Below are 132867 nucleotides of genomic sequence, written 5' to 3' on the forward strand. Positions count from 1 at the left end.
TAAAGTCCCTCATCCCTCTACTGAATTTGGAAAGTTGGATATCAGATATTTTGCACCTTACAGTTGTAAAGGAACACTCTTCAAAAAATCTTAAACTTGACAGATCACTTTCAATAGCTGAGTTTAAACATGTAATTCGTGACTCCGTGACTAAAGTATGCGCCTGCTTTTAACCTCTGCTCTGCTTTTTAATCAGCCTACTGTTACACTGCCGTGTCATTCCCCATTTTATGTATGTAACTCATGTGTCTACTGTCTTGCGTAACTTTGCTTTATGTCAGGTCCCCTTGCAAAAGAGATTTCGATTGCAACGGGATTTTCCTTGTTAAATAAAGGTTAAATAAAAAATAAAACAAAAATGCCGAAAGGTAATGCACTCAGAATTAGCCTACGTTACAAAGATCTGCGCGTGCAGTCACTCAGGCTGTAAATACTCACCAAGTGACATTTTGGACACACCCTCTGGTTAACTAGCAACGCGAAGAGCTACATTAGGCTGTTTTATTATGCATGCCCGGACGTGCATGCACTTCTAAATGTTTAATTCTCCCCTAATTCCGTCACATTAAGATGGAACAATGTAGGTTTGTCAACGGTACGATAATGTTTCTATTCGTAGTCATTGACTTGATTAATTTCAGACAAGGTGGCTACCTCATACCAAGCTAAAAAGGATATCATGTTTGGTTTCCGACTTCTCGAGCTTCGAATGGCTTTCACACGCCCCTGACTTGAGGCGTCGTTTCTTAGCAACCGTACGCGGACGGGGAGACCAGAGCAGGAGACATCATTGTGGTTATTTATTTGTTTATTTGTTTTTATTTTTTAACTTTATTTTCGCTTTCAGTTAAATTGACGATCTATCAAAAATATTGCGTTAAAGCTAGAAATGGAAATATCGCAGGCTAAAACAAAACCAACCTCAACACTGTCAGTTTTTAGTTACATCCCACCAAGAAGAACTGATCCAAAGGAGCTGACGTACTTCAATTGTGACTCAAAGGTAAAAACAATTTCCATGTTCGGCTACTAGATAGTACTAACAATACGACTACTAGACTTCTATCCCTACTAGCCTAATAATAATAATAATAATAACAACAACAACAATAATAATGTTAATAATAATAACAACAACAACATCAACCACATCAACAACAGCACATGCATACAGTACAGTACATACTGTACATACATACATACAGTACAGTACATACTGTACATGCATACATACATACATACATACATAGATTTCCTGCAAAGCACATTCTCAGTGAAAACTATTTTAAGCAAGTTAATGGCCTATTGTCTGACCGTCTGCCTCTACATTGATCAGATGGCACACTATTTAAACCATTGGATCAACATTAGTCATCGCTTATTTGTTGTGATTCTGAAAGTAATGTCATTGCTCATAATCTAAGGCTCGGGAGATGTTCATGTACGACTGCATACTCCGGCGTTCCGAGGGCTACGATAATAAGCTGCACAGGGATGACAGAGAACATGCCAATGGCAGGGGACTGGAAATCCACGGGGAGGTAGCTACAACGCTTTTATCTCTATACTGTCTGCACTTTAATGAGTGGGACTGTTCACTTCATCTTCCTCAGTGCTGAAATACCCACAGACATCATCCACTCCATTGATGTGATTTACCGGGTGGCATAAACAGCTAAAACAAGTGGATAATGCTTCAAAACCTTTTTATGCAAAAATGAATGATGAATTAACATATTTTTTTAAGCCTTTATTTGATTTTTAATTTTTTATTGTGGAACAATGGGAGATGGAGTGGTGCCCAGCACTGAAAACTGAAGTGACTTTCAGAATGTTCTAGCTCCAGTGCTAACAGGCTTCATCTCTGGGGTTGTGGATCAGCTTTCCGGAGTTGTATGATGTGTATTTTATTATCATTTCCTCAGCATAAATCAGCTGTATAAATGGGAGTCAGATTTGATCCTATCGTACAGTGTGATATACCTATGGCTCATGGAGGTGGATTTATGTCACATGAGTTAACTGGATGAGCCAGTTCTCCCGCTGGACAGAATCAATACTGTCTGAATACAATTACAATACAATTTAAAGATATTTAGTGTGACTCTGAGGAGGATTGAACAAAGCCCACATCTAGGTATAGGCTAAAAATAGCAACATTGCACCCTCCCCTGCATATGCATATGTGTGTATATGTGTACACTGAAAATGAGTCCTTTTAACGTCATTGTAGCGCACTCTCCAAGTGATGCATTGAGAAATGACTCTCTCTCTCTCTCACACACACACACACACACACGCACACATATATATGTTTGTGTGTGTGTGTATGCAGCCATTGTGCTGTGGCAGTTTCAACAGTTTCAAATGATCAGGCAGAGAGGCCCCAAATGCCCATGAGAAATTATGCTTGCCCACTCGCCCTAGTTCATGTTTTGGGCGAATCCAATTTGAAGCTCACTAGTCTATCAGGCCAAGTGATCAATCTACATTAAAAAGTAGGCAGGGGCTGGGTTAAGGTAATTGAATGACACCTGCCTAATCCAATCCCTAGCCACAAAACAAGTTTCCACGGCAACATAAATCCCCTCGCTATTTCAGAAAATCACTCAACTGGAAACTTTTTATTTCCAAGGACAGCTCCGCCCTAAGTGCTTGGGCAGCTCCATGCACGTTCAAATTTTCTGAAGTGATACTGTATATCTTATAGGCCCGGGCTTCGGATGTGTTAGAACCTATGTTAAAATGTTATGTTTGGCATTTCTTAATTACATTTCTAAATTATCTTTGTTTATGTTTTTATTTCTAGAGCCGTGTTTAATTTCGTAAAACTTGTTTTATATTAATAAAAAGATTTTACCTGTTCTTCAGAACAACTGTCATGCCTCCCTTGCCTTTCCCAAAAGCTATAGAAACAAGTAGCCTGCACACAATGGACAGTTAATATTTGTTTTTTGAAACAGCTTTTCAAAATTGTGGTTGTGAATGTTTGAAAGAACAAACACTAAGCTCTAAGCTTTTGTGAATTGTCAGTTGTCAGGCTCCCAATTCACTGGCATTCATTTTCAGGACATTGTCAAAATGAATAGTTTTAAAACACAACTACGGAGGATAATACATCAATGTAATGTATTTTCTACCTGAATTATGAGCTAATAAGCTGTTTTCAGGTTTAGGTTAGCTATAAATAGGGGACCTATTTTCAGATAGGCTACCATGTAGAAATAAGAGCTATAGTTTGATTTGTTTTTATTTATCATGCACAAGGATACATTACTTTGTTAAAATCACAAAAAAAAAAAAAAATTTTTAGAGCTATAGACTTTTTGATGCGCTATTTTATATCAATCTATTATCCTCCCTAGTTAGTTTGTGCTTTAAAATGACTAATTTCAGCCAAGTACTAAAAGTGAATGGGAGTGAACTGCGAGTCTGACAACCGGAAGGAATGGCAATTCTGTTAATGGTCAGCAGGAACAACTTCTTGATAGTATTCATACTATGCAAGTAAAATCGGGTAGGCTGCACAAAATGACTTATGCTATACCATAGTTATATATCCCTTTAAGCTTCTAGTGGTGCTGAAATTCCAGTGTTGTGTAGGCCTATAGGCAAGTGGCCTGTGGGGCAGCGGTGAAAGGAGAGGAGGGGGCCTCATGATAGAATTTTAAAATGGGCCCCCATGGGCCACCGAGCATCCCTGTATATATGACACCATGCCCCAGTGTAGATGACAGCAAGCTTCATCTCTTTTTCAGGAGCTATCGAGACCCATACCCATTCTGTCATCTTCAGAATATGGGAGGCGTCCACCACCACTGATATACCAGCCAGATCGGCAGTTTGTCCGTGTTGCACACGTGCGCTCGGAATTCTTCCGGAAAAATGGAATTACACAGAATGTCGCAGAGGGGTATGGATCTGTCTCTCCTGTCTGAGACTTGTGTGAGAAACTTCTGCTGATATTTGCTCATGCACACACACACGCACACGCACACGCACACACACACACGCCACACACACATACACACACACACACACGCACACACGCACACACACACACACACATGCACACACGCACACATGCACACACACTCACACGCCACACACAGTCATACACACACACACACACGCACACGCACACATGCACACACGCACCCAGACACTGCACACACACACTTTCTCTGAATACAATCATTAACATAATTATGTAAAGTTATATCAGTCTTCCATTACATATATAGCTGTTGTTGACGTTAAAGGCGGGTTTGCGAATTTAATTTACTTCTTTTTTGCTTGCAGTGTTCGCTGCTCACTTCCATTAAACCTAATTGGAGTGTGGCTTAGAGAGGTTTTCCTTTATGTAAATTTTTTTCTCAGTGTGTTTGTTGGTTTGTTTTGCCTAGAGCAATCCTCTAATACACTGAGTTTTGATTTGATTACCATAGCTTAAAGTGATGTTTTGAGTTCAGTGTTTATCACATTTCTTGTAATTGCAGAAATACTGGAAAATAGCTCTGAGAAACAAATATACAATGGGGGAAAACAATATGCCTGTCCGATTGTCACATGTGAATGCAAGAACTATGTAAGACCATTATGTTTTTCATTTTTACAGTAGATGTTGGTAGTGTTGTTGTTTGGTGGAGCTGCTATTGAATTTGGCCTCAGGGCATCATTATTTTTAGGTTAACATATGCAAGATCTTATATATTAAAAAACAAAATAAGTAATGAAATATATCCATACATATGTGTCCTTCTCATATTTTATTCTGGTACTTGCTTATAAAGTTATAATCATATTATTGAGTTTACCATCTATTTCCACATTCTTTATGGCAATACCTGATATCTATAACTTTATTCTTAGTTAATCTATCAAGCCCATCCATTCCACAGCAGGCAATGCATTTTATATCTCAAGAAGGCAAGGAATGTCATATGTACAAACTTTTAATGAATAGGCTTTACAAAACAATGTCATTAAAACATCAAAACACTTTTTGTTTATTCGTTTTCTTACAAAACTGCTCCTAATGTATCTAAATACCTGTAGCACACAACCCAGTTCGTGAGATGGAGACAGCGAGCATTCGCTTGGCACGTGGTGAGCCTATGCCACCAAAGATTTCGATCATCTACGGACAAGGCGGAGCTATTGTACAAGAGGTCCACTCGTTTCCCGTGACGTGATTTCGCTTGCAGGAGCCATGTACGAGGGTCTAAAGGTCCACTGGTTCTCTGTACCTGCAGTAGCGGGTCAGGGCATGTACTTCCACCTCCATCGAAGGCCACCGGGCATCTCCTTTGTGAAGGTCAAGAGACAAAGTTAGAAGCCCACTTCACAACGTAGAATGTTTGCAGGGAAGTAGAGGGTGAAGGATCGACTGGTTCTTTGAACCTGCAGTTAGGACGGAGGAGCACTGGTAATGACTGGGCTCTCCACCGAAAGCCAGCATCCCTGGCACAGGTTTCTTGGAAGGTCTTCACGAATGCAGAATACAGGTATAGGAACAATATCATAAAAAAATGTTTCAGTTCTGAGTGAGAGGTGAATAATGCACTGAGAATTATTTTAGAATTCCCATGCTTTCCTTTTTCTTAAAATGACTATGTTGCATGTTGAACTAGCCTTCTTCTGGTGTAGTTCATACCATGAACATCTTGAATTAAGAAGAGAATATGGGGATGTTTTTTAAGTTTTGACAATAACATATTTAATAATAACATACATGAGGAAAACATGTTAAAATGAGCCTCTACAAAATGTAAACTATCTGTTTTATCTATAAAATATGAAATGCAGGTAATCTCTTCTCCTAAAAGCAATCTGTTTGAAGTATTAAGAGCTGGAGAGATGTGTGAAAACATTTTCATCCACTGAGGTTTTCTGAACAAACACTAGTACATGACCTACAAACACATCAGTTTTAATTAACTGTTGATGTTTTCAATAAAAATAAAATCACAGAGTAAAGGTGGTCTCTGTTGCGAGAGCCAATCGGAATGGAGATCACCTGTATTTTCCCAAGTACCCCGGTGCTGTCCATCCGGCTGGCCACGTTCACGGTGTTCCCCCAAATGTCGTACTGGGGCTTCTGCGCTCCAATGACCCCGGCGATGACGGGGCCGTGGTTGATGCCTGACGGCAGAGCGAGCAGGTGTCCTGGTAAGGGCCCAACTTCAAACCAACTTTATTTGTGTTCAAATAGAGATGTAATCACACGGCACAACAAAGCCATAAGGACTGGATCTGTTTCAGTTGTGTCTGTTGCAGATGGCTGCCAGCCAGTTGGAACATCTTGCACCACAGGCTGGCGAAAAATTAATTAGTTCAGTTGGATTTAGCGTCTTCAAGGACCCAAATCTTACTCTGTTCCAGTACACCCAGAGCACATTTTGAGACTCCTTTATGAAGATGGATGTCTTTTTTTTCTGACTACAAGTAAAATGTACCTACCGACTCTGAGTTTGAAGTCATTGAAGGAATGTTTGTTGATGACGTCGAGTTTTCCCACCAGTGCAAAGGCAAACTCCACCATGGTGCCGATGTGCATGTACTGTCTGTCATGTTCCTGGACGCAAAAACAAATATTGATATAGAATAATTTCATACTTGAGAAATGATGGCTGAACAAAAAAAGTATATAGGAAAGCATGTCATAGATGTCTTGACAAAACCAAGCTCGTCAGTTCATATTCCTTGCAAAAAAATGTACAGCATGTTTTTCAATCAATAGATAATTTATAATACATGCATTTATTCATGTAAACAATGCAAGATGCACTTACATTTTAGATAACAGTGAGTCATGTCTGAAGGACATTGAGATTATCCTACTCAGCTATTCCAGGGAGTTTGCCTTTTCTGTTTGTATTGGCTCATACGCTACTCCAGTAACCAAGACAAATCGACAACACCAAGTCTTACTGAGATGTTCTCTCTTTTACATATGAAACTGAAACTGTAGGTCCATGCCCCTGTGCCCCTGTGTGTGCACCTGTCTAATGGGCGGTCTCTGTCTGAGTGTCTGTCGGTTGTTTTGTTACCTGTGTGTACTCTGGCCCAGGGGACGCGTTCAGGCCCGTGGCGGCCATATAAGTACTGCCGATAGTCTTGATCTTCTCTACGCCGCTGAACTTGGGCTTGGACAGCAACTGTCAGAGGGCCAGATGAGGGATGAGTCAACATTCCACCCCCCCCCCCCCCAGAAAAAAGAACACAACTGGGGTTCGCGCAGATTGATAATCACTAATGTTTTACTCATATTTGTTACTCATTGCAAATCTGTCACAATTGCTGTCTGCTTTATGGATTTGGACACTAAAAAAGTATGCGAATGCTAGAAGTGCGTGGATAATTTCACTGGTTTTAAAACTTTTGATTAATAGATAATTGACAGTTTGATTTGTTTCCTCCTTTGTAAATAAGGACTGATGAGAATTTGAAATATGTTGACGCTTTAACCTCCAGTGATTTGCCTCACAGTGTGTGAAGCATAAACAAATAGTAGCTACCTCATCAAAATCTGCAATGATCTCATTGAGCAGTCTCAGGCATTCCAAGCCCTCTTTGTTGACGTCTGATTCGGTGTAGAACTCTTTGAAGTCTGGAATTGAGGCAAACATGACGCAGACCAGGTCATACGACTGGTGGTACAAATCCTGTTGGAAAACACATAGGAACAGGTCATTGGATGATGCCGATATTTATCAGTGACTTGAAAGCCAAGAGGTGTGGAAACAGGAAGAGAGAGAGAGAGACACACACACACACACACACACCTCATTCTTCCAGTTACGCGCCAAGAAGTGCTCCGCAACATGGGCTGGAAGAACGTTCTCTAGCAGGACACGGTTGAGGTTCTCCATGGTCTCGATCTCCTCGCATTCCTTCTTGAACTTGTTCCTCCACAGGAAATCTAACCTACAGTAATATTCATTCTGTTACAAGAGGACACAGAGGTAAAGAGACAGTACACATCTGATCACTAGCTGTGTGAAGTACAGAAAGAAGTCAAAGAACAGCTGTTAACCCCAGACCCTCCCCACCCACCTGCCACAAAAACACACGCCCACACACACTCAACTCCTCACTGCAGACAGAAAACACACATCGACTGCACATTCACACAGTGGCAAGCATTGTGGTTCATGTACATTCCAAAACAAAGTAATAAACAAATAATAAACCAGTGGAAGAATGCATGTAAATTTATTTAAGTAATAACAATCTGGGAAAAGGAAGTTGTTTTAGTAGAGAATATTAATGAGCACAAGCACCCCTGCTGGACCTCCCCGGTCTAACTTTGGTCAATTTAGCCTTGAGTAAATCTCCAGCTCATTTAATTAAAAAACACATAAAACTGATTTTTTAATACAACACTTTCCAGGTTAGTAAGCCTTGTGATGACTATTTTTTCATTTCATTTTTTTGTCCATCCAGCCATCCATTATCTATACCCGCTTATCCTGGTCAGGGTGGTGGGGGTGCTGGAGCCTATCCCAGCGTGCATTGGGCAAGAGGCAGGATTACACCCTGGACAGGTCGCCAATCTAACACAGGGCTTCATTTTTAAAATTTTTATTTAATTTAATTTAAAATAAACACTTAAATCTCTGGGAATTGCAGATAGCCAAGTTAAGACCGGCTACTACAATATGAAAGACTTTCCAATAGAAAGCACAGGCTTCAGCTGTTGGAGATGAGCTTTGTGTTATGGGGTACTGCACAAGCACTTGCGTAAATTAAACCTTCCTAGGAACTAGAAGACTAAATATAAGGAGCTGTGAAATTAATTTGGTATTTTAAGTCCTCCTGTCCTGGAACACCTGTGCATATGCTGGTTATTGTTTCATTAATTTTCCCAGGGTCAATATTTCTGTAAACTACTGTTTCAGTTCTGGTTCCCTGCTCCATCTGATCACAATAAATTAATAAATAAAAATAAACATTTTAAGAAATCAGGAAATATAGATGTGCAGTCTGCAGCTAAACTTCACTGTTTTATTCAGGAAAATAAAATGTTAGACTAATTAAATGATTAAATGCGGAAGTTGACATGAAAACAGATTAGCTTTCATCGTACACCCCAGAAATGAACAGCTGCCCTGGCAAATGAATCTCGTTTTAATTCAGATATATCTGTATATGTTATTTGTGTTCTGTGCTATCACAGTTATCTGTTTGATAAATGATCCTAGCTGAATTGCACAGCATTACTAGAGGCGAGTACATCATAAAGTAAAAAAACAAAACAAAAAACAAATTATAGTCTTGTTGTAGCAGTGAATAAGGTAGGATAAATAGTACTGTAGACATTTATCTCCACCAGACCTTTCAGCGTTTAACTCAGCAATTACTCTTTGCCTTCCATTTGCGCCTCTGAATCTAATCACAAATCATTTCAGTTACAAGGACTCTTTTCAAATGTAGTTGTATGGCCCAGAGCATATGACCCATTTAAATATTGTGTTCAGACGTTCAATGCTAAGGATGGGTGCATTGGAGAGATAAAAAGAGATAACGAAACAAAACTCCAGTTTAATGAAAGGCGTAACTACACAAAATGGCAGCCCCATACATGTGAGTGCCGGAGACTGCATTCTGTGCCCCAAATGCTTGACCGTGTTTCCACCGCTCTTTAATTCTGGTGCAGAATTAGGGTCGACCCACATTTTTATTTTCGAGCCTCTCGGTTGTCCCCAAAATGAAACTCCCACTTCTATAAATCATACAGGCACAGCCTATGGAGAATAGCCTGTGTGACAAGTCCTCCAGGTGGGTCCCAGATTTGGAGCTTACAAATGGGCCCTCGGTCTCCAAGGAGATCCATCTCCCACATACGTCTGTCTGCGTAAGGGACTGATTGATGATACCCCATGGCAGGGTAATGTAAGCTTTAACAATATTTTTCCACCGCTTTTATATTGCTTCTCATCCGCCCCTCAACCTAATAATAGTTCTTTTTTTTTGCCAAATTGTGGGGCCGCTTTAGCATTTTGAGAGATACATTTTTAATCTATTCCCAATTATTTCTGAAGATACGGTGTCCAAGGAAACGGATGCGACATGCTTAGGAGACAAGTGAAGTCAATATACCGTTAAGTGCAGTTGTAATGGTGAAATAATACTGACTGAAGCTGCAGTAAGGATATTGTGAAAATGACTATGAAATAAAAATGGCGGTGAGATACTTATCTTGATGGGTTTTTCATCAGACGATGAAATATGGAATGGAGATGGTATCATTTATTAACCAAAAAGACCCCTGTGAAATTGTGTTATACTTTTAAAACAGACAGGGACTTATAGGTCTGCAAAAACCAGACTTCCAGGGGAAATGGGATGGGTTTGCTGCTTTTGCTGGATCTTTTCAGCTTGAAATCAAGTCAAATTCAAATAAATATTGGATGATGCAATTTTAGAAACTGCTCATCGCAAAGAGGCACTCACCTGTCTAGCCAAAACAAGCAGAGTGATGAAAAATATGAATAGAGAGACAGAGCCCATCGTCTTCAGGTCTTTCAGAACTCCTGGTCTAGAATAGAATGAAGAAAAAGAAGAAGAAGAAGAGAGAGAGAGAGAGAGAGTAAGAAAAAGAGAGATATAGCAAGAGAAACAGACAGAGAAAGACAGAGGGAGAGACAAAGAGAGGGAGAATAGATTTACAGAATTCTCAAACGACAGACAGCCCAATGCTCCCTCCAACTGTCATTCACTATTGAATGTCACTTCTGCTTTATCACAGCCACCCAGCTCCCTCACCTCATTCACACAGCACCAATCAGGAGACTGCAATTAAAGCCCCAAAAGTCCCCAGAGCAGAACCATATGAAAGGGCTATACAAAACTGTCTAACTAGTGTGAAATGGGGAGATTGAACCACTGCGAATAAGTAATTTCTGAATTTCTTTCATTTTAAAAGGGACGCAGAAATCAGTCAGGGTCTTGGTGTCGAGTCTTTGTGAAGGATGTGAAGGTGTGATACATAGTTATAGTATAGGAATTTTGCTGAATTTAAATATCATTTACCAAAGATGTTTAATATTTTCAACCACCATGCATTTGATTTCAGAAACACATTTCATGTTACTGTTGCCCAGAAAAATAAATCCAGTCTGGGACCTGAGTGGAAAGTGTGTGCAGACCGAAGCAGGCCGCCTCTACTGGGGGACAGAGGAAATGACCTCTGGGGTCCCCGCTGAGGCCCACAAGCCCCGGATATGTCAGGCAGCAGTCTGGTGGCCTAATGAGGGCTGGCAAGACAGCAGGTGTGCCTGCGCCGAAAAGAACACCAAGCGGGTCTCAGAAGGGCCCGTCTGGCAGAGCCGGCCCTCTCCCGCCACTCAGCGCCGTGCTGGGCCGCCACGCCCCGTCTGGCCCCGCCGCCATAATTCAGAACCTCTGACGGGCCAATCAATTAGGGCCCGGGGCTCAGGCCTGCGATAATAAGACAGAGGGAGCCCTGGGGCCGACGCAAAAGCACAGGGGCACGGTTCTCACCCCCTCGACAGCTCGCACCGGCCACGAGAACGGCTCGGAACGTTCCGGAACGCAGAAGTTTGGGCGGCTAGGCGGGGGGAGAGGGGAGGAGGCACGAGGGACGCGGATGGCCGTTTTCCTCGGGCGCTCTTTGAAGCCGATCTGATTTGCTATTTTTGGAGCTTTGTGGGATTTTCATTTTCAGACAAATTGGAGTCTCCTTGCACCTCTGGCGGCCCCGCGATGGAATCAAAGTGCTGTGCGCGTGCGGCAGCTACTGCCACAGTGATGGGAAAGGGATTAATCACAGTCTTTCATCTTGTGTAATGGGAGGACCATTGGGGGCGAGCCTGTAAAGTATAAAGACACACTGGAACGTTTATTTGCATTTGCTCTGCCTTTCTTGTTCTCTGGCTGCTCATACAGTATGTGTGATACATAAATTATAGTTTTTAAAAAATGGGTCTAAACCGACAGGCATTCGAGAAGTTCTGAATTCTTACAGAGGGGGACGAAGTTGAACGAAAGAAAAGACGTCTGGACAAACCTCAACGGTGTCCATGGAGACGGGTTTTGACGGCATTATCAAGCAAGACAGGGATTAAAGCCAAATGCCACGATCTAATCCTTTCAAAGGATATGGCAAGTGTGTCTCATAGTAAGGAAATCACTTCTACAAAGATTAATACCACAGTTAGGCTTCGGGAAAGAGGAGTTTTTCTCCATCACATAGTGTGATAGGCAGTGGAAACTTTCCTTTGTGATGCATGGATAGAGGAAGGACAAGGCAGGGCTCCCACCTGTCCAGACTCTGGCTTTTGTAGAGGAACCTGCTGTACTCGTCCAGCACGGGGGCGTGAGTCTGGAGGATGATGGTGTTGTAGCCCGCCACAGCGGCCAGCATGATCACCATCTTCAGCTCGTAGTTAATCCTCAGGAACACTGAGCACGAGACAAGGCCCAGAATGCAACTGTATATAAAATACTGAGAGAGAGAAAAGAAATGAACAGTTTAACATAGTCCTCATTTGATCAGTTTTAGAGAACTGATGGTATATAATTTAATTATTTATTTGGTTTTCTTTATTGTATCTTGTGTTGCTTTGGCAAAAATGGTTTATTTCCATTCATGCCATTAAAGCCATTTAAATCTGAATCTGAGAGAGATAGAGAGAGAGAATAAAGATTTACAGATGAGTAGAGATGAGTGATGGGAAGTGATGTTGACAGAGGAGGAGGTGGGGTTGGGAGCGGGGCAGCTATATTAAAAGCGCCTTACGTCAGTGTCTCAAATAATATTTTGCACAGGCATTTTTCAGACTTCTCTGGAGGCACACATTCAGCAATAAATTAAATATTAAATAAATAGTTACAAATAAACAGTACTTAATGAACTTATAATTTGCTTTTGCCTCAGTGCACACTTTTAGAAGGAAGCCATTTGGAAGATTAAATTCGACAGAATTTTTATTTATTTATTTATTTATTATTTTTTACAGAACAGCATTGCAATTTCATTAGTCACTAGGGGTGGTGACACTGAAGTATCTTGTGGAAACCAGGACTGAAGCTGGAGAAACTTAATCCCAGCCCCCCCCCTGTGGTAAAAAGCTAACTGCCACACCACTGTCAGCTAATGGCATTTCCCAGACAGGGACTAGTAATGTCTAGACTATCGGACCCTGCCTGTGCTCACTGTGAGGAGCTTTAACAGATGAGCCACACGGGAGGAGACTCTTCACAATCATTTTCATTAAATTTTGGTTCTCCATTTAATTCTCATCATGGCTTTTACTGTGGAATACATTTTTGACTTTTCAAAAAGAAATTGGGCATTTCAAAAAGGAATATACCACAAAAGAGTCCTAAACATTTTCTTTTATACGTAAATAGTATAGTCTGTAATAGTCTGTCTGTAATAATAGTATTTGAAATGTTCGGTGAAATTCTGTTTTCAAAGATCAAATATGCAATTCTATCAATGATGCCATTTCAATATATGCAGAAAATATGCATTGTCCATCTTAAATTTAATTTAAATGGCAGTATGTTCAGGTGTTCATGTTTCAGATCAAATGGCACTCAGGACCTCCAAATGACATCCTAAAACACAAAGTGGCACCAAACATGTTTTCACGTTTTGTTATTCCGTTAAACAAAAATTTAATTACTTGTCGTATTACTCTCAAGGAGATTGGACCAAATGAAAATGTGAGCACGCTAGTTTCAGAGGTCTTTTGCCACTGAAGTGGATAAAGCTCATTAGCAGGGATAGTCGGTAGAAAACATTAACAATGATGATGATGATGATGATGGGCATTTCAATTATAGCTCATTTGGATTTATTTCAGCAACTGACAGTTTTTAATTAATTAATTACTTTATTCATTTATTTTTGTATATCAAATCGTATATGGCAAATATATCAGTGCTTGTTCTGGTTTCATTTTCAGTTTCACTGTTCCATTCCTCTCTACATCTATTCCCTGGTTTCTAGTGTAATCAGCTGAAACAATTCAATTTAGTCACAACTCAGCATGAAAAATGGCATTTATTCAGATTCAACAAATATTCCTTCTGAACATCTATGACATGTTCAACAGATTTTCTCTACTGATGTCAGCATTGTCACTGTTGTGATATACAATCAAATGATGATGAGAGAACAATGTTTATTCAATGACACGGAAAGGATTGAGTTTTTAGTACAAAATGGAGGTATTGAATATCAATATCATATAGAATTATTTTTGTTATGGTCAACACCATCTTAGACTGTGACATCCCAACTTGCAACAACAGAATTATAGAAACATAATACACAGTAAAATGGCCAGTGTTAAATCAACTCTTACAGAGTACATACAGCATGTTAGAACTTGGTCTCATATGTACTCTGTTCAAGTTAAATTACTGGAAATTTTACTGTGTAGATGTGACTCAAGAGGAGATAGAGTACATTTTCAAGTTACAGTAAATTCCAAAAAGAAATAAAAGTGCACAACCCTTGAGGAGCATTAGAACAACAGAGAATGCTTTTAACTTGGCAAGATATTGCTGCAACCATAATGGTCACACATGCTAGCTCCTCTGAAGCGCTTCCCATGATGCAGTACATTGTGATCAACCCTTTCACAGAACATCCAAGAGGCTGTTACTTACAGGAAGGTAGAAAAAATTATTCTCTGGGAATTGCGGACCCTGGGCATTCGAGTAATACGACGTTTCATTGGAGGCGTTCAACGCTGCAGGCATCATTTTGTCTTCTAAGAAAAACTAAAGAAAATTATTTTTTTAAATGCTGTGGATCAAATTATTATTAAAAATAGTTTTGAATAATAACATTGCTTCGCCCAAATGTATTACAAAAGAAAAAAAAAATAGATATTACATTTGCACCATATGTAACATTTGCAGGACCTAGGGAAACAGGAAAGAGAGAATTCCATATGGAGAATATCATCTTTGGCTGAACTGAAATGCAGGACGTTACAGCTAACACAAGACTGTTGGCAACTCTAATTCAAGCAAAAATATAATACGTTCCATGAGTATTCGGACAGTGACACAATTTTAGTTGTTTTGGCTCCGTACTCCAGCACATTGGAGTTGAAATGAGACAATGAATGTGAGGTCAAAATGCAGACTCTTGGCTTTAATTTGTGGGTATTTACATCCATATTATGCAAACTTGTAGGAATTACAGCCCTTTTTATACCCAGTCCCTTCATTTTAGGGGGCCAAAAGTAATTGGACAATTGGCTGCTCAGCTGTTTGTTGTTGCATGATTAGTTAATGCACAAAAATGCTAACAAAAGGTCGAGAGCCGATGAAAGGTTTGGCTTTAGCATTTGGGGGCTGTTGCTCTTGTCTCTCAACACGAGAACCAAAGAAGTGTCAATGCCCAGTAAAGCAGGCCATTTTCTGAGGATGATCAATCTGAATACGTTAATCAGAGACAAAACAGTGGGTGTGTCAAAATTAACTGTTGTGCATTGTTAAGAAGCAAGAATGCACTGGTGAGCTCAACAGTAGCAAACGACCTGGTCGACCTCTGCAGTGGAAGACCAAAGAATACAAGAATTGTGCAGAAAAACAGCTTTTCAACTATCAAATAGATCAGGATATAGACATAGATATCAAAGACTACCATAAAAAGAAGACTACATGAGCATAACCTCAGAGAGTTTACCGGAAGATGCAAACCACTAGTAAGCACAGAAGGACTAACTAGGGTTAGTTAAAAAGTACATTAAAAAACTGCATAATTCTGGAACAACATTTTAAAGACATATACGTATTAACCAGTACCAAAGTGAAGGAAAGAGGAAAGTCTGAAGAAAGAAAGAGACTGCTTATGGTCCATACCATACCACCTCATCTGTGAAACATGGAGGTGGTAGTGTTATGGCTTGGACACGTATGGCTGCCACTGGAACAGGCTCATTTCTCTTTATTATGATGTGACTGCTGACAGCAGCAGTAGGATGAATTCTGCAGTGTACAGAAACATCTTATCTGATCAGTTCCAATCAAATGCCTCCAAACTCATTGGAAGATGCTTCACTTTGCAGCAGGACAATGGCCCCCAAACATATCGCTAAAGCAGCCAAGGAGTTTTTCAGGGCCAAAAAGTGAAATGTTCTTGATTGGCCAAGCCAGTCACCTGACCTGAATCCTGGCAGAGCAGCACCAGGGAATATATCTAATATCTGCTGATTTCTATGGGTCCCATATGTCAAGCAGCCATCAAATGCAAAATATTTGGAACAAAGTACTAAATATGATGACTTTAATTAAGATTATGTTAATTTGTTTATTTACTTTTGGTTCACTACAATTGGTGAACTTTATGTATAAACAGGGCTGTAATTTCTATATGGATCAGCTGATATGGATGGAAATTCCCTCAAATTAAGGTAGCCTGTACTTTAACCTCATATTCTTTGTTTCGTTTTAAATCCAATGTGCCAGAGTATACTGCCATAGTATACAAAATAGAAATAAATAAAATAAACAAAATTGTATCACTGTCCAAATACTTGCAGACTGCACTGTAAGTTAACATTTATTCAACAACATCATTTTACCAGTAATTTTTCTTTGAATATTGTCAGTACATTATCAATCCATGGCTGTAGTTTGAAAGACAAATTTTATAAATTGCTTTGCACTGATTCAGCACAAAACAGAGCATGCACAATCTATCAGTCAGCAGAGACCTCATTGGGGTTCAATGAGCTGGACTGAGGGCATGAGAAAAACAAGATCATAATCTGCCAAATCGATTCATGTCAAGGTCTAAACGTGGAGCTGGCACTCCGGACTCTATCTCATTTTCCAGAAGGTAAAATGTGAGGTCAGGGCAATGGAAATCTCTGTCATTCAATCAAGCGTTCTCTCTCGTCTGTAAAGGCAAACTAATGAGCTCTCTCCCCTTTAGAGGAAAAAAAAAAATATGGGTCTGAATTATTAAACGCCAGCCCTCTCCCTCAGCTGATTTTGTCTGATTCTCTTTGCGCCAGCTCAAATGGCTTACTGGTACGAGTACAACTCGCAATGGCTAAAGCTGGAATCTAAGAGCCTTTTCAGAACGGCATGTTCAACAGACTTCAATAAAAAAAAAATAATGCAATAAGTTATATTGTACTCCATTAGATCCTGCATTTTCAGAAGTGAAGTCAACACGTCCTTTGTGGATGGTTGTGGGTACTTTTTTTTCTTTTTTCTCAAATGAGAAGATGTGCCTGGCAGGCAGGTCAGAGATGAATTCCCCAGCCAGAGAAATGACTTTAATTAGGCTTTGAATAACTATTCTTTGAAACCTCAAGTCACTCACCCTCGGCTGCAGAATCTTAAGTAGCCCCCAAGCCATTTTTTAGAAATGTAAGAGCAGGGCAGGTGCACATTTAAAACGCAGGGGCTGTAGCCTGAGATGGTAAGGGCACAGAACCTGATGGGACCTGGGTGAGGGCAGAATGCTACAAATCAGCGGCGAACCCAGCGGCAGGATACTGGGCCCTAGCAACCGCAGATCTGTGGTTACTCGTGTTCTTTTTGCTGTGTGTATCATCCCTCAGAGAGCTAGCTGTAGCGAGTGCATTGTGTCATCGACATGAACTGTCGGTCTGTCCAGAGACAGTTTTAGCATTATCAAAATGGGTTATCTCTGGTCTGTCACACTGGTAGTTTTGGCTAGTGCTGCACTCCCATTCACGCACGTCTGACTGTTAAGCCTTATTGTTAATGTAAAATGCAAAATATGTGGTGTCTGAATCTCAAAAAAAACTAGCTAGATGGCTGGTTTGCAGAAAAGTATTTATGAGAGATTTTTACTCTCATTTATTCATTAATGACTGACATAAAGATCTCTCAGTCTAAAGACTCAACAGGACAAAACAGCCCTGAAGAAGGCAAAAAGCAACACCTTGGCTGATTACCAAGCAACCCAAGCAGTGATTTCCCAAAGACAATACTGCTGCTGTCCATTGTCCTGAAAGCTTCCCCAGAAGTGGGAAACAGCAGGAAGGTGTGTAGTGGCAGCCACCTTTTTTAAAATGCAACTGCTATAAAATTGTCTCCAAGCCAGATCCAACCATCAGTGATCTGCACCAATCACGTGACTATCTTGGAAACATATCATTAATTCAGAGCTCCTACTCTCTAACTCAGTGCCAAGTACAGAAGGGACAGGCTTCTGTTTTAAAGAATTTGATGTCCTTTGACTCTGCAGGAGAGGGACTGAACAACCATTCTTCCAAGGGTCCTGACCACAGAGCCAGTGAACCAGCACTTACCATATTGAAAACGGCCATTATTAATATCAGTGTAGTGGTTGTCATGGTGAGGGTGAGACGTGGCCAGGGTTTGTTGGCGATGATTCTGGACGAGCTCAAGATCCAGAGCAGGGAACCGGAGGCGGATTTGCTGCATTGCTTAGAAGATAAGAGAGAGAAAAATAAGTCAGCCGGCTATTTTTAATCCCAGCATGACCCCCATAGCTTCAGCCATGACAGCAGACCTGAGATAACCCTAATGGCATTAGTGATAGTACAAGATACACAGGGGCATATTTCCCCGGTTAAATTACAGTTTTCTTCTGCACAGATATGTTTTGTATTGCATCATAACAGGATCACCTCATTCACTTTGACATACATATATATTCATACTAAAATGGTGGTGTTGACAAGACAATGCTTTACAAAGACAACGCACTGCCCACAGCTTAATTCACCATAGGTGGACGGGTTAGGAACATGTCTAATTATTCAACAAAAATATTCAGTTTCTGAGCTCTCTACACCTTCTTAGCATGAGTTGGCTACATATATCGTTCAACCTAAAGAGCTCAGGTGGAAACAGGAACACATGAATACTAATTAGCAAATAGATAAATATTTGTTTGGTTGTGATGTTAGTGACTACTAGGGCGATTAGTTGGACCAATAAATTAAATTCAAAGGTTCTATTAAAAAAAACAGAACAACAATACAGATTCTGAAATGTTTATAATATTTATTGCAAAATTTCTATGAAAAAGTCAAAATTTCATCATTAATGCATTGCCATGAAAAACTATTGGATGCTTACAGTGTGTTACATCCACAAGGGGAAGCAAGCAGGCAAGCACGAAGGCAAAATAAGGTACTGTAGTGATGGACTAGAGGCAGAAACCAGGTAGAGATGAAACAATGCTCATGCTTTATTTAATAGGCAGAGTTCATCATCTGAGCAAAAAAGACTGGTCAAACAGTGGGGAATGCCTGAAGGTAAATCCCTCAACCACAACATTCCACTGACAGCTAGCATGCATATAACATGAAAGGAAGGCATTATGTAAAAAACAACATGGCGGCACCCAGAATCTAGTCACCACTGAAGTCACGGTCATGCTCAGGGAACCAGCTTGAGATCATGTGTGACACGAGAGATTATCTTGCCGGAACTGAGCATTATTTGAATGCCACCAATTCTTAGGTATTTTGTGGCATTCAAATGATGCTCAGTTGGTATTATGGGACCTAATGTGCGCCAAAAAAACATTCCCCACACAATTGAACCACCACCAGCCTGCACTGTTGATGAGGCAGGATGGATCCATGGATTCATGCTGTTTACGCCAAATTCTGACCCTGCCATCTGCATGTCACAGCAGCTATCGAGATTCGTCAGACCAGGTGACGTTTTTCCAATCTTTGATCGTCGAGTTTTGGTGATCACGTGCCCACAGTAGCCTCATCTTCCTGTTTTTAGCTGACAGGAGTGGAACCCAGAGTGGTCTTCTGCTGGTGTACTCCATCTACTTCAAGGTTTCACGTGTTATGTGTTCAGAGATGCCATGTCTGCACACCACTGTTGTAAACAGCAGTTATTTGAGCATTTGTGGCCTTTCTGTTAGCTCGAACAAGTCTGCCCATTCTCCTGTGACTTCTCTAATTAACACGTTTTTTTTTTTTTTGCCACAGAACTGCCTCTCACTGGATATTTTTTTGTTTATCGCACCATTCTCCGAACTGCAGATGTTTCTGAGATGCTGGAACCACCACGTCCATGACTGGCAACATCAATCATACCATTTTCAAAGTTGCCCACGTAGATTACGCACCTTGCCCATTTAAATGCTAGGTCAAAATAAAATTGAAACCTCTTCACCATGTCTGTATGCTTTTTATATTTCAGCCCCAAGTTTTGCGTTTTGGAGGAGCAGGCTTTTTGCGGCTATAATGTCCACGACAAAGACACAGTTTTTTATTAGCCTTCTCTGGTGATGATCTGCCAGGCCTATACTGCAGTCATCTGTAGCTCCTGCTTGTTTTGGGGCTAGTTGCCTAAAATATTCTCTTCAGCATATGAAACGCATGCTCAGTTGGATTCAGATTGGTTGAATGACTTGGCCAGCCAAAGATTTTCCAGTTTTTGGCTTTGAAAAACTCCTTTGTTGCTTTAGCAGTATGTTTGGGATCATTGTCTTGCTGTAGGATGAACCATCGCCCAATAGATTTGGAGGCATTTGCTTGAGCAGATAAAATGCTTCTGTACATTTCAGAATTCATTCTGCTGCTGCTGTCAACAGTTACATCATCAATGAAGACAAGTGAGCCAGTACCAGTGGCAGCCATACATGCCCAAAGCATAACACGTACACCACCATGTTTCACAAATGAGGGGGGAGGGTGCTTTGGATCTTGAGCAGTACCACACTTTGCTCTTGGCATTACTCTGATACAAGTGAATCTTGATCTCATCTGTCCACAAGATCTTTTTCCAGAAGGGCTCTCAGAAAACTGTAACCTGGCTGTTTTTGTGGCTAACTATTGGTTTGTATCTCGCAGTATAGCCTCTATAGTTCTGTTTGTGACACACTGGCACATCCACGCTGCCTCCTGAAGTGTCTATCTGATCTGTCAGACAGGTGTTTTGAGCTCTTCATTACCATGAGAATTATTCAGTCATCAACTGTTGAGGTCTTCATTGGCCAACCAGGCCCACTGGGATAATTGAGATTACCAGTGCTCTCTTTCTTCTTAATGATGCCCCAAATACTTGATTATGGTAAGCCTAATGTTTGACCTATGTCTCTGTTTTTTTCTTCTTAATCCTAAGGCTCATAATGGCTTTTTTGACTTTCATTGGCACAACTCTGGTTCTCATGTTCGCAAACGCCAAGAACAGACTCCAAATGCAACCAAAAGCCTGGAATCATGGCCAAATACTGAAATCTCTCTCATACCTGGCCAATCAGAAAACCTCTGAAGCCATTTGTCCTAAACATTATGATGCTCTGAAAGATTTTCAGTGAACACATGTAATTTATGTAACTATATATTGTTTCCCTATTTAAAGTATATTTGAATATGTGTAGACATGTTCCTGCACTGACTGCATATGTGAACGTACAAGCGCATACACAATGAGCACCACTGAGTGTAGATCACTGGTGACCTAGTTACAGTAGGCTACTGGTAAATATAACAAAATATTATGCAACTACCAAATAATATTCTCAGACCCAGAACAGGGTTACAAGAAGCACACAGCAGCTTATTAGAGAGGCCCTGTCAGTTTCCTTTGCACTATTTGTCATTGACTGTGGGGGCAGTAATTATAAAGTGATTAAACATTAATGAACACATTGTTAACCTTAACATGGGATCAGTGTCATGACTATTCATATTAACCTAGCTGCCTAAAATGCCTATGGGGCAGGCCAATCCATGGTCAATAAAATAACAATTCACATTGGTTGAGTTGTTTTGAAAGCAACACACAGCTATCTGTAAGAATCCAGCAAACACCCCTGAGGTCAAACTTTCAGAAAGCATAACTGAGAAACCTATTGGCCCTGGTAGCGCACAGACTGAACACCAAACAAGTGACCTTTCAAAGTCAAAAATAACTTTTTTGAAGCATTTGAGGCTTCAGATTTTCCTATCTCTTTTGTTAAAGAGACAAGGTCTGCTTGAGAAATTAATAATTGTAAAAATTGCTCGGACAGTTCATTAAGCTTAAATTTGGATAAAAATAAGGCTGGGGTGCCACTGCAGAACACAAGAGCAGACATGCTAATTAGTGGGTATTGTCTGTCAAACTTTAATAAATGTAAAAGGAAGCTACTACAGAAAATCAGGCAACTTTTAAACGAGAGCCAAGTCTAAATTCAATAAGGAAATCTGTTCCATTTCATCAAAGACAATGCTTTGTCACCCCAGGCAAATAATTATTTGTGTCACTTAACGGTTACCCAGAATACCCCAGCAAGTTAAGTTCGTGCCTTTTCCCAGGAACTGATTTCCCCCACATACAGACGGGTGATTTTGTATCAACTAGCTGCGCACAACATTCTAGAATAGGTCAGCTTCCCCGAGATCAGATACCCCAATAGACAGTATCAACACCATGCAATCTTGTATGGGAGAAAGGACCAAAACAAACACATATATTTTAATTACAGCTAATTATAACATTGCTCTGTGATGCTCTGGACCAGCCTAGTTCTGAACAAGCCAATGGCACTCCACCGCTCATTGAGCAATTATACAGCTAAATTATAACAGGATATAAAGCAGATTACACAATGAGTAAATAAATGCACAATTACAACAGTCCTAAGTAGCATTTTGCTTCCAGTCCCAATGTTGCTTTTAATTATTTCATCAAAAGGCAATGATTACACACGTTTTTTTCTTTTCTTTCAGGAGTTACCCTGTTTATTGAATAATGCCTAATGCCTATAGTAGGGTTTATGCAAGCCAAAACCCCACATCTCCTGAGTTCACATCAGCACAGATTGGGCTCAGAATCCTTCCATTCCTCTTAGAAAGAGAGAGAGAGAGAGAGAGAGCGAGAGAAAGAGAGAGAGAGAGAAAGAGAGAGAGAGAGATAGCTGCTACAACAAAACCTGAAGCTTCGCCCTCTTGGCTCAGGTTTGTTTAGAGGCGTTTTGATTCCTTCTCAGTACTGAGCCCAGCGGACTACACGCTCAGGGCAAGACCCGATGAACCTCTGTAGACCCCGATGCTGTACCTCAGAACCGTGGATCCAGGAGAATTACTGAACTCACGATGCAGCTGGTGTTAGGATTTAAATAGCTCCCAACAGAAAGGGATTGTACGATTTCAGCATGTTGCCTCATTATTTGGGGCACTATCATCTTCTGTGCTTCCTGAAAGTAAGACAGTAGAAAGTAAGTGGATTCCATACTCCTGGGCTCTGATCATAGATTGCTGGAGGGATACCTTATGTTTGATGATAAGGTACGAGAGAAAAGCCACTATCCTATATTACAGATGTCTATAAATAAACATAATAGGCATAATTTAGCCATGCCAATTTTACATTACATTACATTACATTACAGGCATTTGGCAGACGCTCTTATCCAGAGCGACGTACAACAAAGTGTATAACCATAACCAGGAACAAGTATGACGAAACCCCTAGAGAGAAGTACCGGTCCAAGTGCAGGGAACAACCGCATAGTTCAACTTGGACCCTGATGGTTAAACTGATTAACACTAACAACGAGAACGGCAACAACGCAATCTATGGAAAAAAACACAAGTAGTCATTAAGACAGTTAATGCACCTAGTCACCTACGAAACAGCTGCCTAGTTACAACCCTAAGTTTAGTCATTTACAGGGGGGAAGGGAGGGAGGGGGAGAGGTGCAGCCTGAAGAGGTGAGTCTTCAGTCGTCGTTTGAAATGGGTCAGTGTCTCAGCTGTTCTGACCTCCACAGGGAGGTCATTCCACCATCGTGGGGCCAGAACAGACAGGAGACGTGTTCTGGAAGTGCAGGTGCGAAGAGGGGGAGGATTTAAAAAAGAAAAAAAATAAATTCTTTAGTTTATGCGTTAGTCTCACTGAGATCGACCATTTGTATTCTCTGGCCAAGATAGCAACCCAGTATACATATAGATTCATGGAATGCGCAACAGTAGCAAAGAAACATATAAAAACAACAGGAGTACAGGAAGAATGGCAAATCATTTTAAACTTTAACAATCTTCAGGGGTAATGCGGTTGGGCATGTATTTGAAGCCACTTCAAGGACTGAGCGAGTTTAACTCAGGGACATGGCATGTGCATGCAGTTTGTAACCATAATCATTAGCTCTTAATTGCTTTCAGAAGAGAAGTATGCTATAGTATGCTAAAATAAGAACCTATTTTTAGTTTCCAAAGTAGATTATCAGTGTGCATTTATAAACAAAGCTTTCATCAAGCTATAACATCAAGTATTTCTTTCAAGTCTTCTTGTCATTTTTGAGAGTGTACTTCACAGATAAAAAAAATGCAGTTTTCAACATTTCTCTATGTTTAAAATATGATTTAGTTCAGAATGAGAACTTTGTAAACAATTAACATCTGCCAGGAAGCCTGGCTGTTTGAGGGTAGGAGCACAAACAGTATCAGTGTAAACAGCAGTGTCATCTGCATATTGAACTGATTGATTTCATAGTACAGTCAATATTGTGTATGCAAATAATCAACAAACAGGGCCAAGGCATTATATCAATATAGACACTTTGCTTTCTATTAAAAGTTCCTAAGCTTCACTGTTTAGCTCAAAATATCTTTTACTTAATAGATTGTGATCCACAGTCTCAACAAACAACGATTTGCAAGATCTGTACAGTGTATGTAGGCACAGTGTTGGTAATTGTCAAAAGCATTTACAGCATCTTTGACCCAAACTGTTGCTGCACTTTTGATGTTTATCAGCTTTTTGAAAATATACTGAAATCTGTTTCCATACGGATAAGTTCAACAGGTAGTTAAATGTTATTTTATTTTTCAAGATAATCCAGCCATTTGTGTCTGTCATCAGAAGCTCATTTAATTAGTTAGCCTATCTTGAGTTTTGTTGCTCAAATCACATGCAGGTATGATACAATTTTTGTAGCTGGGATTGGACTAGAATATTATTGTCACATTTTAAATTGTCATAGTGTTTTCATTACCAATCAATGCTTGTCATTTGAAAATGGGATTTGTTTTGCAAGTCAACAAGAAATCAACAATGTCACTGAAAATTATTTTAAAATTATTTGATGAAAAGCCATTTTCATAAAACTAAGCCATAAATGTTTGAACTTGGATGGAATCAGGCTGGAAGCCATCTTTTTACTCAGTCCACTTAAATTCTGCATCTATTGGGAAAAGAAACATCTACCTTCTTTCGCTAGACAGCATTTACAGAAATGAAAACTGAAAGCCTTCAACCAACATTCATTCTGGAGACCAAATCTTAATTCCTTCCGACAGCGTGACTCACCAAGAGGTGGCCGGCGAAACAGATGAGCAGGATCAAGGACAGCAGGACGAACGCCATCCCGAAGGATATCCCCAGGACTGCAGTTCTGCAGAACGTGAAGCACAGGTAAGCAATGACACAAACGCCAGGAACTGAAAACATACATCTGGGACGTTGCAGCTGCGTATTTAAATACAATTTCCTGTAATCGATCTCTATGTTTGCCTGTTTTTCTTTCTGTATTTTTCAAACACTGTATATGTCCTGTATAGGTCATCTTAAAGCTACAGGGTGATGATAAAACTAAATGTCTGTCGTTCAAACTATTAATGGATGCTACAGACACTTTGATTCTGCAAAGTAAGTTTCAGAACTATGGTATCCAGAGAAAATAAATATCATCGATGAAATTAAATGTCTTCAAGTAGTTATTCCCAGTCATGATTTGTATTGCATTTTTATTCTCTTTTTGCGTCTATCTGTCTTTTTCATCACATTCCCACATTATTTGAGAAACTTTGATTCGATTTCAAGATAAGTTTTACGGATGCAATTTCAGCCTCAGCACAATCATACTCAGAGAAGTGATGCCAGAATATTAAAATCCAGCTTGAAAAAGTTCTGTTCCATGAAACATTCGGGGAGCATTTGGTTGGATGCCCCCAAGTTCCATTTACAAATGAATCTGGCCAGGGACATGATGTTGTTGACTTTGTTGACTTGTCTTGTTTTGTACGTGGTAATAGCCATTGACATTGCCGTCAACAAAATCCTTATTTGAAACTTTAATGTTTTTCTCAGAAATAGCGTAATGTGGAGAGGTATAGGGCTATGGAGATATCTAATTATAAGTACCAAATGAACTGTTCAGGTGAAATAATAGGTGAAAGAGATAATAAAAGCAGTGCAGAATATGCCTTGTTGCTTGTGGACGAATATGGCAGCTGTTGCTTTGTTATGTGTTAATTCCATATAATGTATGGACGCCATGCACATACACCACACATACCATGCCGTTATGTATTTGTTAATGCAAACCATACTTACTTCGGCAAGACCAGAATCTGTACTACGAAGATGCAGAAAAATATCAGGCATGCACAGGTGACGTAATACTTGAAAGCCGGCAAAGTCGTTGCTCTGTACTACGGAAAAAAAGGAATCTAGGTCTAAGGTGGCATTCCTATATGATTTACCCAAACACTCACCAACGTTCTTTCAACAGTTAGATTTCAATTACAGATATTAGAAGTCGGTACTCAAATTTCTCCTTCAGTTAATCAAAGGGCTCATGTGGTTTGAGTTATGAAATTACAGAAATTGTGAATCCTTCTAAGGTATATACCAACATCAAAAATAAATTATTTAAAATAAAAGTGCATTTGGCATGAAGGATCATAATAGTCTTCAATAACTGAAGGTTTCTTACCTCCTTCTCTAGTGTCTTATTGTGAAAGAACAAGGATATCCTCTGGATGTCTTCAGATTTCAGCCATTGTCTGAAAAACAGAAGCTCTGTCACGTGCGACCACTTAGGTACATGTTTAATGCGTAGAAAACATGTAGCGTATAGAATGCGCAACACAAACATTTAACATTTTAGAATTAGATTCTGGAAGAACGCACAAAATATAACCCATTCAAGCAATTACTAAATTCAAATATAAATATTAATGTACTGCAACATACTTTTGGGAGTTGATTCCATCAATGGTTCTAATCATTCGTTCATTCAGCTCCTCCTCGAATCTCTTCCTCTGGGATTTTCTGCGGGGGGGAAAAAAGACTGGAATCATGGAGCAGTGAGCCCCAGCAAGCCCTCTCACGGACGATTACAGTAGCGACGCCTCGGCAGGATTGGCTTCTGTAATGTTGACTGGATTGTCACATCTGGGGCCAAAAAAGTAATAATATAAAAAACGTGATTCTCTTCCCCCTCGAGGCATATTGGAAATCTGAGGCGGATAACACGACCGCACGGCACCGGGGGAATTGCAGCGCTCGAAACACCTGGCTGTGCCTCAGAGAAAGCCGGGACCACTCTTCCCCCGGATCCCCGCTGCGACGGTCTGAAATAGCAAGCTTCCCCTGGGCGGCCTCTGTCATCTTTTCTCTGCGCATTCATGAAATTCTGTTTCTTCATTTGCATGAGCGAGAGACTGATGTTCGTGAAACTCCAGTAAACGCTGTGCAATCAAAGGAAAAGTGGGCGAGGGAGGTGGGGGGGGGGGGCATCGCTGCTCCCCCATGGCTTGTTGCCTTTCTGTGGGAGCATAAACAGGGTAGGAGAGTGTTTGGGCTCTAACTGAAATGCGGTCGCTCTAGCGCATGTTTTTCCACTTTCTTTTCTCCTCTTCTGGGGCATGTTGTGCATTTCTGAAGAAATATTTTTTTGAACTTCCATGAATTTCTAAAATTGGTTAGAAATTAATTTACCATTGCCTAGCCATTAATCATAGCCTGCTTAAATTACACTATAGTCATTACAGCCACTTAGAAGCTGTTATCCGACTAACTGACGTAAGTAAAGAACATTGGTGTTACTCTCAGGGGTACAAGTGGAACATCACCAAGAAGAATAGAAGACCCATTTATTATCAATACATGCAACATTACCCTCTCAAACCAATCTAGGTCTCCAACAATATAACAGAAACCTTGGATCTACAGTTGTATCCAAACAAAACCAATGTATGATGGTGCAATTTGTACAGGCATAGACTTATTTCTCACCGCTCTGTTCTGCGCTGGTAATGATACTGCCCCATTGGCACATCCTAAAAAAAAGAACAAAATCTGACAATTTGCCTCAGTGCCTTTGCATGCACTTTTTTCAAATAGCCATTTAGATAGGAATGAAAGAACATGAAGCACATTTAACCAGCTCATCAGCAGGAGAAGCATAAATATGTCGTGCAGCCTGACATATATAACAATATTATGGCAAGATGGAATACAGCAAAGTTTATATTTCAAAAATGAATGCATAAGATAACCTGCATGCTTACATGCTCAAAAAAATAAAACTTCACTGGGACCAAACAATTTGAAAAGTTTTTAGCATAATTGCTTAAACAAACTGAAGAGGAATTGGTAAACTGCAGTTACATGAACAAAAATAAAAGGTGTAAGAGCTGGACGTGACAACATGATACTGGGTAGAATTTTAAACATTATATGGTTTCAATTCATAGCTTTAGCTATAACATACACACACATATATATTCCTGCTAGGCAGTAGGCCTTGCCCATTCCTTTGGAGCAGCCTTATGACGTATGCAGGTAGTACATGCCTTTCTGGCCATACTGTACATGTAAGATTAAATCAGAGTGATGCGGTGGCCTGGTTCAGGCGGAGGAAGCTCACCACGGTGTTGATTTTGCCGTTCTCGGTGCTCATGCTGTCGCGGTGGTGCAGGTTGGCGAAGGGCTTGGCGGCCCCCCAGGACTCCAGGTAGCGGGTCATCCTGACCGACGCCCTCATTTTGGCCCCGTCCAGCGAGTTCCGGGGACGGCAGCTGAGCTGCGGGCTGCGCCTCTCCGCCTGCGGTCACAAACGCGGGGTCGCGCTCGTTAGACCTCAGCCACGGTGTGGACCGTCGGGTCATAGTCCGTCAATCATCTTCCCCAGCCAACTGCGCACCACTGCTGGAGTTTTTTTAATTCTTGCACAGAACTCAATGTACGGATTGGACATAGCGTAGGGATCTATTGCTGGCTCTCCTACTGCCTGCCCTGGTTACAACCCCAACACAATGCACTCCTGCCTCACGTATCTGCATCAGATCAACATGCCTATGCAAGGTTTATAGCTTCATAATTCTGTTATCCAAATGTTCACTTAGATATCTCAGAATGACCTTGCTTAGGACTGATGATAAACACAGTGAGCACTAGTTCATTCCAAACGCTAATCAACATTGCTACTTGTCACATTGTTTCTTATGGAAAATGGTCTAAAATGGTCTAAATCTCCTAAATTAGACCTTTCCATGAGAACTAGAGAGACATGTAGCAATGTTGTGGGAAACTCCACTGCAAAAGCATTTAGTCTGCGACTCTTCTTTCCTTCACCAACTTTTTCCTTGCAGACGCTTGTCTTACCTTGGGGTTGATGACCAGGAAGGTGATGACCCCATGTTCCTTCAGATAGGGATCTCGGTTTTGCCCATCCCCGTCCTCAACTTTGTAGGCCCCTTTCAGGTGCTCCAGGGTTACCGAGGAGATGTGGACACGCCTTTGGAAGGGCACATGTGATGTTTTTTTGAGAGCGCTAAAGAAACAATGCTGTGAGCCAATGCTACCTGCTGGCTTGCTTTCATCAGCAAATCACCATGATTTCAAAACCTTCATAGCAACAGCTAATCAGGTGACGCTGAGATTTTGGAAGCACTCACACATAAATAACTGTACACGCTGTGCGGTATATGAAATGAGCACAGCTTGTACTGATCTGCATTTTAAATATCAAAAGTTTTTTATTATAGTTTATATATCTGCTTACCCAGGCACACCTCCAGCCTCCATGTGGTTGGCGAGTGTAACATCATGTGACCAAACATCATATTGCCATTTCTGAAGCCCGATGACACCACACAGAACATTGCCTGAATGGACCCCGACCCTCATATTAATGTCTACTCCGGTGGCATCCCGCACTTTCCTATAAAAAAGTGAAACAAAACACAGAACAATTTTTCATTTCCCTCAAAAGTAAATATTGAACATTTAGATGTGACAGGGATGATTATAAAATTTCTGAATGCAATAATATTTTTACTTTGATCATTCACCCTGCACAATTCACCAATAGTGAAAAAAATTGTGAAAATCCAAAAACTTTCTTTTCAGTCTTTAAAAAAAATAACTTTAATATAAGATTGGAAAACATTAAACACAATCTATGATATTGCTTAATATAACCTCTATATAATGCATTTGCTCTTCATTAGGGTCTAATCAGTCCAAAATGCTTAATATTTAGAAATATTTTAGATACAGCATATCAAGTACTGTATATCTAATTTCTGAAGCGCATTTCTAAAATATTTGTGCAATTTATTAATCTCAATTAGAATACAGAAGTTAAAATGACACTGTAAGATGCAAGATGTGTTCAAATTTCCGAAGATATCAGCTATGCTGCAGACTGTCCGTGCTTCTCCTAAATCCCTGAAAGACCTTTAGCCCGACAGATCAGGGGAATTCTTCAGGCATCTGTGGCTGGCATGAAAGAACAGACGCAAACACTGGTCGCACACAAGCAGAATATTAATCAGGACGTTTCCAGAAAAACTCTGTGGGTAGCTGGAAAAAGGATACGCGTCGACAAAAATTTTACACGACCATTTTTAAGGAACAGCCTGAAAAATAATCACAATATTATCTATGGTAACCTTAACCAGAAACCATTGTGCTACATGATAATCTCCATTCACACAAAAAGCCAGGATCTAATCTGCTATTTCACCCACGTTGCATTTTATGTTTCGAGATCTTGTCATGGAATTCTGTTTCCAACGTGACGTGAATGAAATGGAAAAAAGCGCATCGCGTGCTAGTTTGATCTCCTGACAAACCATGACAGCACATATTATTGGCCAAACAGAGAATGAAACCCTGTTTTTTATGTGCAATACAGCTAGTAAATGTTCAATCCACTGATTGCCAATCAAAGATTCACAGCTGGTCTGATCTTGAATTTAATTTACGGTTCTTGTCATTCTGACTTACTTTTTAATGCAACTTTGCAAACAAATTCACTCTATCCATGTTCTATTCTCATGGTTCACTCTCAGCTGTAAGGGCTGCTCACATAATTCAGTCATTTCCATATTTCACATTGGTAGCCTTGAGGTACTGAGTAACCACTACTTCGCAAACAGCCCACACTACTGCTATGGGCTTTTTCTGTTAGATACAACAATGTGTGTGGGTGTGCGTGTGAGTGTGTGCATGCGTGTGTGTGTGTGTGTGTGTGTGTGTGTGTGTGTGTGTGTGTGTGAGAAAACAGCTCTAAAATGTGTGGCCGATCCTCATTGTAGTTTCACCACAGCACTTGGAGGCTGGTGTTTACACCTGATGAAGTGGACCTATTCCCTCAGCATCTATATTCCATCTCCCAAAACCGGTATTAAGAATGCCAAGTGGGATTTTGCTGCAATTTATGATGAGCAGTTTATGCTGAATGTATAAACTGTGGGGCCTTAATAGCCTCCTTTATCGGCAGGTGAAGGGGTCAATACAGTTTTTCCTTGCTAAAAAGGCAAAAATTGGGCATTTTTAAAAAGGCAATTATGTTTGTGTACAAACGGCGGGGGCGTGTTCAGGGAAGGGGGGGGGCACGCTCACTGAATGCCGTGTTCTGCCATGTTTACTGAGCACATTGAAACATGAACTGACGTGGATAACCTTATCATTTCCAATTCAAATTGTGTTTACTGCAGAGACACCGCAGCTGGGTCCCTGCGAAGAGCTCTCAGTACAAGAGTCGCATTTTTGTGCTCGGCGCCCATTTTGAAACACGCTCAAAGACTCCTTTGATGAAAAGTTTCAGCTTCCAAAAGTCCAGGACAAAATGGATGAAATGCACAATATCGTAGTAACTTGCACACTGTCAGAGTTGATCTAACACTGAATGTATTATGTGCGAAGTATCAATATACTCACTTTATAGCTTCACACATGTCGAGTCCCATTTTGACGCAATTTTTGGCGTGGTTGGGCAGGGATTCCGGAAGGCCAGACACGCAGTAGTAGCAGTCCCCCAGAATTTTGATCCTCATGCACTCATTCTCCTAAAAAAGACACAAATGTCTGGAAAACTCGACAGCAAGGAGAAATTACAGTTACATATGTCATATCAGATGTCAAAAACATTACACTTTAATATACCTAATGGCATTATCCCTCCCATCTGAACTACAAAAACAGTAAGTCGCCTTATTTATGAGAATTTGATACTTGGAGGAAGAGCATCTGTTGCACTGCAAATCAAACAGAAAAATCAAAAGACTACACGCATGTCACTGTTCACAGAATCAATATTCGGGAGTGAATGTAAATGACATAAAGGATTGGGTTGCATGAGGTTTTGAGAATGTTCTCTGTGCTAAGATGGTTGGTCCCATTACAAAGAGAGCTGAGATTCACTGTGGCACTTTTCAACAGCACTTCCTGGAAGATGAGTAACCTGCAAAAATTGCATTTTTCTGTGGTTTTCTGTCCTCCTTGAAAGAAACCCTGAGATTTTTAAAGGAGCCTGTCTGGCAGCTGTTTTTCTGCCAGCCTGATCACGTCACCTTGCAAATCCCACACTGTCAGTCTTTTCGCTAGTTCCTTTATGCTCGTCATTTCAATACCCCGCTCGGGAGAACAACAAGCTACAACCAGAAAGGGATGCGCATCTCTGTGATTGATTCAGGACCACATCAGCACCTGAACCAAGCTCATCTGTGGGAATGAATCACACGAATCTGTCCCATCATTTAATTCCCACGCCATGTAACTGATCAACATCTCACTACGATAGCCGCTCTGGTTCAATGTGAGACTGCTCGAGTGAAAAGCTGCGTTTACCTTAGCGATCTGGTCGAATTTGCCGAAGAGTTCATTCAGCATGTGAACCAGCTCTCCTGGTGAGCAGTCACTAGCCAGGCGGGTGAATCCCACAATATCTGCATATAGAATACTGTGAAAAATAAAGTGCAGAAACTGCATGTCACATTATGCAGTCTCATTAACACATTTATAACATGTGAGCTACACATTGTCACACAGTTCTAAAATAACAGCAGACCGCTATTCTTATGATAAGCAGACCGAGCTATGCGGAACACTTTGAAACAAAAACATTTTTGCACATTTTCTAAATTCAACAGCAAACATTGCACTGATGCAATTTAAAATCGTAATTGTAAATCACCACACTTTTGTTTCATTATGAATGCTTCAGGTACTTTGAATGAAACATCTGGCCACACTTTTTCCTGTTTTGCAAATACCGAGCGAGCTTGTGACAGATGGTCAGCCACAAATATGGTCGACAGAATTCTTTGAACTGATAATGACAACGCTTTTGAAGTGATCCTGGTCCCGATGTGCTACAATTCGACACGTATAATCGCAATAAACTATAAAGGAATCAGCTGATGCTCTGCCATTTTATAACTAACATGTTCATTTTGAGTGCAAGAAAAAATGCATCACTTTACAAAGTGAATGACTATCACACATGATTTGTATTATCCTTACACAGAAGACTGTAGGCAAAGGAATCACCTGAGGATTGGAGCGTGTGTCTATGTATCTGTTTTTTCATGTGTCTAAGGGCTTGTGTGTACAGAATATAGAGAACTACAGAAATCGCAGCATCTGAATGAGGCTGGGAGAAGAAAAGATTGTGGAGAGATGTGCACTTGACACCTGATTGCATTTACTGCTGAAGAACTGCTGCTGGAGATCAATAATCCTGAAAGAATTCTTAAATCAAAAGTCAGAACGTCGGTGTGATGAAGAATGGGAGTGACATGCTGACAGATAAAAGCTGTCTGCAGCCACTGTCATGTTCCAGGTGATAATTATAATATTGTCATGTTCCAGTTATAATTATGTGTCCTTGTACAACATAGTTATTCCCCCCTGCATTCTATAACATGCTATACCTTTAGAAGGAGAAACACGGACTCTTGTTGCCTATGAAATGTGAAAAATATCTGCAACCTTTCAGATTTTCCAAACCTTTTAGCTTGATGATCAGAACATATATTGAAATAATGTGCTCGAGAGTGTAATGTTTTATGTTAGTATTTTGGCATGATGAATGCTTGAACTATGATTTTGTAGAAAGAGTAGACTGAAGCACCAGCATATTGAACCTTCTTTGTAGGAGCTACTCACACAGAGAAACATTTCTTTTGCCACAGGTGAATCTTTTTTTATGTGAGAAACCTGACTTTTCATAGGGAAAACAGAATATCAACAAATATCAGCACCATGGGCACCAAGAAATCTTGCTTGAGAACTGTTCAATGTGTCATTTTCTAATTTGTTTCTAATACTGGAAACTTGAAGCAATGTTAGATGTCATAAATCCAAAGCTGTGGTTAGATGTAAAATATAACATAGATTGTAATGCATACAGAGTCCACTTTAGGAGAATGTGGGCTGTACCAGTACCTGACGTTGGTGTGCCGTTGCACATAGAGATTGTGAAAGTTGTTTGTGTTCTCTGCTTGGCCGAAATTTGGCCCCTGCAGCCTCTGTATGATTTCTGCTTTCATCACCCTCGCAATGTGAGCCGGGAGCAAGGACAACAACAGGCGCTCCTACACACAGCACAAGAACACAAAGCAGACAACGGAGGAGGAAACCAGTCATTCTGAGAAGCCACTGAACGTGAATGCAGTCAATTTAACCATTTCAAGCTTAAACATTGTTGTATTGTCATATTACAATTATTATAACTAATTATTTAAAATATAAAATACTGTTTTGATTATGATTCCAGGAATGGCAGCATGGAGTAGAGAAAGCTGGCTGGTGCCCATTCTCAGACAGGCAAACTGCTGTCCGTTCAGCACCACAGGTGCTCAGCGGACCAGAGGTGATTCAGCACCGTGGACAGCGCCAGGCACGCTCACAGGCACGACAGCAGTTACAGCTCATTGTTAATCACCACAACTTCTGCGCAACGGCTCATCCCTGGGCCTGTACTGTACTGCGCGCAGGCACGGCTCCAGTTGCTTTGGGCTGTTTGCTTTCTAGCCCAGCGAGCGTCCTCCAGTTTCTCACACGGGAGTGTTTTGATAGCGCTGTTTGTTGCTCGGAACATTTTGCATCGCCTAACAGCCGTACTGGACTACAAAAACAATTCCCGGCCATTGCTCTTCTGCCAGCCTCTTGCCCGCCTGGAGCCGTTGCTCTCTCCAACAGAGAGAACGCACCTGGGGGGCTCTCTGACACACCGTTTTCAGTAAATAAACATGTAGATGGACACAAAAGATGTCAGGGAAAGGAGTACAAGCAAGGCAAACATATCTGTTATAAACTTGTATATCCTTGGACTTAGATTTTTTTTTACATACACGGCAGTGGTTAATCTCAGGGAACCCTGGCTTTTGTGCTGTACTGTATCTCAAAAGGTCACACTTGTTCAAATGTGTTGGTAAAAGTTGAGATCCCAATTTAAGGCGTTCTGACAGAATATCTTCATGAGAATATTTTAAGTGAGATATTTATAAATGTGAAGTGAGCAACAGTGCATTTGACATGCACATGTCAATCATATGATCAAAAAATGAAAGTGCAATTTCAGCTCATAAAACAGCTATTCAGAATAAAGAGGTTAGAGAACTTGGTTAGGCCTCACACACAAATGCACACACTAGATGACATTATTTCTGGGGCACACATAATATTCACTTACACACAATATGAATTACAATAATGAGTATATACATATTAATGAACATATACATGTTAAATTGCATACTGCAATTACAGATCTGTCTAAATAATGTAAGATTCTAATGCAGTTATATGCTGTTGAAATAGAACTGACAGAATAGAATTGGAGTTCTCTGGCAAAAGTTGTTACAGTAAATGTAAAATGAATTAGTGGAAATTTTGTTGATATATTTTCTACCTGCTTATATTGTAGTAGCTGTTTAAACAACGAATTATACAAACATATGAATAAATAAATAGAAACATAGCAATAAAAGTCTTTATAATAGCATAAACAACAAAGACCAAATATGACAGCATTTGGATTTTGTCAGATACCATTTTTTCCAGTGCTTTACGTCACATGGGCTACTGCATTGTTACCTTAAAAAACCTTTGAGAGAGTTTTTATGGGGCTGCATAGCTGATGTAATGAGAAGAAAGAGTCCAGAACAAACTAGCAAATGAAGGAACAGAATGAATGGCCCCTGCTGTGCCTAAAAATGTAGATAATAACAGTGTCAAGGGGCTGTCTAAAATTGAGCTCATTATATACATCATGTGTAATATCATACTTACATTTTAAAACAGAGGTACAGAAATAATTTGTCCATGTGAGATTGACATATACGCAGTTTGACTGCTTCCGATTGCTCAAAACAAGCGCTGCAGTACCATTGGTTCATATTGGTCAGAAGCAGTCACATGGATGCAAGATGAAACCTGCAGTGCTTCATAATGTAAGACTCCTGTTCAGCGGCGAGAACAAGCCCCCTCCCTTCTGCCCCTGAGTGTAGCATGAAGGTTAATTGCCTCCTGGGTCAGGTGCATTTCAAGGCATTAAAAATAATGAGGGGTTGGAAGTGATTTTAAAAACCTCCATTAATACATTATCACCTACAAAAAAAAAAAAAAATCTTATTTGTGCTAAAAAAAAAAGTGCCCTCGGATAATTGACGCATTTACTCCTGTCTGTTATTTAGAGTGAGATGCAGTCTCTGTGCGGCATTCAGGGGAAGTGATTTCCCCCTAAATGGAAGCCCCCCGCTGTGAGACGGACAGCAATTACTCTATTCGCCCCGGCCGCGGCTGGCCACTGCTGCGGCCGTCCAGGGGATCCTTCCCGATAATTGGTAGGGAAAAGGGCAGGTCAGTCGCAGCGCGCTTCACCTATGAGAGACGGGGGAGAGCGTGCCGACCCGCCAGTCAGCCGGCGCCTGTTTTTCCGAGGCGTAGGTTTATTTTCGGGAGGCCAGGCGAAGGCTCTGGCCAGTCCATCTGTCCCGAGCCCCCGTGGGCGAGCCCAGATCCCCTTTGGTGTCTCGCGTGTTTGTGTGGAGAAAACAAGACGGGCCGCGCAGTCAGCTGAGCCACAGATGTCGTCAAACTGAACAGACTGCTCGCTGGTATCCCGCCAAAACGCGGACACATCAGAACTCGGATCAGAGCAAGGACATGAAACTGAACCGATATGTACTGTGTGCACGTGACATCAGCAGTATTTACACTACGTATTCTACATTTTAGTTCCATGATGCAATGTCTACCAGGATTTCATTATATTTTTTCAGGTCATAACAGGCCATAAAATTAAAAAAAAACTATATGTGGAAGAGCATTTCTATTATTTCAATTCAATTTCTAATGCATTTCTAATGCAAAAGAAACAGACTGGACACGTAAGCACAGAGCAACTGCAGGTTTGGAACGGATCTGTCACGTTTGAACAATAAACCCAATCAAATCAAACATTTCCACCATGTTTGTTTGTCCAACTTGGCCTGGGGAATCTTCCAAAAACATTTGATGTTAAAGACACATGCAGCATTCCTGTGAGAAACCGCAAAATGGTAGCGCACTTTGCCCTGGACAGTGAAATCCCTGTGGATGTGAATGTGGAAGGAACATACTCCTTTACCATAACAGGGTTAGCATAGCCTCAATTCAGTCTGCGTGACAGGAATGACTTAAAGGATAGAAAAGCATTTGGCACTGACACACTCATGATGATAATCAGCTATTTTTTTCTATTTGAAAAGAGTACACTTTGAATGAACTCACAGCTGCACAAGCTATGGAAGCATGTACTTTCTGTTAAAATGGCAGGCTGTCCTAGATGCCTAGTGCATTTGCCATCTCGGGTGTGACATTACAATGAAGGGATTTTTACCTACAGCAAAGAAAGTGCCATCATGTGCTTTACTGAAATCCTTACAGTGTTCTCAATCCATGGTAAAAATCCATGGTACAGCACCCTGGGCAATTCAGTATGTCTGCCTTAATGGCTCATTGATGTGTTAGTTTTAATGCATGTTTTTGATTGGCCCACAGTTTTTCTATGTGGTGAAGGATATTTTAGGCATTTACTGTAAGTATGAAAACATAAAATATAGCACATAAATTGGTTTTAATGTTCATCATGTAAATAAATGCTATAAAAGTAATAAGTTCATATTTATAGCATCTGGAAACATTATGTCGCTGTACACGTTGCTTTCAAGAAAGTATATTATTTTGCTTTATACCACAAACCTCCAAATGCCCCAATACTGGCCACTATAAAGTTGGCAGGTCATCAGAAACTTATGTAAACATCTAAAATAGTCTTTGCACACAAAACCATCAAGGCCAGTCTAGAATACACACTAAAACTGAAATCTATCCAAAAACATCAGAAAGTGAACTGCCCTTTCACACTGCTGCTCCCAAGATTCACGCATTGCTGCAAAACAACCATTAGTGTGGGTTCGCTCCCAAGCCAACAGTACGTGAGGTCAAAAGAAACATAACACAATATCTGTGTTATATTTCAGTATGTGCACAGCATGAAACATGATCCCTGTTGAATCTTTAATGTAAGGCGGTCCAGGAAGCCCAACAGACTGTACAGGGGGTGCCCTGTAGTGAACGTAAGACTGTATTTATCAAACGTTGTGAGAACATTATGACTTTATGGGGCCTTTTTTTTACACAGCAGATTCTATAGGGCTGCATTGCATAAAATGGTTGCCAAGATTACAGTTCAACCAATGCTGTAAACAAAAAGAAGACATTGCTTACATTTACACCTGCCCATCTGCATTTAATGAATTGTATCATATTGAAAAGACTAGGGAGCTAAGCACTTCCTACAAAAACATAAACCTTAGCTTGTTCTATAAGAATTAAATCTCACACATCTGAAGTCAATACACAGGCCTGCAGCCTCAGGTCGCTAAAGAGGGCATGAGCTATAAGTTCACAATCACCCTTTTAACGCAGAGAGCTGCTAAAGAAATATCATTTATTATTATTTTTATCATAGCCGAATGCAATGCTGTCGCTTTCACTAATGGCAATGCTTAATTAACCCTGATTACTATCGATCGACCCGTCGGTGCAATTCAGAGTTTCGTAGCATTCGTTCAGAATGCACACATGGGCACCGGGCGAGGATGATGACGGGGTGTGCTTATTCGACTGAGATCGCGTGCCTCTGAGGGCTGCATTGGCCTCGTGGGGTTTTTCCCCCCCCACCTAGTCACCTTCTTCCTCATCTTTCCATTGCGCGGTGAGCCAAGGGAGCAAAAGTGTGGCTCTATTTTTAGCCGGTCAGACAAAGCTACCCGCCTCTTGCACTTATTAGCTCTATTTGTTAAGAAATTAGCAGCTGCGCGGAGGATAAAGTGAACTTCTCCTTCCGGCAGCGCGCGTGAGTCATATCCTCTGGGGCCACAATTCGCCTCTTTAATTTCAGCATTCGTCTCTGAAAAGGCCCTGTGTGGACACAGAGGGCCCATTTCCCCTCTGCCCGCTAAAGAGGTTTGGAGACGCAGCGACGCGGTCGACGCGGCAATGAGGTCAAGACTTCCCGACCTCCTTGCAACTCCCAGGTAAGCCATGCAAACCCCACAAGAGTTCCACAGGAGCTTTGCAGGTGTGATCAAACTGCTCTGCTCTGAACTTTAGTACTGAATTTAACTACGGAATTTAACGGGCCTCGTATTTTATACAACGTGATAACCCTAGTGGTAGATAAACCGAATGAAAACAAGTCTGCAAAAAACTATTAAACTAACACACTGGATAGTAGTTTAGCTCTACTCTACTCTACAAATGTGTATTGAGTTCCCCAAATCAATGTAAGAATTCCTGGGATCTATTGGCCTGAGAAATGTTGAGCAATGAATAGTGATGTTCTTTTCTAAAAGTTCGTTACGAGACAGACATAAAGCATGTGGGACATAATGCATCCCAGCTTTATAATTTTGCTTTATTAGACACCACGCCATCCATATTTCATATTCTCGTGCCCTGTGGGCAGGCCTCTTTGATGTACATAACTTAATGGCCCTTAACAGCCGACTGAAAGAAAAATCCACTTTCAGGTCAAACAGACACGGAGAGATTTTCTACTCGCTACAGACAGTTGTAAGAAATCATTCATCTCTTAGATTCGTGCTTATTGAAACGCGAGGTGTCTTTGATAAACTGTAATGCCCTGGCGTTTCTAAAAAAAAGGCAGAAAGAAGTCTCTGGAGAAACACACAGAACACAACCCAGTCACAGCCGTGATAGGAATTAGCGGAGAAGCCAGGGGTGCACTGAACCTGCTGATGCTTCTCGAACTCCAGCTTAATGGGGGATTTGATGCAGTTGCAGGTGTCCTGGTAGGTCTGCTTCAGCGCCAGCTCCATGAGGTGCTTGTGATAGGCCCCCGCCATGTTGCCACAGATGAAGATGATGGCGTTGGCCAAAATCTGGAGGGGGACAAAAACAACAAGCCAATGAAGGAGGACTCTGGCTCCGTACACTGGAGACCACGTGAACACCGGGTCTGACGACAGCAGTGTCTCTCACTCTGAGACTTAATTGCCGAGAAACACTATGTGTATTTGTTTTTCGCTCACACTGAACCTCCAGCTAATTTCATTGAGCCGAGTACAGATTTGGATTTTAAATCACTTAGCATCTGACGAAAATTCCCTGCAAACAAAACTGACAATTGGAAGGAGAGTTGACAAGAGGCAATGGTGTTTCTGAAATTCCTATTCGTGCCCATGTAAACAACTTAATAAAACAGACAAGCATTCAAAATCAGATTCAAAACGGAACCAAGTCAGCCACTCCAAATTATGTCAAGGACAGAGAAATCATTATTTTGTTAGTACAAAAGCCTTATGCAACACATTGCCTCACATAGTATATGTAGCATATATCCTGAAGATGAAAATTTCATGACAGAATTGAGTAAATACAGACTGTACATACAAAATACACATATCAGCTCAAACAAAGAAATGTATGCAAAGTGCTGTGCCAAAACAAATCACACAACAGTAACACAGAAAACAACATTAACCAAAAACCAAGACTAAAAATGTGTTTGTTTGAGTGCATGCACCTCTGGCTGCTAACACAGAGAAACAGAGTAGGAGGACCAACTCCCTACAGCAAAGCCTCCTAATTTTCTTTTCAATGATACAATCAAAGGAGATCAAAAAGTCTGGAGGCAATTAAATTCTCTTAATATTGCATTTATTTACCACCAACCTATTAATTAACAAATCATGGTCTTCAATTAAGGCCTTGATAAGCAGAATTAGGTGTGGCAGTGCTGAGCTAAAAGAAAACCTGCACCCACACCGGCTCTTTCCAAATAAGATTGGACACCACCCTTTTAAAGACTCTTACAAAAGCCCTCAAAGACTAATGAAACTAGAGCACAAGATGGATGAATAAGTTATTGCTTTATTTTATACCTTCTTGCTCCCTCTTATTCCTCATGTGAAATCACTCACTGTTTCTCCTCACACTACATGCACAGTTAATGGCCTGGAGGCACACACTTCACACTAGTTTAAAGTTTCCATCAGTGGGAGCTGTACTTCTTCTTTGACGGGCACTGGGCTCTCCTGTAGCTCTGTGAGGCTGGTAGTGTGGAAATTAGGGCCTGGCTCACGGGCGAGGGGAGAACCGTGCACCTCGTTCTACTGCAGTGCATGAGTACCGGTGCTTTTGGCTCTGGTCACTCCAGAGCAGTGGTCTCCAAGCCCGGTCCTTTTATTTATTTATTTATTTCACCTTTATTTCACCAGGCAAGTCATTAAGAACAAATTCTTATTTACAATGGCGGCCAGGCAAGTGACAAAAGCCATTTAAGGGAAGGGGAGGTGGGCTAGAAGACAAAAGCATGTTAAAAGCACAAAATACATCAATAATAACAAACTAAACATAGGCACATGAAAACACAGGCAAGCAGACAACAGTCAACAAATGAGATATGGGGTCCTGGAGAGCTACAGGGTCTGCTGGTTTTCATAGTGACTCTGCACTTCATGAATCAATTAGAGCAGTTGATTACACAGTTAACTCAACTCACCTGGTGTCTTGGTTCTCAATTGGGTGCTGATTTTAAGGTGAAAACAAAAACCAGCAGACCCTGTAGCTCTCCAGGACCAGGGTTGGAGACCACTGCTCCAGAGGGAAAGCCAGACCCTCAAAACTGGGAAGGGGGGTGGGGTCATTCAAAAATGATATGGCAAATTTTTGTTGTTACTGATTGTGGTTCAGTTTTGGTAATTATTACAATTTCTGAAGGATCTTTTCTTCCCCAGAGGAACTTACATGGATATCTAACAGAAAAACTAAATAGCTAAAAAGATACTTCATATTTGATTGCTTTGAAGGTAGTTTACTTTTGAAGTTAACTTTATTTTATTTTACTTAATTATTTTATTTAACTTCAATTAACTTCAAAGCAACGTGTACAGCAACTTTTGGCCTATAGACATTGCAAGTGTGTATACTATCTGATTATTCTATTGAAATGTTATATGTTTAATATTATTTTTGGATGGAACACTTTCTTGTATTGCAAGCAAACTTATACTTCTGTTCTCAAGGAACGTACTGCCATTATGAATGAATACAATACAATTCATATATTGATATGTGCAGCCACTGACAACATACAAACATTTGCTTTAGACCACAAACCCATATCCAATATAATATAACTGATAGCAGCCATTGTAATGCCAAAAGGTCATCAGAATAAATACTGCATAAATATCTAAAATACCCTTTCAATGCACACGCAAACAGCCTGGGCAATCGAAAAGGTACACAAAAACTAAAATAATATTTAAAAAACACAGAAAATTATCCCTTCAAAGGCTCATTCTAAAATCCTGCCACAAATATTCATATATCAGGCATCACAACATCAATAAAAAACTAACAAACAAGCCAAAGCAGCCATCCATAAAAAAAATCCTCTCCTATGTGAAAACAAATATGAATGTAGCACAAATCAGGAGCTAAGTAATAGAGATAGCATGTCAACCCATGAAAAATAAATGCAAATGAGTCGCTGCCGATGTCAAAATGGAGTGGGGTGTGAGGAGAATACAAACCGTCTGTGATGAGACCGTTTTAGCATTTCTTGCACTTATTAACGAGCACACCATTATGCACTTCGCATTTTCCTGAAGAGCCAGACTGAACCTTCTAGATCACAAAAAAGGGCAAATGAGACGCTTCTTTTTTCCCTCTTTATCAGGAGTCTTTGTGTCCTAGAAACAGTGGAATGTTCAGGATAGCGGATAGCAGTAATTAAGACTCACGCTGGCTGTGAACCTCTTTGCCCTGCCCTATTTCATTTAATTAGCCTACTGGGCAACGGCAATATTCCAGCCCACATAATTATAAGATTAAACTCAACCACACAAAGCAAGAACATGTGGCTTTCTGTCAATTACAGTGACAGAGTCAACATTGTTTTAATTTTGCTTCCTCTAAATACACAGATTTTCAGGATCCTGAGGCAGTTATCGTCGGAAGCTCGGTACTTGTCTCTCTGCTCAATGACACGTGTTCATTTTGACCACAGACAGTTCACTCGCCTCCAGGAAAAAAAACATCCTAACAGTTCCAGAGGGCTGTGTTTAAAATATAATCTGGAGCTGATACAGCATAGTCACAGCAACCAGTTCAATCTTGTTTACAACAAAAAATAAATAAAGCAGAATTGTCTGCCAAAACATAAAACTGAAAAAAAGGTTTGCATGTGAAAGTTTGGAGTTGGAGTTTTGAGTATTAGTTTGGGGCACTGTTTATCACAAATTAATGTAATTTAGGCTCAGCATTGCTCACAATACATTTATTAAAATTCAATGTCCTGTTCCTTTTACAAGGTCTTGAATTTAGTTTCAGCCTGTTTGTCATAAAGTATGCTTTTGAGATCCAGGGCCATGCATGGAATGACTCAACTCTAATGGTGTTGTAGTAGCCCACATCGGGTCCAATTCTTTCTACCTGAGAAAAGTGCACTCTTTCAGAGTTCATTCAACCCTGAACATGTTCTTATGTACTGTTTTATGCAGGCTGACAGATTATCTCGATTAGCAGTTCCTCTAGCATGACTTTAGCGTGCATTGGAGAATCGGGTCGCCAATTAATACATCGCAGGCAAGTGGCTTGGGCAGTGCAAACTGCAGAAGCCCCAAGCTTAAATCAATACCCACCTAATGTGCTTAAAGTTAATTACAGCCATAAGGCAAAAGCAAGACAAACAGCCTTCAGGTTCCAAACTACATAACTGGGATATAGTGGATTAGGCAACGGGGGCACGCAACGGTGGGAAACAGGCCCAAATGCTCAAACGAATGCAGCGGGACCCATTCAACCTCGAGCGTTTATGTCTGTTCTGCGGAGATGGCGTTGTTTATTTCATTCATTTATTTTTTTTGCAAAAGCAGCTGGTGAGGACGCCTGCTGTGCTAGCGACTGGCTCTGATTTGTATTCATTATTTTTGTCAATAAGAAAGAATACATGATTACCCCAGATAGGCCTATGCAAATGAGAAACCTTCACCAGCCGACGAGAGACATTTCACAGATATGGAGATTAATTGAAGCATAGTATGTTTGAAATGGCAACTGGGGATGTGTGTTTTATTTTATTGTCTTTTTAAAGCAATGTTTCTCTCTGGCGGGGGGGCGTACTACTCGTTGGTGCAATGCACGCCATCACATTTCGGCAAATCTGTTGAAATCACAACGACCTATTCACCGTCAACCGTTTAATGAGTTCAATCAGAAAGTTTCCACCACAAGAGAAGCTGCCCGTTCCGCAGCAACGGAACCAAATTAGCAGTGATTTGCTCAGCCAGCCTCGAGAAGCACGCGAGAGAGGAAAGAGGAAAGGTTTATCTAAGGAGTTTTAACAGGGGGATGAGCAGGGGATTTCAGGGCTTACTGAGTTTAGATTTTAATGCCATCCCAAATGAAATGCTGTGTCGATGTAATCCACGGAATGGAAAATGTTTTTTTCTCCCCCTCAGGATTCTGTCAAGGTGTCTTTCAAATCTCCATATCAACATGGCATTTTCTCACTTTTTGGTTTTTAGCCTTATGAAAAAAAAAACCCTATGAAGAACTGAATTGACACTGAATGGAATCTATTATTCTAAACAATTTCATGGTCTGAAAAGCAAGTTATTGAGCTTGTCTGAATGCTTTTCAAATGCGCTCTGCTTATGCATGACTACAGTGGCATATGATTGAACGACAATCTCTTTGGCAGTTCATAAAAGGTATATCACAGGTATGTCTTTCCTGTAGAGTAAATATTCATTACAGATAAGGATTCACAGGTGCCTCTTTTGCACAAGTTGCATCAGATACCCCATCCTATCCCATTTCATGTTTCCTTGCGATAATGGAGGCTGTGTTCAAGCCTGGATGAGTCATACCCTTGGAATTCACTTATCTGTCGCGAGGAGCAGCCAGAAACTCTATGATGCTGTCTTGACAGGATGTTTGTCCATCAGAAGGTCATTACCCTCAATGGATTTCTGTTATGTTGCACAGCAAGCACAGAAGCTTGGGGGACTGACCTCTCAACCTTTAATTGTCAGCAGTAGCCACTCCAGCTGTCAGGCCACTGAACTGATCATTACATGCTTTGGGGAACTAAATCTGCAGCTCAAGCCTCCTCAAGAGGAACAGTGCAAGAAGGCATGGAGCACGGAGATTCTCAAGATGTGAAGTGCAGCATTAGGGAATATGTGGGTCTTAGTGCGATCACTTCATTCAAGAAAGTACTGTATTTAGCCCTGTCCAAATTTAAAAGCCTAGCCCTGATTGGGGGGTAGATCGCTCTTTGTGGCAACTTATGTGTGTCAGTGCATGTGCGCACGTGTGCTCTTTGTGTGTGTTTGTGCGTGTGTGTATACATGCGTGCATGTGTGTGTATGTTTGTACGTGTGTGTGTGTGTGTGTGTGTGTGTGTCTATGTATGTGTGTGTTTGTGTGCATGAACGTGTGCGTGCATGTGCTATGTCCCTAAATCTCTCTGGCCCACCTTATATTTTAAACATAACCAATCTTGTCACAACCAACCTAGTGATGTTTGGTATTACCTGTTGAGCATCATGGAGGCACCTAAGACATAAGACACTAGATCAGAAATTATAGAAAAGGGTACAGGCCAGTCTTCCTCTGGTCCTCTACCAATCAGAGAGGAAGGCTTCCTCCTTGCTCTTTTACATGGAGTGTTTTCAGTCATGGTTCTTAGTTTTGGTCTTAGTTCTGTGGTCTTTTTGGGTCTTTGGAGGACATTTACCTTGGTACACCTTGGAGCACCAAACTCAAAGGACTGTGGGAGAGACAAACTGTGGTTTGGTACCTTTACTGTTCGTCTCTTTCATGATTTTATCTTGTTCAGTTCCCCTTTCAGTAAAATTCCGTATTTGTAAAGGTAATGCCGTAGTCTGAGTGAAATATCAAAACTTTGAACTGTTTTTTTCTTTGAACAAATTACAGATCAATACGAATGAACATAAGGTGCCAGAACGAACTGTCAAAGCATGAAAGATTTATATCACCCGCACTCTAGCTCTGTTTTAAATGGGCTTCACCCATAGAGCAAATAGAAAGGGAATGGCAAAGTCGATATTTCAGGGGTAATGCTCCATCATTGTCGTGCCACTCCATGCATAATTCTTTTTGATCTTAAGAAAAAAAACACAGCTTTAATCAATAATTCATAACAGCACAATGACATGAAAGATAGTTTCAGCATTTTAGAATTCCGATGCAAAGCACATGGAATCATCTGGTGGATGAAGCGCTGTCAGACCCAGCATATGTTTCAGGGTTTACCCAGCCGTCCTTTCATTCACTCGTTCTTCCATCCATCCATCTATCCACCCATCCATCTACCTGTATCTGCCTGTGATTCAAGCATTATATTTGTAATGAGACCAGAAAACCGCTTAGGCCATTCAGATGGTAACATGCTCGATCAGCTTCATGCCTGCGTACATCACAAGTGTAAGTTCTATAAAAGAGAATGTTATAAAGAATTCATTAAAAATAATTTAATTTAAAGAATGTTATCCTTTTAAAAAATCAGTAATCCAGCTCAAAAATTTACTTCCAAATTTACTGAAAGAAAATGAACTTAGACGTAATGAAGAAAGCCGCAGATACTCAAATCTGAAATCTGGCCCTCAAGTCCAGTTGTGGTAAGACCAGTGGTAGTTTTTTTTACCCAACCAACTAGTTAATTGATTGATTAATGTTCGAGATTCACCAGAGATTCAACAAACCTGGTGTCCCTGGTCTAACTCAGTCCCTGATTAAAGTGGAAGAATAAAAACCAGCAGAACTACTAGCCAGATTTGAAAATTTCCCTAAAACAAATGAATATTTTAGGTGCTGAGATACTACCACCACCCCCACCACCACCCCGCCCCCCCAAAAAAATCACTCCACTGTAGGAGTAGGGTTTTCTATCCCAATTTGAATGCTCTTGTGTCACAATGAAGTGTTTTCATTGTCTGTGCATCACATGTACCAGGTCATGGGCCATATTGCACTAATTTTCTGCTTCAATAACCATGGGACATCGACATCAGTTTTCAGGAGCCACTCATCGGGAGGAGACGAGCGTGGGTCCTTGTTCATGCCTATTTAAGAAAAGTGCTTAAATGGAAATCAAAAGCCTGAAACAGCCAGAGTAATGGCTATGTTCTGCTAATGTAGCTGGATGATTTAGAAAAATATAGAGGGGAAATAAGGAAAATAAATCAACGTGCACATGCTATGACAATTTTCAGGTACCGTTAATCAAAGCCTATTTCTGAACACACTCGACATCCATCAAGTCAGCCTCCGCTCTCCCATGATCAAGCGATGAATATGGGCCAAAAATAAATCTGAGCACAGTGCACTCTTTAATTTTCAAGTGGCAAATTTCAGAGTTTCAATTTTGTACGTAATATTTTTTACATGATTCCAGCAAAGATATTGAAAATTTAAAATAAGCAGCGGCTGCGGTGCACTGTCCAAGGTTAAGGAACAAAGCAGACAAAAGCAGAGGCTCTTTAAAGGGACATCTCCAGATCTGTGTTTTGGTGTGTCTTTTCAAACGATTGTTGCACCATGCTAACCCTCTAAAACCCTCAGAAATAAATTTGACCACTTTATTTTCTAAGCCTTGTGATAGAGAAAAACTTTCATTTGATAACAATAAGAGGAGCAGCGACAAATATATATCAACATATAAATGCACAAATGACATGCTGCTCTTGGCTATTTATGCAGCCACACTAGTGGCTTCAGTGATTTTGGGACAGTTTCAAACTTTCCCTTTGGAACCCTTTCAATTGGGACTGTGTCTTTTCTGTTAAACTGAGATCCTCCCTCCCCAGAGCTAGTATCGCCGTCTTTGTGTGTCCTTCATCGGAAGGTCTGTGCATGAGACGGAAATGTTTTATTATTATTTTCACTGTAGTGTTAATCATAATACCAGCTGAGCATCATTTAAAACTGCACTTATTAATGCACTATATATATCATTTATGAATAGAAAATGTTTTTACTAATGCCCTCTACCCCCACATCCCATCCTCAAAATTCCCTAATTCCTGAGACCCAGCAGAAATAATGTAAAGTATTTGGTGTCTTGGATGACAGTGAAAATATTTTTAAAAAATATGAATTATTTTTGTCAAATGTTCTTTGTAGCGTAGGTTTCAGCATAGAAGAATAAATGAGACTAAGACCAGAGACTCATGTCCCCCTACAGGGGGCAAAATGAGTTGCTGGGTTTTAGGAGGATGTCAGGATAAGAAAAATGTGTCCTCAAAATATAACTAGTGTAGGGGATGAATTTCATATGCAAAGGTTTGAGTAGAAAAGGGTATCACTGGGTGGAGAAGGGAACATTTGTTTCATTTTTTTTTTTTTGCTTTGTGAGAGCCGCCCCTGGCTAAGCAAGGACTGTTTCGACAGAAACTGGCAAAACATGGCTCTCTGTTTTCGCTTCCGGTCATCCATTGGCGTTTTGATACATGTTTTTCAATTTCATTAAATGCAAATGAGAGAATAAAAGGTTTCCCTCAGAATTTATGTTGGAAATACAATAATGACCTTTCAGCCTCAGTACCCTTTCAGAGCTATTCATGTTTTTCCAACTAATTAGATTCATTTCCGCTAAACCTTGGTACATAGGTTAGACTAATGCACTGTAGAATTTTTTTCATGAAAAAAAACTAAAGCCTGTAACTTTTCAGTTGAGGACATAATGACTTTACAAATGTTTTAAATTCAGATTTCTTTATATAATTACAGGTTCTGATGCAGGGGAGTCGGGGTCCTCATCTCTAATTTCCAAAGCACTTTTTCTCTCAAAGTTTGACAGGTTAGTCGGATATCTCAGGGTAATGTTATACAGAAGAAAAAAAATCATTTCAACCACTTGAAACTCTAACAGTCTGCTCTTGGCTTATTCTGTTTTTCTCTTTGTGTATGCCTGTGTGTATGTGTGTGTGTGTGTTTTAGGCTTGTGAAAGTGTCAATGGAATTCTGAATTGCAATGTTCTAGCAGTGTTCTTGCAATTGCAATGTAATTTCTTAGATATAGTCATTTCTATTGGAAAAGGGCATCTTGTTATTTTGGCCACACTTACAGTATAGCTGCTGGTGCCTGGTATGCCATTATGCACTTACGATAACCATAGTATATACACAGTAGGACAAAATGTCAAGAAACTGTCTCCATGCACATAGGCATGCGGCACCAATGTTCTTCAAATCAGGAGCCTAACTTGAATGAATGGGTTCAGTCAATAAACTCAATGGTTTAATGCCTGTCATCAAGCCTGTGTGAATTGGTAAATTAAATTAGTGCATCATGTTACTTTTCCTGTATTTCATTAATGACCATTCTTCAGTATGATATTTTCTTTTTTTTTACATGCATTGATGGTGATACATTTCGGAAACTGAGGCAATCACAAAATAGTAGTATGTATTTAAACAATCTTTTTTTATAAATGTACCATATGAAACAAGTGTTTTAAGGCAGAATTATTGGCCTGTTATGGAATTGAATGTAAAGCTCAACGCTCTGTTGTACAGGTACAGTAAGTGGACTTGAGCACCATTTTAATGAGCTTCTTTCAAAGTTCCTTACGGAGAACAACGTAGCGGGGTGCAGAGATGTCATAAGGTGAAAGAAAATGAGGAAAAATGGATACTGCTGAGAATTTCAGTGGCAGGCTATACATCTCATTTACCGAGACAAGATAAATCTTGAAAGGCGCACTGAAACCTTTCCTTGCCTCTGGCCGGCAAATGAAATGATGGCGTCGGTTTGGCAAGGAGACGCAGGATTGGCTTAAAGTGTCCATTCATTCTGTGGATCCCAGAGAAACAATAGCCGCAGGTCGCACAAACCTGTACCTGGTCCCTTTATTATCTGCTAACTGTTGTCCCTGATGTGTTATCTGTCTCAGCTAAGCCTGGATATATTTACCAGGGGGGCAAAAAAAAAAAGCTTGGGGAGAAATTTTATACCAATGACGAAATCCACTATACACAATAAATCTAATTTATCACTAGCGGGAAAAGGGACTTGCTGTTCTACTGTGATCCTTAATATGATTAGAACATAGCTGATGTAAGAAGAGCCAAAATTAAGAACTGAACCCTGTAGAATAAAAAAAGAGAATATTTTGAGAAATCATCAGTGGCATTCCCTGAGGTTTTCTGCACTATTCTATCTCCTTTCATCTTTGTGTTCAGTGATGTTTTTTTTTTGCATTGTTGCCATTTAATGATGGTACTCTTGATCTCTGAAATATAATTTTAGCTACAGGTAATACTGAGTGTTCTAAAAGCATGCAGTTACAATTCACAGTGCCGGATGCAAAAGCGGGAATTAAATTAAGTGAGATTAATTACATGGTTCGTGAAGGCGCGTAGAACACCAGGTGAACCATAGTGCCCCATGTTTAACCCTCAGGGTTCTGACAGAGCTCTCTGCAGCTCTCTTTACCTCTGGAGCCTCTCGAAAACCACGCAGCTGCCTGCCTCGCGGTCTGTTCGCCTCGCCTCGCCTCGCAGATCGCAACAAATCACTGTGCGGCAAGAGCTAACCAGCCATGACAACAGGGGAATCATTTGCATTACTGCGACCTGTGCAAATGCTCAAGATCTCCTATCAACGGAGTATCGGGACTTGAAGGCAAGCCAGTGCACCGCTGAGTACGATAGCGCAGATTACATTGATATTCGGTCCAGTGGGCCGAGTTCCTGCCGACAGCAGCACTGTTCTACCAGGAATGGTAGGAGACCTCCTGTATTCCTGTCAGAGCCGCTCCCTCCCCCCCGACAGCCCGGAGGGAACTCCGCGTATCTGGCTAGTCGCCGCCACGCTGAACCGTCAGCGAAACCACCTGGGGAAAGTACAGTGCGTAGCCTTTCCTTCTCCCCGCAATCACTTCCATTCAACTCAGCCACACCCCCAAGTTTCCACAAAGGGCCTTCCATACTGAAAATCTCCTCAAATCTGAATATAGCGGATTTTATTCATCTCATTGCTGTGTATGAAGAGGTAACACATTTTGCGCATTCATTAAATTGCCTGTAAGGCTTTAATTCCGATAGCAGCATCGACACCCAGTTTGCTACCATTTTAAAAAAAAAAATCTAACATTACACAATTTAAGTTAATCAGCTATCTTCTGTTCCTCTGGACCATTCCTTACCGACAGAACCTTAGCAATGCAATCACGATAAAGCTATGTCAGTTGATTATAAAATAAAATGCTAAATTAACATTGTATTGTCTCTTTCAAACAGTTCTAAAACTGTATTCTATAAAGGTACACTGTAGTGTACGTAATCATCAGTCATTAAGAAATATGATACCGTCACCTTCAAAATTATTGGCTCTCTTGCTATAGATGAGCAAACAAGGCTATAAATAACAGTGGTAATGAGATGTGTTTTATGCTCAATATATGGGAAACCTAAATCCATCCCCACATTCTTATGCAATTTCTCAGCTCATTTTTTTAAACATGTAATGATTTAACTTCAAGTGGTGGGAAATTGCAATATAGTTCTGGGCTGGCATTGTTTATTTTATATATATTTTATACTGATTTTAATTGACTTTTTTGTTCATCTTTTCATGAATGGCAATGATTTTGGAGGCAACTGTACGTGCCTCATTAATCTATTTTAAAGATGTGCTTCATTTAATTCTGTTCATATTGAATATCATTTTTTTGGGGTTTCTGAAAAACACAGACTAACAGCATGAAATCCCTAATGTGGCCCTAGCAACGTGATCGACTTATACACTTATGTTTGTGTGTGTGTGTGTGTGTGCGTGTGTTTATTTATTTATTTTTTGTGGCAAATCAATTTAACATTGTTAAACAAGAAACAGATGTGCTGCACGTAAGGTTTATAGCCAAGGCTATTTTACAGCCCCTGTTCCCCAGTAAGGCATTTGTGTAACTGTAAAGCTATAAAATATAAAAATGACAATTATTTAGCATTCATCAAATTTTACAAACATAAAAGAGCCGATTAAGTCAAAATACCTACATGCTGGGTGGGAAGGAATCCTCATTATAATTCCCCCCAGCCTCTTGCTTCACCTAATGGATGCAAGTTCGAAGCAGAGGTAATTATTTGTAGAGGTTGCCCCTGACTTTTTATTAGCTCGCTATTATTATACATGCATAAACGGCGTCTATCCCATGAGCCTCCGCTGGCGCCGTAGGTGTGGAGGAGCAAGGGGAACGGGGCTGGAATGGCGCACTGACCTGCCACACCAGGGGCTCCATCTTATCAGCGGAGGCCGACAGGCACACGCTCAGCACGACGGTGTGGGAGAGCGAGGTCAGCACGCTGGCGATCACGGCATCCCGCATGGAGAAAGACAGCATGGTGTACACCACCAGGATGATGAAGAGAAAGAAGGAGACCTGGGGGGAGAGACCCAAAGCAGAAGAGAGCTGGAGAAAGAGCTGGAGACCAGGGGGGAGGCTTGAGACAATGAAAGATGGGGCAGGACATCATGAACGCCAGGAGGAGATGCCTGGAGGTCAGAGTGCTTAGCAGAGACATCAGGTGAGATATCAGGGAAGGGTGTCTAATGAGATATGAGAGCTCCAATCAGATTTGCATTGTGGGTAACAAAACTCTTGGACTTACCCATCCGGTTTAACCATCTGGGTCTAGGTATGGTTTCCAACAGTTTAACCTATGAACTATTAGCTGAAGAATTTTGAACATTACCATTTACACTAGCCTACAGTAGAAAATTAACATCTCATTGCATCACATAGCCTATATTGAAATTATGTTGGTTATGGATGCACAGTTCTTGTCTTTTTCATTTTTCAGCATAAATATGCAGCAGCTATTTCAACCTCAGGGCAGATTTAATTTGTATGTTTTATTTTACCAACTGTTTCCTATTGTAGTAGCCAAGCACCACAGAAGCTGTAACTGCAGTTTGTGCCAGGTACAGGGGAATGCTTGAAATGTGTTCGGTGTTCAAAATTAAGCGTACCAACATCTGAGAAATTATTATTTCACATCTGCTGAACTTAATAGATAGCTTTTCCACAAATGCAATGTTTAGAAGGAAGATATTGTTTATCCTCAAAAAATATATATATATCTTAAATAAAATAATCTACTATTTACAGTTAGCATGATTGTATTAAGATATTTATGAATTGATAAATAAGAAAATCAAATATCAAAATAAATGAGCAGAATTTGCTCAAAGTTGTCCAGAATAAATCCATAGGCCTGCCTTTTCGTTCTGTTTCTTGTGCTGCAAATTCTGTGGCTGTCCAGAAGGATGTTTGCAAACTGCTGTGCAAATAGAGTTCACAGTTTCCCTTTTGTTTGGTTGATTGTGAGCTTAACAATGGTGCTTGAATTTGATATGAAGTGTAATACAATGGCAGTGCGTGTACTGCCTTCCTTTGTCTGGACAGCACTCAAAATGGTGGCAGAGAGGGAAAGACCAGCTCCTCTTGTGTTGCGCAAGACAAGAGGCTAATCCATGTGGCACACATTGCAGTGTGCGTTAACCCTCTCCTGGTTATTTTCACAATGAAGGAAGAAGGGAAAGAAAACTATAAACATTTTGGTTATAGCTGAGCAAAAACCTAAAAGAGCAGCAAACTCCCTATCAGCCGTTTTGCTCACAGTGTATGAGGGAGGTCTTCCTATGGTAGGGCGTCCTTTCGGAAGACCTTCCCATGTTAACTGGCAAAGCTGAGCACCAGGAAGTACTCAAAGGTTAATAAAAACTTGACAGACCCAAACCAATTATGTGCTGATTTGAAATTTTACATTGGCCAAGAAACCTGTCCATGCTTTTATCTCCTCTAGGGTTGATTTCTGCATTTCTCATTGCAAAATAATACAGCCCACACTCTCACCAAATCCGAAACATCTGCCCATATCACTCCTGGTCCGGGAACCTTGCTCTGGCTAGCAGTAAATATCAGAAATGATTTTAAGGTTCTACTCTTGGCTTGCAAGATTTTAAAGGGGAATAGCCTTGACTTAATTTTACTTTTTGTTCTTATTGCCAGTGTTATTAATGTTATTGTTAAAATACAGTGGGGAAAAAAGTAATTGTACTTAATTATCAATTTTCCTAAATTAATCTATTAATTAATGGTCAGGAGAAATATAGCAATACTTGATGCAGTTTTCCTCATTTACATATATAAATGTAAGCCTTCGCTGTCATCTACATTCCATGATGAGTTCTCACATACAGTCAAGTCACATTGTAATACTCAGATTTAAAATTAAATGAAATTGGATCTTCTAAGAACCTCCTTCCATCCAATTAATTTTCATGTAATTAATTGAATTAAGCAAACCACATCTGCTTGGATAAATTATAATACAAAATAAATCAAAAATCTATAATACATTAGTCGTGTCCTGGGGCAAGAATTTTAATTGTGTCTGGGCAATTAATAAACGAGTGATAAGAAAATAATTAATGCATTGCATTGATGGAATGTAGGTAATCATGTGTGGAATACACAAAATGGCATTTAAAGCACAAGCAAGTGCTTGCAATGCATGTACACATCTGCATGCAAACACATAGAAAGACACACAATGTGGGACCCAGAGGAACACACCTGTTGCAGTAACCAAGGAAACCCTGTGTATTGTACAGTGAAAATCTCACTGATATGACACGCTGAGACAACGTGGGCTTTTGTTGTTTTTAGCTGGTTAGAATCCAGACAATAAAATCAAAAACATTTTTGAAAATAAATAAATAAATAAATAAATAAATAAATAAATAAATAAAATGTTAATCTAATTTGTAACAGTGACATCTTTGTATGTAGAGTGCCCTTCTGCAAGGTCAAGTAACCCACAGGCCCACATAAGACAACACTATTAAAGGCTACAGTCCTGAAAAAATGCTTATTCATTCTGTAGCAGGGTTCTTTGCTTTTTAACTGATGTGCAATCCAACACTGGTAACTGAATTATGCGATGAGAGAAAATGGTGAATGGAAAAAATGACAGCCCGTGTATGATAATGTATTTTATGCGTTAATGCGGTTATAAAAACCGATGCCCACCACGTCATGGTCACCACCAGTAAATAAGCGACTAAGTGGCTTCACTATGGCCCATTTCAGACCAGTAATTACTCCTGCGCTAGGTATAATTTCTTCATAACGATTAGGCCCATAAAACAGAGTACAGAGATGGTATAGGATTACCTCACCTCTGAGAGGCTACTGATGTGGACAATATCAGTTTCATTCTAAATGAAATACGTGCTCTGCCAAATGATACGAACTGGTCAGGAGCAGAAGCAGGCTACAATAACAGACAGATGGATAACTCAATGTGAAAAATGTAGGAATCCTAAGCCTATGCGTTAATACTCCATATAACATGCATGGCCACCTTTTTGAAAAGAGGAAATTCAAATCAATGCAGAGCTTCCCCAGACCGTGTGTTGCAGAACACACACAAACACACACAGACTTCCAAGTATCTTGGCCTCCAGGGCACTTTCTACAGTTTCTTCTTGAGCGTTTATTAGGCTTTTGCATATTCTTTGTAATGCCAGGGTGGACCAGGCATCATGTTTCCCTCAAATAATCCTTAGATAATAGCAGAAATGCCATTCTTCAGCATCGACTACTTTTTCAGATAGTCAAAGACAACTTAAGGCTTAGACTGTTCAATGAAAGACCCGAGGATTGTGGTAAAGGCGTCCCGCCATATTGAGTGACTGCGTCTGTTACTATGCAGAATGGAGCTGAACTTGTGTTGCATTACGGCGTGCAATAAAGAAATACATTTTCAACGTAGCACAACAGCACATTGTCAATATCCAGGATAGGTCCCTGTAAGAAGCGATTAGAAAACAGGTAGAAAGAAGCTGTCTTTCTACCTGGTCACCGGAGATGAACTGAACCCAGCAGGGTTACCACAGGCTGCATGCAAAATTGTTTTAATTAGGCAAGGGGAGCGGGGGGCTGCTTCCTACAGGGCATTTCCTCTACAATTATTGGTGATAGTGCCTTGGAAACACGGAAGCACAGTCTATGAGAAAGACTGAGAAAGCTATTCTGATTGCTTAGCAATTCTGGCTCAGTGTGGATCTTTTCAAGAAACACCAAGAAATCCATGCAGCTATCGCGGTGCACTTTAAAGGGACCTTGAGTGGTCCAGGCCCTTTCAGCGACTTACAGCTGCCATTTCAGGAACAATGAACAATTTCCCAAACAAATGACACGTCTCTCTCCCCTGTCAGTCTGCGCGAATTGGCGCCTTGGTTCATTTCTTATTTCTCTCTGTGGGTTCTGGAAACGTGAATGAACCACTGAGAAACTGCACGTGTCATTGAAGCGGACGCCTGTCTGCCAGACTTGACAATGGCCTCAGAGCCACACCATATGGCTGGCGAAGGCTTGCAGTTAAAGGCCTCAGTCGTCTTCACCTGGAGTTCCCTGAGCTTCGGCTGAAATTTGGTTCTAACCTGTGTATATATATCTAAGATGCCTGACACAAAAGATTACAGCCAACCAGATTCCCAGGTTGAAAGTTACTGATTGTAGACAATAAAATGGCGGTGTACCAGTAGAAAACTGCTCTCACACTCGCCCATTTCCTCAAGCAGTATTCTACAGACAGCAGCAGCTTTTTTTATCAATGTATTTTACTGTTTGTGTTGTTAATGAAAATGATAAAGACTGAATACCAGAAGTGAGTCATGGATCAAATTATCTGATAGCTTTGTAAAATATCCTTATGAATTTTACAATTTACATTGAGCACCATTTGTGCTTCTGGCAAAGGAGGATACCAATTATACAGTCCAAACAGAGGTGTAGGAAAAGCAAAGTAGAAACTTCTCTCATGCAGTTGAAGTAAAAACCCATGTGGATTCTCTGACAAAACTTAACCCAAATCTGTGAGGTTTTATTATTTATTTATTTATTCTTTACCATTAATAATAACAATGTTCAATCTGTGAAATGGACAAGTGAGAGATTTACCTCCAGCAGAAAAAAATAATCCCTCATGTTACGTGTCATTCTTAATACCAATCATTTATGAAAAATCATATAATTCAAAACAGACTTTATGGTTACTCTCTTTAGATTAAAAAAGTTTTTTTTAAATAATGGAAGCATTAGTTAATAAACTGAAAGAAATGTGCTGTCTTTGTGTTTGGTTCTGTCTAGAGCAGAATGAACAGAAGTAGTTATAACAGAAAATGTATGAATAATTTAGGCTTAATATGTTTTTCAGTCTGGTCTCACCCAAGATGTCTCAAGAATAGATAAAAATAGACAGGCTGACCTGACTATCTTTTATCCTTCAACATCCTATTATTTACAGATGGCCATTAGTTTTCTTTAATTATGAAAGTACATTCAGAAATGGAAAAATCTTCATAGAACCTTTTTTCAGTTCAAGAAATGCATTCATTTGGTGAACTGACTGAATTAAAAATGGAATTGATCCCAATCCTGGTTCCTTGGGGTTAATTTTAGTATCTGGGGTCGCAGTGTTATTTAGTTACTAATTTTGTCACTTAAATAATTAAAACAGTGAGAGTAAAAAAATTTTTAAACTTCAATTTGAATAACATTGTTCAAAAGTGTTTACAAGAGGCTTCTCAGATAATTTCACTAATTGCTTAGCATATCTGTTCTCAAAAAATATTTTACTCGGTTCTCTTCAGGTTATGTAAGATATCTGTTTTAGTTTTTAGTTCCTGTTGTTTATGATAACGCTTTTGAATGATGAGCTGTTGAGAACTATGCTGCAAAGAACAACAAGGGCTGGCCCACTCACTCACATGAATGCTTTCTGAATAATGGACAATCCTGGAGGCAGTGCCACCACATAAACAGTGCCCGCTGTAGTACACTCATGAATCACACATGAAAAGCAATTATGATTCATGTCAAGGGTGGGACTGAACAAATCAACTTGTTCTCTGTCATTTCAAGGGCACTTAGGGCTGTTCTACAAACATTTCCAGTGGTTTTACTCAGTAATGCATCATTCAGTACATGGAGACACTTATGTACCTGCTAAGTTTAGCCTTTTCTTAGCTATACTGTATATGCATTCATTTAAAAGCTGTCGTTTCTTGGAATAGCCATTCGATATGCTCATTTCTTGGATGTCAAACATTAACCCCAAGGAACCAGGGTTGGGATCAATTCCATTCTTAATTCAGTCAGTTCATAAAAATAATTGAAATTAAATTCTTGGAATCGGCAATAATGTTCTATGAGGATTTTTCAATTCCTGAATTGAATTTCAATTCATTTTGTGAATTGACTGAATTGAAAATGGAATCGATGCCAATGCTGCAAGGACTGACAATGTGTACAGCCATACAAGTCCACACTATGTCAGTGGGCCTCCAAGACCAAATTTAGAAATGGTTTGAATGTCCAAGATGTTTTCCTTGGGTTATATTTATTCACAGAACAGCTTGTGGTGGCCCTTGAACAGATTGTGTTTTTCAACGCAGCAAGCAACCAATGACAACGTCCCCTAGCATCATTTCAAATAGCAGGCTTGTCTTACCTGATCCCAGGGGCAGATTATTCCTCCAAAAAACATAAACAAGTAACCCATGGCAACCAGGCAGCCCCAGATCACCAGGGAGAAGAGACGCAGGAGCTTCTTAAACACGGACTCGATGCAGACCAGTACGAAGATCGTCAGGAAAATAGCCAAGGCCGTGGGGACCGTGATTAAGAACGCCACGTGGTCTTCCATGTCCTGTGGGGGGGGGGGGGGGGGATGCAGGGAGAAAAGAGAGTCACACACAAAGCCCCACCGTGACCTTTCACCTGCCACAAGCCCATCAGTAAACACTTGTCACAATTGATTCCGTTCTCCCTGCAGAACCAGTGACTGTATTTTACATGCCCTGGAGGGCTTGAGTCCGAGCCCAGAGAGGAGGCTGCCAGGGCTGCTGGAAGTGTAATTGAAATGTTCTTCTTTCAGCGGACGCGTTCGAAAGGAGCCACAACCCTGTCTTACGCCGGCACGCTCGGGATTGATAACGCAGGAAACAGCAGAAACCCCAAGGAACGTTCGCTCCGCATGGAGGAGGCGTCAAAGGGATCCTAGCCGCAACTCAATCCTGGCAGCATGCGCCGCGCCAGCGAAGCTGGCTCTTGTGGAGGGAAAGGAAAACTACAAAGCCAGGAAAATGGATAAAAGCGCAACGTGGGCGCTTTCAGACGCCCCCCCCCCCCGAATCCACAGCTCAGAGGCATCCCCTTCTGACAGCTAGCTGGTTTCGGCACAGACTTGGCGCCCCCCCCCACCACCTCCCCTCCTGCTATCGGCACACTTCTGAACCTTTGACCCGACCTATTCAAACATGACTCATGGTGATACCCCAACCTCACATCCAAAGCCCCGCTTGGTGCGGTAGCTTCACCTCGAGGGGATTGAGCCTCGTCAAGCTGTGCCTGTTCAGACGCGTGAATGGAACAGCTTCCCTTGTGGCCACACACTGATAATTCAAACATCTCAAGGTCCAAGTGACATTTCTCTGGTGCTTTCCAGTTTCTCTTGTTGTAAAGGACAGGGAGGGAGAAGCTTCAGCTACAGCCGGCAGTGCTTTCTCTGAGAGATACAGTAATTCAGCGCATAACATTCAATTCTCCCCCACTGACTGACTGATGAAAGTGAAGCCCTTGATTCGGTTTGGGAAAGCCCTTGAGTTTTTTCAATAGGAATTTTAGAATATCGTGCAAGAAGTGAATCGTAATATGAGTGATGTGATCAACTATGCTAAAAGAGATTATTCAGTTCCCACCTGAGGAGTGATTTGTTGTACTGAACACAGGAAGCAAACTAACAACAAAAAGTAATGACTTTCGGGGGGCCTTCTGCAGAATATTTTCTAAAGAAAGAGAAGCCTGGGCATCTATTGGTTCGGCACACAGCACACAAAGGGCCACATAATTCAAATGAACCAGTAAAGAAAATGTTAACACTTACAGTAACCCCTCTTACTTTGTGATACAGAGTCTAACTTAATAGCTTGTATAGTTCATACACAAAGTAAAGGCACTGATGTTAAATTGGCATTAATAAATTCAGTCATTAATGTGCATGTCTCATTCACCATCTCTCCGAAGCAGTTAACTGTCCCAAAACAGGAATGTATTAAAACCTGAATCAATGCTTCCTGTATGAGGTACCAGCTTTGGCTGTCAGAAATGCCATACCTCAATGGAATGATTCACATCAAAATGTCAAGAACAGAAGAACTTACAGCTTTCAGTGCTGAAAATGCTTCTGAAATAATATGTTTGCAACACACAGGCATGCATCTCCATAATCCGTTGCTTAGCAATATGGCAGGCCAGGGAGCACCATCACTTACCTGATGTAAGATGAGTGGGTTCATGTGAAATAACCTCAGGAACGTTACAGAATCACTTGCTGGAAGCATGTCCTAAGAGTGTGGAAGCCCCACGGACCATAGAACAAAATACCCGGCACACTATACTGTATGTGATTCCTTTAGAGGTGTGACAATAGCAGCTACAGTTTGGACTGTGGCAAAACTTAATGCTTTAATGACAGTGCACCTAGTTACGCAACTTTAGTTTGCATGAACTGCAACAGACTGCTCATTCAGTGAATGTGTGTACTTTAATATTAATGAGCTACTTCTAAGCTATATGTGAATCATAAATCCAGCCAGGTACGTAATGCTGTATCCAGTTGGTTTACAGAGGTCAATTTCTCAATGTGAGTAATCAGCATACTAGGTAAAAATCAGAATGAGACAATACAAGTGTCGTTCTAACAAGTAAATATGTATTGCCTTAGCCTGGATGTTTCTCATAATTTAATTTAGATTCAACATTTCATTTATTCATGATCATCTCACTATATCATATTGGAGTTGTTATACCTATTCTCAAGATTAGATTTATATTTATGTCATGGCATATTATTAGCGGTACAATGTTTTCCTTTTGTGAGTATAGCAGTAGCACTATTCCTGCTAAAGACCCATTTAATGTCTGAGTAGTTACAATTCCTTCTAATGTAAGATCAGAGAAAAACTGGTGTGTTTGAATAAAATCGTAAACAAGACGGCTAATTGAGCAGGTCAGACTAATGGCCTTCAGATGAACCTGCATCCTGTGGATTTCTCCATCATCTTGAATTAGCGCTGCCTGCCAGAGACTGCGACGCTGCCGTCTCTGCGGATAATCAGATTGATCCTATCCCTCTGAAACCCGCCCCCCGCCCCTCCCGACCCCCCACCGTCCGCCATCCACCCCACATTCTGCCACCATTATTGCGCTTTAGCAGCACCCCGCACATAGTAGCCAGGGGCTCTCTTTGCCAACTGAACACATTCAAAGTGTTCAGTTGAAGCTGGAATCGCTATGAAGCTGAAAACACCACGAAGCAGAGCGTGACCCTGAAGACCGTGAACCTGAAATTACCTCTCGTGGCCGAGGCTACCGTGGACGCGCTTTCAACTGAAAGAAAACGGTCGCGCCGTGTTTACCGGAATCAAACGGTGGGAAGACTGCAGACTGGAGATAAAAAGCCCCGTCTAGTGACAGCACTTTCTCATTTACTCCATTGCAAAGCCGAATTCATCGTAACATTAATGAATCTGGTCAGAATATTAGCAACTGCAGCACAGTGGAAACTGTGTCTAAGGCAGTGTTTGGTAAAGCTGTGGGCATTGGGTGTGCGTGCACTTGCGTTTGAATGCTAGGACTTTCAGACCTTTAGGCAGAATATGACCCACAAATGTGGCTCTCTTATCATAACAGGGCACTGAGCTGAACAACAGAGTCTGAGTCATTTTTTATTTTTACTGATATTCAAGCGTGTTACATAAAACGCTTGAGCCTGAACAGTAAAGAAAAGTGGTTTCCCTTTGCAAAACCTCACATATTCTCTGAAGGAGGTGCATTCAATTCTACATCACGTAGTACTCTTTGTTGTTTTGTTTAAAGGAGAACTTAATGGATTATCATAATTTTTTTTTTTACAAAACATTCATGCCCTTGAATGATCAGATTATGTGGGGATTTAGTTTTATCCATTTTTATCATTGCCATCAAGTCAAATGTGTGCTTTTCAATCACAGAAAGTTGTGTATTATTTTAAAAAAGTAAGCACAAACACCAGTTTCTGGTAAGCTGAAAGTAAGGCTGCAAATAACAACCATATTTTGCCTAAAGAAACGGCACCAAGTGATATTGACATTCTGAAGAATCACAGGGTAACTAAAATAATGACTGCAATTATGTTATTGACAAGTTCATTGATTTTAAATACGGGATGAATTTGTGATGCTACATCAACCACATCGCATTCTGCTGGCTTTCCAATTTCCCCCCACTTATGTGCTATTTATTGCAAAGGCTTTTAAATCAGTACACCCAGAGAAGACAGTTGAGGTGAGCCATCATAATCAAGAACAAAATATGTCACGAAAAGTTAATATCATACATACAATATTTTGTACCAGGAGGGCCAGAATGTATAAAGAAAATGATCCACCTTTTAATGCTATTCATGATATGACACATTTAAAAAAATTCAACACTTAAATTTGACATGAGCTTCCGTACAGCAAAATTGTAAAGACTAGAAGAAGGTATATGCCAGCAAATGTCACATCCACCCAACACTTTTAGAATTCATAATCATACAGAATTGTACAGTAATATGAATGTCGCAGAGTGTTCCACGAAAAAGGATTCACTCCCTTTTTTTCTCCAAATGATAAGACTGCTTTGATCAAATAACTAGGCACAGTGGTGGCGGTGTTGTTGAATAAATATCTGGCATTTTTCTGTTTCTGCGTCAACTTTCTGCTGTAAATCCTGGCACTCTCTACCCCAAACTGGCTCTGTTGTGTCTGGAGAATACACCTACAGACAAACGCACAAGAAACCTGACGGCTAAACCTGTATAGAAAACATTTTATATAACAAGTGTGTGCTGTCTTTGTGTGTGTGTGTGAGTGTGTGTGTGCATAGATGTACTGTATGTCCCTGCAAGTGTGCCTGACTTTGTATCTAAGTATGTGCATGTGTATTAGTGTTTTGTTTGCGTGTGTGTGTTTGTGCATGCGTATGTACATGTACAGTGTGTGCCTGACTGTGTATCTAAGTATCTGTGTATCTGTGTATGTGCGTGTGTGACTGTATGTATTAGTGTTTTGTTTGTGTGTGTGTGTGTGTGTGTGTGTGTGCATGCATGCGTGTGTACATGTACAGTATGTGCCTGCAAGTGTACCTGTCCATCTGTGATTGCGTGCATGTGTGTGTGGGTATTATTCTGTCTGTGTGCCCAACAACATCCCCTCCAGCGAAGCACGCTCTTAAGCTGCCTGGTTCAGTCTGAACAGTGTTAGGAGTTAAATGAAGTACCAGTCTGATCATTTCTGCAGCCATTTCATCCCATTAGTGGCGTGGACCTCAGATCCTTACCAGCCCAGAGGCGAAGAAGACGGCGAGCAGAGCCAGGCAGGCTCCCATCACTATGAGCAGCAGGAACACGATCAGCGGGTGCTGCTGGCTCATGCAGTAGTAGGACTCGTACAGCCAGTCGGTGGACTTCTGCTTCCCCCCCGCACCGCTGCCGCTGCCCCCGCCGCCGCCACCGGCTCCGCTCTCCGGCCTCTCCAGCAGGTAGCGCCTCCCGCGCATGGCCTCCCCCCACGCGGAGACCGTCGCCTCCCCGCGCCGCGCACCCGGGTCCTCCTCCCCCGGCTCGGTCAGATGCGGCGAGCCGGCGCCGGTCCCGTACACGGGCAGGAAAGCTGGAGCTCCGCACCGCAGCATCGTCCAGGCAACATGTTTGGAAGTGGAATGAAGAGAGGGACCCGGGGAAAGGGAGGGAGGGAGAGAGAGAGAGAGAGAGAGAGAGAGCGTCGAAGAGGGAGGGAGTGCTGAGGGGGAGAGAGAGAGAGAGCGAGGGAGCAAGAGAGAGAGAGAAAGTGTCAGAGAGACAGGGAGGGAGGGAGGGCAGGGAAAAAGAAATGGAGAGTGAATAGAAAAGAGAGGGAGAAGAAAGAGGGGTAAGGGGAAGAGAGTTTACTACAGCTGCACTAATATGCGATGCATGACAAAGTCCTCATCCACACACTGGCTGAGTGATGAATGCGCCTTCTTTCTCGTCCTCTTTAACTCATTATCCCCTGAGCCCACGGCAGGGGGAATGAGAAATGAGAAGGATTCAGCCGGCCAATTTCTTTTGTGGCGGTTCCACGAATTTGAGTGCAGGATTGTCACAGCGGGATGCTGAACTTCTGCCTCCCCACAATATCCAGTCCCTTCCGCTCCCTGCCCCTACATGGCAGCTGTCCCACTTCATTTCGCTTCATGACTCCGCCTGTTTGTCGTGGCGAGAGTCAAGGCAATTACAGGACACGAAAGCGTCAAGAAACAGCCACTCGTTCCTTCGAGTCCTCGGAGGGAAGGCACTGTTTATTTTACCGTAACGTAAAGTGCTTATTTCCTTAATGAGGCATTTAGGGACCGTGAGCTGTGTGATTGATGGGAGGGGGTGGGGGATCACAAATTGAACAATTTCACGAAGCGTCGAAAACCGTGTGACCTCAGAACATGACGAAAGCCTGCTGTGGAATTCACGCGGAAGAGGCACACTAAAATAGACCTGCCATTTAAGGGTCTCAGATACGGCAGTGATATTTAGGTCACAAGAATATTGTTCCCGTGTTTTTGTCTGGGAGTGCACGCTGTGCTCTCTCCCAATTCAGTGAATCTAGGGCATTCAGCAAATGGACGTTCATACCAATTTCATAACAATATTCATTGCTCAGCAGATGCGCACATCTTCAGTTGCAAGGGGTGATTTCCATTACAAACGACAGCAATGAAATTATATTGAGGTTAGTACTTTCAGCGCAAATGGACAGCAAGTTCCCATTTCTTAGCAGAATAACACAAGCGCACAGACTTTTTCATGAAAATTATGAACAGACACTGCCTCGGCACCCATAAGTGCTGCACCTCAGTAGCAACAGAAAATATCTAGCTTTACAAACCAGTAATGTGCTCATCGTAAGCCCTGTAAATTAATTGTGCTTTGATACCATCTGCACAATATTTTAGAGATGGGTGGACGGGTAATAATAATCAATGGGTCCTTTCTATTTATATGTTAAAAAACAGCTTCAACATATGTTCTTGGTATCTGGAGATAAGGTATGGGCAGGTTGTGATTGCAATTTTAGATGGTTTAGTGCTGATACATCAAATTAACTTAGATTAGGATATGGATCATGTGAATATCCCAAGGGATGTAGGCAATGAAATAAATTATTCATGCACTGCTCACACAATCGATAAAAGAGCATTGTACACGGGACACAAGATGCCAACGTTCCATGTTATTTTTACACTTTGAGTACATTTCAACACATAATTCATTCCTTAAGATTCTATATTTGTCTTTTGGAATATTTAACTCAGTGTAGGAAGGAGCTGCCTCTTCAGATGAAGCCTTTGTTTCTTGGAGGGGATGTAGACATATAGCTCTTGTTAGAGCTGGATTCAAGCCCAATGAAACATTCATAAGCCACAGGATCTTAAGGACGAAAATGTCACCAGGACTTCTAATGTTCTATATAAAAGGGTTCTGGAAAAAGGATATTGAACACATTTATTTTGCGTGGAATAAATCTGTATGAAATCTTACGTATGGATATGATATTCAAATGGTGTTCTTCAACAACCAGGCTGGTTGCATCAACCCAAACTGGTCTGCATTTTCAGCATCAGACGGGATATTTTGTGGCTTTCTTTCTGACAGACAGGAAGTCACAATGATGAGATCTTCTGGGACCTTGGCTACAGGTCAAGCAGGCTAGAATCATTGTGCATTTTAAATGAGGGGACTGACCTATGGGCTTTTAAGAAAAGGTTGGAAGGTTTGGGGGGGCAGGGTTCCAGTATTCTGAAGCAGCTCCCTGCACCACTGGCTGGACAGTGATGGGCCCATGACAGCTTGGGTCAGGTCAGTCCAAAGTGCACACCTGTCACCCCCTCCCAGCCCACAAACCTTTGAGTAACACTGACTCAATATGCCTCAGTAAAAGACCCAGTACGGCTCCTTGGTCTTCAGGGGCTTAATTTGCTTTCTCATTATTTACCATTTGCATCACAATGGTGATAGATTGCAGCCGTTTAGAGCAGCGGTGATGGGATTGACCATGGCACGAGAGAAATGCAGGGTTTAATCCTGCGTGAGACATTGCAAAAAGAGTAAAATGCTGAATGCTGAAAGTGTGAAGATATATGCCTATGATTCCTCCTGAGTCCTGGACCATGTTTTTGTGTCCATTCTTTATTTCTTCTGGCTATTTCTAACTAGTCGCACCTGATAACTATAGAAACTAAGCAATGTCTTTGAACAGGAAGTAGTTTTTGAAAAAAAATGATGTCCTCGTACGAGGACAATGAGTCGTTCACATAGAAATGATAATGAATACGAGATAATACAAGCTCTATTGATTATAATTAATTCAATTAAAATTGCCTTCTACTGAAAAGTCACCAGTGTATATCAAACAGTCTATTACAATGTTAAAACCATGCATTACATACAAAGCCTGATGTCTGATGCAGCAGTGAATTTTTGAATATTTCTTTATATTTGGATCTCTATCGCACCACTATGGGGTTGGATTGGACTAAGCCTTTAGAGCTGGAGCCTTAATCCTACCCATACCAATTTTTTTCATTTTGAAATGGTTTGGGATTATTATCAGTTTTTGATAAGATCCATCCTCTGCTAATTCATTGGATAGTCAGTCATCCACATAACCCCAAGAAAAATAATACCTGCCTAAAGGTATGTGGGTTGAGAAAAATAGCCACATTTCAGGCAAATTTGTCAATATCTCCAGGTGGACAATCTTTTTAAGTGGTTTCAGAAAAATCTAAATGGTGGAAAATCCAATATGTTGGTCTTATGGTTCTTTGGGGCAAGTTTGTTCTTTGGGAGGGACATTTACTAATGTTGTTTTCAAGTCAAATAGTGCTTGTTTTCTAATAATTGCAAATTCAACTGACTATTATAGTGCCTCAATGTGTTCAATCGCCTCCAAATCTGGTACTGCGTTGTTGGGTGACATGCACTAGCAAAATGCCTGGAGCATGATTCACAATGGTAGCTAGTCGTGCTATTTATTATGTAAGAACTTTCATGGTAATGAAGACCCAATGTCCTCGTATGAGTACTTCACAAATGATGGCATACTGGCTTGTGATTATCACTAAAAAAGTCTCAAATTTGCATTTATTCAAAAGACACCATCATGTGTGAACGCTATCAACCTGGTGAACTACCGGACAGTTGTGTGAAGAAGAGAAGCCACCATATCATCAGAATAGTCCATATGGCAATATCCCATGTTACATGTATGAAGGCAGCTAATGGTTCCTACATCCATTACCAAATGGTTATTGATGAATGGGGCACCTGATACTCCAAAGCCAGAGTGTAGATCAGACAGGATGGTGCTACATGTGTAGGGGTGTGATACTTGTGTGGAGTTTCTGCCACTTCCTGTTTGGGGTCTCTAACATCTTACAAAACGGATTACAGATCAATTAAATACGTTTGACAAATTTTCTGAATCTCTGCACACCCTGAGCTTGGAATACTTACAATCTGTTTATGAAACTGGGAAAACTAATTAATCTTGTGTGAAAAGACTCCCAACACCGCAAAAGTCTGTCAACACCGAGTGATCAGAACGTCTCCATCGCGCAGCCCTGAGCCTAATGGACGCACAGCTCAAGGCCACTGTGTGATGCAGCTTTGTGATCTCTTTCGCCACATGCATCTGAAGTGCTTTAATGTATCACACACACACAACGGCTGGCCACGGCTCCAACGCTAAATCAACATGACCTTTTTCCTGGGAGCCTTAAACTAACATTTTTTTCCCCATGCGGTTGAGAGCTGATTTAATTGAAGACCGTCAGACACGACTGCTATTGTCTCGGTCTGAGAGTATTTAGAACAGTGGCTATTCAGATCTCTACATTGCTCAATTTATTAAATCATGCAAGCCAGAACACAGCTGTTCAAATGCTTCACGGCTGACAAGAGGGTTTGAGAGTCTATAAGTGACCTAGGAGATATGCTTTCATCAATTTAATTGAATGTGGGTTGTTAAGAGTTCAGAGCCTCTTATTAAAACTGTTCAAAAGACTTGTGGTTGCTATGCGGTGAAAATCACACTTACACGGTGCTATTACCACATTTCCCTTTATTTGCCTGTCCCTGTACTAATGAAATACACAGTACCCAGCTCAAGCTGGCCATCACATTTTAATACATGCAAAACATTACATTATTTGGCAAAACTTAGCTTCTCTGTATTGATCCATGTCCTTTACATTCACTTCTCTCTCTAACTAAAACACCACTGAACTAATTCTAACAGTGTATATAAACGATTAACATGTTTGTGACCACAATTCCTTTCCAGCAGGTGGAAGGAACTCCACAGCTGGACTGAAAGGCCAAAGGGCAAAACTGCACGTCACAGTGCGGTAAGAGATCTCACGTCGCTCATACCAATCCGAGAACCGATCCGAAAACCGTATGGCCGTGACCACGGTAACAAACTCCAAACCGCTTAAAACCCTCCATCCCCGGAACGCCAACGCTGCCGCGCCACGCCTCACAGTGCGAGACCTGACTTTTCCTTTCTGCTTTAATTGTGGAGTTGTCATACCGCACCGGTGCCCGGCTGACATTCCTTCTCCAGCGGCTGAGGACCGCTGGTTCTGGAACTAAGCTTGGGAGTTTAATTTGAGTCTGAGGAGGGAGCCGAGATGTGGGTCAGCTCGCTGTGAAACCTGACTCACAGCGAAACCTGAATAAAATATCAATGAAGAGCTCAGAAATATATAACATAGATAATAATAATGTCAGGAATAGGATATGGCAGACAGGTACAAGCTTGTGAAGTGCCTCCCTTGTTCCATCTTTCTATTTTGATGTGGGTGAGAAAGGAAATGCGAAGAAAATAAATAACAAATTTTATGCAGGGAAAGGCAAGTGTTCTTCTTGCTCCATAAATAGAGCCTGACTGATTTAATTCCAGAAGCATTGTCCTTGGTATAACTTATTTTTTACCTTCCCTAAATGGGGCAAAGATATGCAAACTGCTGCACGCAGGATGCAGGAAAATGATTTGACAGAATAAGAACACGGTGGTTAAGAAATCCATCTTTCACAGTGTATATGAGGAGTGTACATATAAATCATATATATAGGCCGCCATGTAGTGTATATTCTGTATACTCTTGTTGTTAACATGGTATAGGTGCTGCACAACACAGTCAGTGTATCTGGATGCTACGTGTCAAGCAGCAAGAAATGTCAGGAGTGTATCTATAGCGTGCATCTTTAATTTACCAGACCAATTATCTCTGAGAAACACAAATGCCCCAAGACCAAGGGACGAAGGGGAATGACAAAATTAGATGTCAGTTATAATTTCTTGGCAAGTGAAAAATGATCAAAGACTGGTGGCACACAAGAGATTGGCTGTGTTGTGCATTTGAGCAGCAGACTTTTTGGATCCATTGGCAATTCTGTCAGATGCAGTGGAAAAAAAAAGTCTCCCTAATGCAGAAATGAAATCCTCTGAACAAACTTCATTTGGCCAAACCTTCAAATTACTAAAGACGGGTTATGTGCACTGTCCTTTGCGTCACTGTGTGGTAATGGGGAAGATTTCCAAATTGGATTTCTCAGGAGTGCACCTCTTACATGGAACCTGGTGGCCTGGCTGTGTATGTGATAAGTTATTAAAATACAGACTGGCCTAGATACCCATTGATAGGGTGTGAGCTAATGGTTAGTGTATGTGTGTGTGTGTGTGTGTGGGCATGCGCAGGAACAAGGGTATCACACAGATTTTCTCCCTTTCAGAGAGGGAAAACACTTAATAGCCAAATATTTTCATTTTTTTACCTCACTCATAAGGATGGAAGCTCTGTTTATTGGGTAAACAACAATTTTTGTTTCTTTTCTATATTAGTCAGTACTTACTGGATAATGTTAACTCTTACACACATATCTTCATGTCTGTTTTTCACAAGCTTGAGAGAAGGCTAGGTTCACAAAGCCTCAGAGGTGGCTTAACATTATTGATGCTTTCATTTGCACATTGTTATAATCGCAGATCTTTTAATCAGTGAAATTTTAAAATTTAATTGACAAATATTAATTCATACACTAATGAATCATCAAGGATTACATTGCAGTGCTTCCAAATGAGACATATTTCAGGCAATGGGCCTTAAATATTGACTGGCAATAGAATGAATTACATTTTTGTCAGATTAATACAATTTTAGCCATCAGAATCCAATGAGAGTTATGTAACAAAGCAAAGCAACCAAACAACAATCAATATTGAACGTTTAAATGCACCAAGGACCAGGAGAAACGCAATTTCGTTCCACTGTAATCTGCATGGTATATGGCTGGAATGACAATAAAGCTGACTTGACTTGAATTAATTATTTTGTCATTAATTACATTAACAAGTTTAAATTGTGAGGGTCAACTAATTCTTCGTTTTTGCCATGTATAAGTGGCTGAAGGGCATTTGCTGCATGGGTTACATTTATTCTGACTAAGTGAAATGTTTAGGACAAAATAAATAGCTATAAAAAGCAAAAAAAACCTTTCACTCTCCTTGCGATAATGGAGAGGAAATTATTTTGTGCGACAAACTTGACAGAGTATACACATAAACTTCAAGAACTGAATGTGTAGTTCAATGTGCGGAAGGCCATTTTCAAATCGTAAAGTTGTCTCCAAAACAACTTCAGAGAATTCACAACGGCAGTCATTCCAGTTGTTGCTGCCCTCAGAGAAAGAACAATCGGGCCGTTAAATTAGATGTTGTTTTATCAATGGAACACATTACGAGCAAAGGGACCAATTGCATCTCCTATCAGTACTGCTCCCTGATACCTTCGGAAATTGCAACCACAGTAGCAAGAGTAGATGACGTATCAGTGTTTTTGTCCCGCTGAAGGCGCATGCCCCTCATTACATGACACAAATAACAAAATGGAATGTCCTAATTTGGGAGCTCCAGAAACGGGAACAAAGCTCAAAATCAGGATGCATCGTGTAGTACTTCCAAACGATTGTGAATTCAGGCACGGTAATGGTTCCTGACTCCCGCATAAACAACATGTGTAAAATAGTTTGCCTTGTTGATTTTTGTCATCACTGAACACAAAAAACGGTCTGAAATCTTGGTCTACATCGATAGCTCGGCTAATCATTTGTAATCACAGTGGTGAAGAATGTGTTGAAGTGAAGGCGGGGGAAGGAGCGGAGTAACAATGCAGTCTGGATGAGTGCCAGACGGTCTGCATTAGGTTAGGTTACGATACCATGAAAGGATTTCAGATTAGATAGTCTTCTTAGTCATTAAGATAAATGGAGAACTTTTCAATGCGCACAACCTAATGTAATAAAAAGGACTGAACAACATACAATGTCATTAACACTTTCATTTTCAAATACAAATGTCTCAATAGAACTGCAGTGTCACTTCCACTGATTCTTTTTATAGCAGCATGGCAGAACCGAATTGAAAATCTGTCCTAGATTCACCCAAGATGCATTAACATACGCTGAATGGTGAAGTCGTGATATGCCTGCTCAGGCTGTTAAATTTAATATCAATCCTTATTACAACTTGATAGCATTCATACACTCTGAAAGGCTAGTCACCCCAATAATGAACATCACCCTATTCTACCCTGATTGGAAACTGCCATAAAAGATGTGCATTGGTTGTATCTTAATTTGTACACCAATAATACTTAATTAAAGATGAGTGATGCAAAAAGTAGTTACAACTGGCCTGGGTGCTAATGAAATAAATTAGTTAAGAAACACATTGAGCTTTAATGAAATCATGTGAGAGCACACAATTCTCTGTTTTTCACAATTTCATAATTATGTCTTTCCAAATCAAGTCTAAATCTGAGTCTCACACAACCAAATATAATATGTATGATTACTGAAAGAGTCAACAGCTATACACCTAAATAAATGCAACTGGGGACAACTGAACTCGTCGTTGTTGTTTTTAAAACAAATCTGAATAAAGATCTCACCAAATGGAAACCGCTTCCTTATGGTTTTCAGTTTTTACTCATTCTTAACTCATATTATTATGACCCACTTCTGCTACAACCTGAAAGTAGATTTAGCCTAAATACTAAAGTTTAAAAATGTTCAGTGATTGAGGCAATTCAGACAGGTTATTCTCTCTCCCCTCCAAGAAAACATAACCAGGGAGAAAGAAAAAAAAAACCAAACCCCTGGCCTGAACATGGAGAGATGAGGCCAAAAAAAACTTACTTAAAACTTATGAAACTAATAAGTATAAATATATACTTCACAACACAGGCGTGTCCCCCTTTCAAAACCTAGTTTCATTTAGACCACAGCTCCAGGGGCCCCAGAAATGGTGCTCTTCCAATTTCAAAGCAGATGGCAGACAAACAACGAAAACATAATCCTGCAGTGCCGCATTCCCATAAAACACCGCTAACTGGAGTGCTTTAAAACAAACACTTTTTAGTGCACCAAATGATCAGAACTTAAAAAGGTAGCTGCATCATAGCACCGCAGACAGTTCCTCAAGGCCGTTATCAGAAACATCATTAGAACATAAATAAGTGTCTGAAAGCTAGTAAGTGTTTGAAAAACAGATTTAGGAAGATGCCAATGCCATCAGTATATAAACTATATTCTGTAGAATACAACTGGTTTTCGTTCACTAAATTTGAACGCTTCAGTTGCCCTGATGTAGTCATAGTTTTTAACAATCTGCATTGCACCAAACGGAGGCTTGGAATATTTCAGTCATGACCATGAACTCCAACATCAAAGGGCATCAATCTGTTCGTACAATGATGAATAACAATTTCTCACTAACTGAACCTGACTTTGCAACAGCGTGTTTTGCTAACCTTCTGCAAAATCAATTCCAGCAAGCGCATCCATACATTTTTAGCAGATGCTGCGTGAGAGTTCATATTTTTCCCACAGCAGAAACCAGAATACGGACCCAAACTGGCCTTTATGTGGGAATGGAGCCATATAGTCATCCCCATAACCTAGCTGCAGAGGTGGAGGGTTGTATAAGCATAGAAATGTTATGTAAGCTTGGGAGGAAAAAATGAGAAGCAGCTTGAGTAGAAGGCACAATAGATAACAATCAGGAGTATTACTCTATTTCATAGGAGAGAGGTACCATTAGGCTTTCTCCTACCTGAGGGGAAGTAACCCTTAGGAAGAAAGAGGAGAGAAGAGACGAGGCAGAGCACATTAGAGGAACTGAGCATAAGAGAGAGGGGGATGACTGAGCGGGGTCTGGGAAGGATGCAAGAAAAGGAGAGCTAAAATTTTGGGGATATCTCTGGAGAAGTAGGACTGTGGATGATGGAGAGAGCGGTAGGAGGAGGAGATTGCGGAGAAAGATGAAAGTAAGGCCACAATGGGATTTTAAAAGCAGCCTGGCTTTTTATGTAATCATGTGCAAGCTTCTCAAAGGCCTCTCCGGGCAGGCACAAGTTCAGGCCTCCGGAATGTTCCTCATATGTCCTGCAGCGAACAGATCTGCTGTGAGTGGAAAACCAAAAGGATGTGTAAGGCATGACCAGACCATGTGGACTCAGTAGGCTATATCACACGTGTACCTAATGGCTTATAAGATTCAGGCCATCACACACTGTGTCCATATCACACAATTAAACGCTTAAACTATCAGTTTCGGATTCATGTAATCATATATCCTTACAACCAAATGTATCTACATGGATGCTACTCATTTGAAGCGCATAACCCTTATGTAACAACAGTACATATACTTGTTGGATATCGAGTTTTAAATTACAGCATAAGAAATCGGGGCAATATACACCGACATGGGTATGTTGTTCACAGCCCATACAATATTACATTGCTAAGAAATGGCCTGCTCTGGTTGACCTGAGCAAGGCTGTGGTCCGTTTCTCTCGATCTCCGGATCTCAAATATCGAAGGATGTGCATGAGGCGAATAAAGACAAGCTGAGGCCGTTATGTAGAGAATTCTAGGGTTCTGGTGTCTCCTCTCTTGGAAGATTTTATAACTTGAACTCTGGAAAAAACACCAAAACACAAGGCTATTCAGAGAGTCACAGCACAGCATGGCCACACCATACCACTGGGTCATCATTGCCTTTTGGATTATTTAAAGATTGAATCCCCAATCAATGACATTTGAAAAATTTAGTTGAAGTCTTAATGTCCATGCAGGGTATGGTGGTTGAGGCCTACCAGTTTGGGATTTTTGTTTTTGAGGCCGTAGCCAGAGGAGATCCATGCGGTACTACTGGCACATGGCAGAGATGTTCTTTGCCAGACAATGGGGATTTCATAGCTAGGCAGATTTAACAATTATCATTTAGAAAACTAACCTTTATTGTCAAGTAAAATTGTCATTTTTGTTTAAGGTGTTCAATGACTAAACTGAATTTCCTCCCAGCTAATTCATGTTTGGTCTGCGTAAAAAGTCTCCATGTTTGGCTCCTCAAAAACAAATCTTTTATAACAATTTTATGGTCCTTGACTCTAATGGACTTTTAAACAATTTAGGGTTATTTTGTCCCTTTCAGAGAAACAAGCCCATGCCATAATTGAACCCCTCTTTCAGCACTTCAACTTGGCATCACCCGAACAGTCAACACTCTGAGTACCTGCTTGAAGTATTTATGACTGCTGAAAGGAAGGATAGTTTCCAGTTTTTTGAGTTGGGTTTGAGTCTTTTGTGATGGTTCCTTGGCTTTCTATTTTGTTTTCCTCTTTTGTTCCTGTCATGCTGACACTAGAAGTGGGTAACACCCTGGCAAGGTACCTCCCGGCTTCAAATTAATATCTGGATTAATGTGTTTTTAGTTGATTTAAGTCCTTCATTAGTGTTATGGTTATGCTTGTGGTTATTCCATTTACAATTTTGACAAAATTGTCAAAATATTGGTTGGTTGGTAACACCAGTTTACAGTTTGACTAACCTGTCAACAAATTGGGGAAATAAAATTGTGATTATTATTATTGAATAATGAATCATTTAACTTTTCTAGCATTTGAATACATGTACAGCCCTTTTAGGAGCCTTCTGTTGTGTGTTACCTCGGGCCATCTTTCACGGGGGTAGGAGGGGACACTTAATAGCAGATGTAGATGGGATTCACAGCCACCACACCCTACACTGTGACAAAATCCTACGTGTTCAGATACAGAGTGTTAAATCAGGGCATCCCTTCAATTTTTTTTGTTTCTGTACACAACCTCGAGTTAGAGCTCAGTATGCAGTCCGTGTACATGTATTAAATGTTAAAACTTAATAGGATATGATTAAAAATTATCCCATCACTGCATCTGAATTACACGTTTTTTTGATGCGTAAGGTCCTTTTCAATGAGTCACTATGCAATCAATTTACCCAAAGATGCACTTCAGCAGCCTTCATTACGTCTAATGGGCCCGGACGTCAGAGGAGCCTCACATTCTCACCGCTTCCCTCTCGCCTCTCACAGCATCCCCGTCAGCTTCGCTTTGAAGTCTAATCCCCGCGGCGATGCGATTACGCTCCTGGCCCTCTTCCAGGAGCTCCGCCAGGCCCGCGGAGGCTAGCAGCACTCGCTGCGCGACGCTCGTTCCGTTTTACACGACCGCGCCAAAGACGGAGACGCCGCACTCCGCACGTGACGCCGTCGAATCTGCCTATCACGCACCAGTCATCGGTGATAGACACACCAATCAGAGAATTTGGAGGAAGGGGACTGAAAACCGCACGCATGTTATTTACTTCAGGAAGCGGGGGAGGGGGCATTACCGCAGCGCCAAAATTTCTAGACGAGGTTAACGTCAACTTCGACAAAATCTGTCGGCACGAAAAAGTGGCAAGGAAACCATCGAGCCGTCATTTCAAAAGGAAAGCAGAGGTGCCAGAACAAAGCGGCCAGCTACCTCCAGTACCAACCGCAGCTCACCAGCATCACCATGTGTAAAGAGGAGGGAGGTGCAGCTCCCAGGCATCGCTCTTACGAGGCAGAGAACCACCGTAACGGTTATTCTCACTTCTGACGGACCTGGTGTTTTATTAATGTTTCAGACACTTGCGGAACGCTGCTATTCCTGGCGTCTCCCCGTTTACACAGAAAATGGAGTACGTGAATGAAACTCGGTGAAATCTCTACCGAAACTGACCGATTTAAATCTGGAGCCGACGCCTTGGGCGGGAGATCTCACTTCTGTGGACCGCAAAGCTGCCCGCCAGAGGAAGTCTGTAAAAGAAGACACGCCCATTGTCAGACCATGGCACACATTCACCATCAGAATTCATTCATTTTAAATCAGTGAACACAGTTACGCAGGATCGTATAAATACTTACATTTATCCCAAATATAGAAGTGATTGTTTCCCCCAGTCACAAGTGACGTAAATTTGATCGGTCATGAATGGGTTCTATCCCATAAGCCTCGAGGTCACCATGCTGGCCATTACCGCTGGGCACTGGACTCTGGTTCCAGCGGAGGGATGACCTCAGATTGCTAGGTTAGATGAACAGAAGTCACGCAAAGAGACTTCAATCAGAAGGAACATTGCTGCACCAAGGTTTTTATGAGGCAGCATTAGGTACGGGCAGAATACTTAAAGGGTACTTTCCAAATAAGTGAACGAAACGCCTGTTTCTGTTTTAAGACGTTTATTAAAAAATAAAGAATACAAAAAACTTTACATAAAAAATGTTGATCAAAAAAAAAAACACAAAACAAAAAATAACACAGTACTTCCTTCTGATAATACCAATTAAGATAACATCGTTGTAGCCAGGTGACCATTTTGTTTTTGGTTGTCGTGAAATGATGTACCATGATGGCTAGCCTGGTATGCTTTTGTCAAGAATGTTTTAAAGAAAGCAGCAGAAGCTGATTTAAAAGCCTGCATGGAGGCAGAGAAAGCATCATTGCATCTATTGTTTTATATTCACCTTAATTCCATACAGTGATTTCTCAAATGCGCTTAAATCCTTAAAAAAAAAAAAAAAAAAAAAAAACTTTGACCAAGCCAGTAATAAAAAAATCACAAATGTGAAACGGAAGCCATTTTTTCTGCAAAATATGACTGCTGGTAACATCCATCTGAAATGGCTACAAGCGTTACAGTTTGTGATTTTGCTATTTTTGGGAAAGACACCATTTTGATTCAATACCGCCTTAGTTATACCTCATAATAGCTTGTACCTTTATCACAATAAAACCAGTGGTGCTTGTAGCACATTTTAAGCACTATTCCAAAATGGAATGTTAAGAAATATCGTCATCAACAGACCTGCTTCCGTATTTGGTTGTGGCCAAAGGTGTGGTTTAGCGATAAGCCTTAATAAACAGCAGGGGTGGCTCAGTCCTAATGAGCTTTACCTTAAATATGTTCAGCCATCTGTGTGGATAACACATAGTCAAATCGCTCTAAGATTGCACACTCCTTGGTGATGTTCACTGAAATTAGAAAAACTAGGGCTTGAAAAAAGAAAAAAAGAAAAACAAAAAGCTTTCAACTTGCATATTATTCTTGTTCTTACATCGCTGCAGGTCATCTTTGGAGACGACAATGCTTCTACGATTGGGTTTAAGGTTACATTATCCTTGCATCAAAATGGCATCAAGCAGTGGCCATCACCAGAAGGAAATATAAGGAAAACACACTTGCATAGTAATACCTGTATGCATCTGTAACATTTTCAGTGACAGCCATACCGAAACAATACTGAAACAGAAAATAACACCTCAGGCAACGCATACAGTAACGGAAGTACTTGGTAATAATTTCTGATTCGACGGTGTTGCTCTTAACAGAACGAACGCATACCGTTACAGATTCCTGAATGGAATCAAAATAATTCCCTTTCTCCTAAGTCCGTTTAAACTGGGCACCCGCGGCAGTGTGGGGTACCTTGCATATACACAGGTTACATAAATTCACAAAGTCCATTCCTAATCTGCTTTGCCTTCATTCGACCTTCCCCTTCCTCCATCCCCCCGCCCCCCTTTTTCATTTAAAATGAGAACAAGAAAATGAAATAAAATACAGAAACAAACCGAAGTCCAGGGGAAAAACGTTCTGATGCTTTTTACTCCAAAGGAAGCTCCTTGACACCCGAAATGATCTGAGAATTATGGAAGGGAATTATCAATCCAACCTGTCCGGGAATATTTCAGGAGGCTAAAAAGGAGCACGAGCAATAAAAATACAGAGTTTTTCCTTGGCCAAAACACTGATTGAATATTAATCAGATACTCAGCGTTGGCCCTGGCAGCCGAGATACATTCTCTCTCTTCCGAGCACGCACATATACATTCGCGCACACGCTCACACACGCACATTCTCAGAGACACGCACACGTGAACGCTCTTACACACACTCTCACTTGCACACACACGCACATTTTTAGACACGTGTGCACACGCACGTGCTCTCACACACGCGCGCACGCACACACACCAAAAGAAAGTGATTTAAAAAGGAAACTCGAGCCTCGGTTGGGTGCGTCGGTAAAAGCAGGAGGAGAGACGTCGCACAGAGCGTCCGAGCTGAGAGCTCCACCTGCTGGGGAAAGCGGGGAGCGCTGGGCGGGTCCGGCGGCTCGGCGCTGCTCTTCAGGGGGAGTCAGTGTAATGCAACAGGCTTTCCTCGACACTCACAAATACAGTCCACTTAAAAACAGACTTGCAAACGATGCAATCTGGGAAAGGATTTGTAAACTTTAAACAAAATAAAAACACTACAAAAATAACTTAAAAAAACAAACTAAAATAAAAAGGAAAAATGCTTGACACATCCATAACAAAAATTAAATAACCTTATTTTTGGAAGAAAAAAAAAAAAGTTATTGCACAAATGAGTAACAGTTTGTTCCTTTTGCACACTTGAAAAAGTTAAGTAACAGTATGGGTATGAAAATGGAGGCAGCTTTGCTGCAAAACGGAGACAGTGTCATCATAAGAAAGGAGGAAGAAAAAAAAAATTAAAAGCTACTGCCTCAAACTTAACCCCGCCAAAAAAGATTTTTCCCAGAGGTCACTTAACTCTCCAGAAACTCACCGAATGGCAACACTCCCAAATTTCGACGGAGTATCGGTGTGAGGCGAAAAACTCAAGCAGAGGGAAAATAAAAGAAAATAAAACATAAGAAATTGTAACAAAAAAAAAAACAAAAACATTTACATCAGGACAAGTTGTCACAGATCGATAAGCACAGTACGATAACGACCTGTAAGACGGGCTCTGGAGCCGCGCCACAGGGAACATGCAAAGGTATCGGCCGCAGAGTGGTGCTGGCCACTCGCAGCACTGGATGCTGGTCTGCTTCCTCTGTCAAGCGTCGGTTGGTTTTTTTTTTTTTTTCTTTTTAAAAAGGGCGGGGCCGGGGGTGGGGAGGAGGGGCCTGGGGATGACGGACAGCTTCAGCTTATCTGCTGCTGAGGGTGACGGGCAGGTTCTCGCGGCTGTGCTTCCTGCGGCGCCAGGTGCTGCGGTTGAACTGCAGGTGGGCGCGGCTCCCTTGCATGGGGCTGTGCAGGCCGGCGGGGCTGTGAGGTCCCTTCACCGGGTACTTGGGCCCGTTGTGTATCTGGGGGACAGCAAGGACCGGCTATTTACACCTTTTCTTCCACCCCCACGCTGAAGACAACCTGGTCAAGTCCAAACTGACTTTACAACCACTGGTCAACAAAAGACAACTGATTTTAAAGTGCTGAGGTCAAAAGGTATAATAGATATACCTCTCAACCCAAATGTACAGAGTTACCTGTGCAAATACAGTGCATACACTGTGTAAAATGAAAAAAATAAGTCTATTTGAACAAGAATGTGTGTCATATTTAGATCTTATTTCTATTTTTTTATTTATTAAATAAGACAAAAAGTCTACCAATAATGCAAGTTTTACTCATTTCAAGATTTTCCAACAGGGTAAAACAATTTCACCTTCAAGCAAAAAGTAAATTAAAACATACTAACATGTTCTACTACTGAGACCAGCAAACCTTACTGAAACTGTCTTTAAAAACACTGCTACTAAACAGTGATGACTGCTGATGAAACCTGTCTGGGAGACTCTGTGGTGACCCAGAGAGCAAAACCCAATCGATCCAGAGAATCTCATTCCCTCACGATATCCTCCCTGAGTAACAACGCAGATCCGCAGGGCTTTGTTTACTCCCGCGTCCAGCGTCAGATCCACCCAGGGGCGTCTGCTCTGTATTTAATGTTAACGTGCTCTTCTAATACCACGTTTATTACCCCCGCTGCTGCTAATTTTACACCCAGCCATCCTGCCTATCTATCGGTCATGGCTTTTCTGCGACTTTTTTATGTTTCACATTTACACTTCAATTCTTTGATGAGTTTACCCACTGGAGATAATAAAGTTATCCAGTCTGTGTGCACTTTTGCTGGCTGATTTTAAAGAGCAGCAGCAGGTGCCAGCCTCCTGCGGTGAGCTGTCTCTTAAGACTTTTCGCTCACATTTTGAAATGTCCTTGGAAGAAGGAACGCGCTGGTATAAAAAAACGAGGAGTCTCATCGCCCTTATCACATTTTCATTTTTGCAGTTCCTCTGAACTTCAGAGTGCGTATTTTGAAAATGTCAGCCGTTGCAGAGAGAACAGAGAACAGTGAGCAGAGTTGGTAAATTCATTTTCTACCAACAGCATGACCAGGCACAGGATTATTTGAAAAGCCCAGTATGATATCACCATTTCTCGCCTATCAATGATTGTGAAGGACAGCCTACAAATCAAAACAAAATAACTTGGACAAAAACTTGCCCCTCTGAAAGTCTGAACGAGACGAGTCATTAATCACACAAAAGGAGCTGGAGCTTCACTTATTGCTTTGGGGGGGAAGTGGGATATTATATTACATTTGACTACTCAGTGAAGGGAGCAGCAGCAGACTGGAACGTCTCAGCGGGGGAGACGCCTACCTTGTGGTGCAGGTGGGAGCTGGGCAGAGGGCTGGGAGACGCAGGAGGGGCAGCCGGGGAGGGCATGTGGAGGAAAGGGGATGGCCCCTCTATGCAGACCTGTCTGCCGGGCAGGGAATGGACGCCCATGTTCCCCGGCAGGGACAGTCTGGCCTGCGGGAGGAAAGGGGTGCACGTTAACCACTCGCCAAAACCACAGCCTTACATGACAGAGGTCAAACGCACGGTCGCGATCTCCAGCGGCGATGGCAGAATCTCGCGGGCACGGTCAAATGTTCGGCATCGTTTACAGTTCAAAAAACAAGCCCAGAATCAATTATCAATACCACCCCTTTAGCTATAACTGAACAGGGTCCTCCAGAGAGGAATTAGTTAATTTTCCATAAAAGGACGCGGCTGGTTTTCAGTACAGAAAGAGGGGGGAGTGCAACACGAATAAACACATCAAGACGAAAGAACAAAAAAATATTTTAAAAACCCCAACCTCCGGGGAAGTGTGCAAAAGCAGCTGGCTACGTGCTGTCGCGCTCGTACCTGGGAGCAGGAAGACATGATGAGCGCCCCGTTCAGGCTGGGCTTCCCGGGGGGGATCTGCAGTGCGGGTGCCAGGGCAGCCAGTGCGTGTGCTGGGATCTGGAAGGGGGGAATGTTCGGAGCTGCGCAGGGAGTCGAATCTGAGTCCTATGCATAGAAAAAATAAATTAAGGAAAAAAAAAAAAAAAAAAAGTACCCAATTTAACGAATAAGACAAGACACGTAAAAACCAGAACTGTTCAACTTCGGTCCTGAGGGGAAGGAAAGATGTGAATTTTCTATAAAAACCAGAGATTCATAGGGGGGGGGGGGGGGGGGGGGAGTTAACTGGGTCAACAAACAATGAAGACTGAAGAATTAGGCACCTAAATTTGAGTAGCAAGCGTACAAGCAATTTTAAAATGACGCAGGCAGAAATTTTTTACTGGGATTCTTCTTTAAAATGCATTCATCCACCAGAGAAAACCTGTGCTTGCTATTGGACACTGAAGAATATTACGAACTCCTCTGCCTATACAGTCACATGCTACAGTAGTACAGAGTGGTGCACAGGGGGCGGTTCTTACGATGTCACTTCCTGAGAGGGAGGAGACTGAGGAGGCGGAGGAGTGCTGCTGGGGGCTGGAGAGGGACATGGGGGAGTCGGCGCTGTGGGGGGAGACGGAGTCCCGCTGCCGCTCGTCTGCCGCGAGGCCGGCCAGCCCGCTGGGGTCCATCTGCTCGCCCCCGTCCTTCAGCACCGGGCCTGCGGGAGTGAGCGCGCTCAGCTTAATGCCTGTGTCCTCAAGTGGGTTCAGTCATACCCTGACACCATTTCACTCGTTCAGAAACGGACTTTCTCAAGCAATTAAAACGGCCGATGTCACACAGGTGCTGATCTGAAAGAACACGACTGAGGCTGATCGAGAGCTCTCGAAAAACGATCTTGAGATTCAGAATCCTGAAATTTCATGCGACAGCGAGGCGTATTAAAGCGGCAATCGTTCCTACGATGTTCGCAGAGGTTTATGTAAGTGCACATAGTAGAAGGTTCGCAGCAGATCTGAGAGCTCTAGTTAGAATTCCAAAGATAGAAGCCGAACACCCACACACACCCGCTGGGGGTGACTTACCGCAGCTCTCCATCTGGGCGCTCTGCCTGCCTCCCCACTTCTTTATGATCCACTCCCTGTAGTCGATGACTTCCTGGGTAACTTTTATAATGCGGCCCAAAGTGCTGCGGGGACAGAGAGGCACAGAATTACAAACTGAGAATCGACGACCTGGAGTCAATGACAGCGCACAGATGGATCCGTGAGAACGAAACTTGCGCTTTCCCAAATATATTTTCAACATGCAATCGATCCCTTAGTTTTACATTATTGTCCTGTCTGGAGCGTCTCTTCTCATTGAGATCATCTGTCCATCCCGCATGTCCCGTACCTACGCAGCGCGTGCCTGAGCAGACTTCGCTGCGCTGGCGGACAGCGTGTTTTCAGCAGACCTCAGAAGAGCGATCGACCCGAGGAGTTCACACGCAACCATGCGGTAATGCTGTGTTTTCCTGTGCAAGACGCTACATCAGAGGAATTTCACTTCACGGGTCAGTGGCCAACCTGTCGGTGTCTTTGTTGGGGTAGGAGCGGGCCAGGGGAGAAACGGCGTGGCCGAGCACGATGTAGGCGTAGTCAAAGACCTCCTTCACTTGCATGGCACCGTAGGAGCTCCGACCAACATCATTTCCTATGGAGGGAAAGAAAGGACTTGAAAAGGCAAACGTGCAAAGGTGCATCTGTATGCTCAAGCGGCAGCACTTCGGTGGATCAAGCCACAAATGGGAAGAAGCGACTGGCGGGGGGGATGGGGGGGGGGGGCTACATCTGTAAATCACGGAATATATTCCACACACACACAATGATATGGTGCAATGCTTGAGGGATCGACGAACAATATCGGTGTAAACAAATTCGCTCAAGCGGCAAAGTCATTAAACACATGGATAATTGCAAACACTCGGGTTTGCCCTCATCGATTAAAAAAAAAAATAAAAAAAAAATAAAAAAATTCTGTATGAGTTTTTTTTTTTTTTTTTTTTTCTTTCTCTCCAAGCTACTGACGTGCATTCCATTTCAGTCCCGACAAAAACACAGCGGCTCAAGCCCTTCAGAAAAATCGCTACGCAACCATCTACTGGAGGCTATTTTTGGGCCTCTTCAGAAATGGAACCTACTTCACTTTTCAGAAAGTAGTACACCGAATTCAAGACCAAACCTGTTGATGCAGTTCGAGGTCAAACAGCAGAATTTACATTTACATTTACATTTTTAGACTCTCTTATTCAGAACAACTGACAGAGCGTACATTCTTAACATAGCCCACATTCAGCTGGATATTTATTCAAACAATTTGGGTCAATTGCTTTGCTTAAGGGTACAACAACAGTGCTCCACCTGGAAATCAAACCTACAAGCACAGCTGCTAGTCCCGTTCCCAACCTGCTATGCTATACTGCCACCTGTTGAGGAAACAGGGTTCTCCAGGCTTCTACAGACCAATCAGTACACACATAGGACCACACAAATTTATGAGTGCCACCATTGTGGACGAGTAGTCAAAGCTCAAACATTTATATCTTTGAATAAAGACTGTTACAGAATCATCAACATTTGGGCAGCCTACACTGCTCACAGCCAAGAACCCCACAGCCCCCCCACCCCCACCCCACCTCAAAGACTGCAATTTCCTGATGCTCCATACAACCTGTCCTCTACTGCTCAGATGGACTGATAACTGACTTGACCATGTCTTGTGCCTACGGACCTACACCCTGAGCCAGCCAGAGGAAAATGGGCTCCCCCACTCGAGTCTGGTTCTTCCTCAGGTTTCTCCCTACATGCCATCAGTTATGTCTTGCCACTGTCACCATTGTCTTGCTTTGTGAGGGTTTAGGCCAGGGTTTACCGTGAAGCGTACTGACAAATTATTTATAAAATCCGCCATACAAATAAAATTTGATTTGATTTTGTCTACAACATGCAGTCCATGTTCATTGTTGCCAAGCAACAGATGAATTTGTGCACTTTTGAACACACACATCAAAAATAAAATGAAAGTGTTGCCATAATATTGTACCTGGCAAGAGAGGATCCTCGATGCACAGCATGGATGGCCGGTAGCCATTGGTCATGGCTTTCATGATCTCTTCTTTGGCAATGTAACCGCCTCCGTTCTTGATGCGGATTCCCGTTTTCAAGTAGTTAAAGTGCCTCCCGTACAGCTCGAAGAACTCAATGAGCAGGATTCCAAGATTAACGTTGGGGTTTCGGGCGTCAATTCTTGGGTGCAGCTACGTCGACGGAGGCATGTAAAAACACAGAGTGGTTAGCCTGCTGTACGTTACATCGGCTTAGGGCCTACAGTTGACATTTAGCATACTGACAACCCAGGATTTTTGAACAATGGCACAAGCCTGAAGTTTCCTCAACAAGATTCTACTAGAAATAATGTACCCCATGCTGACATAGAGCTTTGCATGTTAGGGCTTGCTCCTTATGAAAACATTAACTTAGTATAGTGTGTACAAAACTCCCTTTTGAGCTGGCACAGAAGTTGTTTATATAAAAGGGGAAAAAAAAGAAAAAAAAATAGTAGTACTGCCAGATTTTGGCTTCCATCATCATCTGCTCAGCCACAATAGTGAACATAATGTGAGATGGTTAGGTCATTGCACACACCCACAGCAATTTAGAAAAACGGGGGGAAAGGAGGAAAAACGAGCACGCCCATTAACACAACAGCAGCTCTTACCTGTAAGAAGCTAATGACCATCAAAATGAGACTGTAGGAACTGATGCCGCCGGTGAAGACCTCATTCAGATCCCTCTGGAGGAGGAACTGCTTCAGCACGAAAATTAAGTAAGGCAGGACGGTATACCTCTGTCAAGAACAAGACGAATCAGTAAGCAAACTTGCTTTTACCCACTACCACATACTAAATCACTACGCTACCTCACATTAACTACAGTCACAGGGCCTCCACTGGCATTTAGAAATGTGACAGAAACTTGAGATGATTTCAAAGTTTGAAATGAAAGCTGAGCAAATTAAGTTCTGAAACAAAACCTCCAAGCGACGGAAACAGCAAAATCCATGCAAATCTATGGAAAACAAGGCATACTGAAACATTCCATAGAGCATGTCCTCATTTAAATTCCTAAAATGTTACCCTCCTTCTTAAAAAAATGTTCATAGTAAGGATTGCTCTGGTTCTCAGTTACTTTGATGAAACTCACTTGACAAGACCTGCAGGTGAGAATCTTTTCCAAAAATAATTCCTTTAGCAAAACACACCAAGTGAGAGCCAAGGAGCTTCTGAATGACTAATCAGAAATAACTCCAGGGTTTCAGAGCATGTATATACAAGTGACAAGACTTATGTTGTCTCAAAAAAGTTTCATCAATAAATTTTCAAGCACCCCTATAGCAACTAATAAATTAGCTTTAATGTCCACTTGACTGAAGAAGCATGAAGTGTCTGCACTTACAATAACTCGAGAACATTACAGACAATAGAACAATGTAACCACTCAAATCAACCAAGAATTTCATTTCACCAAGAACGCAAGCTCAGAATACTGTACCAGGCAAAGATTTTACAGATTATAATTAGCATTTACATTATTCCAGGAATGACCACATTACATGCATGCCTTTTGTTTGGAAGAGGAATGAGGTTTATTAGTACTATGAATGCAAACCTTCACGTAATCCTTGATAAAGCGAGCAGCTTTCACCCCGGTCTCCACGTTAAAACTGATGTCCACCTTGACTTCAGTTTCTTGGTCAGTCAGTTTTATTATTGGTACCTAAAGAGGAGGAGGTCAGATTTTACTTCCTGAAAACAGACCTTTCATAATCAGACTACATGGATTACTCAATTTCCTGGCACATTACTCATTGGAAAGGACATTCATTTATATAGCTTAAATGAAGTTAAGTACAATGATCAAGGACAACAGCGGTGTCTTGCATGCATTTTGGACCTGCAACCTACTGGTACAGCAACAAGGCCTCTCAGGCACCACCATACCTTTCTACATTTAATAACACTGACCAATGTCTAGAGATCACACACCAATATGAGCCTTAGCTCAAAAGCAATCCAGTGGCAGCTCCATAGCCTGCATAAGGAAAGCTTCACTTCCATTTTCAGCAGGGGTGGGGAGTTGGGCAGGAGAAGATCCCCTTTCAGTGAAATTTGGGCCAATTTTGGTCAATTTACTTCTCAAATCTTCAAATAACAACAAGCACTGACTTTCATTTGATAACGAGAGGCATGTTCACACAAGCATTCCTATAGGGAGCCTTTACAGGAACATGGGTAAACCCCGATTTTCAGGCGAGGTGTGAAATGACAAACTCACCGTAGCTTTGTCAAGTACTTTAATGGAGTAAGGCTCAGCCACATTGTGTTTCCGCAGGGCTTGTTCCAACTGCTGCAGTGGGGGACGCTCCCATTTTCCAAAGACCACCAGGTCAATGTCGCTGCAATAAGAAATGCACTCATGAACGCTCACCCACGCCCCACCAGAATGTTACCAATATGCTTTATTTCAGACTTGGATCTTCAGCAAACATATTTTCATAGCACATAAATGGACTGTTGACTTCTCACTTGAACCAGTTCTAATGTTTTCTGATTACCGACATGCTTTTCTTTACCTTGTGGGGAGATAGAGCCCTGTACTGAAGCTGCCAAATATCTGGACCTGAAAAAGGGTGGGGAAAAAAAACAAAAACAATTATGAGTGCGTGGAACACAATGCTCACATTTACAGAAATAATTCCTTTGAAAATGACATCAACAGGGTTCACACCCAGCTTTTCATACTTGCAATCTTCAAAATCTATGTCCGGCATCAAGACCTTTGAGATTTTGTCTTAAAACATCAGTGAAAAGGTGCCCCGGCATTCCTGCCATTCTCTGGGCTTTTTATGAGATTTCATTTTCCTTAAGGACTTCAGGCCAGAGGGAACTCTTAAAATTAGGTAAAACCTCATCAGGGCACAGAGTGTTTGCCCTGGAATATTTTGTTTGTAACAGAGCAAAACACTAGCAAAAGATGATCCCAATTTCATTTTCAAATGTGGAACAGATTCCACCGGACTGGAAAAAGAAAGAGGATGCCAAAGATTCTGGAAACAATATTGAAATTTTCAATGTCAGGATTCTGTGCTCCAAATAAATCCCTGAAGTGCACATTGTCCAGATTTTCACCTGTTAATGTACACTTTACAACTAATGAAATCATAAAGAACGAGCACATAAATACCACGCAGGTGCCTCTGTGCTAGCCATGTCAAAGTCACTGTTCTTCCTGCATCAGAACTGCTGATGAGGTAGTGGTAATATTTGGTATTATTTACATTACCAATGATAAGTGATCTACAACCCAAAAACAAAATAAAAAAACAGCATAGGATACATTATCTGACGCTTTTTAATGTGTTATGTGGTCTGCAGTACTGAACCAACACCATGATTATGCGCTCAGTAATAACGGCCCAACACTATGCTCACATGCTCTGTTGAGGGATCTGTACTGAATCTGCAGCAGTCGTGCACTCCATGGGTTCAGTTGCAATGAACCAGTGCCATGCTGGAGTGCTCAGTTCGTGTGCGCCATAATGATGCAATACTGCACTGGTGCACTCCATCACGGGTTCTGCAGCACTGACCCAATACTGTACTGGTGTGCTCTGTCAGGGATTCTGCAGCACTGACCCAATACTGTACTGGTGTGCTCTGTCAGGAGTTCTGCAGCACTGACCCAATACTGTACTGGTGTGCTCTGTCAGGGGTTCTGCAGCGCTGACCCAATACTGTACTGGTGTGCTCTGTCAGGGGTTCTGCAGCGCTGACCTAATACTGTACTGGTGTGCTCTGTCAGGGGTTCTGCAGCACTGACCCAATACTGTACTGGTGTGCTCTGTCAGGGGTTCTGCAGCACTGACCCAATACTGTACTGGTGTGCTCTGTCAGGGGTTCTGCAGCACTGACCCAATACTGTACTGGTGTGCTCTGTCAGGGGTTCTGCAGCACTGACCCAATACTGTACTGGTAGCTCTGTCAGGGGTTCTGCAGCACTGACCCAATACTGTACTGGTGTGCTCTGTCAGGGGTTCTGCAGCGCTGACCTAATACTGTACTGGTGTGCTCTGTCAGGGGTTCTGCAGCACTGACCCAATACTGTACTGGTGTGCTCTGTCAGGGGTTCTGCAGCACTGACCCAATACTGTACTGGTGTGCTCTGTCAGGGTTCTGCAGCACTGACCCAATACTGTACTGGTGTGCTCTGTCAGGGGTTCTGCAGCACTGACCCAATACTGTACTGGTAGCTCTGTCAGGGGTTCTGCAGCACTGACCCAATACTGTACTGTGTGCTCTGTCAGGGGTTCTGCAGCGCTGACCTAATACTGTACTGGTGTGCTCTGTCAGGGGTTCTGCAGCACTGACCCAATACTGTACTGCTGTGCCCTGCTAGGGGTTATGTACTCACGTTTGCTGAGGGCCACAGCTCTTTGATGACGGTCTCTATCCTGTTCACCACCTCCTTCCGCATGGCGGCTTCCTCAGGCCGGGGGGACATGAATTCATAGAAATCCACTATCTCCTCATGGAGCCTGGACAGACAGACAGACAGAAAGACCGACCGCATACAGGCTGTGAGTAACACATGCATTTCAGAAGTCAGGCTGAAAACTCTTGTGGAATCTCAGAACAAAGTGCTCCTGTTATTAGCAAATTAGAACTCAGCTACAAATGCACATTTGATGCTTCTGCCCAGTCAAAACGCAGATAAGATTAAACCTTGCATCAACTGCCTTTTCTAAATATTCATTACAACTTTGACTCCTCACTAGACATACCAGAGGACTGACAGCAACACTGGACAGCACGAAAAGACCCAGTACATGTTTTTATTTATTTACTTTTTTTTTTTTTTACATATACAGTAAAAGCAAGAACTTCCAAGAAAAATGTGTGGTCTATTTTGTAGTACTGCCATTGCTTCTGCTCCTCTCTGCTCATCTTGAATGCACTAAGATGCTTATCTGATAAAAGGAAAACTAGAAAGGCCAGGATAAAAGATAACATTCATAATGTTAAATGTCAAGAACTCGCAGAAACGTGTTGAAACGGGTTGCGTCACATGTTCAGCATCACATATGACCATTTAGCAGTGTTTCTTTTTAACGAGAATTCCATGTTCCACAAAGGAAGAGTTGTGCAGTCCTACAACATTACTGAAGCAGGGGAGCTGCTTTTGCAGTGGTTTGTTATGTTGTTCAATTTCCTCTCTTGCCTTTATAAGACTTGAATATCAGAGAACATCTCACAGCAATTTAAATATGACAAAGAAACATAAGTGCACTGTGGAATTAAGGGAAACTTCACCCCTTGAAGCATAAGGTACAGTAATGACAATTCTTCAAATGGCCAACCCATCAATTTGTCTCCAAATGAAACTAAGAAAAAGAAATAACACACAGCTTAGTTAAGAAAGTTTACAGTGGGAATAAACTACATCTACTATAGAAACTGGGTTGTAGCTTGAATTTGTGTGTAAATATGCACACTTATTTATCTACAAATCAACTTAACATGACTAGGTCAGGAGACAAATGAAAGCTGGAACACATGCCTATGAAATATAGCCTCTGCTCCACGAAATGGCAAACAATTTTCTCAGAAAGGAGGTCATAATGCCAGCTTTGCATGGGAAGTGTCAGGGAAAAAAAGACACTCAAGTATGCTGCTTGTTGTATGCTTAGTAATATTCAAACTTCAGGAGACTACATAAAATAAGCACTGGATACAAGCAAAATTATTCCACCCCCACACTGAAAAGTCAGAACTCAAGCCAGCCTAACTTTTAAATTTAACATACACGCTACTTTAAGCACAGGGAGCAGAACAACAGAGAATCTGTTGACAATCATTGATATTTGTTGGAAACAACTTTTGTTCTACTCTGCACCAATGTGTTCATATTAAATGCATTTCACAAAACATTGGTTGTTCAAAGCTTTAAGCACGTGTATATTATACAAAAAATTATAAATATTGTTTAAAATGCCATTCCTAAATTTTTCAATATCTAACATTTACACCCTTTTAGCACGGTTAGCAGCAACGTCTGCTTTTCGATTTAGTTGCACAACACCTCCAAAATGGGTGGAAGTTGAAACGAGGTAAATCTTTAAAATACTTCAAGTCATGTATAATTGCACAACACTCCTAAAATACTACATTTACGCTAGTTCAAGAGCCTCTCAGGCCATTTCAGACTTCTTATAAAAGTATATAAAAGCCAAACTGCAGTTGCATATCTATGCATGACAACCGGCGGAGCAAATGAACAAGTTACTTTTCCCACGAGCTCCAAATTCTCTCAGAAAATTCCCAGATGGGTGCAACTTACATTACAAATATCACAAGTTCATGCAACAGATGCGGCGCTTCCTGTTCAAACCCTCTGAAAAACTGGTGGAATGGATGCTTTCGAAGACACACACTTCATTATAAGCCACGCATATTCAAGATAATATTCTAGACAATATGAACCGGCTGGGTTTATTACCGTATGGAACTACGGTATTCGTACCATAGACTGCATTAAAATTCTGACCTAGTTTTTGGACAAGTTATGTTGAACGAGACAAGTTCAAGTTTTTAGTGAAGGAGATACACGTACAACCGTTGAAATCAATACAGCAAATAGACACGATACTACTGTCAGATGCATTAACGACCTTCTACTTAAACGAAATTATACAATACATGCTGATGTGAAGTTGTTAGGTAGGCTACGCAGCTAAAATCTGACATGCTAACCGTCCGAGAATTGAGAGCTGGCCAAATTCCCCCTCCCCCTCCTCGGGCTGTCAGATGGCTTGCAAGCAGACTAGCTCAGGAGAATCAAATCAAAACTGCTCCGCTAGCGTCTTGCAATTCAACAAGGCCTAGAAAGCGACTTAGCCACTTTACCATCGTATAATGTGGACATTATTGGACAGTCATATAACGGATTGATAAACAACCACGTTAACAGTTTACCCAAATTACGCACTTCATACACTTTCATACATATTCAATGCAAGCCAATTATGTGGCTAAGTCAGATAACGTTAGCTACAGCTAACGCAGACTAAAGGCCTCAGGTGGATATACACTACACGAGACTCCATTTTATGTAGCTAACGTTAGCTAAAGAAGAGTTAAATAAAGGACACTTGATAATCATAATAAATGAAATTAAAACACTATGGAAGCCTGCTATTTTAGTTGCATTTTTGTGCATATTTTAGTTGCATTTTTGTCCACATTCATTCTAGCTAGCTAAAAAAACTAATTAGCAAGTCTGAAGCGTAAAATTTTGCTACCTGGGTGCAAATGACTCATATTTCTGCAGATGTTAGCTCGGTAACCATCTACCAACTCGGTTAGAAAAATAAGAATCAATTAGTAACGTTATTCCTCTGCCATCTGCAATTTTAGCCAACGATAGCTAACGTTAAATTAGCTAACGTTAAATTAGGTAAAATAGCTGTCCATCTGTAACTAACGTTAGCTACGTTGCTTGCAAAAAGTGAATGATAGACATTGGAGTTGGCTTTAATTGGTTAACTTTGCTCTTATAAATATTACGATAAGTAAATTCACTTTGAACCTTTAAATACAACATGCAGTGGTAGCTAGCCATCTACCGCTTAATGAACGTTCAAATAAGGCTTGTCTGAATTCACTAGCCACGCCCACTAACTGTACCCCTAATGAATATTTACAAGACATTCGGAAAGATATTCTGTTATACCAACTTAATAATGAACATCAATACAAAGTTATGATTTCAATACTTTTATCTGGCTAGCAAGCTACCTTTCTGCCAGGTTACACCCATGGTGGGAAATGAACACCAGCCAAATGCTGGTAAATTTAAATATGTAGCTGGTAAATTCGTCTAATCTACCAGCCACTTTGGCAGGTAACCACCCATCACTTGTCGATCCTGTTCTATTTTAAATATCTAGTTGTTTTGTAAAACAGTGGAATTGGCTGGTGAATTTCAGCTTTCACCAGCCACTGTGGCCCGTGGACTAAACAAGTTAGTTATCTGCGACATAGCGATAGTAAATCCAGTTCCAGCATTTGAGCACCATTCTCTAGAACCTCTTATCCAGTTCCCAAGTACCGTCCTATCCAGCCACTCGGAATCGACCACTCGATCAAATAGACAAGTAGCTGGCAAGCAAAAAACGTTTCTCTCATGGCAGTGACTCACTTCGGCATTACCTAAAAAGCAAGCCAAGTTAAGTCCACGCTGGGAAGTTAAAACTTTGCAAGCTACACCAACCACAGCCAAATACACGCCCACTGGATTTAGCTACAGAACTTAAAAAGACAATCCAATCAACCAAAAACGATGCCCTACAAAAAGCTAGTTACACAAATATTACTTAGGTACACGTTAAACAAAAGTACCAAAGTTAACCATCACAAACCCTTCACATCACCTTCAAAATATGTCCTCGCCCGCAATTTAAAATTCTTCTAAGTTTCTAATTGGATGGCAGCAAGCCAAATTTGCAAAGTAGCTAGTTTTCAAAAAGAATGATTAAATAGCTATGGCTAAGACCCAACTTAAAATAATACCACAAGCAGGAACTTCTACAGAAAGGACATCTGCAGAAGGCGAGTTTTTACAAATATAAAACAAATACAATATTTTAATCCTTCTCACCCATTAATCCCTGGATTGTACTTCCTCGTTTTCCAAGGAGTTCCAGAGCAGACATAGTTGCCATTACTACAGTTGGATAGCAGATAGTTGATCCCATAGGTGCTCGCCTTGTTGTCACTTTTCCTACGGCCTGGGTGGTGATTATGATGGTTCACGATTGCAGTGGGGTGAAAACTGTGACGCTTGTTGTAATTTTGCTGGAAATTGTATTGGTGTTGCTCTTGATGCAGATTGTGGTGGTGGTGGTTGATATTGAACATGCTGTCACTGAAACTAAATATACTGGCACCTCCGGCGTTTTTGTTCATGTTTCCAGTGGCATTACTACCACTGCCATTAGTCCTTCCCGAGGAGCAGTTAGGAGCCGGGCTTTCCGTTACGGATTCCACAGAGGACGAGGACGACACCGAACTCGTTTTTTGTAGACTTTTCCCCTCTCCCACACCTACCTTTACCGTAACTCCGTGAGCAAACGGAGAAGCGAGAGGGTTCTGTGCGCTGCCGTTGGGTAACGTTACACTGAAAGAAGAATTTGCAGTGCTGTTTCTAGAGCTGCCTGCATGGCTACTGCTTCTGCTAGCAGCCGCGGCTGCTACATTTTTGAAAACGCTCGAGTCCACTGCCGGAGAGTTGACACAGAGGTGCTGGTGGGGGTGATGGTAGTGGTGGTGATGGTGATGATGGTGAAGAGGCTGATGATGACTGGAGTTTGTCCTGACTGCCTGAGAGGTCTCCCAAATATGCATCCATAAGGCATTCGCAGGTCCTTTCTGCTCGGGCTGAATCCAAGCTACCCTCGGATCCATTCAACAAAAATTTTAAACAACCCCTTTACGCGAATCCTTTTGCCGGTTAAAATACCCTCGTTAATGGACCTTGATAGTTCGCAAATAATCCCGTTTAAAAATAGAGAAACAGTAAGTGCTAAAAGCCCAAATCGAACGGGGACCACTGGCTAGTCCTCATACAAGCAAGCTAGCTCTAAATTGTGAAACAGTACAGCGATCCAATATGGCGTATTCTCTTGAACCCGAAAACAAGCTGCGCATGTCCATTGGATTTTAAACTATCGCCCTGAACACACCCCCGTCTCGAAAAGCGAGCACGCGCAGTGATCATCTACAACGATTGCCCCACCCTTCTCTACATGAGGGCAGTGGCACACAGCTCATTTTCTAATGTAATATTTAAAAAAATCTACACACTATTAAAATAACTTAACGCTGATTTATATCCATTAAATAGTATTAGAATATGAGACAAAATCAACTGTAGGCTACAGTAAATCCACACAGAAAACCACGTCTAAAGCCAAAATTATCATTGGGCATTTTATGTCGATAGAATGATAAGAAGACGAACTACAATTTAAAGCAAACACATGAAAAACGTGTTACACAACACGATGGCAGTGAAAATAAAAAGCAAAGACTGGATCAAAGCAGAAAAATGACAATATTACCAATAGTAGAGACAACGAAACAGCATACACAACATGGTATGAAGATGATACAGCTAGCATGAAACAAGTGTGGAGTATAAATGAGAACAAACCAGATGTTTTCAAAACGGCCTAAAACAACGAGATAAAACAGAAGTGTTCATAGAGTGAAGGAAATTAATTATTTTTTGATATCTTGACCGGGTGGGGGACTGTTTGGGCGAGATGCTAAATAAAGAGCCAGATTCAATGGGAGTGCCACTTTGACCAAGGTGATCCAGGGTAGGCCTACAGAATGATAGGCCTATCCTGGACCATCTATTGTTGGTCCAGAGCAGGTCTACAGATCATTCTGGTCAAGAGCTAATTCATCCGTGCATTATCATAGGAAGTTCAGCAGTTCCCATTGGGCATTGGCTGTATACATTAATTCCAAAATTGAAATTTATACTAATTAAATAATTTATAAAAAATATAAGTGAAAGACTACAAATTAACTTCCAGGATTAAATAAAAAAAAAAAAAAAACCCATTTCATCCCTGTTTATTGGGACAATAAAAGGTAATGATAATAATTTCCCACATTTGATAATTAATAATCATTTCAATAATTGCAAAAACTACACCAGAAGTAATAGATAGATGACTAAACATTAAACCATGGCTAAGGTGCAACTACAAAACAAAAATGGAATTGTAAATCATGCATGTTAATGCAAAGCAGGATAAGCTCCTAATATAATAATACATTTAACAGTGCTTTGAGTGTGCAGGCATCAAAATATATATATTTTTTACTCTGGTGGAATATGATACAAAAGTTAATTTCTATTATGTTTTATTATAGTTACTGTTTTTCATTTATTTCAAGCTGAGCTCTTATTTACCCCGCCCATACTCACCCATATTGGCTGGCCTCCATTTTCCATTGATCCCTCCAACTGTTTCACAATGAATTACCAAGATAAGGTTAGGAGGGCAATGTATTTTATTGCTTGCCAAAAAAAGCCACTATGTACAGAAACCAGAATTCATAGGATGTGAAATACTGAAATACTGAGACTATCTAAGGAATTGGAAATGGGAAGGAATGGGATTGATGTTCTGGCCCAAATGGAATGCATCATGTTCATTCAGAAGTTCAGAGAAAAAAAGAAAAAGCTTCAGATCACGAGTTTCTAGACCCTATTATGTTGGATAAAAATACTGTATGTGCTTATTGTATATTTCTGCTTCTTATGTTTTATTCAGAGATATATAATAAAAACTGGAATATTAAATTTGTGTAAAAAGTGCAGTCAGTCATAAAATTGGGCATTATTTATCATAACTATAAAGTTATACTTTTTTGTCTACCATTTGGGGCATACACTTCACAGCTTTATAAATTGACTACTAATATTTCTGGGATATAATTACGTGATTAATCTTACTTAGGGTCCACCAGCCATGAATTATATTTCATGAATCCAAAATACTTGGTCAATTTTTTGCTCTATAATAGTAAAACACCTTTCTACTCTTTAAATGTTTTTCAGTATTAAAAATTAAAACTGTAGTAATACTTCGAAGCTAATCATGTTGCAGATCTATATCAGATTGATTTATAGGCATAATGTCTCTTGGAAGCAGGCCAAATCCAGTACTCTATTTCTGAAAATGCATTGCAAACTGCAGAGGATGATAAGAAAACCAGTTGTCTTTGTTTTCTACAGAAAGGACTTTGTGAGACATGTTCTGCCACACACACAATTACAAAGGCAGCAACATTGGTGAGTCAGATTAATCTGAGTGCCAATTAACAGTATGTGTCAGATATAAAAGAGGTCTGACAATCAGCACTTCGACATGTGAGTTTCCAAAACAACAAGACAACTAAAAGAGTTCCAAATAGGCTGAATTGCTGATGTACTGGTAACAGAAACAGCCAAATAATTTAAAGTGGCAAGGGGAACAGTTTCGAAAATTATAAAATATGCAAAACACAAACAAACTGCATTGGCAAAGAAGAAAAAGTGATTGCAATTTGAAGCTCACTATCAGGGAGAGGTGGACACTGAACAGGGTAGTTGCTAAACACATCAAGACTATGCCTGAAAATGACCACAGAATTGAATGAACTCGTCTGTGACCAACAAAAATTGTACGTTGGGATCTTCACAAAGCTGATATTCATGGCAGCGTCATCATTCAGAAACTGCTTGTATCCAAGGCTAATGTGCATAGATCTTTAAACCGCCTGAAACTCACTTAAAATCCACGTCTTTTTGTTAGAATCCTCCCTGTCTTAAACAAACCTCGTTATCTCCAAAATTATACACAGTACAGACATGATTCAAAGCTTAACATAAATAGTCTCTTTGTACCAAAACGACCAAATCCACTCTGTAAACAGAAAGAGCACATTTATTATGCAAAACAACAAAGAAATCCAAAAATCGCTTTGTATTTTCTTTGTTCTGTAGAGATTATATGTACTTCTGATACTGAATGAAACCAGATTTATTTTTCTAATCGCACCACAGGATGTGTACAACACCAAGATAAAAGTTTGGAGTGGACCGAACAAAGCAGTAAAATTTCACATGCATTTTCCCAAAGTTGGCTCCAAATGTCACTGAAACCTCTCCAAATGGCACCAAACCTCTCCAAATTAGAATATTATGTATATCTTTTTTTACCCAGCCATATTCCACTTCCAGATGGCTAATTCTATTTAGGGTGGTACACTCTGGAACCCCATAGAACAAAATGTTTCTATTTGTTTTACTCGTTCTCTCTTTTTGACTAAGCCCTGTATTTCAGTCCAATGGTGTCCTTCTGAAGAGCTTCTTTGTACAAAATGTGTTCATAATGGTGCCTTATCAAACAAACTAAATTCACTTAGAAACAGTCAAACCACTTGATTTTACCTTGTTGTGCCCTCTGCCCTGCACTCAGTGGTTAGGCTGGCTCTGTAAATCAGGATGGTAAGCAGTAGGCTGCTGTAATTTGCATATGCATGAAACAAGGCACAGCGTCCCAGCACCGCTTTTATTCATTATCAAAGCTTACAGTGGAATTTCACAGGGAAGTGTGAAGTGAGGGAACTCATGTCTTTCACCTACAGCCACAGACACCATTCAGACACTAATACAGATCTCATCCTGATCACAACACTGCGAGAGCCCACAAGGAGGAAAATTATGAAAATACATAATCAAATGATAAACGATTTACAATAATATAGTACCCTTATCACTACTGCAGTGTTTTTTTATGCAAGCATTTGCTGATAAGCAAATAAAGCTCAGATAAACTATTGATCAAGCATACACTTTAAGATTCCACTCCTGTGCAATGCGAAATGCAAAATCAAAGTGATTGGTTATGCAGCAGGATAACTAAGACATCAGTTCAGCTAGAAGAAAGCCGTAAACTACGTTTGAAGCTATGTAAACGACCCTAGAAAAGACGACCCTGTAAGGTTACTGTAACATATACAAGGTTTCCTAGCAGGGGTAAAAGTCTCGAAGGGTCAATTTGTTAAGGTAATAGATCACTGTTTATAAGGTAAGTTGATTTTTTTTGTTGAAAAATGACACTTTTTGCATTTGATATTCTATTTACATACATAGAAATGCTCATTTTTCAAATGCTCCTGAAAACGCATTCAAAAATAGAAATAATGAATAATGACTTCTGCTAGGCTGTACAATGACCAGACTGATTGCTTAAGCCTCAGAGGGGGATTTTAGTGAATACAATCACTGTAGTATTAGCAGTTATTTGACTTACTGTGGATAGTAATTGAATTATAATCAAATACCATAATCATCAGTCTGGTGTGTCAATATCATCCGTCCTTTGGGGAAGGGGACTGTCTTGTAATTTCTTTTGTTATCTCTAGTAGTTTCACCAATCGAGACAGGGTTTTTTTGCATTGCAGTGCGAAGAGTCTAAGCTTTACAGTAGCGTAAGTGTTACAGCTGTGCACCTTGAATCAGTGACCAATAAAAGCAATAATTTAACGCAATGCTGTTTTTAGATGCTGGTGTCCAACTGGGGCTATAAGAAAATAACCTGCACAAAACCTGGATCCCTGAGTAATGGACTCGTGCTCTGATGAGTCACATTTGTAGTTTTCCAACTTTGTACGGGTTTACATTTGGAAAAGCTGAAAGAAGTCTTCAACCCGCAATGATGTTGCCAACTGTTAAATTTAATTGTGAATGGATCTGTAATGGTATGGGCAGCCATCTTGTGGGAGTCATTGTGTCCGACAGTTGCTCTGAATGGTTGTATAATAGGCAAGGAATATGAAACCATTTTACAACCCAGTTCCCCGATGATGTTCATATATTCCAATATGATAATGCCCCAACACAAATTGAATACAAACATATTCAAGAGTGGTTTCATGAAAACTAAGATGAAGTCAAACACTTTCCTCCATAATCACAGACTCTATGGGACATTCTAGAGAACAGAGTCAAAAAAGATTTTCACGTACTACATCCCCCAAAGTACTCGAGGCCTTGCTTTGTGAACAATGGTCCAATATCCCACAATACACTGTTTGGAAATTATATGACAGCATTCCATTATATTGTCCAGCGTGTGTGTGTGTGTGTGTGTAAAGAACAAAAAATAATAACATAAGTAAAAAATCTTGCAGAAATCCTCAATATTCACAATCATATTTAGGTTCACTTGTTCTGTGCACACAACTCAGTATAACAGGACACCTGTGTATAGTAGTGCTAAGGAAACATGTTTTTTTTAGAAACGTTGTATACTAGGTCATGTTATATATTAGGTCAGATTTTGACACCTTGTAATTAGTGCATGGAATAGCTTATCAGGAGTGATGAAACATTAGGCAGCATAAAGACCATAATGATACAGGATGAAATCAGAGCATACTTTGATATAATTTCATCACAGATGGATATTTATAGCAAGGAAGGGCTCTCTCGGCATAGAGGATGGAAAATATTGAACAGGCCTGTTCCAACATCTGTGACTACTTTTCTTACATTTTTGTCCCCTTGAGATAAAAGACCATTATTGTTGTTCATTCACAATTAATTGTGCCCGTGCTTATGATGTTAACTCTGTAAAGGACACTTTGCACACATATTTAAGTTATATGAAACAGTAATTCATTTAATAAATTTTTTTCTACATTACCAAATTGAAATAACATATCTTGTAAATAAACTATTTTGTCTTCAGATTTTCTGTCACACTCAAGTCTTATCAGTTGTCATCTGTCATCTGAAAACAATATGGCCATGTTTGAGAATGTTCATTATGGGGTGCACGCTTTAAACATGTTGCTATGGAATCATCACAAATGACATTTAAGCTGTACAGCCTGCTCCCTGACAACTCTGTTTTATTAGCCTCAGATGTCTGATCCTATTGTTTACAGTCTCTGGTCCGATCGCTTGCTCAGAACAGTTCAGCAGTGAGTAATCTGCTGACAATGTCCTTACAGTCACAAAGAGTCAACCTCAGCCGTGTGCCTTGGGGTGCTGAACTTAACTTTCTAACTGCTATGTCTCCCTCTGTCTGTGCAAATACTCAGTTGAAAAGCACAAGTTCATCTCAGGGAAATGAGAAATAAGAATGTGCTGTTATTCAGGCGCAAGTGGACAAGGTAGCACAAGAGGCAATTGTGTCCCTCCCTTACTCACTGTGTGATTGGCTTCCTTCAGGATGCAGTTTACATTAGTACGCAAGCACACATTCTGACTACGTACAGATTTTTAATATATTCATAACAACCCCTAAGAATAAAAACTTAGAACCATCAGAATATAAGCAACGATCTTAATACCTTAAGTACAAAGGATGGGAGTGTTTGGGGCTGGGGATGGGAAGAGAATGATCTAGCTTTCTGTTGGGATAGTTGGACCGACCAGGACAGGAGGTGCTAACAGGTGCTGTGGTGGGGTTCTTAGAGCTAACAGAATTGCTCACTTGCAGTTATGTGCCCACACAAAACTTCCCCATTTTAACCAATGTGATCATGCCAGATTATTGAAACTAATGTTCCTGAGTGTGACTGAAAAGGGAAAAAGGCTCTGCAGTTCTTTCATCCCTCCTTGTTCTTGGCTACTGGGTACCATTCACACGTCCTTGATCTACCTCACAATATGGGTCTGAAGTTCTTCATTTTCCTCCTGTGCCCACGGCACTAGGAAATAAGGCTGCAAATAAAAGCTGGAACAATAATCGCTTCAGTCCCTACAGCTTCATACGAAAGGGAAATAGAAAAGAGGGCAGGTTGTGTGATTCATATGGATGTATATTAGAAATCCCCTGCACACAGCTAGAATTTGATGAGTTCAGGGGTCGGAAACTCCCTGTGCCTTCATTTAGAGGGCAAGTTCCAGGATGTTGAATTTGTTGGAAGGAATTTTCTGAAGAAACTCAGGAAGTTGATATTTCAGTTCATCACATTCTCTTTAAGGGCTGCTGAAGTTGGTTGGTCTTGAGCCATTCATTCAACCTATAAAATGTTGGTTGAATGGATCAATCTGCCTCACAGCCACCTACTTGGGGCGTGTATGATGCAACCAACCTCTCAACTGTTTATCAATATAATTATAATAATGAGACAGGGCATGAAAACATTCCAGAAACCACAGGGGTATTTTATGAGCATGGGTGAATTTCCATTGCATTTAAGCAGAATAAAATACAATTATTTGTCCCCCGAAAAAAGACTCCACCTCCGCTGAATGATGCCCCATTTTTCCAGTGACACCCTAAAGTTTAATGGATTGAAATAGTTTCCCCCTTATCAAACATAAAACAATATATTTACGATGCAAAAACAAATAAAATAAAATAAAAATTAACAGAGGATCTATACTTTGTAAATAGGCCATTGGCAGGAATTACAGGACTTTTTTCAGAGTGCTTTGGGTCACTGTCCTGTTGGAACATGAATCTTCACCCTAAATGTAAATCTCTTGTGGACTGAAACAGGTTCTTCACAGGGACTTGTCTGCATTTGCCTCCATCCAACTTACCATTGATAGCAACAAGGTTCCAGCCCCTCCTGCTGAAAAGTAACCTCATAGCATGATACTGCCATCTTAGTGATTGATGGTAGGGATGGTGTTATCTTGGTGATGGTCTGTGCTTGGTTTGTGTGAATCACTGAGCTTTGCTTTAAGACCATTATGCTCTACTTTAGTCACATCCAACCATTAAAACATCTTCAAGAAGGTCTCAGGGTATGTCACATGCCAACTGGAAAATTTCAGGTGGGACTTAATGTTGGCCTTTCTCAAAAGTGGCTTCTATCTAGCCCCTCTCCCAAAGAGGCCAAATCTATGAAGTGCTGAAGAGATTGTTGAGCTCTTGTTCCTTCCATTTCAGCCAATGAGTTTTGCAACTCTGTCAGTGTTGTAGCTGACCTCTTGGTTGGCAACAGTCTCTTGTCTGGGTGCTCAATTTGGTCAAATGACTGGATCTTAGTTCCATATATTTTACACATTTCTTTTTGCAATGGACTTAACTGTGCTCCTGAGAGGGTTAAAAGCTTTGTCTCCTCTATCATTTTGCCTCCTAACAACTTCATTTTAATGTTACACAGACAGTTCCTTGGTGTTCATGACAGCACGACTGATCTCATCTGCCGTTTCGGTTGTGAGACCTCACTAAATTGGTGATATTCACAGGTGTATTTGAAATCAACATTGATGGACCTCGTTAACATAATAAGTGTGATCTCTCAAAAAAAAAGGAATCCACCTGGCCCAATTGTGTCAAATTCAGGTTTTTATTTTTAAAAGAAATCTAAAGATATCTTTAATTTTGACATTATAGACAGTATCATTATACAACATATACGAGTAGAAAAAAATTCATACAGTGATTTTTCAACACAGCACAATGAGAAATAATCACTGTAGGCACTGTAGCGGCAGACAGATAGGAATTAAATACTGGAGTGTTAGCATGTTTCTCTGTATTTCATAAACAGTATTGATATGGCTCATAACTTTGATGGTTTGAGTGAAGTATCCAGTGCCGTGCCCCATGTCAAAGTGACATTTCAGTCCAAGAATCATTGTTCATCAAAATATAAAAGGTATTAATGCCTTTCTTGACTTTGGGTAGTCTTCAAATTTCGCAAGGTACCACCTAGAAATAAACACACATTCCATGAGTATCGTATTAATATATTGTTAACACACCACAAACTTCTTGTTTCTCATAAATTTCAAAAACATCTTCAACAGGCTTTATCAACAGCACAGCTATACTCAATATGTACAATATGTGGGTAATCAACACTGAAACTAGAGCTGGCAAAATGTATCATGTAATTCAGCCAGGATTTATTTAAGAACACAATAACAGATCAAGACAGCTTTTCTTTCAACATATAAGGCACTGTAGCCACAAACTGTATAATTGATTTGAAAATCATGGCAACTGTAATATCGGACAGCTTGTCTGTAAATACTGACATGCTGTACAGAATTGCACAATTCCACAGTTTTATGCAAAGTTGTTTACTGGCTTGTTGTACGTGTGCTCATTGTATATCTCTCATGCACTAATCAGCGAGAGGGTCTTCTCCCTTCCATACAATTCCAATAAGGAACTGGCCACTGAGACTAAACTGGTACAGTTTCAAACTCTTTTCTGCTCTAAGCTGGTGTGAAGATGAACAGGGAGCCGCAGTCCTGGTTGCAGCCCTTGCTGGCGTAGCAGGTATTCTGGTTTCACGGGAAACTTACTTGTGATGAGCCACAGCCCTGCTGGAAAGCACGACGAACGTAAAGATGGCAAAAGCAGCACTGTGAATGGAGTGAGCCGCAAGAGCAAATCCTGACCACTCCACAATTTCCCCCAGGAAATTTGCGCCTGACACATATTCAAACATGCCACCTGCAAAGCAGGTCAGACATTGAGTATAAGCTTGAAGGCCTTGCAAGCTTCATTGCGATGAGCACATCTATCTGTGTTCTTACGATTAGTTAATCTCTAACAGATGTAGTACACCTCACACACACCTGGCAGCCCTGAATACTAGTAGTGAATAAGGAAACAGGCTTGAAACTAGAAGATTGCATGTTCAAAGGCACTGCTGCTGTGCCTTTTAGGAAGCTAGTAAATGTGAATTATTTTAGTAAAATATCTAGTTGTGGAAATTTTGTAATACATGAATTATTTTTGTATCTCTCAATCCTGCCATTGGGAATGTACTGCCCATGCGCTAATCATGACCCAGTTCATGAATAGCTGTGCATTTCTTTTCTTAAATAATTAAAATACATGTGAATCCCTGTCAACATGTTAAATAGGAACTAGTGGGAAAAAGATAAGTATTATTGTCACTTTAGGGGAGCCATTCAGATGTTTCAGAAGTTTGTGTTACTACCTAGTCACAGCAAAAATTTCACTGAAGATTAATGATTCAACTATCATAGGACACACAATGAATTGTCAAAGTGTCAAATTAATTTGAAGCTATGCTTTCAATCCCATGCCAAATCAATGCAGTGCCACTATTATATTTACTGCCATCAAAATGGATTATTATAATTGTTTGAAACAGCACACTGCTTTTAATACAATGTTAAACCAGCTTTGAAGCATATGTGAATACACACCATTGTGCTCATTTTAAAATATTCTCCAATAGCTCTCCATGTTTAGAAATGAATTTAGCCTCCACGTGCTGTATAAACACCCTGCATACGAAGTTGTAAATATATGACAAGATGTTACTGCAAACTGTCAGAGATTATTAATATCTTCAGGCTGGACTGTTGGGTGCAAAAGCAGCGACTCATCAGGCAAGGGCCTGTTTTTATTTCTGACTGAAAGAAACTGGATCTTTTTATCATGGCACATTACACATTCATGACTAATTATTTATCAAATTCTGGCATCATACAACAAGATTTGAGTTGAACACTGAGTGATCTAGAGATGTGTTCTCAATAACGACTCTTTGTTCACAAATGTGAACTTCTCTAGTTGCAATTTGTCTCCAGAAAAGATTTTAAAAACTTAAATGAACATAACTGCAATAACTCCTATATCCACAGCTAACACTTTACACAACATACCTTCTGATCTCATTTTAAAACCCATGGTCTGAAATGCACACTGATATCAGGCATTATTTAAACTCTTTGTACATGTCTCTTCTCACTGAATCTGTATTTAGCGATGAACAGTGTCAGTTGGCCACCTTTCAATTCTGCAGTTTATGTGGAATTGATCAGATCCATGTAACATCTCAGTGGGATAATGAGTCAGTGAGGTAGTTTCATCATCAGGCCTTGCAGGCCATTGATAAATACATCTCAGCCTCTGTCCCAGGTTTTTAACCAGCAGAGTATACTGAAATTCTCCAACCAGACCTATACACCCAGCCTATACACTCAGGGCTACTAAATGTTTTTATGTGGCAAGTGTAATTTTCAACAACAACAGTGCTCAGATTACTTACCTACTGGTATCTTATAACCCGTTTCCCCGGGTTTTCGAAGGTTTCGAAGGATATGGTCTGAATGGATGTTTACAAGCCACCCTAATAACCAGAGCACGAATCCTGAAAGTAAGCCAATGTGCAAAGTTGGCCAATGAATAATAGTGTTTGTTATAGGAAGCATTATTTAATGCTAAAGGAATAAGTAAAATGAATATTAAAAGGCATTTGAACTAATGGGAACTTAAATCATGCCCAGACTAATACTGTCTGTTCTAGCAGGAGAAAAAGTTTAGGATTAGGTTTTAAGACCAATGATAGAAAAAAAAAAATCAACATGGAGTAGGAGATTTGAAATTTCAGTTAGAAACGTTAATCAAACAGGTGGTAATTTGCCAAACTGAACAATTTTAGTTCTTAAAGTATAAAGTATAATTCATTTTCGGCAACTTTAGCATGAACCACAATATTTATCAATTGACCATATCTGCTTACCGGCGATGAACCAAGGGTGTCTGACCCAGTCTTTAGGGTACTCTGCAAAGTGGCTCAGGTGTCGTATCTGGAGATATCCATTGTATATACAGAAAACAAACGCCAGGGCAAACGAAAAAAAGGGGGTTGGTTTTCCTCCTCTAATCAAAAACGGGTAGATGAGAGATCTACGACAGAAACCACAATTAATTTATATTAATTTTATGTTGATTTTCCACCCAAACCCACCTCAGGTACAGACAAGTTTAAGTATGATGATGATGATTATGATGATTATTATCATCAATAATAACAATATTGCTAATAATGATCATAATTTTCTTAATAATAATAACAATAATAATAATAATGCAGTGAACGATGTCATAATCAACTGCGTTGCCCCGATAGAAAAGATATTAATGTATATTAATAATGAAATTAATGTAATAAATATGAAATATATTAATGTATAAAGACAATTATGTTTAAATATACTCGTAATGCTTACCTGTGCACATAATGACAAAAATACATAGCGATAAGAAAACGATTTGCCGTATCAGATAACTGTGGAGCAGACGACTTCAGCACTAAAAAGACGGGTAACACGAATGCAGGCAACTCCTGCACAAACCATGCAAGTTTAACGTTGACAGGAAACCCATATTTGCTGGTTGCATATCTGCCATAGGGGACGTTCTCAAAAAGTAAAGTTAAAAATGTTGCCCCGGCCATGAATATTAGAATGTAAGACATGCATTGTAGTATATAGTGCTCCTCATCTTCTGAACCGAACACCGCGGTAAAGATATCCCCCATTGTAACGCGAAACTTCACCGAAAAGTCACGTTCCTTCAAATTAAAATAGTACTCGATCTGATTCTTTTCTGGAAACTGTCCACTGCAGCTCAACTTTAAAAGATCACCATAACAATGCAACTTAACAGACCATTACAACTGAAAGCGTGCAATCATTCTACATGATGTAAGACGATAAATTTACACCAATCACAAAGGACAGAATACAGAGAGTTAATAAGTAGGCGGTTCTTAAACCGAAACAAACCACTCGAATTCCGCTCTGCCCCATATGATCATCAATAAACCAATAGGGACTCTTGAACGTATTGTGGTGAGGTAACATCATATAGCCGCTAAAAAGCGAAATACAATAAATACAGTTTGAACGCTAGAATTAGTACAGAACAAGTATGCTTATCCCTAATTGCAGCCGGTGCCGTTTCATTTCCGTACATGACACGAGCAGTATACATATATATGGTTTTATAACAGTAGCTTCTGTTTTATCATTGCATAATTAAAACGCAGATACACCCCTAGGTGCCTCCTTATTTGCCTGTTTTGTTGGGTTTAAATATATTTAATTGAGTTGTCCAACTGTATTGAACGCATTATTATTTAGCGATAAATATTCCACTTTAGTGAACTTTTCACTCACCGTGTTTCTTTTAGTCACATTTTTTAGAAGGCGGCGCTGGTTACCTATCGGGCTTTCCTCGTCTATCAGCGTGTGCGAGTATACGACACATGTCTATACATTGGACCAACTTCATTGCATACTGACTGGAACATTGTTTGGCACATAGCTTGCTGCTAGCTATACACTTAAATATCTTAATAGCTAGTTAGCTACGTTGCGAAGGTTTATCTCCAGAGTGATTTGTGTGTGCAATATGGGAAAAAGAAGCCGGAACCGACAGAAAAATCAACAAGATAGAAATGGAAAGCCAGATGGAAGGACCAGAGATAATGCTGTAAGTTGGCTAGCTTTCAAGTAAAAAAAAAGAATATGTTTATGTTTTTAATTAACGGTAGTTATTGTACTAAGTTTGAAGCATGTCCATGACTTGGTTTCCCCAACCTAGCAACCTACCTAACAGGTAGCTAACCAGCTAGCTACAGTTAAATCCATTGAATACAATAGATCACTTGGTTAGCAGGCTTACTACCCATGGAATTGGCAGATTGAGATCAAGCATGTTGTTGACATTCCACGGTGTAGCACGTTTTCCGACCGGCTAGCAAAGATGTCAGTAATCATGATTAGAATTCTGGAAATATGCTGCATATTGTGGAATCTTGCTACACTGTAGCAAGTTGTTGGCTGCGTTTGAAATGCCCAATGACAATGTCCACTAAATTAATTTATAGTATGCAATACATCGTTCAGTCTGTAGTGTTTCTACACAATTTCCACCGAGGTGATGATGGTAGGCGATGTCCTATGCTTAACTTTTTGACAATTTAAATCAAATTCTCGAGCCCTCGCCCAGAGCTGTTGTCTATACTGAAGGCGATGACGCCAGCAAGACCTAAATCCTGTGGCCGCAGCTAGCACGCAGTCCGTGACCAGAGATGCAAAACAGTGCACGAAACGGTGATTCAGAATTTGTCTGTCCCTTGTGACTTCCATTAAGAAACACTCAAATGATGTTGCCGCCTTCAGGGATGGGGTGCAGGCTACTCTGAAATCATCAAGGAAAACAAGCTGTTTGAACACTACTACCAAGAGTTGAAGATCGTACCAGAGGGGGAATTTGAGCAGTTCATGGAGGCCATGAGGGAGCCCCTGCCAGCCACTATCAGAATAACAGGGTACAAAAGGTAAGCGATGTGAAAGTCATGATTGGCACTGCTGGTTTTAAACCACAGCAAACTCTGTGCTGAGTACAATGACTTGTAAAATATGATACTACCTGCGCCTCCAATGTGTATATTTGGTGTAGGGTGTATTGGTGATGAGGAAACTTTGGCCTAGAATTAAATTGGTTTGAGAAAATTACTCCAGAGAACTTTGATTCTCGGCCAAAGTTGAGTCGAAATGTCTCTTTGGATAGTCCAGAATTAAAATTTGCACATTTCATTAATGGGGCGACATAGCTCAGGAGGTAAGACCGATTGTCTGGCAGTCGGAGGGTTGCCGGTTCAAACCCCGCCCTGGGCATGTTGAAGTGTCCTTGAGCAAGACACCTAACCCCTAACCACTAACTGCTCTGGCGAATGAGAGGCATCAATTGTAAAGCGCTTTGGATAAAAGCGCTATATAAATGCAGTCCATTTACCATTTACCATTCATTAAATTGGACCAGTTCACCACTTGCACTGAACAAGCAAATATTAAGTAAATAAATAAGGTCTTCCCATCCAGGAAAGTTTGTTTAGCATTTTTCCCAACCAAACAGTGTCATTTTTTGTCACTTTTAGAATGTCTCTTAACTTAACAGTTACACGTTCTGTGCCTTTTAGATGTTCATTAGCCATTTCCATCCCTGTGTGTAGCTGGGTAATGGCAAAGGTGTAAATATCTCATGCAATTTCAAATGGATATACAGTGCCCTCGATAATGTTTGGGACAAAGACGTATCACATTTTGATTTGGTTCTGTACTCTGCAGTTTTAGATTTATTACCAAACAATTCACATGTGGTTAAAGTGCAGGTTTTCAGCTGTTAGTGTATTTATATACATTTTGGTTTCAACATGTAGAAATGACAGCACTTTTTATATATAACCCTCCCCCCATTTCAGGGCACCAGAACATTTGGAACATATTAATGTTATGTAAATCAAAGCAATCATGTTTTGTACTTTCTCGCCTATCCTTTGCATGGAATGACTGCTTGTCATCTGTAACCCATAGACATCACCAAGAAAAGAGTATCTTCTCTGGTGATGCTCTACCAGGCCTGTACTGCAACCATCTTCAGCTCCTGCTTGCTCCTGTGGCTAGTTGCCTTAAGTTTTTTTTTTCAGCGTATGAAAAACATGTTTAGCTGGATTCAGATTCGGTGACTGATTTGGCCAGTCAAGAATTTTATTAATGGGGTGATACTGTTTATTAGTAGGGGTCAGATGGCATGATCCCTCATTAAGTAAGAGACTGAAGAACATTGGACTGTTGGTACTAAACCCAACACCAAAACACATCTGCAAAATAAAAAAATCAAATGTAATATAATAAATATAAATATATATGTAATATAATAAATATCTGTTTTTTTTTTGTCAGCCATGCCAAAGAGATCCTCCATTGCTTAAAGGAGAAGTACTTTAAAGAGATTCAAGACCTTGAGATCGATGGCCAAAAGATCGAGGCCCCACAAGCCCTGAGTTGGTAAGGACATTCATTCATGGATCAGACCCTGGAATCGTATTTGTTTGTTGTATTCTCTGTGGCCTGTGTGTGTTGTCATCATTAATCAGGTGGCATTGGTAGACGTTGCCTGCACGTTAATGCACAGCGCTAGCCTCACCAAATTCGAGTCGAGAGGATTTTAGCTTTCGCTACTGAAATGGAAATGGTAAAAAATGGCGAGGGTTAATGCCACTTTTCTTTTCTGTAAAATCTCGAGGTATCCAGATGAGCTGGCGTGGCACACCAACATGAGCAGGAAGATCCTGAGGAAGTCTCCGCTGCTGGAGAAGTTCCACCAGTTCCTGGTCAGCGAAACAGAATCGGTCAGTCCACTGCTGCAAAATGGCTCTTCACAGAACTTATAACATATACATTTGTACTGCTGTAGTACCCTGATGTGTAAATAAATCATATTGTGAGTCTTAATTTCTGAGGTATGATGAGAGTAATTCACTAATAGCAATATTTAACTTAAGAAATTTGATAGTCTTTTTACAATCATCTGAATTATGTTAAATATGTGATATTTTGCCTACTTCTAAATCCTTTAAAGATTTCTGTTTGGCTTAGGACATCTTTTTAGCATGCAAGGTGTAGATCTATTATTATGTAGACCATATCATTAAATCATAGCTTACTGATAAGAAAACAGGAGTGCATAAAATGGTGCACATAAATGTAGTTTGTGCAAATTGAAGCATGGTGCAGGCTCATGAAAGCCTTAAAGCACTTAATGTATTTCTTTGTGGCCTTAATGTTTTATGAGAACTATGTATATCAGTTTCTCAACTTATGACAATATTATTTCAGACTCAAACCTGACCTGTTGTTACCTCTTCCTTTCAAAGGGGAACATCAGCCGACAAGAAGCCGTCAGTATGATCCCTCCTCTCCTCCTGAAGATAGAGTCTCATCACAAGGTCATTTCTGAAGAAAATTGACAGCTTATTTGCATTTTCCTGGAATTAATTATTATTTTTTTTATAATTCTCCAGGGATGATTTATGGTTGGCTTTCATGTTGAAGTGGTTTGACAGAGTTAATTGCACGAGCTTTCTGCTGCCAGGTATAATTAGGGTGGCACGGCTGCTGTTGAGGAGAGTAATATATGCCAGATAAGAGAAGGAGGAGGATTGTTTGGAGTTCATGATGTCACTGGAAATCTTCCCAGGGGACACAGCCTATATAACGGGACACCTCAAAAGTGACTAGGGTTTTAGTCATGTTTACATTGCTTCCAGATATAGCTGTTCTTTGGTTGTTACAGGCTAACTTGATTCATTTTGCAGAGTAACTGCCATTGCTGAAGTTGACTTGGGGAAAGTTACAGTAATCAGGGTGTTTTTGTTTGTGCGTTTTTCAGATAAATAACTCCCAACTTTTTACGTTCCGCTGTTTGTCTTAACCAACCACAAGTTTTATAAAGGTGTAGAAAATTCATTCAGTAATGGCTACACACATTTATTATAATTGCAGTGTCATAATGACTTTTCCCTCACCCCTTCAGCTTCCTTAAATATCTGTATGTGCATTGCTGGATGTGTATTTAAGCAGCTATGCATCCTATAAGGTTTGCACACAATGGAGACAGAGACACTGGGCGCAGAAGAACAGTGTCCAGAGCTGGTGTGCATATTCACACGGCTAAGGGGGAGTCTTTCGTTAGAAGTGCACATTTTGTGAATTGCATGAAGTGAAAACTTGGCCAAGCAGATTTGGGACAATCTTCATGAAAACTTACTCTTCCCGATCTGCACTCAAGTGCCAACATGTTATTTATTTGCTGGCAACTTAATTTTTAATTAAGTAGGATTTTAGTGATTGCTGCAGTAATGAGTAATGAGTAAAGAACTTGTTCCTGGTTATGGTTATACACTTTGTTGTATGTTGCTCTGGATAAGAGCGTCTGCCAAATGCCTGTAATGTAATGTAATGACCCATCAGAAGCGTGTGCAAAAATGACAGAGATGAGCAGTAGCTTAATTCATTCCAGTGCAAAATATTGCGTTTTCATAGTCGACTGCCGCACAGTATGCTTACACAAAAACGGAACCTGTTCTCAATCAGGTTGTATTTGCAGTTTCGTGTGGGTATGATGTGAGTGCCATTTTCGCTTCTGGAATGGATGCAGTCTGTTGTTCCTCCAGTGGAATTAAATCAAAATGAAATGGATGGCCCCAAGCCACCACGGTGTGCTCCACCAAACCCCGGCATGTGACCAGGGACGATGATGCGCTATGCATGCACACGGCCACATTACAATGGTGTTCAAGTGAAAGCCGAGGGCCAAATGCGACTCGACTGGTCCTCGTTTGAAGTTTAATGTTTTAATTTTACGGTCTGCTGTCCTACTGCTTCATCAATAGACCTTTTGAAATATTCATGCATTCAGACGGAGGGCAGATCATATTTGGCTGAGATGACGTTGGCCTGAGGTCTTCTACCTTGACCTGAAAATGTCCCTGCACACTGAAGCTGGCATGTCTAGCTACTGTAGCTTATGTATCGCCTTAGCCAGAGTATAAATGAGTAGCAACAAACTTTATCATGCCATTATGTTTTAATGAAGGACCCATATTTGACACACAAACCTCTGTGTGCAGATTCTGGACATGTGTGCAGCTCCGGGGTCCAAGACTGCACAGCTGATTGAGATGCTGCACTCTGACATGGACGTACCCTTTCCAGGTACATTTACCTTTTTATTAACTTTACTGACTGCAGAAAGTTGGATAGAAAATCCTCTATAGCTACGATTAAAATGTATCATACTTATCTCTTTCTTTGGAGATAAGTACATGGTTTTATGTGAATTTTTGTTCGATTGTAAGCAAAAAGGCAAATGAGTGTTGGTCTTAGGCTATCACTGCTACGCCTGGGCGCCATTTGCCGTTCTCCGTTTGTAGATGAGAGGACGGATGAAACGATGCGTTAAATATTCGCCGCTGCTTATTTCGAGATTGAGTGAAGAACTTGAGCGTTCGGAAGCGGCGAGCGTCGATTGGTTTTGCGTTGTTTGAAGCCCCCTCTTGAAGCCCCCACTTGCGTGAAATTTCACTAATTGGCATTTGCGGACCTCTGTTTTTCAACAAACCCGTCCAGAGCTCTCTGCGCGGCTAACTGCTGCGACATTTAGCTCCTCACCGGTGAAGCCGCGTACAGTGGAAAATGTGATTTCCAGCTTTAATTAGGCAGCAGATGGAAAGGGGGGAGAAAAATTGTCATAGCGTGTTAGACATTTTTCCTCTTCATTTCGCCAGTGGTAATCACCGTAATGGAAGGACCTCAGAAACCGGGCTGGTGAAACGCATTTAAGTGTTTACTTGCAGTGGCTGCCTGTTTATTTTCCCATGTAGTCTTACTGAATTTTAAGATCTTCTTTCAAGAGATGAGCAGCCTCGCTGGCGGTACAAAGTACTTCAAACGAGATGAGTTAACATGACAGTCATTTGGAAGCTAGCGTGGTGCGTGAGAGAAAGCAGGCCTCAGCACGAGTGTTCTTAAGGTAGAGGAGAGCCACTCAAACCTTTGAAACGTGCAGTGTGCTCAGATGCAGCGGCAGTTAGCCTTAAAGCTGAGAACAAACGGCAGGGTTGCTAACGGCGCCCCCCCCCCCCCCACCCCCGTGTGACGCAGAGGGCTTCGTCATCGCTAACGACGTGGACAACAAGCGCTGCTACCTCCTGGTCCACCAGGCCAAGAGGCTGAACAGCCCGTGCATCATGGTGGTCAACCACGACGCCTCCAGCATCCCCAACCTACTGGTGGACTCTAACGGCAAGAGGGAAGTCCTGCTCTATGACAGAATACTCTGCGACGTCCCCTGCAGGTGGGTTGAAAATCACAGTGCATTACTGCTGCACTAGACGCAGAATCCAGCACCTGATTGGTCCGTCTCTTTGAGCTAGAACATTTAATACACATGGTGAAGTAAAGGGATGCATGCGGACGATTGTCTTGCACAGTTTTAGGCAGTTCCTAACTTACCCTGTTTGCAAGTCTTTGTCTGACATGTGAGTAGACTACTGAAAATGTAGGCCTTGGCAGGGCTCGGGAATGGCTTTCTCTGTGTTATGTTTTTAAATTGACTCCTGCCGTGCGTCTGCTTGTTTGTGTACGAGCGATTATTTTGTGCGATTATGACCAGAGTAAAAAAAAAAAAAAAAAAAAAAGAATGTATGCTCGCTCTTTTTTCATCTGCACAAAATACATTTTCAAAAAAAAAAAAAAAAAAAATCATCTCTCATGACCACATCAGTCCACCATGGAAAAACCTCTCAAAGTCCTGACCTCAAGTGGCGGTGACTCTGCCTCGCCAGCTAAGCGCATTCGGGGCCGACGCCCGTGCCAAGGGCAACACGTGTGGGGGCGTTCATTTCAGAAGAACGATGTGGCCGGCCGTTCCTGCAGAGTAATGGCTTCCTTCTCTCGGATGGATGATGATGACCTGCGGTCCTGCGCACTCGTCTCCCGCCTGACATAATTAGTTTTTCCGAACTCTGTAATTACCGCACGTCGGCACACCCCCGAACGTAACTAGATCGTGTTTCCTCAGGCTGAACACTTTCACCCCAAAATAATGTGTTGCTAAAAGCAGCGGGGAGCAAGTTTTTGTGCCAAAACCCTTAAGTGACTGACACAGAAGGGTGGCATCTGGATGAACTCTCCAGGAAGCAGGCTGGGCTGCCCTGAAGCCAGAGCGGTGCGGTACAGGTGCGTCTCTTCAGTCCGTGCTGATTTTCTTATTTTTTGGTTGTCCTCAGCGGAGACGGGACGATGAGGAAGAACATTGACGTGTGGAAGAAGTGGTCAACCAGCAACAGCTTGCAGCTGCACGGGTGAGTGAGGGACGACGGCCGCCCTGGGCTCTACGAGCGGGTCTGGCTGAGGTGCGCATGCGAGGGCATGCGCTAGTGCGTGCGTGCGCGTCTGTCGGGGCTGCAGTCACGGACGTGAGCGTCCATACGCGCGTGATTGGCGGGTTTGTGACGCAGCGATGGCGTAATGCCGTTGTAGCTTTGTTAATTGCGGTCTGTGTGTGTGAGTGATCGTCGGTCCAGCGAGGGCGCCTTGCTTGCCTCTCCATTGGAAGGCGTGTACGTGTTTTGTAATGCGGCTTTTACACTCGTGCGCTAACTGACCCCTGTGCGTGTCGCTCAGCCTGCAGCTGAGGATCGCAGTGCGGGGGGTGGAGCAGCTGGCCGTGGGGGGAAGGATGGTGTACTCCACCTGTTCGCTCAACCCCATCGAGGACGAGGCCGTGATCGCCTCTCTGCTGGAGAAGAGTGAAGGTGGGCATTTCATAACCGAGTGCACGCAGGCACAGTCTGCACACACTGGCTCTGACGTCTTCTTATTGTCAGCTGCCAGAGCTCCATGTGTCGAGAGTTCAGTTAAAGCTAAATCTCGCAAATGCAAACCTTGATGCCCATTGTGTAGCTTCTTAGTGGTTATTGTGGGTTATTGACTTGAGTGATAATAAGACCTCATTCCTTCCAGGTGCCTTAGAGCTTGCAGATGCCTCAGATGATCTGCCAGGGTTGAAGCGGATGCCCGGGATGACAAACTGGAAGGTATTCCTATTTCCTCTCCCTCCTAGCTTGTGACTCCTTTTATTACCCTTTCTTCGCTACCACAGCGTTGGGCCTAGTCCGGCGTGTCGGGTGGGTCTCGGCACCCCTGGTTACCGCTACATTAGTCCCTGCTAATGAGGTGCCAGGTGCCCACAGGTGACCTGCTGTTGTTTACGAGCGAAATGCTAGCTCCGCTGCCGCACCGGTGCCTGTAGCGTGTAGAATAGCCGCAGGTTCATCGGCGATAGCATCTCAGGCGCTAAAGCTGCCGCGCTCCTTGGGTGCCGGTCACACAGCTGTGAGTCGAGGCGTAATCGGTGGTTCCAAACTGGGGCGAAAAAAATAAAAGGAGCAAATATGGGGTCGTTTGACGAGTGCTTTCGTGTATGGGGTTTCCCACAGGGGCCTGAAAACCCTGAGTGTGCTTGACTGCCAATGTGGAAATGGAAGGTTGTGGAAGGGCTGGGGTTTTCAGTGGTTGACGGTGTTATGCTGTTTAATGCCTTTTGTGAAGAGAAAAAAAAATCACAGAAAGCAAAATGTGACGCAAGTGTTCCATTTCCCAAAGCATGCGGCCTCCCCCGATGAATTGTTTATACTGTGAGGGTCATGTTTTCAGTCAAATTATTTCACATTGTTCAGTTATATGATCATTCATTTACAAATAAGGTCCTTTTAGTATCCCTGAAACAAATTTTAGAAGGTTCTTGGAATTATCTTAGAAAAGCATGTGAATGTTTTATTTAAAATGCTATAAAAATGACGTGTTGCATTATCCTAAATGCACTTTGTCAGATGAGGGGTTGAAGGCTTCAGTGCTATGCTCTCTGGACCAAATTCTTTAATGGGCACTATGTGAGCGATTCATTATCTATCAATCGTCTTACTGAAATACTGTCTTATTCCGTGCTTATGGGGGGAAAAAGTATATTAAAATTATGTTCTACCACTTTTCTGCCACAGACTTCTAAAAGGAAAGTTTGAGCATGTTACATTTTTTATGTCCTCCATGATAGGAGCTAGTTTAAACTGACTAGTTTATTGTGAATTGTCAAAACTCTTATGAAATGATTCCCTCCGTTGAGACAGGAAATGTAGAAAGATTTTTTTTTTCCTGGTGCAGACTTTGGCTCAGCGCTTTGTAAATATTTACACCACATGAATTGGCATGTGTAACAACTCTCTGTATAACCTCTTAATTACACGTAGTGCTGAGTGGGTATGGAGTTTCCCTACAGAAACAGGGCTCAGCATTCTGGGCTAATATCATCCTTGCCTGTGTAACTAACTGAAATAAAGTTAAAATGAAAAAAAGAAAAGAAAAGTGGATCAAAGTTGGAGGCCAGATGGTTTTGTGCTGGCCCACAGCTGTTTCATATCCACACGTGAAGCTTTGTTTACATTTCAGTCATGCGCTAAATATGCTTTAAAGGTTACCTGAAATCCAATATACTGTAGCTAGCTACTCAAAGGTCGACTGTCTCACTACGGACATGGTTTGCAGTGTTTATACTACTCTGTTAAAAATGTGAAAGTAAACCCATTCATTAAAATGTTAGTAATGTAACATGAATAGGGTAAAGGACCTTCATTTAGACATTTTGTGTCCTACATGGAAATATGTGCACTTCTGGAGTTGGTGATGTCATATTGATGGTGTGACGTGGTGTAATAGCAGTGTTATCTGCTCTGTACAGTATCAATTTGGATGCAACCTCTCAAATAATATCTAATTCCACTGCCTTCATGGTAATAAACGATTCACCGTTTTCTGAAAAACATTAGGCAAAGGCCTCATAATTACAGAGGTAACGACTTGTGTAACCGTTTGATAATGTGAATGCAAAATAGAAGAAAAACATTTTTTTTTTTCATACTTCCATTTACAAAGAGGTGAGCTTAGCTGCCAATGTAGCATAATGGTTAGGGAGCTGAGCTCGTGACTTCAAGGTTATAGGCTCAGTTTGCAGGTCAGACGCCGCTATTGTACCCTTGATACTTATCAGGATACCAAAATACTTAACCTTAACTGCTTCAGTGAGACGCCCAGCTGCATCAATGGAGTCAGCTGTTCAGTGCCTAAAAAATGTAGCCAGGTCTTTGGAGGTGGAATCTGAGTAAAATTGAACCCAAAGCTCGAGTTACTTTGCAGGGTGCTGACTAACGTGCGTTGATTTGCTTGTCCTTGTTGATTCAGATTTACCCTTCGGTCTGGATTTCATTTCTAACCCTGTCTTTTTTCAGCTTATGACTAAAGGTGGGGAGTGGTACACAGACTGGTCAGAGGTGCCAAAGAATCTGCACACACAAATCCGGCCCACAATGTTCCCTCCCACCGACCCGGACAAGCTCAAAAGCCTGAAGCTGGAGAGATGGTGCGTCTCTTGCGCATCGTGAATCTGAGCTCTGCGAATCCTTTGCCTCGCTCTGTGGTGACATCACATATTCATAAAGGCACAGCTGCTTTCACCCTGCTATTGTTTAATGTTGTGGCAAAGCCCGTGTCATGACGATGGGGAAATGAAGATAAAGTAGTGCGGGTTTTCTGGTTTTATGAAGTCTGTAACCACAAGAGGGCACAGTCGGGCTACAGTTCTTTGGAGGCGTGATGTCACGCAAATCCATTACAGGATGAAAACTGTGGTGCATTTACTGCAGCTATGCAAATATTACTTGAGACTCATTGTCATGGCAACAATGACTGAAATATGAAAAATGCAAATGTGTTATCAATATTGGGAAAAGCATCAAAAAAGGGCATTCAAATAGACATTCAGGGAATTAATTGCCATCGACGTGCAAGGGCAAATTGACTGAGAACTGCTGTGAACACTATGCTAGCATGGGAAATTAGCGTATATTGCTTTAGATGGGTAGTTCTATTGTAGAAAAGCCCATTTGGAGCACTGTAGTTCATTGGTATGTGGATGGTCACATGATAATACATACCTTATGTGTATTATATGGAGCGGCTCGATGTGAAATGTGTGGCATCACGTCATTCAACCCTGACCCCACTGTAATTCTGAGCGGCAAACGGTAGGGAAAGGGAACGTCATTTTAAAGTCATCGGCGCGACTCAACCTCCAGTTTCGAGTGTGGGAAGCATAGCTTGAGCGCCCTGCAGGCTTTGAGTGACGTTCCTTTGAGTGAGGCTCTTTGCAAAAGACGCCCCTGAGACCTGTTCAGCTTCATAAGTGCGGAATATTGCAAATGTTTGGAAATCTTCATTTCCCACGGTGACGGCACCTGCTTAGGGATTACTGTAGAGCGACAGGCCTTGATTTCTGATTGCCTACCGCCAGCAATGTACGAGGGAAGCATGTGAAGCGTGTGGCCGTTTTAACAGCTCTCTCAATGCGATGCATTCCAGCATGAGGATACTACCGCACCACCAGAACACCGGCGGGTTCTTCGTGGCCGTGCTGGTGAAGAAGGCGCCCATGCCCTGGAACCGGCGGTTTCCTAAGGTACCCTGACCCCTCCCCCCCCCGCCGTCACTCACACGCTACACTGCGTCCAGCTGGAAGGGTCTTTGGCTTTTGAAACGTTGTCAGGGTTTGAGTCGAGTCCGAATTTCACTGTTGGCTGTCGTGTAGAAGATGATCAGCAGATTGAGATGTTTACTGAATCCTAATCCTGCCTAAAATTAATTTTGACATCAGCTTTGAGGGTTATGGGGAGAAAAAGAGTCTGTATTTGTAAATGAATCTCTGGGAAAGATCCTTATTCGGGCTTAGCCAGATCACCCTAACAAGGTAAATGGCCCTAACGAGCAGATTTATAAATGAGCGCTATCATACATTCCCTTCTTTTCTTTCTTATGCAGTCTCACTAGGTCTGCCCTTTAAGCTCTGGATCTGTTTAATTGTGCAATTCACTGTAGGTGATAAAATTGGTAAAGCTTAGTTTTTTTTTTTTTAAAGCTTTGTGAATCTATTAATCTTGTTTTTTTAAACGTAAATGGTATTGCTTTGATTTGGCTAAATTGGAATATCAGTTTGATAAGAGGCTTCCGGAATGTGAATTTAGGAGAGAGGCGTTTTGCGTGTTAATCTCTAAAGCTCATTCCCCGTAAGCCGCGTTTAAAAGCGGCTGCGTAGCGGGACAGGGGGGATTTGCGCGCGGGCGAGGAGAGAGAACCCTCGCCCTGCCGGTTCACCTGCCGTCACCCCGCCCCAATCCGTCCCTCCTCCCCCCTCAGATCCGTCACAGGGAAGCGGAAGCCCCGCCCCCCTGCCCCACCCCCCCGGCCGAGGAGCCCCTCCCCGCCGCGGCCCCCGGCGCCAAGCCAGAGGAGGAAGGAGAGGCGGCGGCCGAGGACACGCCCCCGGGGCCCGAGCCGGGCGACCCCGCGCAGGAGACCGCCCCCACTGCCAAAGCCGCGGTGTGCGGGTGAGACGACGCTTCGCCGCTTCCTCTGGGCCATCCGTCACGGTCTGCTACCGTCTTCGGTCAGAGGGTTGCGTGTTCAAATCCCGCGTGGAGTGCTGCTGTTGTTAGCCCAGAAAGGCTTGTGCTGAACTGTGTCAGTTAAAGATTCAGCTGTATGAAAGTAAATACAGTATTTCAGTAAGTTAGGCCTTTGAAAACTTGAGGTGAAAAGCTGTTGAAAAGCTCATCTCTACGGAGACGTTAAAGGAGCACCAACACACAAAGCCTAATGCGTAGGATGTCAAAATGCATTGTGACACTCCCGGAACACTGAAACACTGCTGATTGTTATCATGTGGCTAGCAGTGTGGTTAGACTAGCAGTGTGCATAGACTTAGACAAATACAGACCACTGAAAGCAACCCATCTGAGCATACACAAAATGGACCATTTTTATTCATTGAGCTTTGGCATTGGGAGCCTATTCATGCATTTAATCTAACAACTTTTGCGACGAGTAAAAACATTCTCCAACAGAACTTTAAATGCCGAAGAGGGGAGTTTCAGCTGTCTATTCTGCACTTTGTATGAGCAGTAGATAAAGTTGTTTAAGAACCAAGAAAGAATTTGAAGTTACCTTCATTCCTAGGTGATACACTCCATGTTTTTTTTTTTTTGCATTGGGGTTTTGTGTGAGGTTCCCCTTTATGGATCCTGTGTGCCCTCCCCCCCCACCCCCTTTCTGTAGTGGTCTCCTTGACCCCCTCTGTGCCTCAGACTAGTGGAGGAGACCGCTCTGCAGCACTGCCCTTGCTGAAAGCTTTACTCGTCTTCTCTCATTGGAAGAACGCTTCCGCTCGCGGTCGTCCACTTCCTCTCTCCTCATTTTTGGCTCCTGTCACCGGGTTTACTTTAGGAGGCTTCCGAATGCCCGTTACGCAACGAGGACTCTTCCCTAATCCAGCGGGCTGAACGGTATTTAAGGTGAATTAAGTGGTATAAAATGGTACCACTTTCCAGCTCAAGCCAGCCTTTGAATTATAGTAATCTCCCCCCCTCCCCCTCCCCCTTCTGTTTTATATCGCCGTGGTGAGGTTGCTGCAGTGTGAGGCTCGCGGAGCCTGTGCGGGCTTCTCGCGGCGAAGGATCCCGCGCTCGTTTCAGAGCGCGCGCGCTCGGCCGATTCGCCGCCACGGCGTCCCCGCTGACATGAAACGCTTTCCGTTCGCAGGCCTCCGCCATCAAAGAAGATGAAGCTGTTCGGCTTCAAAGAAGATCCCTTTGTGTTCCTGACTGAGGACGACCCGGTGTTCCCTCCCATCCAGTGAGTGCCACTAACAGCCGCTCTCAACGCCCCCCCCCCCATCCAAACCCCCCCCCCCCCACCCTGAAACACGCTGTCTGCCCGCATGGAATAATGCCAGCTGCGTTATTATACCCAACCAAAGCGCCTGCCTGGCTGCTGTGCCGTTGGCGTTTGATAAGGGGATTCTTCCCCGTCTCCAGTATGAGTATAAATAAAAATGTACATTTCACGGGAGCTATTCTGAGGTAACGGACACTGAAGTAGACGTGACAGCGTGTGTTTCCTGACTAGTGTAATTGAGAATTTAGGGTGTTATTTTTCCATGAGTTGTTAGCTGAGCATGAGCAGGAAATGAGTTTTCTCGGCCCTGTTTTTGTGGAAGAAGAATAACATCAGAAAGGGCTCGAGCGTTTTTGAGCTGCCGGCCGCCAGCTGAACCGGAGCGAGCGCCGCCAGCCTCGCTCCCCGGCCCTGTCCATATGGCCCGTCCTCCTGCGTGTTAAACCAACAGTGTGTGTGCGTGTGCGTTTGCGTGCGTGTGTGTACATCTGTGTGTGCGTCTGTGTGCGTGTACGTCCGTGTGTGTTTGTGTGTGTGTGCGTGTGTGTGTGCGTGTTTGTCTGCGTCTGTGTACATCTGTGTGTGTGAATGTGCATGCGTGTGCGTCTGTGTGTGTGTGTGTGTGTCCATGCGTGGGTCTGTGTGTGTTTGCGTGTCTGTGTGTGCGTGTGTCTGTGTCTGTGTCTGTCTGTGTGTGTGTGCGTGTGCGTGCATGTGCGTGTCTGTGGGTGTGCGTGTTTGTCTGCGTTTGTGTACATCTGTGTGTGTGAATGTGCATGCGTGTGTGTGTGTGTGTGTGTGTCCGTGCGTGTGTCTGTGTTTGTTTGCGTGTGCGTGCGTTCGTGTGTGTGTTTGTGTGTGCGTGTTCATGCGTCTCTGTGTGTGTGTTCCAGAGCCTTTTACAACCTGTCCCCGGCGTTTCCGAAGCTGAACGTGCTCACCAGGACCCACGAGGGGAAGAAGAGGCATCTGTACATGGTCTCCAAGGAGCTGCGCAACGTCCTGCTCAACAACAGCGAGCGCATGAAGGTGAGGGCCGCCCACACACGGGCCCCTGCGGGGGAGAACCAGCCCGCGGTCATAAATACCACAGCCTGCGGTCCCCTCGCCTGACCCGCCGAGAGTGAGCCGTCTCCTCTGAAACATGCACACTCTCAAAGCCCCAGTGTTCAGTCATTAACATGAGAGCCTCAATTCTTTTTAGGCTTTTCCTTTTTCCACTGAACGCCAACCGTTACTGTATCTGTTTTGTTGTGAATCCCGTCATTTAGAATAAAGCATTATATTCACAGGCTGTAGGCCTGTCTGTAGCACTTGTTGATTCAATATGCCGTGCTCTGTTCGATCACGTGACATGAAAGTGACAGTTCTCTCCTTGGAGTCTAACGCGCATGTCTGTGGCACGCAGGTGATAAACACAGGCGTGAAGGTGTGGTCTCGGAACAACGACGGGGAGCAGTTTGGCTGTGCCTTCAGGCTCGCCCAGGAGGTAATATGGCACACCCTCTCTGGGCTGAAAATAGATCCCATTTCAAATAAAGAGCTCAGATGTTCTGTTGCTGCTCAAACATCACCTGATGTTGACAGTAGTGGTGCAGTACAGCATGTGACTTAATGTCTAACTGCAGTCATTTTAATTACCATGCTGCACATAATGGTATCTACTGTGGCATAATGCCTAATTCTGTGTTGTAAGTGCACACCTGACTGAGTTTTAGGAGGAATGACGGGACGTTTTCCTCCCCCTGCAGGGCATATACACCCTCTCCCCTTACATCAACGCCCGCATCATCAGCGTGAGCGTGGAGGACGTGAAGGTCCTGCTGACGCAGGAGAACCCCTACCTCAGCAAGCTGGGGAGCGACGCCAACGCTCAGGCCAAGCAGCTGGGTCAGTCCCCCCCCCCAGACCAGTCAGGTCACAGAGGCGGGGACCGGGCCGCGGCTCATTTCTGTAAAGCCGGGAGTGTCAAGCTGCTTTACTGTTCCATTGGGTTCCTGTGACTTCCTGTGGCCCCTGCGCATTAGTGCCCTTCCTCATCCTGTCTGAGCGGATGGAGGTCAGATCCAAGATGTGCTCATATTTCTTTTTTTTTCTTCTTCTTCTTTACAGCGATGGGCAGCATCGTTCTGAAGTACAAACCAGACCCACAGTAAGTGCATGTCCCCTTTCTACATGTGTGTGTATTTTTATGCAAGTAATATTTTGAAGAAATATTTTTCAAACGTAGAAGTACAGAATGCATCCATGAACTGCATCCATGAGAGAAGGTAACCAGATGTGTCCACCCGTCTGTCCATGCACCTTCAGCCATTTCTTCTTCGAGCCACTGCCTGGCAAATGGTCCGAGGGCAACAAGTGAGGTCTGTTGTCTCTCGGAGGTATTCCGCAAAAATGACTTTCACAGGAAGAGCAGGCTAAGACCCTGCTGCTCCTAAGATGCGACTAGCCACTGTATAAATGTGGCATTGGCTCTTCCTGTGCTCTTTAAGTGCACTTTCTCAAAGATGAAAGCTGTGTTGCTCAGCTGCATGAGGCTTTAATGAAGGTTAAATTGGTGAAGGGAATTTTTTTTTGCCTCAAACTAATGGAGTGGAGCATCCAGGCGTGGCGTATAAACCCAGTGGCTTCAAGCAGACATTACATTTATGTGTGAAGTGGCACTCTTTCATAATTGGAAATTGAAGGCGTGATTAATCAGCCTCTAAAAAAGAATCTATTTGCCCAAGAGTCGCTGGTGAGTAGTTTGCATTTGGTATGATTTTCCCACAGTTTTCCATAGGTATAAGGACCGTCACAGAGATAGTTGTCTTCGCAGCCCTGTGTATGTCCACCCTGGCAGAGATAGATGTCTGCGCAGTTCGATGTATACCAATCCTGGCAGAGATAGATGTCTGCGCAGTTCGATGTATACCAATCCTGGCAGAGATGGATGTCTGCGCAGCTCAGGGTATATCTACCCTGGCAGAGATGGATGTCTGCGCAGCTCAGTGTATATCCACCCTGGCAGAGATGGATGTCTGCGCAGCTCAGTGTATATCTACCCTGGCAGAGATGGATGTCTGCGCAGCTCAGTGTATATCTACCCTGGCAGAGATAGATGTCTGCGCAGCTCAGTGTATACCCACCCTGGCAGAGATAGATGTCTGCGCAGCTCGGTGTATGTCTACCCTGGCAGAGATGGATGTCTGCGCAGCTCAATGTATATCCACCCTGGCAGAGATGGATGTCTGCGCAGCTCAATGTATATCCACCCTGGCAGAGATAGATGTCTGCGCAGCTCGGTGTATGTCTTCCCTGGCTGAGATAGATGTCTGCTGAAGACAGCAGCTGGCAGGACGTGCTTTGAGCACAGCTAACCACTGAGTGTTTTATTGGCCCAGCTTCTCGAGTGCGTGTTAGAGAGAGAGGCACCTGCAGGCTCAAAGAGGCTCTGTTCTCCCGCGGCTGGCCGGACACCAGCGCCCAGCGGATTCACGCGGAATAGTTATTTGGCTGAGCGCACCTCGGACGAGGAGCGACGCACGCTCGCGAGTACCGCGCTCGTCTAACGCATCCGCTAGCCGCCGCGCCAGGAGAGGGTGGCCTTTCCAGGTGTGCGCTAACCAAACAGGACAAGTCTGTGGAGAGCGCTCGCGGGCTTCTGGAGCATTCTGTGTTTACACTAGCCTGAGATTCAGCTGTTGCTCGGTGTGTTCTGCGTCTCTGAGGCCTGTGGCTCAGCCCCGTCTGGATCTTTCTCAGCGTACCATGTGACCAGGCGTGGGCTGGGCGAAGGTGCCCATGTCTATTGTGATGTCATGGGCTGAGTAGTGAAGATGTGCCCAGCAGGGATCTCAAACTGAAATCCTTCAGGGCCGTTGGCTTTTGATGTGTTCCTGCACTCAAGCTTAATTATCAGTGGCTGATTGACAGAAAGGTCTGCACAACTTGTTTCCAAGGCCTAAATTGGCTGCTGACTGAATAGAAACGGCAGAAAAGCTAGCAGAGGATGCAGCCCTCCAGGACTGGAGTTTGAGTCCCCTGCTGGGACTCCCTGTAGGGCCTACAGACGGTCAACTAAGGCCAGTTATTTTAAAAGTGTTGTACGTCATGATAAAGAAATGAAGACATTGAAGAAATGTAGACACATTTAAAATGAGTTTGTCAGATGGCACTTGACTGAGTTCATTGCTGCCATTTCAGCTAAATTTTTAAATAACTGCAGCAATCAAATCTGGCAACATCACAAGAGTGCACTGGGTAATTTAATTGTGGAATCTGACTTCAGGTTTTATTATTCAGTTTTCCTTGGTTAGGTTTTCCTTAGTTCTCAAACTAGCCTCCACGTCAGTAGGCGACAACTTGGAAATTAAACGGACTTGGCAGCAATCTAGTGAGCTTTTTTCGACTGTGCAGTTAGAGTACGAGCGTGAGCTTTTGAGCTGTGCAGTGTTGAGTAGCATGAGCCGTGTGTCGTGGTGTGTGTGTATAGGTGTGTGTGTGTGTGTGCGCGTGCATGCGTGTTACAGCACACATGCCTGAGCACCGAGCGCTGTGTCCGTTGCCAGGCACGCCGACGCCCCGCAGTGCCCCATCGAGCTGTGCGGCTGGCGAGGGAAGACCTCCATCCGGGCCTTCGTGCCGCGGAACGAGCGCTTCCACTACCTGCGCATGGTGGGGGTGGAGGTGTTCCGGGAGAAGCAGGGCCGGAGGGACGACCAGGCCCGCGAGGCCCCGGCGGACGGGGACCCCGAGGCCACGCTCACGGAGGACCCCGAGGCCACGCCCACTGAGGACCCCGGGAAGGCGGAGCCAGAGGCGGACGGAGAGGCCGAGGGCGACCTGCCGTCGGACGGGGAGGCGGACGAGAACAACGGCTCCGCCCCCGGGCGCGACGCCACGGAAACCGACGAAGCGAAGGGCTCCTGAGCCCCATCGACCGGCGGGAGGAAGGATAGCCACGGAGGAGGCGGAGCTGAACGGGGGCGTGGCGCGGGCCAATCAGAGAGAGGGTGGGCGGTGAGCGGCAGGCAGACCTTAGTCTAGGCTACGGCCAGTACAGATACCGCAGCTTTTCTACTGAGCAACGGGGTGCCTGCAGATTCAACCACGCCAGCCAGTTCGCCGCTGCGTGTGCAGTCGGCTCCAAAATAAATGCTGTTCTTTTATTTTATTTTATTTTATACATGCGTTTTTCGTACGTCCTTAACCCTCCTGTGTTTGAATTGCAATATGTTGCCCAGTTAAATGTAGTATTGGCGTCAATCTAATTTTTCTTTTTAAATAAAATACGATTACTGAAAGCTGTTGCCATAGGCTTGAAAATAAAGTAGGCATTTTGTTCATGTTTTTACAGTCATTTGTTAAGTGGGAACTCCAGCTAAAAGGTGTAATCTGACACATTCTATCCTACCCTCTGAATAATTTGTGTTGCCTGTTTTGCGTCAAAACCAAATCTTTGATTTGTATATGCAGAAGACCGTTACAAGTGTTGATGTTTTTGGGATATAGCTCCCATTCCTCTCCTGTCCTCTCCTCTCCTCGCCTCTTAAGTTCCCTAATCACAATATCTAAGACATGACTGAAGCTTTGGAGTTATCTGAACAGCAGGCCTGCAGGCATTGTCCCGGAGTGCCATTGTTTGGGCCCCCCCCCCAAATTATGGGTGTTACGTAATGCCTCGAGTTCCCCTTAAAGGTAAATTTCTTCAAGGTTTTTATGAATACCTTGTAAATGCAGAATGTATGGTATTTCCTGTTGCACGACAATGCAATGTTAATATAAATACTAGTTTTCTCTTGTTTTACTTTACAATATTTCAATTTCAGCATTTGTTTTAGCAAATTAAAATGTTAATAAATGGAATTCCTTTTAAAGCATTGTTTGGAATATGCCCTTTGACAAATGAATAATAAAAACATCCTACAAATTGATGATGTCATTGTCAGTTGTTATAAAGAGCATAACTGGCTTTATTTTACTTAAGTTTGTTTTTCTCCTGGAAAAAAAATGGTGCTGAAGAATAGCCTTTATAGTTCTTTTCATTTCTCTCACTGTTTGGTAACAACATTCATTGTTTTTTTTTTAATTGTTATTTGCCTTTGCTCAGTCACCATAAAGTATGCCTGTAGGCTGCTTTGATTAGCAGTAAAGAGAAATGCTTGAGGCTCGTTCGCTTCTTGCAGTTGCAAAGAAGTACAAGCGAGTCAAAGCAAGTCAGCTGAGGACTCTGAATGCAGCATGACCGCTCGTGGACTTCCTGAGTTTTGAGTTTGATTGATTGTCAGAGAGAGTGATGTTCCTTGCTTCTGCCGTTGCCAGCTCTGTAATACTGTAATGAATTCCTCCTTCACGGAGAGCGTATTCTCCTAGAGCAGGCCTTTTAAATCCAGTTCTTTCCGAAAGTGGACATCCACGACCCTTTTGCTGCGAAAGGCACGCATTATTTATGCTGGTGCCTTCGTCCAGCTGTTTTAAAGTTGCGTCTGTGTACAGAACAGAGAGGCGTCTTCCCCGAGAATTCATTTTCCATTTTCGTTAAAGGTCATTCAACGGTCTTGTGTTTGTTTGTTTTTTTTTTAGCCTCTTTCCAGTAATCCTGATCTGTGCACTTTCTTTTTGCAGTTTTTATGATTTTAATTATCTTCTTTTTAATTTTTTCCACTTGTGCTGCAACTGAATCACTTTGAAACATATGTATGTCAATGGAAGCCCGTTGATAACAGAACCCCTGGGTCTTTTGTAGAATCTAATTTGTGAGATCATATATTATGAATTCATATGCAGCTATCAGATTAGTTTTCCACTCTAAGTCAGAATGACTCAAAATTGGTCATTTAAGATTTTATTTCTCACACCATTACAGCAGCAATTTTCAGCATTTACAACATGTACCAGGCTGTTAGTTGGGAGTATGCAGCATCAAGTGTCATGTATTAGCTTGTTTTATTTATAAATAAAGCTTTATTTTGAAGTAACCCTGTCAGTGGAGGCATTGGCGTGGGCTTTTCCCAACACAATAGAATACTTATGCACAGTTCACGCAACTGAACGCTAATCCTCCGATATGAATATACATTTTGGATTATGTAATGAAAAGGTTATGCAATGGCAGTCAGGAAAAAAAGGAGCAGATGTAACGGGGATGAGCTTGTATTTTATTTCTGGATTAGGCAAATGTTTTGCTAGATTTTGAGGGGCTTTAGACCGCCCCTCCCAGCCACTTACTGCGAATGTCTGCTTTTCCATCCGCTGAACTTTAACGCAATGCTGTTTGCAAATGGTCTTTGTTAAAGACAAGCTGACATTTTATTTAATGAAGGTGCACTTTTTATTTTTTTCTCTCTTTTTTTTGCCCGTCTGTAGGCCCTGCTAGAGGATCACACCTGCTGTGTGGGATGATTTTGGTATTTTCTGATCAGGTGTGTCTCGCGGTGGGACACCTAGCTGTCCCCGGGAGCCATGTTGAGTTTAAGTGGTTAAAATGAATGACATATTCCACAAAGTAGTCCTATTTCATGGATATACGGATGGTCTAATTGCATATAATTACATGAAAATACAAATGACAGATACATGCGTTTTTATTGACTGCATTTGAATCCCATGCAGAAAGACGCTGTATAATGTGAACATGGTACAGGCTACAGAGTGGTGTTTTGACCAGGATGGATATTCTGTTTTGTTTCACATTCTCAATAATGTGCAGGGTAGTGCTTGGCTGAAGCGACGCCATTGGTCACTAAAGCCCAACCGACGTTTTCTCCCTTCGTTTCTCTGCCATTTATGTCATCGAAATGGAAACCGCCCAAGGTGGAGACATTCTGAGTTCACGGCCTCCTTACGTCCACAGATCTGTGAAGCCATTTCATCTCTGGCTGGCACAGGGCTTTATTTAGCAGATGCCTGCAGGTGTTGCCTAGTAACGGAGAAGGAACCAAGATCAGAGAGGGGGGGGGGGGGGTGAGAGTAGGCGGGGGGACGGCTCTCTCTTCCACCCCCGCCACGGCTCGCAGTCTTCATTAGAAGCCGTTTCAAAGGCTTCGCAGTCACTAGTCTGAGGAAAAACTGACCAATTATAAAACCCGTTTTGATTGTGTCTGGGTTTCTTAATTAGCGTAGTTTTTTTTTCTTTTGTCTGGGCAATCGCATATTCTGGCTGGTGATTGTTGGCTACATTTATTTTTTTTAACACCCAGCTTACACATTTATTACCTGTATAAATAAAGGTTAAATTGATTTTAAAAATAAAAATAAAATTATACCTAGACCAATGGACAAGTGAAGACCGTTTTCGCTATTTAAGTACACTTAAGTCATGTAACTGGAATGTCTTCCATCCAGACAAAAGTCTACCAATCATTACCACTAAAACCCTAGATTGTACTTTGAAGGACATACTGTGTGCCAATTGAAAATCTAGTTAATTCTAGTTAATATAGTTCATTCCACATCATTGTAATTATAGTTTCTTTATGTTAAAATAATTAGGCTGTATTAAAATTATTTGTTATTGAATATCATTTAGATGTTATCTTTTCTTGCAGTGCTGGACATTCTTGAGATATGTTGTCATATCTACAGCATGGTATGATAACCCAGGTGGGCTATTTCATCCATGTGGATAGCATTCTAATGAGACTAAAAACTCACCGTACCGGATCACCCCAGGCCGAAGAGAATGAACTCTTCATTACTGAGTTTTCCAAAAAAACAAAAAACCCATGTGAGCTATGTTACTTACACACTACCCAAGGAACAAGCACACAGACCAAACACTAGTGATCAGTCTTCTTGTAGTAATACTGCGAGGGGGGCATTTTACAGAGGCTTCTTTTCCCGGTGCTTACTGGTAGGGGTGCATCTGTGCCAGCAGAGATATTAGGCCATGCTAGACCGCCGCTCCCCATCCCACCGCTTGGCGCTGCAGCATTTCTCCATAATGCGGCGAGGAGACGAACGATGACTCGAGCGTGCATCACCCAGCGTAGGGAACGCTGAACATCAGAATGCTTTCCTGGGGGAAGGTTGCCAGCGCAGTTCACCATGATGCTTCATTTATTACTGTCCTCTCCTGGTACTTCCCTCGCGCTACCTGGGGAAAACGGTGCCGTTTCCGAAGAGCTCTCCCGCGTCTAAAAATATCCTTTTCCCATGTGCGCTGTGCCATAAAATATTTATAGTCAACTACAATCTGCTACGCTGGCGTTGATGCAACAGACTTCAAATATTAATGAGCGATAGCTTGGAGGAGACGCCAGAATGGAACAGACTTCTGTCCCCTTCGGCACAATGCGAGGTCTTACGTAATCCACGGCGCCGTAGCCTGAAAGATTCACATGATCCCAGTGAAGCACATCTGCACGCTGACTCCTTCCCATCCTTCTTCTGGAGGAAAGGGCTCAAAGACAAAAGACGTGCCGCAGCTGCAGCCGCAGGCTGTGAAATGGTGCTCGTACGCGGTCAGATATGTAAATGTCACTCTGCCTATTTATATAGCACGCTGTGATGCTACACATAATTGCATAATGGTCTATGCCCTGTAACTAGTTAGACCAAACACAACTATATAATTAATCTTAATTAAAAATTTTTTTTTTTTTTTAAATGGAAAACTATGTAGCAACAACTAACCTCATAAATCCAAGGGCACAGACAGTTATCTCTCTGGACCCAGCTGCTATCTAATGGCTAATATTGCAGGGTGAAAGGAGCACACTTTAAGCATCGCATACATTATTGAGACCTTCCATTTTGCTATACAAATCACACACACACATATATATATATATGATATTTATCCATTGTGGGAGTAAGGCATGAATTATTAAAGAGTGACATTTGCACAGGGCAAGACTTGTTAGGGTAGACTGTAGCTGCTCGTGTGGGTCCACATCCCTGGCTCTCCTGTCTACAGCTGAGTGCAGTAAGCTGGTCCAATGCTAGGAACAAAAGAGGCCTTCTAGTGCTCTTCTTCTGGTGCTCTTCTTCTAGTGCTCTTCTTCTGGTGCTTCGTCAACCTTGAAGTTGCTGTCGTGCATCAAAGGTCACGGGGCAATTGAATTTGTCTTGTGTTGACCTTTAAAAAAACGCACACGGAATTTTAAGTGTGACTGCCCTATTTTAATGGAAATCCTTGTTATTGAAACCCTCATACGGTGTCTCATTTTCGCATGTTTTTTTCTGGCTTTGTTTTTTCTATTTAGTGTCTGTTGCCATGGAGGTTAGAACTTACCTGCATTATTTATGTATAATTGTGTCTGAAATGTTGATTGGGTGCCAGTTTTACATATTATATGTATAAATAAGTGTAAAATCAATTTTACTTTGAAATGATCTTTATCATTGTAGTATTAATTATCCTCTTTTTTCCTGCTTTGTTTCCTCCATGATCTGGCACAATGCCTTCTGCCCCTTTTGGTTCCCGGGCATAGAGCAAACCCTTTATCTAGAGATCTATTGTGGGAACCTGATAGCAGCAACACTCAGATCCATTGGACTCCAACATTATTAGTCCACAGAATGCCAAATTACAAGTTGTGTAAAGCCTGTTCAAATCCCAAAGTGACCGACTTGACTACTTACGTGTGTGTGTGTGTGGGTGTGTGCGTGAGCGCACGTGTGCACAGGGATTAATCTGAGACAATTCTGAGAGACAGAACGCCTGTAATAGGCTGTGGGTCCCAGGTGTCAAGACTGATTTAAAGAATAAAAAAGACTGCCTGAGAAGTAATGCCTTGTGAACAGATTACAGATGTCCACATTTTCACAGTGCAGTCTAAGTGTACCCCGTTTCCCAAGCACCCAAACCCGCCCTAGCCAAGAGCGATCCACCGAGGTGTGTGACTAGTCTTCCAGAAGAGCAGGACTGTGCACTGGCAGGGATAATGGTGCGTCCTTTGGCCCTCTTCTGATGCCGAGATTCACCCGAATCTCGATTTCTGAAAAGGGCAACAGCGAGCTCTTTTTCTCAAAGCATTTCTTTGTCGTGCGCTCTTACCATCACACAGTAACCTGACAGCAGTGGGTTTGTTAATAATCACCTCTAGGTCACCCTGCCATTTGAATCCAAGTGCATCA

The 132867-nt window shown here is 41.8% G+C and overlaps 5 protein-coding genes across 9 annotated transcripts; 2 read left to right on the forward strand and 3 right to left on the reverse strand.

Moving 5' to 3' along the window:
- The first annotated feature begins 460 nt into the window (after nt 1-460).
- Nucleotides 461-4994, forward strand: cfap90 (cilia and flagella associated protein 90). Its single transcript, XM_064347786.1, has 3 exons — nt 461-1003; nt 1425-1541; nt 3759-4994. The coding sequence occupies exons 1-3, from the start codon at nt 890-892 to the stop codon at nt 3936-3938; spliced, it is 411 nt and encodes a 136-aa protein (XP_064203856.1). The 5' UTR covers nt 461-889; the 3' UTR covers nt 3939-4994.
- A 570-nt stretch (nt 4995-5564) lies between these two features.
- Nucleotides 5565-64792, reverse strand: adcy2b (adenylate cyclase 2b (brain)). Of its 5 annotated transcripts, none has more exons than XM_064347781.1 (24): nt 64023-64790; nt 59110-59307; nt 52806-52967; nt 40281-40430; nt 34423-34571; nt 32824-32935; nt 31915-32042; nt 29750-29908; nt 29350-29482; nt 28613-28789; nt 27979-28022; nt 26935-27012; nt 26675-26744; nt 26293-26390; nt 25267-25351; nt 18285-18422; nt 14650-14763; nt 12288-12472; nt 10459-10543; nt 7788-7946; nt 7521-7667; nt 7053-7160; nt 6463-6577; nt 5565-6144 (listed from the first exon to the last, which is right to left on the reverse strand). In XM_064347781.1, exons 1-24 carry the CDS (start codon nt 64374-64376, stop codon nt 5933-5935), a joined length of 3360 nt encoding a protein of 1119 aa, XP_064203851.1. In that variant the 5' UTR covers nt 64377-64790; the 3' UTR covers nt 5565-5932. The 5 variants fall into 5 exon arrangements, with proteins under 5 accessions (XP_064203851.1, XP_064203853.1, XP_064203855.1 ...); XM_064347782.1 differs by lacking the exon at nt 5565-6144 and adding an exon at nt 6151-6316 and having other exon boundaries at nt 64023-64791; XM_064347783.1 differs by lacking the exon at nt 52806-52967 and having other exon boundaries at nt 64023-64789.
- Nucleotides 64793-77354: 12562 nt separating this feature from the next.
- tent4a (terminal nucleotidyltransferase 4A) lies at nt 77355-95007 on the reverse strand. The gene is made up of 13 exons (XM_064347788.1): nt 93970-95007; nt 89725-89848; nt 87887-87933; nt 87589-87709; nt 86923-87030; nt 85973-86101; nt 85298-85511; nt 83782-83908; nt 83299-83402; nt 82753-82931; nt 82187-82333; nt 81653-81805; nt 77355-80296 (listed from the first exon to the last, which is right to left on the reverse strand). Exons 1-13 carry the CDS (start codon nt 94773-94775, stop codon nt 80135-80137), a joined length of 2421 nt encoding a protein of 806 aa, XP_064203858.1. The 5' UTR covers nt 94776-95007; the 3' UTR covers nt 77355-80134.
- Nucleotides 95008-103171: 8164 nt separating this feature from the next.
- On the reverse strand, nt 103172-107370 carry srd5a1 (steroid-5-alpha-reductase, alpha polypeptide 1 (3-oxo-5 alpha-steroid delta 4-dehydrogenase alpha 1)). The gene is made up of 5 exons (XM_064347792.1): nt 106846-107370; nt 106356-106522; nt 105882-105983; nt 104158-104308; nt 103172-103555 (listed from the first exon to the last, which is right to left on the reverse strand). Exons 1-5 carry the CDS (start codon nt 107154-107156, stop codon nt 103489-103491), a joined length of 798 nt encoding a protein of 265 aa, XP_064203862.1. The 5' UTR covers nt 107157-107370; the 3' UTR covers nt 103172-103488.
- Nucleotides 107371-107830: 460 nt separating this feature from the next.
- On the forward strand, nt 107831-127721 carry nsun2 (NOP2/Sun RNA methyltransferase 2). Its single transcript, XM_064347789.1, has 19 exons — nt 107831-108112; nt 108805-108962; nt 110368-110472; nt 110711-110816; nt 111342-111413; nt 113097-113181; nt 114130-114322; nt 115257-115331; nt 115654-115784; nt 115993-116066; nt 118311-118441; nt 119440-119536; nt 120271-120461; nt 121672-121764; nt 122700-122835; nt 123215-123295; nt 123558-123696; nt 123919-123958; nt 126357-127721. Exons 1-19 carry the CDS (start codon nt 108032-108034, stop codon nt 126715-126717), a joined length of 2349 nt encoding a protein of 782 aa, XP_064203859.1. The 5' UTR covers nt 107831-108031; the 3' UTR covers nt 126718-127721.
- Nucleotides 127722-132867: the final 5146 nt, after the last annotated feature.

Source organism: Anguilla rostrata, chromosome 8, assembly GCF_018555375.3.
Source record: "Anguilla rostrata isolate EN2019 chromosome 8, ASM1855537v3, whole genome shotgun sequence".
Taxonomy (NCBI): Eukaryota; Metazoa; Chordata; class Actinopteri; order Anguilliformes; family Anguillidae; genus Anguilla; species Anguilla rostrata.

What these genes read in the sequence shown, in the direction of transcription:
- cfap90 (XM_064347786.1), top strand. Translation starts at nt 890, where the DNA reads ATGGAAATATCGCAGGCTAAAACAAAACCAACCTCAACACTGTCAGTT. An exon ending in ACTTCAATTGTGACTCAAAG is followed by an intron (nt 1,004 to 1,424) that starts GTAAAAACAATT and finishes TCATAATCTAAG; the next exon opens with GCTCGGGAGATGTTCATGTA. An exon ending in GACTGGAAATCCACGGGGAG is followed by an intron (nt 1,542 to 3,758) that starts GTAGCTACAACG and finishes TCTCTTTTTCAG; the next exon opens with GAGCTATCGAGACCCATACC.
- adcy2b (XM_064347781.1), bottom strand. Translation starts at nt 64,376, where the DNA reads ATGCTGCGGTGCGGAGCTCCAGCTTTCCTGCCCGTGTACGGGACCGGC. An exon ending in TGGAGCCCCTGGTGTGGCAG is followed by an intron (nt 40,431 to 52,805) that starts GTCAGTGCGCCA and finishes GTCCCCCTCCAG; the next exon opens with ATTTTGGCCAACGCCATCAT. An exon ending in ACGGCAAAATCAACACCGTG is followed by an intron (nt 28,023 to 28,612) that starts GTGAGCTTCCTC and finishes TCTTTTTTTTAG; the next exon opens with GATGTGCCAATGGGGCAGTA.
- tent4a (XM_064347788.1), bottom strand. Translation starts at nt 94,775, where the DNA reads ATGGATCCGAGGGTAGCTTGGATTCAGCCCGAGCAGAAAGGACCTGCG. An exon ending in TACAATCCAGGGATTAATGG is followed by an intron (nt 89,849 to 93,969) that starts GTGAGAAGGATT and finishes CTGTCTGTCCAG; the next exon opens with GCTCCATGAGGAGATAGTGG. An exon ending in GGGCTCTATCTCCCCACAAG is followed by an intron (nt 87,710 to 87,886) that starts GTAAAGAAAAGC and finishes TTCTTATTGCAG; the next exon opens with CGACATTGACCTGGTGGTCT.
- srd5a1 (XM_064347792.1), bottom strand. Translation starts at nt 107,156, where the DNA reads ATGGGGGATATCTTTACCGCGGTGTTCGGTTCAGAAGATGAGGAGCAC. An exon ending in TTTTGTCATTATGTGCACAG is followed by an intron (nt 106,523 to 106,845) that starts GTAAGCATTACG and finishes TTTCTGTCGTAG; the next exon opens with ATCTCTCATCTACCCGTTTT. An exon ending in GGGTTATAAGATACCAGTAG is followed by an intron (nt 104,309 to 105,881) that starts GTAAGTAATCTG and finishes CCTGCTTTGCAG; the next exon opens with GTGGCATGTTTGAATATGTG.
- nsun2 (XM_064347789.1), top strand. Translation starts at nt 108,032, where the DNA reads ATGGGAAAAAGAAGCCGGAACCGACAGAAAAATCAACAAGATAGAAAT. An exon ending in GCCCCACAAGCCCTGAGTTG is followed by an intron (nt 110,473 to 110,710) that starts GTAAGGACATTC and finishes TAAAATCTCGAG; the next exon opens with GTATCCAGATGAGCTGGCGT. An exon ending in TGGTCAGCGAAACAGAATCG is followed by an intron (nt 110,817 to 111,341) that starts GTCAGTCCACTG and finishes TTCCTTTCAAAG; the next exon opens with GGGAACATCAGCCGACAAGA.